Below are 144,179 nucleotides of genomic sequence, written 5' to 3' on the forward strand. Positions count from 1 at the left end.
AAACAGCCAAGCTGTGAAAAAAGAGTGTGGCCCTGAGAAAGGCTATGGTGAAAAAAGATGTGAAATCCAAGGTGGCGACCAAGAAATGGCTGTGATGGTAGGTTATTGGTAAAAAATTTAATAACAACAATTCAGGTGAACTTGGTGCCGCTTGGTCTTGGCACAAAATTCACCTGAATTGTCGTTATTAAAATTTTTACCATTAACCTACCATCACAGCCATTTCTTGGCCGCCATCTTGGATTTTACATCTTTTTTCACCATAGCATTTCTCAGGGCCGCACTCTTTTTTCACAGCTTGGCTGTTTTGGATTAGATAATACTAATAATTACATAATAATAATATATGCACATACGTACCAGGTTTTCCAGTGGTTGCTACCATACTTGTAGAGGGACCACTTGCACCATCATTAAAGGCAGTAGCAATACTTGTGTAGTTGGTGTTGCCACATAACCCAGTTGCAGTGTATGTAGTTTCATCAATAGTAACATTACTGATCACTCTTCCTCCAGTGGACACAGTTACTATATACTGAACTGGACCACACACTGGATTACTGTATGGTTCAGACCATTGAGCCACAAATGAAGTTGATGTGATCATATCAGGTGGAATAGTTAAGTCAGGTATTGAGCCAGGTGGACCTGATGAATGGTGCACATGATAATTATATTGTAAATCATATGGAAAGAAATGCATACAAATTAAAGTTACTGTTATTATTGATATGTCCTGTGAAAATGCTGCTATGGATAATGTGCTTTGCTTTAATAAGCAAGTGGCCATATTTACCTTAACACTTCATTATTTTATGCCCATAATTTGCCAGAAGTATTGAATTCTGTTTAGCCCCTCACTGCCATATTTGTAGAGGCTCCATTCTACTTCTAAACTGCTATAACTTACAAACCATTCAAGATAATCATATAAAACTACACATCAAATTACTTGCTATTGAACAACGAATTCGAATATTCAGCTCTTAATTACATAATGGCAACCACAAAGCCATTATATAACTTTAAAATACAAAAATTGGTCTACATGAAACCACACGTCAAATTGTACAACCTATCAGTCTAGTACTGTTTATAATAACATAATAAGCATCGCTAACCTATTGAAAGTTGAAGCGATTATCTCCAAGTCTGGTTTTTCAGGAATTTGAGCAAGTGCACATGTACATATACACACGAGGTCACTGGCTCGAGATGTAAAAAATTACCACTCCAACGTATACAATCCCTCTTCTTAATGTTTCTCTTCATTAGTAGTGCCATTATAACTACGAAGGATCGTCTACAATCCTTGTTATCAACATCCCGAAAGTAGGTGATTACATCATCTAACCACGTGATAGTGCACAGGAGACCAGTTATCCCTGTTCCCATTCACTTAAGGGTGTGGCCACTACAGGATAAGTGCAGGAGCTACTAAAACGCTTGACTGAAGTTACAGAGTGTTTATAATGTGATGCTACGCATGTTTATAATCGAAACTGCCATACGGCGATTGTGGTGCTGAGAAGGTTATAATTAAAGTTTATTAGCACAAGTCTAATTTGTTCATATTCAGTAGGAACAGTGAAGATGTGGGCATGGCAAGTTGCTACAAAATTTAAAAAGTTAATTCAACAAAATTTTCTAATGTCTGCCTGCCTGCCTGCCTGCCTGCCTGCCTGCCTGCCTGCCTGCCTGCCTGCCTGCCTGCCTGCCTGCCTGCCTGCCTGCCTGCCTGCCTGCCTGCCTGCCTGCCTGCCTGCCTGCCTGCCTGCAGTCAAGCGTAGCAGATAACTGGCTAACAGCTACAGCCCTGATTCTTTCACAGAAACATTTCTAATTCAATGAAGAAAAAACCATTGGTATATTGATAAACATACAATGCTTGTGCTATTCTCTTACCTTTTATCCTCTGTACCATGGCCATCAAGCAAGGTTCTACCACTGATAGTGTTAACAGATTACAGTAGGGCTTCCATCTATGGATGTATACTGTACCAAACTATTTGAACACACGTGGCTCAGTAGTTTTCAAAGTTGGTAGTTGAGTGAGAGCAACTCACATAGCCACATGTAAGTTAATATAGTTTAGTAACAGCGTTAAAACCGAGTCAGGTCTCACTTTACAGATTATCCAGGCCAGGCCTGGATAGGATCACATGCTAAATTAATTGGTGTAATGATATGGACATGTATTAACACATCATAACATAGTCTTGCTTCTTTTGTGAGCCACGCCCACTTATGCAAACTACTGTCTGTAGGTATATGGTAGCCATGCCCATTTATTAGTCTGTAGGTATGCATAAATCCATGTCCATTATTGTCTGCAGGCTTATGTAGAGCCACTCCCACTAATCAATTTTTATTGTATGAGTCATACTCCAGCATAATAGTGCTGTGATTAACTCTATATGATATTGTGACTGGTTTAGTGAAAAGCAGACTATTTACTGGTCATGAACTTGCAAAACAGTTCACGAACAAGTATAAGAAAAAATTAGGAATTTTAAATTAGAGTAGGGACAGTGTATAGTACTGCAACATAAAGTACTGAAACAAGCTGGATTGGAGTAGTATGTAATGTCCAAATACTGTAAAATAATAAGAAGTGAATGTACCTACTGTGCTATATACACTCAAACTATATAGTGGAGATATTCACTTCTTATTGTTTTACAGTATTTGGACATTAAGTACTACTACGATCCAGCTTTTTTCAGTACTTTTTATTGCGTACTATACACTGTCCCTACCCCAACTTAAAATTTCTAATTTTTCTTATATGTACTTGTAAATTATTAATTTCGTGGTAATAGCTCTATTAGAATATTAATGTAGTTCCAACTCTGTAACCTGTTGCACTTGCAAATTATGATGCAACAGTAATTTATTTTCCATATACATAGCTAGAACTGTACAAATCAATTGGTTTGCTTTCTTGGGTTTTTGATATATATCATTATAACTCCAAAAGTACTCACCAGAAATCTCAACAACCTATTGGTTTTTTCCTGTAGTCAACAAAGAAGTCATAAAATGAAGTTTGGAATGGCACAAACCAGTTGGGGATTGCTTAGCAGGTGTACACATCAGTGAACCCCAAGCAGCCATGGCATTAGTGATGCTGCATATATTACACCCTCACCTAATAAGTGAACGAACTACAAAGCACTTACTCCATATGTTTTATACACTGGTATCTGATGATCGAAAGTGTTTTTATAAGTGTGGGTTTATAACCCTCAAAATGCTACATGTATTTATGCTTCAACACGCAATGTTAGAACTTATGATTTTGGGTTTGAGTTGTTTTTTTTTTACACTACATAAAGGCTACTTAATTCACTACCAAGACAGTAACTATATTATAACTTAGGAATATAAATTACTGACCTATTTTTGAATGTAGTGATGTTGTTTCAATGGCTAACATGTGATGCATAAAATTACGTATTCACATGTCACACAAATGATTAGTGATCATTCAACATATAAAATAGTTTGCAAACAATTAACTCAAAATAATTTTCCAACTACACAACATAGTATGGCTAAGAAATTAATGCTGAATCCCACAATTTAATGCTGCATGTTGCTCAATATAATGAGTCAAAGTGTATCACATCTATGAACTGGTTGGGCATAAAAGTTATGAGCAAACCATATTCCCCTGATATTGCCAGGCAATATGTAAGTTAAACCCTGAGCAGTACCTTAATTTGAATGTCCACACTAACAGTGGTACATATATAATATATATGTGATCACTGAGTGATAACTGGACTTGTTTGCATCTTTCACAAAATTAATTTCACGACTTCATTGTCATTTATAGGGAAAATACAATGGCAGCTAAAGCTTCAGCTTTATCTTGTTAGTACTGTGGTAGTTAGAATGGTAGACAGCAAGAAGAACAAATCAATTGATTTGTACAGTGCCTATTTGGAAAATAAATTACAGGCGCTTATTTAATTGATCTTAATGTTGCTTGTCAGTTTAACCCAGTCAGCAGGTCTTACCCTGTTGTGAGCGGGTTGCCACTGTCAACAGATGGTGGTTGTTTTGGTAGGTGTGCAGGGTTCCATGGATTCTCCTATTAATCCTCAAATAGACCCCTTTTCAACAATTTTACATGATATATACAGCATGTTTTACTACAAAGGCTTGGAGGTAGGAATGCTCAAGGATTCTAACATTCTCTGAAGCCACAAGAATTTCCGCATGCCAAAGAAAGGCAATTGCCTTTTCCTCCAAGCCATAGGGACCGTATAACCTCTGGGATATTTCCTGCACACCCACTGCAAAGAATGTGCTCAAATCAAAACGATTTACAGGTTGGTGTAAAGGTTTGCCGCATCGCATTGAACTATGTTGAACTGCTTGTATCAAACTGAACCATGTTGAACCGCTCTGGAGTGGACCTGCTAGGGATGGTTCGATCTAGTTCTACATACCCAATATAAACAGTTGTGACCTTGCAATTCAACTTAGTTCTAATAAACAGAATAAGATGTGACGAAAATACAGCTAAAATGCATATGGTGACTGTAATGATGAAATGAGGCGAGCATGAGTTCTCCTGTGCATGTTGCTCACTCCTTAACCCAAGTAGTATAATTATAAGCACTGGTAACAGGGAGTCAACAGGGGGTCAGGTTATGCTCCCCTGGTAAAGCTAGACTATCTGAGATTGACTGTGAGAGCGATTTAAGTTGTTAAATTCTATCAAAGTATTTTATTAAAATTTTGCTTGACTGCATGTTGTATTAGGGTGAGTGTTCTATATTAGGGTGACTACTCCACTAGAGTATATTGATCTTGCTTGATCAGTTTCTGAAAAGTAAACCTCAGTAGCTATCCACTTGGAGCTGCACTGGATGGACTCTTACTATGTACGCTATAAATAGCATACAAACCCTGTTAATGGATGCTTTCAATACATCTAATGGTCCAACATAACTCCCAGTTCAGTGACTTCAGATGCAAATACCTAGTGAGGCAGCTGCCTCACCGCCTACACTGTAGCTACACCTCAGCAGGGACTCAATTAATATGTAACTGATATCGGATCAACTATAGGTACGGTAGTAATTAGAAGGTGGATTCATTGTCTGTACTAGCTAGCTCTATAAATGCTTCAAAGAATCTACTCAAAGTGTGGCATAAGGAGGCTTGTACTATGCATTATGCTGACTGCAAGATGAATGAAACTATAGGTTGCCAATGGAGAATAAGTGTACTTGAAGCACTGTGCCATTATGATTAAAAATGAAGACTGGTGTTGGGTTATATAGTCTGTGTGAGGAATAGTAAACATCAGTGCTGCTCAGCATTATAGCATCTCTCGAGTAGGAGACACTAAACCATTAATGTAGAGTACTGCACAGTTGCCTGGAGTGTGAGTGTATGCCCGTCCCATTTATCCCTCAGAATCTGCAGTCACAGATGAGGTAGTGGTGCTGGCTGGTGGCCGTAAACAAAAGAACAAATGCAGGTTACCATGGGAGATGTGGTCAGCTGTGCTATTATTGTACACCTGCTAAGTGTCTACAGGCTACACCAATCTCGAAATTAGTAAACAAGAACCACAGGCTGCATCACAAGTACGTGGCAGCTTTATAGTGTCTATTCACAGCAGTGACAACTCTGGAATGGTCAAACTCAAATCGTACCTGACTTCTTCCACAAAGCTCAAACAGTTGGATTTTTCTTTTTAAAATTACTATGACGTTATATTTGACCCCATGTAGTGGTAGACACCATTTCTTTGTTTGTTTTGTTTTGCCTGCCAAAACACACCACAATCTGGCACCTCTGTTTGGATCAGATGATTGAGAGTCCAGGCACTGTTGTTCCAACAAAAGTAGACCCAATCCATTCCAATCAGCTAAGGTTTGCCACCAACACAGATCAGTTTAAACTTGATCATTCAGAAGTATATTTAGTGTTGGCTGCTGTTGCATACATGTGGAACATAAATGAATTGGCACAACCATCAACCTCCACGGCTTGCTTTTCCCACACAATCTGTCCTACATCCTAACCCTAAGTACAATTCGATGCCCCTGGAATGCCTTAATATTTGCAGATTAGAAAAATTGTATACAAGCTGTGCTGCCCATTAGAGCTGCTTTAGACAGTCCAAGGTAAGAAATTCAATAGAATATTGAAGTTTGAGGGCATGACAAGCATATACCTAAGAATATTTGAAATGTGGTAATATATATAATATTATTTTAAACTAAATTATGTCAGCAAAGTACCATAGCCAAGTAAAACTATCCCTTTAATGGGTCGAGGTGGTGTGTGGGCAAGAAGCAGCAATCTTGTGGAAGCAACAGTCATAAACAATTTATACATAGTGTGTTTCCAAGACTTTTTTTTTGAGTTTGTTTATATACAAGTTGCAAGATAGATGGTAAAACACTGGGATCATTTGAGTGATCAAACTCACTGGGTGTTGTTTGGAATGGCTAAGCTTGCTGGCCTCATCCCAGGTGCAACATGCTCGGTTTTGTATTTGTCAATTCTCCCTCTTATATCCTTTTAATTAGCTTGGCTGGCACTGGCTATAGTCTCTGTTGTATCTTCGGTATGAACAATATCTATGGGGTTGGGGTCCTTGAAATAGCCGACAGGTTAGAAAATAGGTAATTAGGTACCACACATAAGCTTTTCCTAACCAAATATCATCACGTGAATGGGCAGCATGTGCCATGCCATTTAAAACATTTATTTCCTTAATTCACTTAAGTATTGTGAATCGCAAAACATATTGTCTGTAGTCACCTTAGTAACACACAAATATATTTAAGTTATTATGAATAATATTATATAGATGTACAAGAATGACTATCTCCACTGTATATGAAATTACCAACATGTGCAATTATATCTACACACATGCATGCATATATGTACCCATATATTATACACACACAAATATATAAATAGGTGTTCTATCCCTTTAGAGGAGGGGGTGTGGGGGCAATACCTTTTCTGCACAGATGAAAACTCTTGTCACCAGTCAACACTGATTGCCGCTTAAACTCAATTGTCACTGTTGCAAGTTACCCTCTGCCAATTATTGTAGTTTGTATGCTAATAAGGAGGCACTACGGAGGTGCACACATTCACCCAGTGGTCCGTGCTGGGGCACTGCGGACCCTGAGACCAAGGAGTGTTCATTATATGTGACCGGATTTGCGAAAAGGTACCTTTTTCACACACAAAATTTGACCCATTTTTTGATCTTTGAAGCTTCATAACCTTTTAGTCATTCCATAAAATTGTCTGAAATGTTCCATGAGTGCAGCTAAATTATCTGGCTACATTTTGAAACTAAGAGCAAGTTGATCAGTATAAGCAGTCAAAAGGTACATTGTTTTGTTTGCTCAAATGTAAAATGTGTGGAAAAGGTACCTTTTTGCAAATCCGGTCACATATTAAGGTCCAAAACGGCATCTATGGAGGAGTGGAGGTGGTCGCATATTGTCTGTACTATAACCTCAGACACACTTACGTATTTGTTGTAAATGTAATACATGACTACAAATGAAAATACTAACATCTAACATACACTATATATTACACACACACACACACCCATATTAGTATGTATCAGTGTTCTATTCTTTTAGGGGGGGAGGGAGGGGTGAGGGGGCAGTTCCTTAATCTGCCCAGGTGAATGCTCTTGTTACCGATCAACATTGATTGCTTGTTGCAAATTACCCTTTGCCCAATTATTTGCTAAGGAGACATGTGTTAAACACATTCACCCGGTGGTCCACGCCGGGGCAATGCGGACCCTGAGACCAAGGAGTTCCCTAATAGTAAGGTCCCAACAGCATCTACAGAAGGGGAGTCGCCTACGAACAACAAAGACAAATATATTGTAGCTAATTAAAACTTGCTTGGCATCATTGATACATAGGTTTAGTTGTTAAAAACGGAGCAATCTTGTAACCTCCCGGACGATTGTGGGGACGTTATTCCGCATTAGGGGAGCTGTTTAATAGCCTCCATTGGTTCCTGTGTTAGCAGTAACTTCCATTAAGTTCCCTGGCTTTTCTATTATCTCCTGCTGTAACACCTTACTGCATCTCTTCTGGACATCTTTTAGGCGGAATATCGACGAATGTACTGGTGGTAACGTCCGGTCTAGTTCCTTGACTTTTCTGTGACGCCCCTCTTGTGTCACTTTGGTGGCACATTAACGAAACGATGAATGTCTCATTGAGTTGGCAGTGTTGAACTTCCGGTATAGTTCCAAGACTGTTTCATTTTCTGCTGTAAAGCCTTTCTTGCAGCATCCTTTTTAGGCAGTATGTTAACGAAACGACAAGATTCGCTATGCCATGTAGCACCATGTGTTCTAACACCTCTCCACGCACCTTTTTCTTGTAATGCATGTGCAATGTTATTCTCCAATTATTGCCAACCCTTCTCACATGTGTGCCTGCCCAACCTTTCCCCTAGTCATGGTGGTGCTTCGGGTTAGTCACTATCATAATACACTCATACATGCTTGACTGCAACATTAACCTAGTTTAACTAGTTAAACTCCATACTAGTTAAACTCCATATAATTCACAAGTATAGCAGGCTACGGATTTGAAACTTCTGCCATTTTGCTTTTCATCATTCATATATACTGTATATATATGAACTGGGGTATTCATTAAGGTACAGTTTTTGGCCTATAACCAACCATGCCATTAAGCAAGAAGGCTGCTCAACTTTAAAAACATTGATGACAAACTTAGTTTTTACTACGACATAAACAAAAACACATAACTCATGTTTGCTTCATTGTACAGAAATGAAAAAAGATACTCTTAGTCCACATAAACTTAATTATTAGTTTCTCATCCCCGCCAACATGGCCATTTTTCTTACATCATCAAGGATTTTTACACCACTGGTGGCTGAGTGCAGCTATCCAGCACTTCTAAAGTTGGTACCTTGCTCAAACAGTCTAAGAAAATTGTATTCTGAATCATTTTGCTAGCTAATTCAGCTACTACAGTACCGATACAAACAGTGCATGAGTACATGCCTCATGCAGTAGCAATGGTATAGAATACAACTGCCAATTGAGACACAGTGTTGGAGGTAACGTAACACGTTATGTAATAATTATTACTTTTGTGGTAACTAAGTAATATAACGAAATACGCTATAAAACTGGTAATATACGTATGTAACGCAAGTTACTTTATTTCAAATGTAATGTGTTACCTAAGTAATGAAGTTACTGTAACGAGTCTAATATTATGTAATATTATTACTAAAAGTTACGAAGTTATTAATCTCATTAATAATCCACTGAATAACACCTAGACACAATAAAGTAGTGAAGCCTACTGAATGAAGCTTATTCACCAGCTTCTTACTTCCAATAGCGCAATCATGTCATGTGATAAGGTGGTACTTTCACATGTGACAGCTTAGACTGTGGACACAAAGTAATATAATATGCAATATTATTACAGTTACTTTACTTTATGGGCAATATGTAACTGTAACTAAATATTTCAGTTGCAAGCACTACGTAACAAGTACTTTTAAAAAGTAATTGCCCCAACACTGCTGAGACATGAAACAAGAGATGATGTGTTAGTGTGTTGAAGAATCCAGAAAGACATTTCATAACTGAGGAGGTGAAAAGGTTCAATCTCAGATGGTATAGTGCTTCTGAAAACTGTAACTACAAAGTATTTGATTGTTCTATTAGAGTATTTGCATGACAGTTCTATTAGAATAATATATTATTATATTGACTTTTTAGGAACATCATGAATGGGGCTAGCTCCACTCAATTACCTGACTAAGGATTTCCTTTTGTGCCTTATAACTTTTCCTTTCTTCTTCTAAAGTGCATATTGTTTAAATAATAATTATGCAAGCCAGATGGGTTCCTTTCAAAACTCTCAAACATCCCAGGATAATGAGCCTTCTATACATTCAACAGAAAAGTTTTACACATATCTATACATGGATGGGAATACACACACATAAAACGACAAAATGTTTGCACACACATACGTATGTACATACATACATACATACATACATACATACATACATACATACATACATACATACATACATACATACATACATACATACATACATACATACATACGTACGTACGTACGTACATACATTAGTATTCACGAGTATTTTATTTTAAAAGACACAATAACACAGGTTCAACACAATACATCATACAATGCATTACCTGCTACAGTGAGAGATGCAGTAGCACTAGTCAAAACAAATTCAACTGGATTACAACGATATAAGGAACCATTATCTGATATTGTTACATCAGCTATTGTTAGACTCTCTATTAAGATATCTCCACCAGCACTAATAGTTGTGTTGAGGGAATGACGATCCCTACCTATCACAGAAACAAAGTCACCATCCATGTTCAGAATCTGCCATCCTAGTGTTGTATTCTCTCTATTTTTATAATTTACTTCACAGATAAATGTAGCATTTTCTCCAATACACACAGTGACACGGTTAGGTTGTACTATTATTTCTGTGTATACAGAGAAACATGATTATAGTGTAGCTATAATACATATGTACAATACATACATGCAGTGTATAATAATGGTATGTTCACATTGAAGCATGTCATCCTTTCAAAAAGTTGAAAATCCTTTAGAGAATTTTCAACCAATTGAATAACAACTGACACTTTAGACAAGTGTTTGCAACTCTAACAGCTAAAGTAAGCTAATTTGCTAGTTTTACATATTGTTCTCCATGTATAATTGTGCAACAGGCTGAAGGCAGGTTAAAATTATATACTTATTTGTTTTTAACTAGCTGCGATTTCTATGACCAACCAATACTATTATATGAATACATAGGAGGCTCGTGTGGAGGAATGGGTGGGCCAGGGTGGAATGGCTGAATTGTCTTGTATCATTATTGTGTAGCTAACCATTTTTCCTGAGATGCTCACGTGATCTGGGAGACAATTCAGCCACTACAAATCTTCATTACAAACTCATGTGGTAAACAACAACAGCTGTCCATATTTTGACACCCTGAACCCATGTCACATTAACCATACCAGGTCAGGCATGATCAATGGAGACGAATTTAGGTGACTTAAAGGGAGGGAGGGTGGGAAAAGCAGCTTCCTAGCTCACTACGGCTTGTCTGTTGAACATCGCTAAGTAACCGGTTGGCGAGTGTCTCAATCTAATTCAAAATTCCCGCCCACACTATGTTGGTGCACATGACTGCACTGTTGTTCATATTTCCAGATCAACAGTGCTAGTTATATCAATGTGAAAATAACATTCTAGTTAACGCTGTTTAACCTGCGGTTAAACTTGTATTAACTAGTTGCAGTTTCTATGACCAACCAATACTATTATATGAATACATATGAGGCTTGTGTGGAGGAATGGGTGTGCCAGGGTGGAATGGCTGAATTGTCTTGTATCATTATTGTGTAGCTAACCATTTTCCTGGTTTAGGGGACACGTGAGCATCTCACGTGATCCGGGAGACAATTCAGCCACTACAAATCTTCATTACAAACTCATGTGGTAAACAACCCTTCTAAGCTGGCATTAATGCTGTCAGTATTTTATTACCCACACGAGTAGACACAATGTGGAACCTGGCAACACCCATACAAGCAAGCCATTGCATTTAAAGTCACATACCCATAGATGTGATGGTATATACACAGCCAACAAACAAGTCTGTCATAGTAGAACAAAAGCTATGGTGGATGCTCAATCTACCAATTAAGTAAGTGCCTTCACATACTGTCATAACTTACAGTATGCTTGATGAAACTTATTTGATGGTACTGCCTGGCCTGCTTAAACTTTACTATGACAGCTTATAATCACATGACTCTGATTACAATGAATTTTTTGCCCCAATATGATAAAATCATAAAGAAGCCATGTTATGGAGCCAGAGACATACATGTTTGCTACTGTAATTGCCATTTTATTTTAATCTGAGGTGTGGAAATGATATAACAAAACATCAGGCAAGTGGGGAAGAATTCCTGCATGGACATCTGCTTGAAGCACACTACAGCTGGATCAGTTGCAGCATGGGATAAGGTTGAGTCTTCCTTTGACATTGTACACGCGTGGTAACTCAAAACCACTGAAAGCCGGCTTGGGCTCAAGATAGTGGGAAACTATTTGGCGTATTTCATCTCAGATTGAACCTGGGGACTGTGGATAGAACCAGGGATCCAAGGAGGTGTAAATGTTATGATATGAACTAGAAAATAATGTATGACGATGTTGTAAGTAAGTGTCACATTTGTCATAGTAATGTAGATAAATACTTCGTCACTTCATACTAGTGGATAATTTACAGAGACAATAACTACTAAACCAACAAGGTTATGATTATTACACTTGCTAACAATGACTAAATGAACAACTAATGTGAGGTACAAGACCACTTACAACACACTATTCTTCACTATAAAAGTAGGGGGGAAAATTGGTAAAGGTTTAAAAATGTTATACTTGTGTCCATGCACAATTAAAAATCCAAATAATAGCATTGTACTATTACGTATGTACGTCCGATATCCAAAATTTATCACATCACATTATTATTACAGGTATTATAGCATTAATAGTGAACAAGAGACTTGGGCTGTCAGCATTCCGCTCCAGTACCATTATGTGCCAGGAGCTAGGACAATAATTGTGAAGGTATTTATTAAGAAAATTTCATTTCTCTTCAGCGAACACTGGCTTGGAAGAGTTAAAATCACTTGTGGCAAATTTGATCCAGACATGCTACAGAATCTTTTAGTGGAGCTTAAGTTAAAGAATGGTTTAATAAAATTATGATAGTGACAAGCTGTAATTGCTTTCATTATATGATATATAACAATGAACATAGGGTCTTTAAGTGCATGACAATATCATGATCACATGTGCAAATTCTACAGTATAATCCATACTAAAACTTCCAAAGTTTTATCACGTAAATAGAATCTAATCCAAAACAGCCAAGCTGTAAAAAAAGTGTGCGGCCCTCAGAAAGGCTATGGTGAAAAAAGATGTGAAATCCAAGGTGGCGGCCAAGAAATGGCTGTGATGGTAGGTTAGTGGTAAAAATTTTAATAATGACAATTCAGGTGAATTTTTGTGCCGCTTCACAAAAATTCACCTGAATTGTCGTTATTAAAATTTTTACCACTAACCTACCATCACAGCCATTTCTTGGCCGCCACCTTGGATTTCACATCTTTTTTCACCATAGCCTTTCTGAGGGCCGCACACTTTTTTTACAGCTTGGCTGTTTTGGATTAGATTTCATTTCTTTTTGTATTTGTATACCCCAAAGCCGGCCTATGGCCAGCTTTGGGACTTTTTTAACCTATGTTTTTTTCTTTACTACAGGAAGAAGAAAAGATGAAGTAGATGTACTTTAAATATTTTATCAGTAAATGTACAAATTATATATACTGTATAATACATATGTGACCGGATTTGCGAAAAGGAGTCTTCCACACACATCCAATTTGCCAACTTTGACAATTGATAACTTCAGATTGGAAAGAGCTATTGCCTTGATATTTGGGCAGTGGTGAGCACCACTATAGCTGAATACATGGTGAAATGTTCAGGTTAATATGTTACTTGAACACTGAGTTATGGTCTCCAACATTTACGGAATTGGATGTGTGTGGAAGACCCCTTTTCGCAAATCCGGTCACATATATTGATTACAGAAATCTCCATGGTGGTTTCTTTGTAACTGAACACTCTACAAGGTGACTTCTTCTAATTGCTCTCTCTACAGGGTGAATTGTTTGTAGCTGAACGATCTACAAGGTAACTTCTTCTAGCTGATCTCTCTACAGGGTGATGTGTTTGTAGCTGAATTTTGTATAGGTGATTTGTTTGCAGCTGAGCTCTTTACAGAATGGTTTCTTTGTAGCTGAACTCTCTAAAAGGTAACTTCTTCTAACTGATCTTTCTACAGGGCAATTTGTTTCTGGCAGAATTTTCTACAGGGTGATTTCTTTGCAGCTGAACTCTCTACATGGTGGTGTCTTTGTAGCTGAACTCTCTACAAGGTAATTTCTTCTAGCTGATCTCTCTACAGGGAGATTTGTTTGTAGCTGAACTATCTACAAGGTAACTTCTTATAGCTGATCTCTACAGGGTGATTTGTTCGTAGTTGAATTCTGTACAGGTGATTTGTTTGCAGCTGAGCTCTTTACAAAATGGTTTCTTTGTAGCTGAACTTTCTCCAAGGTAACTTCTTCTAACTGATCTTTCTACAGGGTGATTTGTTTGTAGCTGAACTATCTACAAGGTAATTTCTTCTAGCTGATCTCTCTACAGGGCGATTTGTTTGTAGCTGAATTCTGTACAAGTGATTTGTTTGCAGCTGAGCTCTTTACAGAATAGTTTCTTTGTAGCTGAACTCTCTACAGGGTGATTTGTTTGTAGCTGAAATCCCTACAAGGTAACTTCTTCTAGCTGATCTCTCTACAGGGTGATTTGTTTGTAGCTGAACTCTCTACAGGTGATTTGTTTGTAGCTGAACTCTACAAGGCGATACTTCTAGGTGATCTCTCTACAGGATTCCTTGTTTCTAACTGAACTCTCAACAGGGTGATCTGTTCATAGCTGAACTTTCTACTGGGTGATTTGTTTGCAGCTGAACTCTCTAAATGGTGGTTTCTTTGTAGCTGAACTCTCTACAATGTGACTTCTTCTAGCTGAACTCTCTACAAGGTGACTTGTTTCTAGCTGATCTCTCTACAGGGTGACTTGTTTCTAGCTGAACTCTCTACAGGTGATTTGTTTGTAGCTGAACTCTCTACATGGTGGTTTCGTTGTAGCTGAACTCTCTACAAGGTAACTTCTTCTAGCTGATCTTTTTCACTGCATATTTGTTTGTAGCTGAGTTCTCTACAGGGTGATTTGTTTGCAGCTGAACTCTCTACATGGGAGTTTCATTGTAGCTGAACTCTCTACAATGTGACTTCTTCTAGCTGAACTCTCTACAGGGTGACTTGTTTCTAGCTGAACTCTCTACAGGTGATTTGTTTGCAGCTGAACTCTCTACATGGTGGTTTCTTTGTAGCTGAACTCTCTACAAGGTAACTTCTTCTAGCCGATCTTTCTACAAGGTGATTGAGTTTTTTGCAGCTGAACTCTTTACATGGTGGTTGCTTTGTAGCTGAACTCTCTAAAAGGTGACTTCTTCTAGCTGAACTCTCTACAGGATGATTTGTTTGCAGCTGGATTCTCTACGTGGTAGTTTCTTTGTAGCTGAACTCTCTACAATGTGACTTCTTCTAGCTGAACTCTCTACAGGGTGACTTGTTTTTAGCTGATCTCTCTACAGGGTGACTTGTTTCTAGCTGAACTCTCTACAGGTGATTTGTTTGCAGCTGAACTCTCTACATGGTGGTTTCTTTGTAGCTGAACTCTCTACAAGGTAACTTCTTCTAGCTGATCTTTCTACAGGGTGATTTGTTTGTAGCTGAATTCTCTACAGGGTGATTTATTTGCAGCTTAACTCTCTACAAGGTGACTTCTTCTAGCTGAACTCTCTACAGAGTGATTGATTTTTTTTGCAGCTGAACTCTCTACATGGTGGTTTCTTTGTAACTTAACTCTCTACAGGGTGATTTGTTTGTAGCTGAACTCTCTACAGGGTGATCTGTTCATAGCTGAACTCCCTATAAGGTAACTTCTTCTAGCTAATCTTTCTACAGGGCGATTTGTTTGTAGCTGAGTTCTCTACAGGGTGATTTGTTTGCAGCTGAACTCTACATGGTAGCTTCTTTGTAGCTCTACAATGTTACTTCTTCTAGCTGAACTCTCTACAAGGTGACTTGTTTCTAGCTGATCTCTCTACAGGGTGACTTGTTTCTAGCTGAACTCTCTACAGGTGATTTGTTTGCAGCTGAACTCTCTACATGATTGTTTCTTTGTAGCTGAACTCTCTACAAGGTAATTTCTTCTAGCTGATCTCTCTACAGGCCGATTTGTTTGTAGCTGAACTCTCTACATGATGGTTTCTTTGTAGCTGAACTCTCTACAAGGTGATTTCTTCTATAGCTGATCTTTCTACAGGGTGATTTGTTTGTAGTTAAACTCTCTACACGATAGATTCTTTGTAGCTGAACTCTCTACAAGGTGATTTCTTCTATAGCTGATCTTTCTACAGGGTGATTTGTTTGTACCTGAACTATCTACATGATGGTTTCTTTGTAGCTGAACTCTCTACAAGGTAACTTCTTCTAGCTGATCTCTCTACAGGACAATTTGTTTATACCTGAACTCTCACATGATTGTTTCTTTGAAGCTGAACTCTCTACGAGGTGATTTCTTCTAGCTGATCTTTCTACAGGGTGATTTGTTTGTAGCAGAACTCTCTACAAGGAAACTTCTTCTAGCTGATCTCTCTACAGGGAGATTTGTTTGTAGCTGAACTCTCTATACATGATTTGTTTGCGGCTGAATTCTCTACATGATGGTTTCTTTGTAGCTGAACTCTCTACAAGGTAACTTCTTCTAGCTGATCTCTTTACAGGGTGAATTGTTTGTAGCAGAACGATCTACAAGGTAACTTCTTCTTACTTATCTCTCTACAGGGTGATTTGTTTGTAGCTGAACTTTCTACAAGGAAACCTCTTTTAACTGAGCTCTGTACAGGGTGAATTGTTTGTAGCTGAACTATCTACAAGGTAACTTCTTCTAGCTGATCTCTCTACAGGATGATTTGTTTGTAGCTGAACTATCTACAAGGTAACTTCTTCTAGCTGATCTCTCTACAGGGTGATTTGTTTGTAGCTGAATTCTGTATAGGTGATTTGTTTGCAGCTGAGCTCTTTACAGAATGGTTTCTTTGTAGCTGAACTCTCTACAAGGTAACTTCTTCTAGCTGATGTATCTACAGGGTCACTAGTTTGTAGCTGAATTCTCTACATGGTGGTTTCTTTGTAACTGAAGTATCTACAAGGTGACATCTTCCAGCTGATCTTTCAACAGGGTGATTTGTTTGTATCTGAACTCTCTACAAGAAATCTTCTTCTAACTGATGTTTTAACAGGGTGAATTGTTTGTAGCTGAACTCTCTACAGGGTGATTTGTTTGTAGCTGATCTCTATACAGGTTACTTATTTCTAACTGATCTCTTGAATTCTGTTCAGGATGACTGCTCTATTAGGATGACTGCTCTATTAGAGTATCTCGATCTCGCACTTGCTACACCAAGTTGGATTTCGTGTTATAACTCCGTGGCTTTAAGTCTGATTCTTCTACACCATTGAAGAGCCTTTCTAAGATGATAACTCCATCTGTACAGCGATTTTGAAAGCATTACCCCGAGCGGTTTACCTGGTAGGCGTGGCAAGCATAATAATAATAATAATAATAAAATAAAAATATTAAAAATTAGCTAATCTCGATTGCGTAATTGTTACACACTGTTGATTTTTTCGCTGTATCTTCCTGGTTTTTAGCTCGATTTCTTTCAAACCACAAAAGGTTTGAGGTTCAATAGTTAACCTATTCACCCACCGATTTTCAGCTTCTTCCCATACGCGGTTTACCCTGTAGGCGTGACAACATATTGGTGTTATTTTTCGTGCATAATCGCTCATAACTCTTTGTCTGTTTATGGTATTCCAGCCAAAGTTGGTACCAAGATGCGCCTTTATACCCCCCTTCTGTGTGCCAAATTTCAAGGCAATCGGATAACGCGTTCGAGTTTTATAGCAGTTTTTGTAAGTGTGCGACAAGAAAAAGAAAAATAAGAAGAAGAAGAAGAAAAAAAAAACGAAGAAACTTAGCCAATTTTTGAAGTCGCATATCTCGGGAACGCGCGAAGCGATTTCGCTCAAATTTGGAATGTAGAGTGCTGCAGTTGGGGGGCATATTCACAGCAAAAATCGTCTTGTTTCATCAAGGAAGCACAGAGCTACGGAGGTGCGAAAATTGCGTTTTCTTTCTTCCTGTCAATATACTCACGGGTGTTACGCGCCGGCTTCTTGGGCCGCACGACACACTACCGTGTGTCTTGATCTAATCAAAAACAGCCAAGCTGTAAAAAAAGGTGCGGCCCCCAAAAAGGCCATGGTGAAAAAAGATGTGAAATCCAAGGTGGCGGCCAAGAAATGGCTGTGATGGTAGGTTAATGGTTACATTTTAATAACAACAATTCAGGTGAATTTGGTGCCAAGACCAAGCGGCACAAAATTCACCTGAATTGTCGTTATTAAAATGTAACCATTAACCTACCATCACAGCCATTTCTTGGCCGCCACCTTGGATTTCACATCTTTTTTCACCATGGCCTTTTTGGGGGCCGCACCTTTTTTTACAGCTTGGCTGTTTTTGATTAGATATCAATTCTTTTTGTATTTTTATACTGCAAAGCCGGCCTATGGCTGGCTTTGGGGCTTTTTTAACCCATGTGTTTTTTTCTTTAACACAGGAAGAAGAAAAGAACTTAAAGAAGAATTTTAGTACTTCAATTATTTTTGATTTTATTAGTAATTATACAAATTATATACATATATTTATTACATGCCCATTATTCCCCACAGGATTTTTTTTGCAGCTGATCTCTCTACTGGGTGACTTGAAATGTAGCTGAACTATATACAGGATGGTTTCTTTGTAGCTGAACTCTCTACAAGGTAACCTCTTCTAGCTGATCTCTCTACAGGGTATTTTGTTTCTAGCTGAACTCTCTACAGGTGATTTGTTTGTAGCTAAACTCTCTACATGGTGGTTTCTTTGTAGCCGAACTCTCTACATGATGGTTTCTTTGTAGCTAAACTCTCTATAAAGTGACTTCGGCTAGCTGAACTCTCTACAGGGTGATTTTTTTTGTAGCTGAACTCTCTGCAGGGTGATTTGTTTGCAGCTGAACTCTCTACATGATGGTTTCTTTGTAACTGAACACTCTACAACGTGACTTCTTCTAGTTGATCTTTCTACAGGGTGAATTGTTGTAGCTGAACTATCTACAAGGTAACTTCTTCTAGCTGATCTCTATACAGGGTGATTTGTTTGTAGTTGAATTCTGTACAAGTGGTTTCTTTGTAGCTGAACTCTGTACATGATGGTTTCTTTGTAGCTAAACTCTTTACAAGGTGACTTCTTCTAGCTGAACTCTCTTATGGGGTAATTTCTTTGTAGCTGAACTCTCTATATGATGGTTTCTTTGTAACCGAACTCTCTACAAGGTAACTTCTTCTAGCTGATCTTTCTACTGGGTGATTTGTTTGCAGCTGAACTCTCTACATGGTGGTTTCTTTGTTGCTGAACCCTCTACAAGGTGAATTCTTCTACCTGATCTCTCTACAGGGTGATTTGTTGGTAACTGAACTCTGTACAAGTGCGTTTTTGTGGGTGATCTCACTGCAGGTTGATTTGTTTGTAGCTGAACTCACTAAAGGGTGATTTTGCTTGTAGCTGAACTCCTTGCATTGTATCTAGTTTCTAGCTGATCTCTCTACAGGGTGATTTGTTTGTAGCTGATCTCTCTACAAGTTGATTTGTGTGTAGCTGATTTCTCTGCAGATTGATTAATTTGCAGCCGATCTCTCTACAAGGTAATTTGTTTGTAGCTGAACTGTCTATAAAGTGATTTATTTGTAGCTGATCTCTCTGCAGGTTGATTTGTTTTAGCTGAACTCTCTACAGGGTGATTTACTTGTGTAGCTGAACTCCTTACATTGTGTCTAGTTTCTAGCTGATCTCTCTACAGGGTGATTTGTTTGTAGCTGATCTCTCTACAAGTTGATTTGTGTGTAGCTGATCTTTCAACTGGTTGATTTGTTTGTAGCCGATCTCTCTACAGGGTAATTTGTTTGTAGCTGAACTCTGTACAAGGTGCTTTTTTGTAGGTGATCTCACTGCAGGTTGATTTGTTTGTAGCTGAACTTACTAAAGGGTGATTTGCTTGTAGCTGAACTCCTTACATTGTGTCCAGTTTCTAGCTGATCTCTCTACAGAGTGATTTGTTTGTAGCTGAACTCTCTATAAGGTGATTTGTTTGCAGCTGAACTCTCTACATGGTGGTTTCTTTGTTGCTGAACTCTCTACAGGGTGTTTTGCTTGTAGCTGAACTCTCTGCAGGGTGATTTGTTTCTAGCTTATCTCTCTACAGGTTGATTTGTGTGTAACTGATCTCTCTACAAGCTGATTTGTTTGTAGTTGAATTCTCTGCAAAGTGTTTTGTTTGTAGCTGACCTCTCTTCAGGGTGATTGTTTATAGTTGATCTCTCTACAGGGTGATTTTTTTGTAGCTGACCTCTCTTCAGGGTGATTTGTTTCTAGCTGATCTCTCTACAGGGTGATTTTTTTGTAGCTGACCTTTCTTCAGGGTAATTTGTTTCTAGCTGATTGCTCTGCAGGTTGGTTTGCGTGTAGATGAACTCTCTACAGGGTAACTTGCTTGTAGCTGAACTCCTTACATTGTGTGTAGTTTCTAGCTGATCTCTCTACAGGGTGATTTGTTTGTAGCGGATCTCTATACAAGTTGATTGTGTGTAGCTGATCTCTCTGCAGGGTGATTTGTTTGTAGCCGATCTCTGTACAAGGTAATTTGTTTGTAGCTGAACTATCTATAAGGTGATTTGTATGTAGCTAATCTCTCTGCAGATTGATTTGTTTTAGCTGAACTCTGATTTGTTTTTAGCTTATCTCTGTACAGGTTGATTTGTGTGTAACTGATCTCTCTACAAGCTGATTTGTTTATAGCTGATCACTCTGCAGGTTGATTTGTTTCTAGATGATCTCTCTACATGTTTATTTGTTTGTTGCTGATCGATCTAAAGGTTGATTTGTTTGTAGCTGAACTCTCTGCAAAATGTTTTGTTTGTAGTTGATCTCTCTACAAGGTGATTTTTTGTAGCTGACCTCTCTTCAGGGTGATTTGTTTCTAGCTGATATCTCTACAGGGTGATTTTTTGTAGCTGACCTCTCTTCAGGGTGATTTGTTTCTAGCTAATCGCTCTACAGGTTGGTTTGTTTGTAGCTGAACTCTCTACACGGTGATTTGCTTGTAGCTGAACTCCTTACATTGTGTCTAGTTTCTAGCTGATCTCTCTACAGGGTGATTTGTTTGTAGCTGATCTCTCTACAAGTTGAATTGTGTGTAGCTGATCTCTCTGCAGGTTGATTTGTTTGTAGCCGATCTCTCTACAAGGTAATTTATTTGTAGCTGAACTGTCTAAAAGGTGATTTGTTTGTAGCTGATCTCTCTGCAGGTTGATTTGTTTTAGCTGAACTCTCTACAGGGTGATTTATTTGTAGCTGAACTCCTTACATTGTGTGTAGTTTCTGGTTGATCTCTCTACAGGGTGATTTGTTTGTAATTGATCTCTCTACAAGTTGATTTGTGTGTAGCTGATCTCTCTGCAGGTTGATTTGTTTGTAGCCGATCTCTCTATAGGGTAATTAATTTTGCTTGTAGCTGAACTCTCTATAAGGTAATTTGTTTGTAGTTGATCTCTCTGCAGGTTGATTTGTTTTAGCTGAACTCTCTACAGGCTGATTTGTTTGTAGCCGATCTCTCTACAGGGTAATTTGTTTGTAGCTGAACTCTCTACAAGTTGATTTGTGTGTAGCTGATCTCTCTGCAGGTTGATTTGTTTGTAGCCGATCTCTCTACAGGGCAATTTGTTTGTAGCTGATCTCTCTACAGGGTGATTTATTTGTAGCTGACCTCTCTTCAGGGTGATTTGTTTCTAGCTGATCTCTCTACAGGGTGATTTTTTGTAGCTGACCTCTCTTCAGGGTGATTTGTTTCTAGCTGATTGCTCTGCAGGTTGATTTGCTTGTAGATGAACTCTCTACAGGGTAATTTGTTTGTAGCTGAACTCTCTACAAGTTGATTTGTGTGTAGCTGATCTCTCTGCAGGTTGATTTGTTTGCAGCCGATCTCTCTACAGGGCAATTTGTTTGTAGCTGATCTCTCTACAGGGTGATTTATTTGTAGCTGACCTCTCTTCAGGGTGATTTGTTTCTAGCTGATCTCTCTACAGGGTGATTTTTTGTAGCTGACCTCTCTTCAGGGTGATTTGTTTCTAGCTGATTGCTCTGCAGGTTGATTTGTATGTAGCCGATCTCTCTACAGGTAATCTGTTTGTAGCTGAACTCTCTATAAGGTGATTTGTTTGTAGCTGATCTCTCTGCAGGTTGATTTGTTTTAGCTGAACTCTCTACAGGGTGATTGCTTGTAGCTGAACTCCTTACATTGTGTCTAGTTTCTAGCTGATGTCTCTACAGGGTGATTTGTTTCTAGCTGATCTCTCTACAGGTAGATTTGTGTTGATTTGTTCATTGCTGATCGCTCTAAAGGTAATTGATTTGTTGCAGTTGAACACCCTGCAAAGTGTTTTGTTTGTAGCTGATCACTCTAAAGGGTAATTTGTTTGTAGCTGAACTCTCTCCACAGTGACTTGTGTGTAGCTGAATTCTGTGTAACTGAATTCTCTAGAGAGTGACTTAATTGTAGCTGAATTCTCTACACAGTGCATGACTTGTTTATAGCTGAACTTTCTTCAGTGTGACTTGTAATGTTCTGAATCTCTATAGTGGTATATTTGCTTAACTCTCCTCATGGTGACTGTCTTCTTGCTGAACTGTCTATAAGATTAACTGTTTGCAGCTGAACTCCCTACAGAATAACTTGTGATGTAATAAAATTCTATAATGGAGTAAATAAATTAGCCGAATGCTCTATTAGGGTGACTGTTCTATTAGAGTATCTCGATCTCGCATTTGCTACACGGAGTTGGCTTTCGAATCATAACTCAGTGGTTTGTAATCCGATTCTTCTGTACTACTGCAAGGACTTTCTATGAAGATTATTCCAGCTATACACCGATATTCAGCTCATTGCTCTAAGCGGTTTGCCTAGTAGGCGTGAAAACTAATACTTTTTTATTCATAAAAATCACTCGCGTATTTGTGACACAGGTTGGGTTTTGTGTCATATCTCCGTGGTCTTTATCTCGATTCCTTTCAAACCACCAAAAGGCACTCCTACGATGGTTACTCCATCTACATAGCAATTTTCAACTCATTCCATGAAGCGGTTTACCCTGTAGGCGTGACAACAAATCGATCTTGTTTTACGCGAATAATCGGTCATATCTCCTGAACCATTCATCGGATTTGTACCAAATTTGATGCTAGGATTCGCCTTTGGACTCCCTTTTTGTGTGCCAAATTTCAAGGCGATCGGAGTACGCGTTTGCGTGTTATAGCAATTTTTGCAAGTGTGCGAAAAGACGAAGAAGAAAAAAAAACGAAGGAAAAAAAACGAAACTTTGGCAGCTCGTATTTCGGAAATGGCTGGAGCGATTTCCTTCAAATTTGGAATGTAGACTCCCTTGGCTGGCGGGCAACTGTGTAGTAAATTTGGTTCCAATCAGATAAGTGATCACCGAGATACAAAGGTGTGAAAATGACGTTTTCGTTCTTCCTGTCAATATACTCACGGTGTGGCGCGCCGGCTTCTTGGGCCGCACGACACACTACCGTGTGTCTTGATCATAGTGAAATTGCCTGTTGCCATCAATCAGTATGTGATCACAATCCAATACCATTGTCTCTGTAAATCATTGTATACATACCAAGAAGGTGTGAGATAAGTGAATTGATCGCTGGGAAGCACATACGTATAAGCACAAAACAACTATCTACACAATACATTAGGGAGAGCGGACAGCCTTAATGATGATCACACCCCTAAAAGGGTGGAAATAAGGCCCCTTTCTCCTTCTAAGAATTGCATGATAGAGAACACAGTTGTAGGATAACAACCATACATAAGGTGTATAATGTAAATAAAAATATATTGCTAATATGATGAAGAGTATCCTTATACTTAATGGCTTGTCACTTTCGAAGATAATGAGCTCTCATATACATGAGTACTACTATTTGTGATATGAGATAAGCACAAGGTGGAGCCAACAAAATTTCTGTGTAGAGAACAACATTTGCGGAAAAATGATATGATGGATTGTTGCAACTGAGTGACAGTCATCGACTGGGCTAGAAACTTTTGCTTTCCTTTTCAGTAAACATGCCAGTAGATCTGTTTCACACAGCATCTTATATAGTTGGCAAGCATATGCATGCCAGCCTGTTGAGCAACACATTGCAAGCATGCCAAAAATGCATAATAGCAAGCACACATGATCCACTTAAACAACACCTAATAGCAAGCATGCCAGTCGAGTAATGCATAATGGTAAACAAGCTGAGTAACACATACTGGTAAACATTCCAGTCACCCTCTTGAGTAAAGCATGCTGGCCAGTGTGCCATTTCCTCATGCAGATTCCCTCTTGTGTAACACATAAAGACAAGTGTATCAGTCTCTTGAAAGCAACACATAATGGTAACGTGCCAGCCTCTCTTGTGAAACATATAATGACAAGCGTGCCAGTCCCTCTTGTGTAACACATAATGGCAAGCGTGCCAGTCCCTCTTGTGGAACACATAATGGAAAATGTCTTTTATAAGTATGTAACACATAATGGTAAGCGTGCCAGTCCTTGTGTAACACTTAACGGCAAATGTGCCAGTCTCTTAAATAAGTAACACAAAATGGCAAGCGTGCCAGTCCTTCTTGTGTAACACATAATGGCAAGCAAGCCGGTCCCTCTTGAGTAACACATAATTGCAAGTGTACTGGCCTCTTATAAGTAACACATAATGACAAGTGTACCAGTCCCTCTTGTGCAACATATAATGGCAATGCATCAGTCTCTTATACAAGTAATACATAATGGTCAGCATGCTTGTGTAACATGTAATGGCAAGTGTACCGGCCTCTTATAAGCAACACATAATGGCAAACGTGTCAGTCCTTCTTGTGTAACACATAATGGCAAGTGTACCAGCCCCTCTTGAGCAACACATATGTTCCAGTCCTACTTGAGTCATAACAGAAAATTTCATAGTTCCAGGTGTGCCTGTCTCTCTTGAATAACAAATGGTCAGTCCCACTTGAGTAATACATAACGGACAGTGTACCAGTTAATGAGCTGTCATAGTTGAAGATGATTAGCTATCATATATACAAACACTACAATGAGTAGGAGCACGTCATGATATAACATGGGTTGTGTTGTATATACAGTGGACTCTCAATTACCCAAATTTTCAGTTATCCAGACTGTGTAGGTGACTGTTCTATTAGAGTATTTTGTCTAGTCAGTGGAGACATTTCTATTACTTCTAGTACTATGATTGAGTGGAGGTTTGAGTTTCAAAGGTTGGGCCTAACACTGCAGAACACACAGTTAGGAGATGGCAAAACTGTGCCACACTTTTGGACAACACACAATGGCAAGCATGTCAGTCCATCATATGTAACATCCAGTAACCAATGCATAATGGCATGTGTGCCTGATCCTTTTGAGTAACATATATGGTAACAAACATGCCAATCCCGTTTCTGTAACACAAATTAATGGCAAGCATGTCGGTCCCTCAAGCGTGCCAAGTCCCATTTGAGTAACACCTAACACTTAAGTAATAGATAGTACACAATATACCAGTAATTCTGAGAACAGCTTGTGCGCTGACCCTCTTAAGAAACACAACACCTCGTTAGAAAGAAGAGAACAGCCATAAAATAGTCGCACCTCCAATGGACAGTGGTACACAGAGTTCTTTTCTCATTCCTTCTTCCTCTTCAATCAAGTGGAGTTTCAGAAACAGTAATATGAGTAAGCTGCAGTTGGTAGCATGATAAGTTGATCTATCCCTGATTGATCTTGCATAGCAACTGAAGTCTAGATTGCTGGAAAAAACATTTATATGAGTATTAAGCTGTAGCTATGAATATCCCACTGTAGTTGTAATTGAACGTTACTTTCCACCACAGAGTGCTCTTGTTTGAATCTTCTCCCACATTAAATGGCAAATATCTGTTGGTTTCCTACTGTAATATCAGGAAAGTATAGTTTCCATGTTTGTGAGTTATTCCAAAAGGTTGTCAAAGTCAATGCAAAGTAGCTAGCCCCTCGACCTCAAGGCGCCACCCAAATTTCTGCATTGGATCCACCGGTAGACAAGCATGCACCCATGCCAATCTCTAACAAATATAACCACATTAATTACAGTACCTGCTTAGGCATCCGTGGGCTTGTGAGTTAGATACGTGAGTAACAAAAGCAAGTTCGGTCCGTGTTTGTGCTGTCCCAGTGCTTTTTCTAGTGTAAACGCCTCCACCTAAGTCCAGGAGTCGTTCTACTGGCAAAGAAAAGTAGGAAGGTCCTAAAACATTCAGAATTCTTGACTGAAAGCAGCTTCCTAGCTCACTACGGCTTGTCTGTTGAACGTTGCTAAGTAACCAGTTGGCGGGCACCTCAATCTTATTCAAAATTCCCGCTCACACTATGTTGGTGCACATGACTGCACTGTTGGTCATAATTCCAGATCAACAGTGCTAGTTATGTCAATGTAAAAATAACTTTCTAGTTAACACTGTTTAATCTGCGGTTATATTAAACCAGGCAAGCACTGGCCAAAGGCCGGCTGTGAATGCACGCCTGGTTTACTGAAATTGTTGTCGTAAAAAATGTGTGTTTTCTTATTTACCTATCTATGTTTGTCCGTATGCACCCACGTGAGCAAAATCATCCCCAACGTACACAAACAAAAATGAAGAGCAGCTTTGAGGCTTTGTCGAGAGAATTTGTGGGAAAAAACACAACAGCGAAACTATAAACAGTTTAGAAGATACTTCTGAGCATAATGTGCTGTTAAAAGTGGTTGTTTAACAAGTGAGCTAGCTGCATGGCGTCTGGTTTTTAGAAGTAGCACAACAACATCAACTTTTTTTTTTGTATTTAGTGAAGGATTGTATATTTGTAATGTAATATACACAGTTGTAAACCTATTTATAGTCTGTATAATATAATCTAATCAAAAACAGCCAAGCTGTAAAAAAAGGTGCGGCCCCCAAAAAGGCCATGGTGAAAAAAGATGTGAAATCCAAGGTGGCGGCCAAGAAATGGCTGTGATGGTAGGTTAATGGTTACATTTTAATAACAACAATTCAGGTGAATTTGGTGCCAAGGCCAAGCGGCACAAAATTCACCTGAATTGTCGTTATTAAAATGTAACCATTAACCTACCATCACAGCCATTTCTTGGCCGCCACCTTGGATTTCACATCTTTTTTCACCATGGCCTTTTTGGGGGCCGCACCTTTTTTTACAGCTTGGCTGTTTTTGATTAGATATCACTTCTTTTTGTATTTGTATACTGCAAAGCCGGCCTATGGCTGGCTTTGGGGCTTTTTTAACCCATGTGTTTTTTTCTTTACTACAGGAAGAAGAACTTAAAGAAGAATTTTAGTACTTCAATAATTTTTTGATTTTATTAGTAATTATACAAATTATATACATATATTTATTACATGCCCATTATTCCCCACAGGATATTTTTTGCAGCTGATCTCTCTACTGGGTGACTTGAAATGTAGCTGAACTATATACAGGATGGTTTCTTTGTAGCTGAACTCTCTACAAGGTAACCTCTTCTAACTGGTCTCTCTACAGGGTATTTTGTTTCTAGCTGAACTCTCTACAGGTGGTTTGTTTGCAGCTAAACTCTCTACATGGTGGTGTCTTTGTAGCCGAACTCTCTACATGATGGTTTCTTTGTAGCTGAACTCTCTATAAGGTGACTTCGTCTAGCTGAACTCTCTACAGGGTGATTTGTTTGTAGCTGAACTCTCTGCAGGGTGATTTGTTTGCAGCTGAACTCTCTACATGATGGTTTCTTTGTAGCTGAACTCTCTACAAGGTGACTTCGTCCAGCTGATCTCTCTACGGTGTGATTTGTTTCTAGCTGAACTCTCTACAGGTGATTTGTTTGCAGCTAAACTCTCTACATGATGGTTTCTTCGTAGCTGAACTCTCTACAAGGTAACCTCTTCTAACTGGTCTCTCTACAGGGTATTTTGTTTCTAGCTGAACTCTCTACAGGTGGTTTGTTTGCAGCTAAACTCTCTACATGGTGGTGTCTTTGTAGCCGAACTCTCTACATGATGGTTTCTTTGTAGCTGAACTCTCTACAAGGTGACTTCGTCCAGCTGATCTCTCTACGGTGTGATTTGTTTCTAGCTGAACTCTCTACAGGTGATTTGTTTGCAGCTAAACTCTCTACATGGTGGTTTCTTGTAGCTGAACTGCCTACATGATGGTTTCTTTGTAGCTGAACTCTCTACATGGTAATTTCTTCTCTACAGGGTGATTTGTTGTAGTTGAATTCTCTACAAGGTGGTTTGTATGAGGCTGAACTCTCTACATGGCGGTTTCTTTGTAGCTGAACTCTCTACAGAGTGATTTGTTTGCAGCTGAACTCTCTACATGATGGTTTCTTTGTAAATGAACACTCTACAAGGTGACTTCTTCTAGCTGATCTTTTTACAGGATGAATTGTTGTAGCTGAACGATCTACAAGGTAACTTCTTCTAGCTGATCTCTATACAGGGTAATTTGTTTGTAGTTGAATTCTGTACAGGTGGTTTCTTTGTAGCTGAACTCTGTACATGATGTTTTCTTTGTAGCTGAACTCTTTACAAGGTGACTTCTTCTAGCTGAACTCTCTACGGGGTAATTTCTTTGTAGCTGAACTCTCTATACGATGGTTTCTTTGTAACTGAACTCTCTACAAGGTAACTTCTTCTAGCTGATCTTTCTACTGGGTGATTTGTTTGCAGCTGAACTCTCTACATGGTGGTTTCTTTGTTGCTGAACTCTCTACAAGGTGAATTCTTCTACCTGATCTCTCTACAGGGTGATTTGTTTGTAACTGAACTCTGTACAAGTGCGTTTTTGTGGGTGATCTCACTGCAGGTTCATTTGTTTGCAGCTGAACTCACTAAAAGGTGATTTTGCTTGTAGCTGAACTCCTTGCATTGTATCTAGTTTCTAGCTGATCGCTCTACAGGGTGATTTGTTTGTAGCTGATCTCTCTACAAGTTGATTTGTGTGTAGCTGATCTATCTGCAGGTTGATTAATTTGCAGCCGATCTCTCTACAAGGTAATTTGTTTGTAGCTGAACTGTCTGTAAAGTGATTTATTTGTAGCTGATCTCTCTGCAGGTTGATTTGTTTTAGCTGAACTCTCTACAGGGTGATTTACTTGTGTAGCTGAACTCCTTACATTGTGTCTAGTTTCTAGCTGATCTCTCTACAGGGTGATTTGTTTGTAGCTAATCTCTCTACAAGTTGATTTGTGTGTAGCTGATCTTTCTACTGGTTGATTTGTTTGTAGCCGATCTCTCTACAGGGTAATTTGTTTGTAGCTGAACTCTGTACAAGGTGCATTTTTGTAGGTGATCTCACTGCAGGTTGATTTGTTTGTAGCTGAACTCACTAAAGGGTGATTTGCTTGTAGCATAACTCCTTACATTGTGTCTAGTTTCTAGCTGATCTCTCTACAGGGTGATTTGTTTGTAGCTGAACTCTCTATAAGGTGATTTGTTTGCAGCTGAACTCTCTACATGGTGGTTTCTTTGTTGCTGAACTCTCTACAGGGTGTTTTGCTTGTAGCTACTCTCTACAGGGTGATTTGTTTCTAGCTTATCTCTCTACAGGTTGATTTGTGTGTAACTGATCTCTCTACAAGCTGATTTGTTTGTAGCTGAATTCTCTGCAAAGTGTTTTGTTTGTAGCTGACCTCTCTTCAGGGTGATTTGTATCTAGCTGATCTCTCTACAAGGTGATTTTTTTGTAGCTGACCTCTCTTCAGGGTGATTTGTTTCTAGCTGATATCTCTACAGGGTGATTTTTTGTAGCTGACCTCTCTTCAGGGTGATTTGTTTCTAGCTGATTGCTCTACAGGTTGGTTTGTTTGTAGCTGAACTCTCTACACGGTGATTTGCTTGTAGCTGAACTCCTTACATTGTGTCTAGTTTCTAGCTGATCTCTCTACAGGGTGATTTGTTTGTAGCTGATCTCTCTACAAGTTGAATTGTGTGTAGCTGATCTCTCTGCAGGTTGATTTGTTTGTAGCCGATCTCTCTACAAGGTAATTTATTTGTAGCTGAACTGTCTAAAAGGTGATTTGTTTGTAGCTGATCTCTCTGCAGGTTGATTTGTTTTAGCTGAACTCTCTACAGGGTGATTTATTTGTAGCTGAACTCCTTACATTGTGTGTAGTTTCTAGCTGATCTCTCTACAGGGTGATTTGTTTGTAGTTGATCTCTCTACAAGTTGATTTGTGTGTAGCTGATCTCTCTGCAGGTTGATTTGTTTGTAGCCGATCTCTCTATAGGGTAATTTGTTTGTAGCTGAACTCTCTTTAAGGTGATTTGTTTGTAGTTGATCTCTCTGCAGGTTGATTTGTTTTAGCTGAACTCTCTACAGGCTGATTTGTTTGTAGCCGATCTCTCTACAGGGTAATTTGTTTGTAGCTGAACTCTCTACATGGTGGTTTCTTTGTTGCTGAACTCTCTACAGGGTGTTTGCTTGTAGCTGATCTCTCTACAGGGCAATTTGTTTGTAGCTGATCTCTCTACAGGGTGATTTTTGTGTAGCTGACCTCTCTTCAGGGTGATTTGTTTCTAACTGATCTCTCTACAGGGTGATTTTTTGTAGCTGACCTATCTTCAGGGTGATTTGTTTCTAGCTGATTGCTCTACAGGTTGATTTGTTTGTAGATGAACTCTCTACAGGGTAATTTACTTGTAGCTGAACTCCTTACTTTGTGTCTAGTTTGTAGCTGATCTCTCTACAGGGTGATTTGTTTGTAGCTGAACTCCTTACATTGTGTGTAGTTTCTAGCTGATCTCTCTACAGGGTGATTTGTTTGTAGCTCATCTCTCTACAAGTTGATTTGTGTGTAGCTGATCTCTCTGCAGGTTGATTTGTTTGAAGCCGATCTCTCTACAGGTAATCTGTTTGTAGCTGAACTCTCTATAAGGTGATTTGTTTGTAGCTGATCTCTCTGTAGGTTGATTTGTTTTAGCTGAACTCTCTACAGGGTGATTGCTTGTAGCTGAACTCCTTACATTGTGTCTAGTTTCTAGCTGATGTCTCTACAGGGTGATTTTTTGTAGCTGAACTCTCTTCAGGGTGATTTGTTTCTAGCTGATCTCTCTACAGGTAGATTTGTGTTGATTTGTTCATTGCTGATTGCTCTAAAGGTTGATTTGTTGCAGCTGAACACCCTGCAAAGTGTTTTGTTTGTAGCTGATCACTCTAAAGGGTAATTTGTTTGTAGCTGAACTCTCTCCACAGTGACTTGTGTGTAGCTGAATTCTGTGTAACTGAATTCTCTAGAGAGTGACTTAATTGTAGCTGAATTCTCTACACAGTGCATGACTTGTTTATAGCTGAACTTTCTTCAGGGTGACTTGTAATAATGTTCTGAATTTCTATAGTGATATATTTGCTTAACTCTCCACATGGTGACTGTCTTCTTGCTGAACTGTCTATAAGATTAACTGTTTGCAGCTGAACTCCCTACAGAATAACTTGTGATGTAATAAAATTCTATAATAAATTAGCCGAATGCTCTATTAGGGTGACTGTTCTATTAGAGTATCTCGATCTCGCATTTGCTACACGGAGTTGGCTTTCGAATCATAACTCAGTGATTTGCAATCCGATTCTTCTGTACTACTGCAAGGACTTTCTATGAAGATTATTCCAGCTATACACCGATTTTCAGCTCATTGCTCTAAGCGGTTTGCCTAGTAGGCGTGAAAACTAATACTTTTTTATTCATAAAAATCACTCGCGTAATTGTGACACAGGTTGGGTTTTGTGTCATATCTCCGTGGTCTTTATCTCGATTCCTTTCAAACCACCAAAAGGCACTCCTACGATGGTTACTCCATCTACATAGCAATTTTCAACTCATTCCATGAAGCGGTTTACCCTGTAGGCGTGACAACAAATCGATCTTGTTTTACGCGAATAATCGGTCATAACTCCTGAATCATTCATCGGATTTGTACCAAATTTGATGCTAGGATTCGCCTTTGTTCTCCCTTTCTGTGTGCCAAATTTCAAGGCGATCGGAGTACGCGTTTGCGTGTTATAGCAATTTTTGCAAGTGTGCGAAAAGACGAAGAAGAAGAAGAAACGAAGAAAAAAAAACGAAACTTTGGCAGCTCGTATCTCGGAAATGGCTGGAGCGATTTCCTTCAAATTTGGAATGTAGACTCCCTTGGCTGGCGGGCAACTGTGTAGCAAATTTGGTTCCAATCAGATAAGTGATCACCGAGATACAAAGGTGTGAAAATGACGTTTTCGTTCTTCCTGTCAATATACTCACGGTGTGGCGCGCCGGCTTCTTGGGCCGCACCTTTTTTTACAGCTTTGCTGTTTTTGATTAGATATCACTTCTTTTTGTATTTGTATACTGCAAAGCCGGCCAATGGCTGGCTTTGGGGGTTTTTTCTTTACCACAGGAAGAAGAAAAGAAATTAAAGAAGATTTTTAATACTTCAATTATTTTTGATTTTATTAGTAATTAATTATATACATATATTTATTACATGCTCATTATTCCCCACAGGATATTATTTTGCAGCTGATTTCTCTACTGGGTGACTTGAAATGTAGCTGAACTATCTATAAGGTGACCTCTTCTAGCTGATCTCTCTACAGGGTGATTTGTTTCTAGCTGAACTCTCTACAGGTGATTTGTTTGCAGCTAAACTCTCTACATGGTGGTTTCTTTGTAGCTGAACTCTCTACACGATGGTTTCTTTGTAGCTGAACTCTCTACAAGGTGACTTCTTCTAGCTGAACTCTCTACAGAGTGATTTGTTTGCAGCTTAACTCTCAGAGTCTACATGACGGTTTCTTTGTAGCTGAACTCTCTACAAGGTGACTTCTTCTAGCTGTACTCTCTACAGGGTGGTATTTTTGTAGCTGAAACTCTCTACAGGGTGATTTCTTTGTAGCTGAACTCTCTATATGATGGTGTCTTTGTAGCTGAACTCTCTACAAGGTGACTTCTTCTAGCTGATCCCTCTACAGGGGGATTCGTTTGTAGCTGAACTCTCAACAAGTGATTTATTTGCAGCTGACCTCTTTATGTGGTGGTTTCTTTGTAGCTGAACTCACTACAAGATGACCTCTTCTAGCTGATCTCTCTCCAGGGTGATGTGTTTCTAGCTGAACTCTCTACTGGTGATTTGTTGCAGTTAAACTCTCTACATAGTGGTTTCTTTGTAGCTGAATTCTTTACAAGGTGACTTCTTCTAGTTGAACTCTCTACAAGGTGATTTCTTTGAGGCTGAACTCTCTATATGATGGTTTCTTTGTAGCTGAACTCTCTACAAGGTGACCTCTTCTAGCTGATCTTTCTACAGGGTGATTTGTTTCTATAGCTGAACTATCTACAAGGTAACTTCTTCTAGCTGATCTCTCTACAGGTTATTTGTTTGCAGCTAAACTCTCTACATGGTGGTTTCGTTGTAGCTGAACTCTCTACACGATGGTTTCTTTGTAGCTGAACTCTCTACAAGGTGACTTCTTCTAGCTGATCTCTCCACAGGGTGATTTGTTTCTAGCTGAACTCTCTATAGGTGATTTGTTTGCAGCTAATCTCTCTACATGGTGGTTTCTTTGTAGCTGAACTCTCTACAAGGTGATTTGTTTGCAGCTGAACTCTCTACATGATGGTTTCTTTGTAGCTGGATTCTCTACAAGGTAATTTATTTTAGCTGATGTCTCTACAAGGTGATCTTTTTGTAGCTGAACACTCTACAGGATGATTTGTTTGCAGCTGAACTCTCTACATGATGGTTTCTTTGTAACTGAACTCTCTACAAGGTGACCTCTTCTAGCTGATCTCTCTACAGGGTAATCTTTTTGTAGCTGAACTCTCTACAGGGTGATTTGTTTGCAGCTGAACTCTCTACATGATGGTTTCTTTGTAGCTGAACTCTCTACAAGGTGACCTCTTCTAGCTGATCTCTCTACAGGGTGATTTGTTTCTAGCTATGTGAACTCTCTACAGGCGATATGTTTGCAGCTGAACTGTCTACATGGCGGTTTCTTTGTACCTGAACTCTCTACAAGGTGACTTGTTTCTAGCTGATCCCTCTACAAGGTAACTTCTTCTCTACAGGGTGATTTGTTGTAGTTGAATTCTCTACAGGGTGATTTGTTTGCAGCTGAACTCTCTACAGGGTGATTTGTTTGTAGCTGAACTCTCTACAGGATGGTTTCTTGTTACTGAACTTTCTACAAGGCAACTTTTTCTAGCTGATCTCTCTACAAGGTGACTTCCTCTAGCTGATCTCTCTATAGGGTGACTTGTATCTAGCTGAACTATCTACAGGATGATCTGTTCATAGTTGAACTCTCTACAGGTTAATTTGTTTGTAGCTGAAACCTCTTGTTTCAAACTGAACTCACTGTAGCATAACCTCTTTGTAGCTGAAATCTCTACAGAGTGATTTTTTTTATAGCTGAACTGTATATAGGGTGATTTGTTTGTACCTGAACTTTCTACAGGGTGATTTGTTTATAGCTGAATGCTCTGCAGGGTGATTTGTTTGTAGTTGATCTCTCTACAGGGTTTCTTTGCAGCTGAACTCTCTCTTGTTTCTAGCTGATCTCTCTACAGAGTAACGTGTTTGTATAGCTGAACTCTTTACAGAGTAGTATTTTGGTTGCTGAACTCTCTACACGGTGACTTGTTTGTAGCAAAATTCTTTACAGAGTGACTTGGTGGTAGCTGAATTCTCTACAGAGTGACTTATTTGTAGCTGAATTCTCTACAGAGTGACTTACTTGTAGCTGAACACTGTATAAACTATAAAGTGACTTGTCCGTAGCTGAACTCTCTTCAGGGTTACTTGTTTGCAGGTGATCTCTATAGGGTAACTTGTTTGTATAGATGAACTCTTTACAGGATAGTTTCTTTGTAGCTGAACTCTCTCCACAGTGACTTGTTTGTAGCTGAATTCTCTAGAGAGTATAGCTGAACTCTCTACAGGGTGCATGACTTGTTTATAGCTGAACTCTCTGCAGTGTGACTTGCAATGTTATGAATCACTACAGCGATATATTTGTAGCTGAACTCTCTATAGGGTGACTTGCTTCTTGCTGAACTGTCTATAAGATTAACTGTTTGCAGCTGAACTCCCTACAGAATATGGTAATAGAATTCTATAATGGAGTAAATAAATTAGCTGAATGCTCTATTAGGGTGACTGTTCTATTAGAGTATCTCGATCTCGCATTTGCTACACGGAGTTGGCTCGAGTTGGCTTTCGAATCATAACTCAGTGGTTTGTACTCCAATTCTTCTATACTACTGCAAGGACTTTCAATGAAGATTATTCCAGCTATACACCGATTTTCAACTCATTGCTCTAAGCGGTTTGCCTAGTAGGCGTGAAAACTAATACTTTTTTATTCCTAAAAATCGATCGCGTAATTGTGACACAGGTTGGGTTTTGTGTCATATCTCCGTGGTCTTTATCTCGATTCCTTTCAAACCACCAAAAGGCACTCCTACGATGGTTACTCCATCTACACAGCAATTTTCAACTCATTCCATGAAGCGGTTTACCCTGTAGGCGTGACAACAAATCGATCTGGTTTTACGCGAATAATCGGTCATAACTCCTGAATAATTCACTGGATTTGCACCAACTTTGATGCTAGGATTCGCCTTTGGAATCCACTTCTGTGTGCCAAATTTCAAGGCGATCGGAGTACGCGTTTGCGTTTTATAGCAATTTTTGCAAGTGTGCGGAAAGACGAAGAAGAAAAAAAAAACCAAGAAAAAACACAAAGTTTTGGCCACTCGTATCTCGGAAATGGCTTGAGTGATTTCCTTCAAATTTGGAATGTAGACTCCCCTAGTTGGCGGACAACTCTGCAGCAAATTTGGTTCCAATCGGATGAGGTATCACCGAGATACAAATGTGTGAAAATGACGTTTACTTTCTTCCTGTCAATATACTCATGGTGTGGCGTGCCGGCTTCTTGGGCCGCACGACACACTATCGTGTGTCTTGATATATCTGGCACCATCAGCCACACTGATGCATCAGCCACACTGGTTTATAGCTTGTAGGGGCTAATGTAGTTCATTTGCATTTTTAGCAATATCTATTGTTTTGATCTCTCCTGGCTTGTAAAACTCTATTTTCATTACCCTTTTTTATAACCATTAAAACGTGTTTTAAGCAATTACATACTAATAACTATTTGCTTCCAACCATGTTGGTTGTCAAGTGGGTGTGGTCATGTGTCATCTTTGGCTTGAATTAAACATGGTTGCCTATGATGGGTGCCGCTACCGTAAAGTCAAGTTATTAAGTGCATGTGATAAAAATTTTTGGATAAAAGTTTTGTAAAATAATACTTAGTCTATCTGTTAGGTGCATACGCCTAATAATTATGGTGTGTTTAACACTGAATCACTATACTTTAATAGAGTAGTTTGTAGTCACAACACCAGCCTATAAGGATATTTAACTTCATTAATTTATAGGTGAAAAATAAATTGGGTGAAATCCTTCATGATGAACAAGAATTTCACAATCCAGAAGCCACTGATTTGCTGTATACATAGCGAAGGGAGACCTCAGGGGAGATGTAAGCACTTGAGGAGATATTAATTTTCTCGTATTTCTAGCTTTTCTTTCTGTGCATAGCTTTGTCATGTGTAAACCTCACATTGGGCCATGTGCACTTGTCAGCCATAGTTCATCACAAGAAATGTGTACGAACTTAAAAATATGCATTTATTACGACTCTACAGTATACAGAATGAACCGTCTGTTCATTCCGGTATGAACTATAATAATAATAATATATATTTTTTGTCTTATGCATTATAATTATTCCCATTAAGTGCGCAGCCCTAGGCCTTGTAGTTTTCTCAAATGTTTATTCATTAATTATTTATATACAATGCAATCTCAACCGCATTTCTTATTATTCTTATCCTAGGTTGTATAATTTTTATCACTATTATTACTGTTTATAGAACTTTGTGTGGGTGAGATCAAAGGGAAAAGTGTGCTTTAAATTTCATAAAGCATACTTTAGGCCACAAACAGTGTTTTACTGCCCACAAAGACTGCTTTATTGGTTCAATGTACCACTCTGCGTGGGCAGTTCAAAGGCACCGCCAGTGCCATAATTTGTATATTGCACTGCTGCAGACCGCAACGAGTGCAATATAACTTATAACACACTGGTTGTGGTTTTGTAGACCACAACGAGTGCATTATAAGTTATAATGCACCGACCGCAGTGCAATATACAGATATTGCACTGGCTGCGGTTTTGTGCAGCATAGCACAAGTGCCGGTGGCGAAGACTACTACGACACCTCACCTAATAGGTGGAAAGAAACTTCATAGATTACTCGAATTCTTTTATAGCCTGACATGTAAAGGTCGATTGTGGGCCATAACATCACCAATACGTATAATGTTTACAAGCATCCAATGGCGATCGAAAAAGCCAACGCGGGTGGCCACAACTCTAGTCTACACATATATAAACGTACTTATACACCTTACTTGTCTGGTGCGATCTTAGACCAGATTAAACTGTAGTCCACTTCGACAATGACTCAATAAAACAAATATATTCTAAATAATACTAACCTTTATGTTCGATTGTGGTAACCAGTTTTGTCATGCCACCAGATTAGAGTGTGAATAGTAAGAATTAGACTAGTATCATTTAGTAGTTAGGTTTTGTTTACTTAAACCATCTATTTAGCTGCTTTTTTTTGCTCGAGAGAATCATTATGGTGATTAGTCTGGTGCTTAGTCTATATGGCACGCCGGCATGCTGAGCACTACATGATGAGAGTTGAACAGCAAATGCATGTTAGTGATATAACCCATAGCGTACTAGCTTTCAATATCTCAGGTGACTGCAGTTCTGCAGGGGGAATGTCATCGCAACGTCTGGCTTGGTTACCCACAATCGATGTTAGAAACCTGGCCTTTATGTTACAGCTGTCTTGTGAGACTCTGCCCACCTATTAGGTGAGTGGTACATAACAGTTATACAACGTGCACTTGTGCTCTGCCTGTATAAACGCACTTGCCTTCGGGCCTGACGGCCCTCAGGTTCGTGCGTTTATATCAGGCAGAGCACTCGTGGCTGTTGTATAACTATATAATAAAGCACTCTTTGCTGTGCAATAAAGCACTCTTTGTGGGCAATAAAGCACAGTTGCCCACATGCCCTAGTGTTGGCTAATAGTCCACGGCGCTCTCGCTAGTATGACTAATCACCCAAGCTGGTGAAGCCTGATAGCCTTTGCTGCGCTGAGTGGTCAATCACCCCAGCCAACACGAGTGCTACTACTGGATTGCTTTTATAGACATACCTAAATGCTTCGATGATGGGTGGGAGAAGGTAATGTTGCTGTTATGTTTTTCACTGTAGACAGACAAATCCTGGAGATATCACGGAAATATTCCACCATATGACTCACAATAGAATTGATTGCGGGTTGCGAGCAAAACCTGCCAAAAGACACGATGAACATCTACCATGCCAAAATATGGTAAAATACGAGTAAGTTACCTTTTAAACTAGTTTGTGTGAATTTAGAATGCTAATAATTCATGCAACATGTGTTATTTGCTAGTCCTTGTGTATGGTGAAGTTACATGAGTAGAAAGTTTTATAAATCATTTAAAGCATTGCTTTGCCTGTGCTATATGAAAAATAAAGTAATTGGCCATACGCCTCATACTTTATTTTTCATATATGTGACTGGATTTTGGAAAAACGATCCAAATCGCACGTTAGAAGTTCCGAGATAAACGGTTTTAAAGAATTGAAGCCAGCATAACTCTCCAAGGATAACAAGCACGCGTATGAAATTTACACAAAAGATGCATCAATCTGTTACCTTTCGAGCCACTTCCAGTACTTGTAGCTGCTTGTACAGTTTCCCGCCAAATAAGATAGAAAATCTGAGCAGTTGGACGAGCAAAGTAGTATCACGAGTGCTCACAAAGGGGTGGAGGCTGGGGGATGGCGGGGAGGGCAAGAGATAGACCTCAAAATGGAGGCAGACCACGATTGGAGTCCAGACACGAGATTACAGGGCTGTGCTGGCTCCTTAGTGGCTGATATGTAGCAAAATCAACAGTGAACACGTCTGGCCAACATTATAAGGCTGTCCACCAGTAAACCACTGACTCTTGCCAAGCCAGGTACTTCACAAGGCTTGAAACCGCCATTTGAGCACTCCACACCACCCAGAAAAGACGTGTGTAAAAACCAGCCTCGTGTAGTTTGAGTAGTGCTGAGGGTCAAAACTTGTAGTACGATAGCGTAGCTATCCACTGGTGGTGTTAGTTTGATTTTGCCTGATGTGTGATTTGGATCGGTTCTGTGAAATCTGGTCACATATGCATATATGCATTGTTACAACAGTGGCAGAATCCATTATTGCTTTTTCAGGTGCACTGCATTCTAGTCTAAGGTTGAGTACAGTCATCACAATTTCAAGCATACCATATGTAAATTTAATCCCATCCAAAAACAGCTTATAGCTGTAAAAAAAGTGTGCGTCCAAGTAAAGCAGAGTTAACTGCAACAAAAAGTAATCTAATCCAAAACAGCCAAGCTGTAAAAAAAGAGTGCGGCCCTCAAAAAGGCTATGGTGAAAAAAGATGTGAAATCCAAGGTGGCAGCCAAGAAATGGCTGTGATGGTAGGTTAATGGTAAAAATTTTAATAACGACAATTCAGGTGAATTTTTGTGCCGCTTGGTCTTGGCACAAATTTCACCTGAATTGTTGTTATTAATTAACCTACCATCACAGCCATTTCTTGGCCGCCACCTTGGATTTCACATCTTTTTTCACCATAGCCATTTTGAGGGCCGCACTCTTTTTTACAGCTTGGCTGTTTTGGATTAGATTTCACTTCTTTTTGTATTTGTATACCTTATGGCCGGCTTTGGGACTTTTTAAACCTATCTTTTTTTCTTTACCACAGGAAGAAGAAAAGATGAAGCAGATGTACTTTAAATATTTCTGATTGTATCAGTAAATGTACACATTATATATATAATACATATATTTATTACAGAACTCTCCATGGTGGTTTCTTTGTAACTGAACACTATACAAGGTGACTTCTTCTAGCTGCTCGCTCTACAGGGTGAATTGTTTGTAGCTGAACGATCTACAAGGTAAATTCTTCTAGCTGATCTCTCTGCAGGATGATTTGTTTGTAGCTGAACTTTCTACAGGTGGTTTCTTTGTAGCTGAACTCTCTAAAATTTAATTTCTTCTAGCTGATCTCTCTACTGGGTGATTTGTTTGTAGCTGAATTCTGTACAGGTGATTTGTTTGCAGCTGAGCTCTTTACAGAATAGTTTCTTTGTAGCTGAACTCTCTACAAGGTAACTTCTTCTAGCTGAACTCTCTACATGGTGGTTTGTTTGTAGCCGAACTCTCTACAAAGTAACTTCTTCTAGCTGATCTCTCTACAGGGTGATTTGTTTGTAGCTGAACTATCTACAAGGTAACATCTTCTAGCTGATCTCTCTACAAGGTGATTTGTTTGTAGCTGAACTATCTACAAGATAACTTCTTCTAGCTGATCTCTCTACAGGGTGATTTGATTGTAGCTGAACTATCTACAAGATAACTTCTTCTAGCTGATCTCTCTACAGGGTGATTTGTTTGCAGCTGAATTCTGTACAGGTGATTTGTTTGCAGCTGAACTCTTTACAGAATAGTTTCTTTGTAGCTGAACTCTCTACAAGGTAACTTCTTCTAACTGATCTTTCTACAGGGCAATTTGTTTGTGGCTGAATTTTCTACAGGGTGATTTCTTTGCAGCTGAACTCTCTACATGATGGTTTCTTTGTAGCTGAACTCTACAAGGTAATTTCTTCTAGCTGATCTCTCTACAGGGTGATTTGTTTGTAGCTGAACTATCTAAAAGGTAACATCTTCTAGCTGATCTCTCTACAGGGTGATTTGTTTGCAGCTGAGCTCTTTACAGAATAGTTTCTTTGTAGCTGAACTCTCTACAAGGTAACTTCTTCTAACAGATCTTTCTACAGGGCAATTTGTTTGTGGCTGAATTTTCTACAGGGTGATTTCTTTGCAGCTGAACTCTCTACATGATGGTTTCTTTGTAGCTGAACTCTACAAGGTAATTTCTTCTACCTGATCTCTCTACAAGGTGATTTGTTTGTAGTTGAATTCTCTACATGGTGATTTCATTGTAACTGAACTCTCTACAAGGTAACTTCTTCTAGTTGATCTTTCTACAGGGTGATTGTTTGTAGCTGAGTTCTTTACAGAATGGTTTCTTTGTAGCTGAACCCTCTACAAGGTAACTTCTTCTAGCTGATGTCTCTACAAGGTCACTAGTTTATAGCTGAACTCTCTACATGGTGGTTTCTTTGTAACTGAACTCTCTACAAGGTGACTTCTTCTAGCTGATCTTTCTACAGGGTGATTTGTTTGTAGCTGAACTCTCTACAAGGAAACTTCTTCTAGCTGAATTCTCTACAGGGAGATTTGTTTGTAGCTGAACTCTCTACAGGTGATTTGTTTGCAGCTGAACTCTCTATATGATTGTTTCTTTGTAGCTGAACTCTCTACAAGGTAACTTCTTCTAGCTGATCTCTCTACAGGGTGATTTGTTTGTAGCTGAACTATCTACAAGATAACTTCTTCTAGCTGATCTCTCTACAGGGTGATTTATTTGTAGCTGAATTCTGTATATAGGTGATTTGTTTGCAGCTGAGCTCTTTACAGAATAGTTTCTTTGTAGCTGAACTCTCTACAAGGTAGCTTCTTCTAGCTGATGTCTCTACAGGGTCACTAATTTGTAGCTGAATTCCCTACCTGGTGGTTTCTTTGTAAGTGAACTCTCTACAAGGTAACTCCTTCTAGCTGATCTTTCTACAGGGTGATTTGTTTGTAGCTGAACTCTCTACAGAATGGTTTCTTTGTAGCTGAATTCTCTAAAAGGTAACTTCTTCTAGCTGAACTCTCTACATGGTGGTTGGTGGTTCTTTGTAACTGAATTCTCTACAAGGTGACTTTTTCTAGCTGATCTTTCTACAGGGTGATTTGTTTGTAGCTGAACTCTCTGAAAGGAAACTACTTCTAGCTGATCCCTCTACAGGGAGATTTGTTTGTAGCTGAACTCTCTACAGGTGGTTTGTTTGCAGCTGAACTTTCTACATGATGGTTTCTTTGTAGCTGAACTTTCTACAAGGTAACTTCTTCTAGTTGATCTCTCTACAGGGCGATTTGTTTGTAGCTGAACTCTCTACATGATGGTTTCTTTGTAGCTGAACTACTCTCTACAAGATAACAGCATAAGGTGTTTATATGGCGGTAGTGTGTGATGGCTTCCCTTCGTAATGGAAATCATCCATATTTTTCATAGTGGCTACTTTAATAGCAAAGGTGCTTTTCAAATAGTTCTTGGTTCAGAACGTTGTGTAATGGGTTGAACATAGATGACAATGAAGCATGATGGATATCTCACTTTTCAGGTGATAACCGACAGCAGGGGCTTGCCACACCAATTGTTTTTGATATGGTATGTGTGGGTTCACCATTCATAGTAATTTTATTTTACAAAAAAGGTAATAAACAGGTACACAAATTGGAATTTTCAACTAGAGTAGCACATCAATAAAAAGTACTGAAACAAGCTGGAGTAGTGTATGTTTTTTTTAATCACAGTAAAACAATAAAAACTGTATTACCATAATGGAAATGCACAGTAGGGATACAACACATCTTATTGTTTTACTGTGATTTAATACCATGCACTACTCCAGCTTGTTTCAGTATTTTTATTGATGTGCTATGGTCCCTACTCTAGTTGAAATTCCAAATTTTTGTGTACTTGTATAAAATGTGACCCAGTCTGGGAAAACTGGTCTTATCGCCCATGTCAGCAGATTCGATTTTTCACCCAGAACACATGAATAAACTAACTAATTTCACAATCAAAATCAGCTAGACTTGAGTGGTCTGGTTTTGCTGGCTGCTTTTCCCAAGCCCAGTGGCGATCCATATGTGTGGTGTGGGGGCTTAATTGAGCTCTGGTCAGCCTGGGAATGGCTATATGTGGCTGTACAGCTCCATGGTGTTGAATAAATACATCTGCTGTGAATTTCCTTTTATTTTGGCCAGTTTTGAGACCTGAATGGCTCATAACTTGGTCTAATTCATCCCAAAATGTTCCTCTTCAGTTTTTAAACAGCATCTTTTCCACCTTCCAGACCCCCTGCCTCCCACCCTTTTGGAGCTCGTCTGATACAGCCAACCTCGGTTAAAAAAACTATCTAAAACTTAGCTGTTGGCTACTTTTTCAGTGGATGATCTGGAAGACAATCAATTGTTATAAATGTGTGAAAATTTGGTACACGTAGCTACTACCATTGGCAAGCCACAACACTCTGAATATTTAAAACCGGCATTTCTCAATACTTTCAGATGGGTGATAAGATCGGATTTCCCAGACTGGTTCACAAATAATCACAAAAAAGCATACTGTTAACAATAATGTACATAGGGCAACAAATGATTACCTATACAATGCTATTATTGATATTCCCTAATCAGAAACACACACTAAAGTACACTGGTTTTTGAGGTCACAATTTTGTGGTGAATGGGTAATTTTTGTGGGTAGTGTCTATTTACACAAAATAACCACTACATTCAAGGGAGGCAAATCCATTACATCATATGCCATAACAATTGTTTTCAAGTATGTACTATACGAATGTACCGGAATCTCATATTGCAATCTTATCTATGCAAATAAATTTTATATAATGGTTGCTAACACGGCATAGAGGTAAATACCCATGACATTTTCAATAGGTTGTGAGGCGTAATGTACACATATGAATGTGATGGAAGCATAGAATCACACAGTACATCTAATTTGTAGTTTAAAAACATGTGTAATTTTCAGAAACACAGTTATGTCCTTACATATAAACCCTGTAATTATTATTCCATGAAAGCTGTCCATAAACCACTAAAACACTGTTCTTTGATGCTTAATAAAACAAAGATGATTAAACTTCTTTTGCTTTGGGGAATGCATTCACCATTAGCTCTTTTTTCATTGCAAAATAAGAGCTCATAAAATTTCAGGAAATTCTTCAATTATTGCATCTATTGCATTCTACTGTAAAATTACAATAGGCTTGTGCTAAACATGAGATTGTTGCAGATCCAGTCACAATTTTTGAATAGTCACAAAGTCAAATATTTGTACTGCAACAGACTAAAAATCAAGTACGTACATAGATAGATACAGTTGCACAAAGCAATATAATAAATTTTTCACATTGCAGACAAAAATGCAGTAGCCATCAGTGTGGCAGCACTCTATGTTGGTACAGACTGTCTACAGCTAGTAGTATACAACAGTATTAAACCTCAGTGGAAACATTTTGGCTGAAGAAAGAAACTGGAGATACAATACAATACACTGTCACTTTGGAAAAGAATTTTAAATATGTAACAGATTAAGCAAAGTTCTTTCATACTAACACATATTTTCTCAAAATTTATATCTTTGTTAGTATAGTATTACGTATGTTGAAGGAGAGAACTGCCAAAGTTTTAGTGATACATGATGAATAGCTATGGCGTTATAGTACTAGACAATTGTAATGGCAAATAAAACTGATTCAAATTAATACTGCAGCTGTACTGTAAATCTACTGGAAAATTGTAGGTGTATAATGTACAACTCATAACTACAACAGTGGACCTTTGCTCAATGTGTGTGCATTTGTCATGATCTAGAAAATCGATCATAGTATTTTACCCTATATAGATCCATCCACGTGTACAACATGAAGGTCCTTTAAATAATGAACCAATAACAGTAAACAAAAGTGACCAATAATCAAAAATTATGCACCACAATACAGTACACAATCAATCAATCATGTTGTACTGTTGGTGAATGACAAGAGGTTTGTTTATGACTTAGTTTGTATATGCTATGGTCTGTTATTCTTGGCACTGAACTTTATCCATGTTGTTTGTTATTTTGAAGTACACTCTAAACCTTACACACGACACTCAACCTAAGAAGAGACAAGCTGTGGTATTAGTCAATAGTGCTACTTAAAATATGTTTAAAACATTAAAATACTTAAGTGTTAGTTTTATTTGAAAACGAAAACCATGTATAAGTTTCCTAGAACTTTTACAATTAGTACATTAGTTCTGGTAGATTATTTTGTATTATTTAGTTTTGAAATGTGTTGGAATGCCAAGTTGAATGTATCAAACCAAAATGATAATTGATGTGTATACATCATTGAGTGGATGATAACGACGTTAACTGTTGAAAACGTTGTACACCACAGTCTTTGGCCATGCTACTAAAGAACTTGGAAGCTAGTACTTTGTGGAATCAGGGCCGGAGGAGGGAAAATTGAGTTGGTCAGGCCATTGTATATGTTGAAGTTGCTATATACTATATACATGGTTCTTCCAATGAGAGGTGTTGCTGCACATTCTGTGAAATGCAAAGCACAAGCATTCTAGGGGGGTCTGGGGGCATGCCCCCACAGGAAAATTTTGAAAATTAGACACTCAGATATACAATTTTAGTGATATTCCACTGCTAGTTAGCAATATACCGTAGATCGGGAAATATTCGACAGTAAGAATATTTTGTGGTTGCCTAAATCAACTAAAATAAAATACGTGAAATATTTTCACTCTTGAATATTTTCTATTTGCAAAATATTTTTTGGAGGCTGAGCCGCCAAAACCGAGGTCAAAGCACTTGAGGAATGAGTACACTGTTAGAGAAGAAAAACTAATAGCCTACCGTCTGGGTTCCAATATCTAGTCTCGCGTGGCATGCGTGGCCAGTCACAGCTGGGCATCCATCACAATTGCCCATTCAGTGTACAACAGGTACCTGCATATCAACTTTTATCGTATCTTGCATGTTCATTTCTGGCACACCAGCGAAATTATTTGCTGTACAGAAAAATTCGCTAGTAAAATATTTTCGTGGCTTAGGCTGTCCACGAAAATATAACACATTGAATTTATTTTTAAACTAAATTATCTCGAACGAAAATTTCCCGATTTATGGTAAATCTCAAGCCTATATCTGTTGTTCTTCAGACTTTCTATACTATATATGTATACTAGGTAGACTTGACATACAGGGGACACATTGTCAACATGAAACGTTCTATACGGCTCATGCAGTGTACAGTTAGTTACAGCAATTAGAAGTTCAAGGTGGTCTGGGGGTGCAACCCCCGGGAGCTGCAGAATTTTTGCAATTTAAAGGTTTGAAAATGCCTTAAAATTGATGCTAAATTTTAAAGTAAAACTAGCTTGCAACTTGCAACTTTCCCCCAACTTTCACAGGGAACCCATGCAGCATGGCCATCGCCTTATAATTATAGCTATAGAATATCCTATAATTAATGTATTTACGAGTAGGCAACTAGCTGTATACAGTGAATAGCTACACAGTTACAAAAATGCAGTATACTATATTGGTTTGTATGCAATGAAGTGAACGTATCATTACATAAATATAATGGTGGACATGCAATCATGAGATCAATCACTATTCGAAAATGGCGCGATGTGGAGTGAGACTGAGAGTTTGCTCAGTATCTAGACAGGACAAGTGGGTAGCTAGAGGAGTGATTTCTACTCAAGATCTCATCCAGATGGCTGCCATGTAGTACAGGTTCCTGCCGCGGAATGAGGTGCCTAGTTTGTCACTGCCACTCCTTCGCCTAGTAAAAGAAGCCAAGCCAAGAAATTGCTAGTGATTATTTTATGAAGATTTAATTGTGATATAAGTGTGCTGGTTTAGAATCAAAGAAAGCACCTGCCGTACACGTGATAAATTGTCAGTACACGTGATACGTAGAACCCACAATCACTATCTGTACAAAACGATATGAATGCTATGATGTAATGTAATTGGAAGTACTGTACGTGTAGTTTTGTGCTTTAGTTTATGAATGGCTCAGGGCACGAAGTGCCTGCATGCTATTTGTGATTACATGAGGAAAGTGAAGTTGAAATATCAACATGTAATGAGCATAATTACAAGGTATAACAGCCATTCTCAGCTATGTGTATGCTTGCTTGAAATTACAACTATACTATCTAATGACCTATGAAGTTAAGAACCTCAGTAGTCAGCTCTAGCTGATCTGAAAGGTACACATAAGATTAGCACAAATAATGTAGGGCGGGGACATGTTGATATTTCAACTTCACCTTCCTCATGTAATCACAAATAGCATGCAGGCACTTCGTGCCCTGAGCCATTCGTAAATTACATTTCGGAAGGCTCTGTTTCCATATCAACATGTAAGTTTGTAGAAGCTGCAGACGTCAGTACTGATATTCCAAATGATTCTCTTGAATCCTTATTTCTGTGATAGAACGTCTGAAAGGTCCCTTCTGAAGACCAGTCTGCAGCCTTTAAGATATCTCCTATTGTCACACCGGACCATGCTGCTGTTGAACATGAAGCTCCTCTGACCAAACGAGCTTTAAACACCGATGTGTCAATACCAGCTTCAAGCAAGCATGTACGAAGCTATCTAGCAATAGTGCTACTGGTCACAGGAGCATGCTATCCAATCCATGAAAGAAACAGTTTAGACTGAGTAATGTTTTCATCTAAATTCCTGAATGCAGCTGTCTGAGATTCATATATAGGCCTTTAGGGCCTGCACAGGGCATAGGCCTGGGTCTTGTGTAAACTCTGGGAAAAAGAAATCCTCCATTGGACGTGAAGCTCGACTCTGCTTGGAAAGGTGTAGGGGTTTAAAAATTACTCCACTTGCCACGTAGGTGCGGGAACTGATATCCAGGTTAGCCAGATCAGCTGAGCGAGATGACCTGGTTAAAGCTAGCAGCATAGCTGTTTTGATGGAAATTTGGCGTAGGGTAAGAGAGCTATTTTGCCCTAAACCCTTAATGTACTATAGCACAACTCCTACATCCCAGAAGGTGTTATATCGTGGGAGTGGCAGTCTAGCATTATATGCCCCTTTTAGTACTCTTAAAACCAGTGGGTGCTCACCCACTGGGTGACCTTCTATCTTGCTGTGGATAGAGGATATTGCTGACCGATATGAGTTACGTGAGCGATATTGATAGCCCTGAGAGTGCAATTCTGCCAGAAAATTTACCACATCACTAACAGGTCCTTCAAAGGGATTTCTATCCCTTGACTGACACCAAGAAATCCATTTGGAACACAAGGAGTTATAACTTTTGTTAGTCTTTGATCTCCAGGAAGAGAGTAAGAGCTCTGAAGCCTTTGTAGAAAGTTCCTGTGATGAGAAGGTACTCCGGAGATGGGCCATGCGATCAATTGTGGGATTCCCTGAGCCATTATGAACTGTTTCCCTGCTGGCAGGGTTACTAAATCTGGAGTGTTGGGAAGTAGGCGTGGGTAGTCCTCGAGCATTCCCAAGGCAACTGGGAACCAAGATTGAATTGTCCACCATGGAGGTATTAGCACCACTCTTGCTTCCTGTTGGGTTATTTGTCCCAGGCACCTGTTGATGAGGCACCAAGGTGGGTTGGCATATCCCCTGTGTAGAGCCCAATTCTGTGTGAAGGCATCCGGGGCCTCTGCCTCCGGATCCGGACGCCAACTGTAGAAGCGGGAGTAGTGCTGTGAGACGTGATGCAAACAGATCCACTTCTAGTGGTCCCATCTGTTGCTGGAACACCTGAAACACTGATGAATTGAGCTTCCAGTCACTCCGGTCGCGATTTGTCCTGGACTCCCAGTCTGCTGTTGTGTTGTCCAGGCCTGGGAGATGTTCTGCTATTAGTGTAATCCCCCAACTTAGACACCACTCCCAAATCTCCACTGTTAGTTTGCAAAGAAGGTCGGAGTGTAGTCCACCCTTGTGATTCAGGTATGTCACTGCTGTTACATTGTCGGACTTGCACAGGACTGTGCACTGACTCTGATCCCTGGCAAACGTTTTCAGTGCCCATCAGTTCCAAATAGTTGATATGATGGGCTGCTTCCTCTACAGACCATAGCCACCCTGTCTGTTCGTGACCGTTCGTGGCCCCCCATCCCATGTTGGATGCATCTGATTCTATCACTAACACTGGAGTTGCTTGGAGAATCGGTGCCCCATTCCTCTGTGAGGCCTGCTCTGACCACCAGGTCAGATCCTTTCTTGCTGCAGGGGATAACTCTACCTGGTTCCTGAACTTCTCCACTGCTAAGTGGGGAGTGTCTGGTGGCAGGGCTGAGTTCATTAGACTCTGTAGAGTCCTGTAGTGCAGTGGGGCTGCTTGGATTGCTCTGGTTGTAGCTGATGTTTTCCCTACAAACCTTGCTAGTTCTCTCACAGACACTGTGGTTTGGCGTAGTAGGTGGAGAGCATCCTGGTGGATCTTTCGGAGCTTCTCTGATGGTGTCTGAATTCTGAGTGTCAGGGAGCATATTTGGAACCCCAAAAACTCTATCTGCTGAGTTGGGGCTAGAAGTGATTTCTTCCTGTTTATTAGGAGCCCTAGTGCCTCGAAAAGTTGGCATACTTGGGAAACAAGGATCTCTAGTAGATCTAAGCTCTGGTGGAGTAAAAGAATGTCGTCCAGATAAATGATGATTCTTACTCCTATCTGTCAGAGTAGTCCAATCGCTGGCTTTAGCAGCTGGTAAAAACTCTGGGTGCTGCTGATAGGCCGAATGGGAGACACTTGAACTGGTAGGTCTTGCCCTCCCATTGGAATTGAAGAAATTGGTGGTGGTCTGGGTGAATTGGGACCTGCAGATAAGCATCCTTGAGGTCCAATTTCGCCATCCAGTCTCCCTGTAGTATCAGAGATGGAAGAAGATGGAGCCCCTCCATCTTGAAATGTTCTGCTTTGACAAATCGATTCAGCTCTTTGAGGTTCACCACTAGATGGTACCCCCACCTTTTTTTCTCTACAAGAAATATCTGAGAAATAAAGCTGTTGGGACCTGCTTGAGTTTCCTCTATAGCCCCTTTGGACAGGAGCTCTGTCACTTCCTCCACTATCAGAGAGCACCTTGTTTCTGAGGTGTGTATCTCTGAGGGGGCTTGATACTGCTGAGGGGCTGTGGTGAGCTCGATATAGTAGCCCTTCACTACTTGGAGAACCCAAGGGTCTAGGGTAAGCTGCTGCCAGTTTTCCAGAAACTTGGGCAGTCTCCCTGCCAGTGCTGGGCATGTTATGCCCATGTTCATACTGGCAATCAACACCTCTAGGTGTTGAGGTGACCCTGGCTGACTGGGCTGAACCCCATGCAAAGGTGTTGATAACTGCATAGGTTGAACAGATTTTATTAAATTTAAGTGATGTGGTGCAGGGTATTGAGTCTCTAGTCTTTTCTTGCCTTGGGAGGTACCAGGCTTTGCTGAACTGGCCCCTATTCCATGTCCCTTCCGGCTTCGTGAGTGATCCTGGCCGCTTCGGAATCGGCCATCCCCGTGACCCCAGGAACCTTTCAGGGGGTGGCTCTTTGTTCTCCAAACAAAAAAGGTGGAGCCTCCACAAAGTCCTCATCCTTAACTAGAGGTTTGAGCTGGGGGTTCAATTGTTGCAGTATAGCCTGTCTGCGATGCACCGCATGGTGCTACGAGGCATTTCCCAGGAAATACAAGGCTTCCTGCATTGCCGTGGTGGCATCTTGAAGACTTGCTCTATCTTCCTGGATATCTTCAAGGGCCACAATCAGTGGGGATGCTGCATCTAGCCAGTACTCTTGTAGTTGCTTTGCTCGTAGATCATTCCTTACGGTGTCTTTAGGTAGGCTAGCTGCAACGACGGGGTCCAAGGTAGGGCACTTCGTCCAGCGGCAATCGGGCATCCCTAGTTTCTCTACTCGCTGAGCTCGGTTCTTACGGTCCATCCTCTTACTGAAGGCAGTCTGTAGGAAAGCTTCGCCGGCATCAGATAGTTGAAAGGAGTTGGCATCAATCTCGGCATCAAACTCTTCGTCGGTGTCTGGCTCTTCCTCTTCGGTCTCTCGACCTCGTTTTCTCTGAGCACCGCCCGAGCGGTTGCCGGAGTTGCCGGTATTCAACGCGTTGCCTAACGCGGCTGGCGGCTGGTTGCCAAACGGTGGCGGATTGGTGGCCACGCTTGTGGCTCCGCTCTTCAATTCTCGCAGTTCCTTCCGAAAAAGAAGCATCGTTTCTTGGAGTTCGGCAATAGTCTTCACTGTGGAATTGTCGTTGTCACTCATCTCGTCCTTGTAACACAATCGTAGTATTTGCTGTTACAGCCAAGTAAAAAGCCGAGCAAGTGTGAACACGTGGACCTTTTAAAGGAGCTGTGTGTAGTGATGTCATCGTTATCATGTGAACTTCAAAATGGCTGTTATACCTTGTAATTATGCTCATTACATGTTGATATGGAAATAGATCCTTCCGAAATGTAATTAGGCTGAGAAACTATAGGTAACTACTCGTGCTATGCATTTTCAATAACATCTGAAATACACGTATAGATATGATCGTCCAGACATTGCATGAAAGTAATATAGGTCAGCTAGTCGGTCCAGCTCAGGCCTGACCAACCGGACCGTCTCCTCCGGCCTTGGGAATTAATTTGCCTATCACTGGGTACCAATACATAGTCTTTGTATATCTTGCTCTAATTGAGAATCTCGTAGGTTTGTGTACAACAAGGTTGATAATTGATTGCTTAAGCTATTTTCCTGCATAGCTAATGGTGGGAACAAACACTTGCTAGCTGAAGGAGAGCATTACCTAGAAAAAGAGCATTATTTGGAGTAACATACCATGCATAGCAAGTAACACGCGGTCAGTCCATCACCTACTTGAGAGTGGTGGAGTGAAAACAATTCCTGACACCAAATTATTCCTTGTACTTAAGTGTCTGTTGTCTCAAATTAAAGAGCATTTTTCACATTGGCCTTGAGCAGAATTGGAGATTTATCCCAAAAGGCAGTCAAGACCATGTACACATACCAATCCACCCCCACAATCATCAGCTTGTAGGAGGAGAAAGTACTCAGGCCAACAGATCTAGAGACTGATAATTAACCAGTAACAAGTGAGTGACCAACATTGAAGTGCACATACCCAGCAGTCCATTAATTATACCTTCTAAACTAGAATCTTCCTAGCAGAATTTTCTGTCCAACAGTCCAGTCTGGTCCATAAAATAGGCATACCTCTTATAAATGTGTAAGTTGCAAGTATTTAGTAGAGTGGCATAACGCATAAATGTGATGATTTTGTGTAGTTTGTGAGAAAAACATCTAACTTGGGACATAGTTTGTGCTTCCAGTGATATTCATTTTTGGATATAGTGCCATTGTACATCTGACCTATGGCCATTTTAACATTGAAAATTCATCTTTTTTTGTCTTTATCTCCCTTAGGCATTGTTTTACATCATTAAAACATGGTTTCGTATTAAAGATCTTGTTGAAAGAAGCAACTTGGCTTTTGATCAGTAATTTCATTCCAAAGGTATGATCATTTGTATTAGCCATATAAAATTTTATAAAGTTTCCTTCCCATTGATAATTTACACCCCAAAGGCAGATAAATTCAAAAAAATGACCATAACTTTGGGTGGAATGAGCTGTTGACTCTTAGGTTGACATCTTAAATTTGGAACCATATTTTTGCATGTAAAATAATACCTCAGGGTGATAAAAACAAAAAAAGTTAAATTTTCAATACAAAAATGGCTGTAAAGGTCACCATTGGTCAAATCTGCTATAGCACTATATCAAAAATGTCATTAGGAGTACAATTGATATGGAAAGTTTCATGCTTTTCTCACAAGTGATTTAGCTTTTGTGCTATGCCGCGTACAACCTACAGAGTAAAAAAGGAACCAAAACTGTACCATATCCTAATGCTAATGCTAACTGTGAATTTTATGTTGAAACCGGGTCACTATGTTGACCGGGATCAATTTAACGTGGGGCGTGCGCCAACAGCTACGTTTTGAGTGCCGAGTAGCGCGTTAAGCACGAGAGTATCCATACTTAACGATGGTAGTCAGTGGGCATGATTCCACGTAAGTTTGCAAAAAGCAAGATACGTTTCCTGCAAGTAGGTGTGACTTTGCGCATACCTAACACACCATAATTTTAGAAAGTATGACACATTCCCGATATAGAGTGGGCGTGGCTCACGAAAGAAACTATCCTTCACCTATCTCGGGCGTGGTTACACATAAGCTAGCAGGCAGCTATAAGCATGGTTTCTGCATACTTGTAGACTTTAATATCACCGATAAATGGGCGTGGCTGCACGTATGGTTGCATGTAGTCGTGCGATAAGTGGGCGTGGCTCACGAAAGAAACTGAGTTGCATCAGGACTTGGCTATGACGCGTTTACACACTTCCGTACCGTCCAACTAAACAATTTGCTTCGCACGTGATCCAATCCGAGTCAAACCGGGATAATTTTTAAAGCGGGTCTGACCCGGATGATCCGGACAAAATGTGACCTGGCTGACCCGACCCGGTTTCAACGCTGATGTCTATGTCAACCAAATTATAGTGGATATTCTTAGAGAAACAAAAGCAATCATAATATGTGACCGTGTCTGCGAAAAGGGGACTTATAGCCTTTCCAAATTGTCAAGTTTGACTAATCATAATGCCTCATGTTTTCAACCTGTCACCTTCATATTACATCTAGCTATAGTGGTATGTTAGGAGTATAAGGGGACCTATACCTCTAGGTGGGCAGGGGGCTTAAGTAATTTATATGCGTGACCTCTAGTTTGTGTATTGTAGGAGAAAGTAAAAAAAGTTGGAGTGATCCAGATTGAAGTAATCGTTCAACATCTTGAAAAGAAATATTAAGTCACCACGTCTGTGCCTGTACAAAAGAGATGGTAAATTCATTGATGTCAGTCGATCTTTGTAAGACTTGTCTCTTAAAGATGGTACTAGTTTTGTAGCACGCCGTTGCACACCCTCAAGTTTACATTGTATATATGAGGCCATCAATTTATAGCAGTTCTATCAGTCTACCTGCAAGTCTGTGTTGTTACTACCACTGCTTTTCCCTGAAATTCTAGCTATGGAAATTACTACTCAGTGATGTGATTGTTTTTGTAAACTTAACTGTATCACACTACACTGTAGTTAGCATTTTTCATGCACTGCACTTGGCATGCATCATAATGAAAAAAATTAGGGTGACTGACTGAGATTGAGGTGAATTAGTGCTATGGGCACTTCATGTAGCACTGAAAAGATGGCGCTGAGCCTCTATAATGACACCTACTAGGAGTTTTGTATGCTGGACAGAGGAATTGTACATTGTGCCTTCTAACCCTAGCTCCACTCAAACTCACCCTAAAATTTTTCCTAGCTGATAATCTAGTGGGCTGCAGGAAAATAGCCCTGGAAAATAATTCCAGCTGCTAGGAATAATAGCAACTTCTCAGTTTACTATATTATAATTATCAGCTAACCATTATAATTGCACCAATTAGAAAATCATTAAACTGTATGTTACTGGAATAAACTTTTTACAAAAACAGCATTTCAAATAAATAAATAAAAGAAAAAGAAAGTCTTTACCTTGCTCAAACTGTGGGCAGAGAAGCAAACTCTGCCCAATCCTTTGTCGATGGAATTGATGCTATTACTGATGCAGCATTGCCACATTTAAAATCAAAGAATCAAAAATTGAGTGGCCCTACTACTGGGAATGTCAGTTCCATCTGAAATTTATACTGTTTGCATGATGGTGTGAGTCAACGTTGAAACCGGGTCACTACTGCTGACCCGGATGACCCACTGATCCGGATAGCATTCCGGGTCAGACCCGGATGTGACCCGGATTGATTAAAGTCGAGACGTGTTTCGGCTAGTCTCGGGTGAGCGAACGAGTCTACATTTTGAACGTTCGATTCGTGTTGAGTAAATATTGCAACTTCAGCCTAGCTGTAGGTTGAAGACCAAAAAAAAAAAAAAAAAGGTCTTCACCTACTGACAATAGAGCAGTTTCAAAACCATGGTAACCAAAAATTACGCAATGGACACACCCAAATCGCCAAGTTTTTGTACCAGACTGTTTCATGTTGCAAGTTGAATTCCTCGCTAAATTCATGCCAAGACTTATTAATACGTAAGTAAAAGAGATGCCAGTGATAGAATAAAGCATGTACAGCTGAAAAACAGCTTTTGCTGATGCTGTCTCCCTGTTTAAATAACATTAAAAAAAAAAAAGATCCGTACTGCCTCCCAACAGGGTAGTTTCGTAGGAAGGAGAAATGCGTAAAGATGGATTTGGCCAAATTTCGACCTATTCACCGCCCAAAGGTAGTTAAAACTAGGGGAAACCTGCAGTATAGGTCTTTATCCAGCACCACAGCATCGTACAGCCACATCGAGCTATCCCCGAGTTAGCCAGAATCGCTCATGTGCTGGGATTCCCACTTCGTGTGAAAAATCAGACAGCAAAATAAGACCACTAAAGTTTAACTGATGGTTGATTTCGACAATAAAACTTAACTCTAGCAAAATTCACCACTAAGAGTCTTCTTTTGCTGGCGTTTTATCACAGTTTGGTAGTACGCCATTACCGGTCTCGTGCCTTTCAGGAGCTCTGGCTAATCCTGGGATAGCTGGATGTGGCTGTACGCTGCTGTGGTGCTGGGTAAAGACCTATACTGTAAGTTTCCCCTAGTTTTAACCACCTTTGGGCGGTGAATAGGTCGTAATTTGGCCAAATCCATTTTTACGCATTTCTCTTTCCTTCGAAACTGCCCTGTTGGGAGGCAGTACGTATCTTTTAATGCCTAATAACTCACCTGCACATTTTATTCTATCACTGGCATCTATTTTACTCACGAATTAATAAGTCTTGGCATGGATTTAGCGAGGAATTCAACTTGCAACATCAAGCAATCTGGTACAAAAACATGGCGATTTGGGTGTGGTCCATTGCGTAATTTTTGGTTACCATGGTTTTGAAACTGCTCTATAGCTACCCCTCACCATAAATACCCTCAGTTTTGTGCTACATACTGCACTTACTAACAAATAGGCGTGGCTGAGCATATGTTGGAAATGCGATAAGTGGGCGTGGCTCACGAAAGAGCTACGCGATAGCGTTTGTAAGTTCCACGTCGTCAAACGAACAATTTCGTTTCTCACGTGATCCAATCCGGGTCAGACCCGGATAAATTGTAAACCGGGTCAGAACCGGATGACCCGGAGAAAATGTGACCCGGATGACCCGACCCGGTTTCAACGCTGGTGTGAGTACATTTAAAACAACATGATTACATCATCACATAACAATCCTTGTTTTCAAACGGAACTGAAATCTCCAGTATCTCCAGACTGCTCCATTTCCTGGGAACCTATCTGCCTCATGCACTAATGCATGTATACGTGATCCCCAAGCACTCAGGGTCTCAACATATAGAGGGGATAAGAAAAAAGCAGTGGAGTAGCCAGACCCTGGCAACCCAGGGCATTGCCCAGGCATCAAGCCACTTTGCCCTACCGTCAACTACCCAGAGTAATTAAGGAGGTGAGCTGAATCACTAATGAACAATCACTTTGAAATGTGGGAACCTGTTCAAGCCATGTGTATGGATACTGGGGTTTAGACTAATAGTTCAGACAGTATGGAGTACTTGTTTATAGTCACCATTTATTTCTTTTTCCTGTTTGTAGACTGAATATCTCTAGTTTAAAGTCATCACGTCATGCAGGTCTGCTATAAGCACTCCGTGCTTTCATTCAAATTCCCTGCTAGTTTGGTATTAAGACACTGTTGTATGTATGTGATAGCTAGCTAGTGATCGCAATTAGTAAAAGTTTTTATCTTGCATACAGTTAAGTGTAGGTAGAGTATATATGTAGGTAGTGTGCACAACACATTTTAAAATGTTTTTTGATGTCCATATGAAGATTGGCATGTGTATGTATGTTGCACAGAGTTGAATGGCTTGCCCACCCAGTGCCTAGCATGGCAAAAAGTTTGGCTACATCACTGGTAAAAAATAGAGTTAAAGAAGAATAGTTACTTCCTTATCTCAGCTCTGGAACTTTACCTGTTCAGACACCCTTGCCCCATCTAATTTGTCTACTTCTGCAAGTTGTGGTGCCAGCCTGATGGCCGGAAACTCTGAAGAGTGAGGAAGTATTCTTCTTTAACTCAGTCCATCTTTTTTACTTCTCCCCTCTGTGCATATGTTTGACTGAGACCTGCATGGGGATCATGCGCACGTTCATTAGTGAGGCGGAGCTGAGCAGTCTGGAGATAGCCTGCTATAGTAGGGCCATCCAATTTTTGATTCAGAAGGTTGTTATTGATGTTCAACGTGGCAATTACAAATTGTCGGCCCCGTTTTAACACTACGCGCATTACGCGGTATAGTAGCCATTTATAATGACTCCACCCAATAAAAGAAGGCTTTACTGTACTTCAGCTATAACACCACGAATAGATTTATTATCTTGTAGCTACGTAGCTACATACGTACCTTGCGATCTGAGTCCTAGTATGTTAGAAATCACAATGACTAAATATGTCAAACTGCTAGTCAGAACCATCATTGCCAAATATCTTTCAATATGGAAAGAATCCGGTTCGAATTTTCCGTGCAACAACGAAAGCGGATTTAAGTGTTTGTTTACTTACTACTCCGTATCTCTATGGTAACCGTAATAATATTAGGCAGTGGTTATCGGGATTGTGCATCCGTGGTCATTTGAAAGTTTAGGGAAATCAAAAATAGCCAATGAAATTTGTTTGAGGCATGAGACCAACTGGATCTTGGCGAGAGTCTTGGTGTGGCAGAATGTCCGCGGAAAATACTGGCGGTAATCTTGGTGGTAATAGTACACCTACGGTCACAACAGTTGTGAATGTGGTGGGAGCAAGGAACACCACAGTGACGTCCAGTGAGCATGGCAAAACTGTGACAGTGCCGGTGTCCAATAATGCACCTGTTGTTCCCCCAAGAAACCTGCCACCTACTCAGAATTATTTGCCAATGTTGTTACAGCTACTCAGTCAAGCGTCAAGAAATACTCCTCCAGTCACAGCTGTTACTAGTTGCAGTCCTCTTGTGCCAGTGAATACACCAGTAAAACCCACGTTGAGTTTTAATGTTAGAATATTCAACCCACTAAAGAAAAAGGACTTTTAGACTTATGTTCTTAGAGGAGTGACTAAAGAAGCCATTTTAACACCAACTTTGATGCGAACGGAGTTGAGAAAGCAGTTTGGAGCAAGTTTAATTTCAGCTGACCTGGATTGTTCAATAGGGTACCTAAAAGGTGATAGCAAACTGACCATATGTTCCTCAGCTGACATCGTTGAGGTATGGAAATGTGGTATGAACGGAGAGTGTCACCTTGTGGTGTTATGCACCAAAGCAAAATGAACATAGCAGTGACAGTGATGATCTTTTGCCACAGAAAAAGAAGCATAAGAAATTAAGTGCACTTGAAGAAAAGAACAAGAGAGTGGAATCTATAATCTCACAGTTACAGGAAAGGCATGGAACTAGATTTACTAACATTCAGTAGAGACTCTGGGGGGGAAATGGTTGATGTTGGTACCAGTGTTGGGCAAGTTACTTTGCAAAAGTAACTAGTTACATGTTACTTGCAACTGAACTATTTAGTTACAGTTACATATTACTCATAAAATAAAGTAACTATAATAATATTACATATTATATTACTTTATGTCCACAGCCTTAAGCTGTCACGTGTGAAACTACCGCTTTATCATGTGACATGATTGCGTTGTTGGACAATGTACACATCTTGGTCATAAGTAAGAAGCTGGTGAATAAGCTTCATTCAGTAGGCTTCATTACTTTGTTGTGGTTAGGTGTTACTCAGAGGATAACTAACGATATTAGTAACTTCGTTACTCGTAGTAATAATATTACATAATATTAGACTCATTACAGTAACTATATTACTTAGGTAATGCGTTACATTTGTAAGTAAAGTAACTTGAGTTATATTACCTGTTTTTATAGCGTATTTCGTTATATTACTTAGTTGCCACAAAAGTAATAATATTACGTAACGCGTTACTCCCAACACTGGTTGGTACTCACAAGTAAGTATGCATGTGGTAGCTAGTATAAAGTGGTGTGTTATGTATAGTTGTACATTATTACAGGTCTTTGGATGATCCACCCGGCATTCCAGCATTCTGTGGTTGCCAGAAGTCGTCAAACAGTAATAGTACTGTACATGCCCTGACAAATGCCATGTCAGAAATGGCAAAGAATATCACTTCAATTAGTGCTGCTCCTAACAAGCCTGATTCATGTACATCATCAACATCAATCTCACCAGGGAAAGTAGCTAACTTGAGGGCCAGTTACCTACAACAGTTACGAGATCTGTATCAGCTATTTGATTGTGGTGCTATCACACAATCCAAATTTATTGAACAGAAGATACCTATATTGGACCAACTTACAAAGCTGAAACCTTAACTTTATGTTCAAGACTTCACCCGTAATTCGTGATTTTAATATGAGTATGTGTATGTATGCACATGTCACTGTAGCTTTTGTATCTTCTAATCAGTAAAGTTGAAATACATGTCAATGAAAAATTGAAGTTATGAGTTGTGCATGATATTCTTAGACGTATCCAGAAAACTTTATAATATTGTCTACAGTTATCCACTGTAACAGACTGAAATGCCATTAGTAATATGCTTGCTATTGACAGCGATGTATCCAGCAATCAATAAGTTATTTGCTTGCAGAAACTGTTGTAACTTCTCCAAAAACACACTCTATTGGGTTTAAGTCTGGTGAATAAGGTGGTAAGAACCTGACCAAGGCTCCAACACCACAAATGGCATTCACGGCAGCATCGGTATGGTGAATGGAAGCGTTGTCCAAAACGACTATGGAATTATGATTAATTCCATCAAATGGCATCAAAAGAGGCAGCAGCTGGGTATACAAAAAGTCCAAAAAGGTATCTCCATTGACAGTGTTTTATGTAATGTACACATCCTGCACACCATCCATTGATAGTATGCCTATAGCAGAGTAACGTACTCCCCTGAGCTGCAGCTGGTGGTCCTGAGGAGCAAGACCTCGAATGCCATACCCATATTGACGCAGTGCATTCCTCCTATCACAGCCTGTTTCGTCTATCCATAAAATCATTACTGGATCAAATGCAGACATTTCAGCAATGAACTGTGCCCTCGGTAACTCTGATCTTTGTAAAGCTGTGTGTGTAATCTTCTGTCGACTAAGCCCAATTTTATTCACTGCACGACATATGGTAGATACATCAACGTGACATCCTGCCTTAATTCTGCTTGTAGTTCTCTCAGAAATATTTCTGGATTAGACAATATGAGGTCAATTAAAAGGTATTTATCACTTTCGCTCAGTTTAGAACAGCAGCCATTTCGTCGTACTGTTTTTTCCACCTGACCCGTAGCGTTAAACTTCTCAGCATACCTCAACACAATTCTTTCGCTAACAAAAAGTGTCTTGGCCACATCTTCAGCTGGCTTTCTTAAACAAACATGATGCCAGACAATGCGCCACCGCAAACCATTTGAATAAGACCAGGGCATTGCTACTTCAATGTGATTGGTTATTAATCACGTGTGACCATAGCCCCAAAACGCTTAAATGACCACGGATGCGCAATCCACGATACTGAACCGAAACTCGGTGCAATAACGCGTGCGCTATTGAATCGACAGTCACGTGACACTTACAAAATAGACTTTTACATGTAATGAGAAAGATCAAATAGTTCCAAACAGCAAATTAAATAGTAGGAATGGTCGACTATATGAATCTAGTCTGCTTTAACGATCACGTGAGCTATGTACTTTACAACTCAGTGAATTTAATTGTGGGATAAAACATGATTTGAGGCTCCTTCACTCGTGCAGTTGATACTCTTCAGGAAATGCGTCTACCAGTAACGAATTACAAAGTTGGCAACTAGTGTCAGTGTGAAAGTTGGTACTTTGCTAGTCAAGAAGTCTAAACATGTAGCTAGCTACTCAGGGACTCCAGGACTTTATGCTACAATATGTAGGCAATGCCAAGGGTTGTGGAAAAAGCTAAATTCAAGAACAGCATAAATGCACAGTTGTAAAGTATTTCTGAGTTGTTTAATTAAGATCTAATCAAAAACAGCCAAGCTGTAAAAAAAGTGCGGCCCCCAAAAAGGCCATGGTGAAAAAAGATGTGAAATCCAAGGTGGCGGCCAAGAAATGGCTGTGATGGTAGGTTAATGGTTACATTTTAATAACAACAATTCAGGTGAATTTGGTGCCAAGGCCAAGCGGCACAAAATTCACCTGAATTGTCGTTATTAAAATGTAACCATTAACCTACCATCACAGCCATTTCTTGGCCGCCACCTTGGATTTCACATCTTTTTTCACCATGGCCTTTTTTGGGGGCCGCACCTTTTTTACAGCTTGGCTGTTTTTGATTAGATATCACTTCTTTTTGTATTTGTATACTGCAAAGCCGGCCTATGGCTGGCTTTGGGGCTTTTTTAACCCATGTGTTTTTTTTAACACAGGAAGAAGAAAAGAACTTAAAGAAGAATTTTAGTACTTCAATTATTTTTCATTTTATTAGTAATTATACAAATTATATACATATATTTATTACATGCCCACTATTCCCCACAGGATATTTTTTTGCAGCTGATCTCTCTACTGGGTGACTTGAAATGTAGCTGAACTATATACAGGATGGTTTCTTTGTAGCTGAACTCTCTACAAGGTGACTTCTTCTAGCTGATCTCTCTACAGGGTATTTTGTTTCTAGCTGAACTCTCTACAGGTGATTTGTTTGCAGCTAAACTCTCTACATGGTAGTGTCTTTGTAGCCGAACTCTCTACATGATGGTTTCTTTGTAGCTGAACTCTCTATAAGGTGACTTTGTCTAGCTGAACTCTCTACAGGGTGATTTTTTTGTAGCTGAACTCTCTACATGATGGTTTCTTTGTAGCTGAACTCTCTACAAGGTGACTTCGTCCAGCTGATCTCTCTACGGTGTGATTTGTTTCTAGCTGAACTCTCTACAGGTGATTTGTTTGCAGCTAAACTCTCTACATGGTGGTTTCTTTGTAGCTGAACTCCCTACATGATGGTTTCTTTGTAGCTGAACTCTCTACAAGGTAACTTCTTCTATACAGGGTGATTTGTTGTAGTTGAATTATCTACAAGGTGGTTTGTATGAGGCTGAACTCTCTACATGGTGGTTTCTTTGTAGCTGAACTCTACAGAGTGATTTGTTTGCAGCTGAACTCTCTAGATGATGGTTTCTTTGTAACTGAACACTCTACAAGGTGACTTCTTCTAGCTGATCTTTCTACAGGTTGAATTGTTGTAGCTGAACTATCTACAAGGCAACTTCTTCTAGCTGATCTCTATACAGGGTAATTTGTTTGTAGTTGAATTCTGTACAGGTGGTTTCTTTGTAGCTGAACTCTGTACATGATGGTTTCTTTGTAGCTGAACTCTTTACAAGGTGACTTCTTCTAGCTGAACTCTCTACGGGGTAATTTCTTTGTAGCTGAACTCTCTATACGATGGTTTCTTTGTAACTGAACTCTCTACAAGGTAACTTCTTCTAGCTGATCTTTCTACTGGGTGATTTATTTGCAGCTGAACTCTCTACATGGTGGTTTCTTTGTTGCTGAACTCTCTACAAGGTGAATTCTTCTACCTGATCTCTCTATAGGGTGGTTTGTTTGTAACTGAACTCTGTACAAGTGCGTTTTTGTGGGTGATCTCACTGTAGGTTGATTTGTTTGTAGCTGAACTCACTAAAGGGTGATTTTGCTTTTAGCTGAACTCCTTGCATTGTATCTAGTTTCTAGCTGATCTCTCTACAGGGTGATTTGTTTGTAGCTGATCTCTCTACAAGTTGATTTGTGTGTAGCTGATCTCTCTGCAGGTTGATTAATTTGCAGCCGATCTCTCTACAAGGTAATTTGTTTGTAGCTGAACTGTCTGTAAAGTGATTTATTTGTAGCTGATCTCTCTGCAGGTTGATTTGTTTTAGCTGAACTCTCTACAGGGTGATTTACTTGTAGCTGAACTCCTTACATTGTGTCTAGTTTCTAGCTGATCTCTCTACAGGGTGATTTGTTTGTAGCTGAACTCTCTATAAGGTGATTTGTTTGCAGCTGAACTCTCTACATGGTGGTTTCTTTGTTGCTGAACTCTCTACAGGGTGTTTTGCTTGTAGCTACTCTCTACAGGGTGATTTGTTTCTAGCTTATCTCTCTACAGGTTGATTTGTGTGTAACTGATCTCTCTACAAGCTGATTTGTTTGTAGCTGAATTCTCTGCAAAGCGTTTTGTTTGTAGCTGACCTCTCTTCAGGGTGATTTGTTTCTAGCTGATCTCTCTACAGGGTGATTTTTTTGTAGCTGACCTCTCTTCAGGGTGATTTGTTTCTAGCTGATATCTCTACAGGGTGATTTTTTGTAGCTGACCTCTCTTCAGGGTGATTTGTTTCTAGCTGATCGCTCTACAGGTTGGTTTGTTTGTAGCTGAACTATCTACACGGTGATTTGCTTGTAGCTGAACTCCTTACATTGTGTCTAGTTTCTAGCTGATCTCTCTGCAGGGTGATTTGTTTGTAGCTGATCTCTCTACAAGTTGAATTGTGTGTAGCTGATCTCTCTGCAGGTTGATTTGTTTGTAGCCGATCTCTCTACTAGGTAATTTATTTGTAGCTGAACTGTCTAAAAGGTGATTTGTTTGTAGCTGATCTCTCTGCAGTTTGATTTGTTTTAGCTGAACTCTCTACAGGGTGATTTATTTGTAGCTGAACTCCTTACATTGTGTGTAGTTTCTAGCTGATCTCTCTACAGGGTGATTTGTTTGTAGTTGATCTCTCTACAATTTGATTTGTGTGTAGCTGATCTCTCTGCAGGTTAATTTGTTTGTAGCGGATCTCTCTATAGGGTAATTTGTTTGTAGCTGAATTCTCTATAAGGTGATTTGTTTGTAGTTGATCTCTCTGCAGGTTGATTTGTTTTAGCAGAACTCTCTACAGGCTGATTTGTTTGTAGCCGATCTCTCTACAGGGTAATTTGTTTGTAGCTGAACTCTCTACATGGTGGTTTCTTTGTTGCTGAACTCTCTACAGGGTGTTTTGCTTGTAGCTGATCTCTCTACAGGGCAATTTGTTTGTAGCTGATCTTTCTACAGGGTGATTTTTTTGTAGCTGACCTCTCTTCAGGGTGATTTGTTTCTAGCTGATCTCTCTACAGGGTGATTTTTTGTAGCTGACCTCTCTTCAGGGTGATTTGTTTCTAGCTGATTGCTCTACAGGTTGATTTGTTTGTAGATGAACTCTCTACATTGTAATTTACTTGTAGCTGAACTCCTTACTTTGTGTCTAGTTTGTAGCTGATCTCTCTACAGGGTGATTTGTTTGTAGCTGAACTCCTTACATTGTGTGTAGTTTCTAGCTGATCTCTCTACAGGGTGATTTGTTTGTAGCTGATCTCTCTACAAGTTGATTTGTGTGTAGCTGATCTCTCTGCAGGTTGATTTGTTTGTAGCCGATCTCTCTACAGGTAATCTGTTTGTAGCTGAACTCTCTATAAGGTGATTTGTTTGTAGCTGATCTCTCTGTAGGTTGATTTGTTTTAGCTGAACTCTCTACAGGGTGATTGCTTGTAGCTGAACTCCTTACATTGTGTCTAGTTTCTAGCTGATGTCTCTACAGGGTGATTTTTTGTAGCTGAACTCTCTTCAGGGTGATTTGTTTCTAGCTGATCTCTCTACAGGTAGATTTGTGTTGATTTGTTCATTGCTGATCGCTCTAAAGGTTGATTTGTTGCAGCTGAACACCCTGCAAAGTGTTTTGTTTGTAGCTGATCACTCTAAAGGGTAATTTGTTTGTAGCTGAATGAACTCTCTCCACAGTGACTTGTGTGTAGCTGAATTCTGTGTAACTGAATTCTCTAGAGAGTGACTTAATTGTAGCTGAATTCTCTACACAGTGCATGACTTGTTTATTGCTGAACTTTCTTCAGTGTGACTTGTAATGTTCTGAATCTCTATAGTGATATATTTGCTTAACTCTCCACATGGTGACTGTCTTCTTGCTGAACTGTCTATAAGATTAACTGTTTGCAGCTGAACTCCCTACAGAATAACTTGTGATGTAATCAAATTCTATAATGGAGTAAATAAATTAGCCGAATGCTCTATTAGGGTGACTGTTCTATTAGAGTATCTCGATCTCGCATTTGCTACACGGAGTTGGCTTTCGAATCATAACTCAGTGGTTTGTAATCCGATTCTTCTGTACTACTGCAAGGACTTTCTATGATAATTATTCCAGCTATACACCGATTTTCAGCTCATTGCTCTAAGCGGTTTGCCTAGTAGGCGTGAAAACTAATACTTTTTTATTCATAAAAATCGATCGCGTAATTGTGACACAGGTTGGGTTTTGTGTCATATCTCCGTGGTCTTTATCTCGATTCCTTTCAAACTACCAAAAGGCACTCCTACGATGGTTACTCCATCTACATAGCAATTTTCAACTCATTCCATGAAGCGGTGTACCCTGTAGGCGTGACAACAAATTGATCTTGTTTTACGCGAATAATTGGTCATAACTCCTGAACCATTCATCGGATTTGTACCAAATTTGATGCTAGGATTCGCCTTTGGACTCCCTTTCTGTGTGCCAAATTTCAAAGCGATCGGAGTACGCGTTTGCTTGTTATAGCAATTTTTGCAAGTGTACGAAAAGACGAAGAAGAAGAAAAAAAAACAAAACTTTGGCAGCTCGTATCTCGGAAATGGCTGAAGCGATTTCCTTCAAATTTGGAATGTAGACTCCCTTGGCTGGCAGGCAACTGTGTAGCAAATTTGGTTCCAATCAGATAAGTGATCACCGAGATACAAAAGTGTGAAAATGACGTTTTCGTTCTTCCTGTCAATATACTCACGGTGTGGCGCGCGGCTTCTTGGGCCGCACGACACACTATCGTGTGCCTTGATCCTGTCACTATCACAACAAAATATAAGTGTACTGAGACATGTACAGTGAGATCACTTAGTGGACTATATTGCCAGCTTTATAAATGGGTGAAAGTTGTACTGTACAGGAATATGGCATGCGTGGTTGTTGGGTTGGTGTACACATGGTATCACAGCATGTTTGTATGTTCAGTTGAGGTACTTGACACTGCATTTCTTATATACCAAAATGTATTGTTACCCATTCCGTGAAAACCTGCCTAGTTAGCATACACTATTTTACAAAATACATTGGGCCAGTACAGTGATAAAAATTAATACATGTTTTAGCAGTAGACAGCAAAGCAGTAAACAGACTGATATAACTAATACACATGAACTCATTGTATTTGCCTGTTCAGGGAAATTTCTGGTACTACCATCATACACATGTGAGTTATGTGTGTTTATTTTATGTTACGATAAAAATTAACTTAATTGCTGCCATTTCTAAACTCAACAACCTTCTTGCTTGTAAGCTTGGGTGGATTTAGGTTAACAACCGATTTGCCAGTGTATGGTGAACAAAATAACTAATTTGCAACTCCATTGGTATTGACTGTTGCACTCATTAATTATTGGTTAAACAAGTGCTTGGTATAGTCACTGCATATAAATGTACAGCTTTTGCTGTTCCTGTTCTCTACCCCCAAGAGTATTTGACATGTAAGGCTGAAACTTTAGCAGCTATTTGATTTTCCCTATAGACAATAAACTAAAAGAAATCCAAGATACATAAATCTAAACTAGTTACTTTAATTGCACCAAATTTTGGTTTAGTGTTTACTGCCTTTAATTTGTGACAATACATATGTAGTATATGACCAGCTGATCTGTGCAAAACCAAAAAGGATATTGGACCGACAGTCACGTGGTACTTACTGCACCAAATTGACTACTGATATGGACTGGTGTACAAACTGCAGTCAGTTTGCCAACAATTCTGTCTTGAGTAAAAGTGCTTATATGCAGGTAATGGAGGTTTAAAATGGCATACCGATAGTATAGTTATACAGCATTATCAAGTGGCAATCTATAAAATATCAAAACTGCATTTTGAATTTTACTGCAGGATACAACATGATTGAACCTTGAAGCTCCTCCTCTTGCATGGTAACACTCCTCAGGAAATTTTTGCAAAGTTCATAGTGGTATGAAGTTGTGAGTTCACCCATACTGGGCTCTAACATCTTAGGTTCTCTAATGAATGCTCTGTATTTGAGCAATTATACAGGCCAGGCTCTTCATCAACTCAGCTATACTAACACTGTACATCACTGTGAAAAAGGTGGGATATAATATGGTATTTCCAGTGGCTTATTGAATACAAATAAGCCTTAAATAAATCCTCATCTTATATTTTAGTATAATGCATACTATACTATTGCATCTATGGTTTTAGTTTATTTACCACAATACTTGAAATAGCTTATATCTGATATAATGCCCACACTATACCATCACATATATGGTTTCAGTATGTTTAGCACATTAACTAAAGCCTTACGTGGGATTGTTAGTATATTACAGGTAATACCAAACTTTTTTGTATTCAATAAGCCACTGGAAATACCATCTTATATCCCTCTTTTTTCACAGTGCATGTGTGTGCATCATATATATTACCATGCATTGCTAAAAATCCTCTGTTTTAAAACAAGTAGATCTCATCATTTCTCTAACCACAGCTACTGCTGCTTTGGTGTACTAGTCAGTGCTAGTGAAATTGCATGCTGGCATTAATTTTGTTAATGTTATTGTGGTGCAAACCTTTAAGCAATGAAAAACTTGGTCGACTGTCTAATCATATTGAAGTATCATTGCTAACTTAGCTATGTACAAATGGGGACAGAGACATTCATTAGTTGGTTGTAGGTTACACACACTTAGTTCACTATAACCCTAATTATCTATCTAGCTAATGCATGTATGTGCGAGTAAACTCCACCCAGGTGCACTTCATTTATTTCAGCAGCCATTGTCCACTTTCACTCACTATCGGAGATACATACTCATGAAAAGTGATTACTGAATGATGCCTTATTTGTGCATGGTCAGAATGGCTTGTACTGGGAGTCAATTTGGCAAATTATGGTATCATACCTAAGGTCATTCTGATGTTTTACTTATATAGGATGATTCCCATGCTTTTATCTACAAAACAGTCATCTTCAAAAATTAAAGCAGTTGGCTCTTTGAAATTTTTTCAAACTTCATTGTTGTTTTATTTCATGCCTACATAAATATTAGATCGTTCTATTTGCCACTTAGTCAAAATTCACCACAGTATTTAGATAAATATCCTTCCAAAATGTTTAATCTGATATTTATGAATGCAACATTTGCAGTTGACACATCTTTTTCTTATAAGTGCTACACTGTCATCTTATCTGACATTTAAAGATATGGAAAAGTGTAGGATATTTTATTTTTATGTCAGTCGGTATCTTCGTTTAGCACCACTGTGTTACATTGCAATATTTGTGGCATTCAAAGTACTAGTCCATTTTTCTCAAGGTTCCATGTGGCATTCACCTGACTTAAACTGTCTGTCAGTCAACTTGGTGGTATAATATTGTATTTGTGACCCGGTCTGCGAAAAGGGCTCTTATAGCCTTTCCAATTATCCATGTTTGGCTAATCATAACTCCTAATCTACTAAAGCTATCACCATGTAATTACACCCACAGCTACTGCCAGGTTAGGGTTGTTGAGTGACCAAATTGTAGGCTTGTACCATATTCACCAGTCACGTTATGGGTTATCATATATATGCAATTGGAAAGGCTATAAGAGCCCTTTTCGCAGACCAGGTCACATTTATTAACAATTTCTTTCTCCTGAAGATATGTCTTGTTCCTGTTTGGCATTTGGCCACTGAAATGCAACTGTTCATTTTATCCCCAATATTCATATTCAGTGGCGTAGCTACCATTGAGGCAACCGAGGCAGCTGCCTTGGTAAAAATGCTAAACAGCAGGCTGAGCAGGCCTGAGTTTTGGCACTCCGGATTTTCTACTCAAACGTTACCAGACAGCATCGCTGTACCCAGTAGCTGAAAAGTGGTCCAGCACCATCAAGGTACCATAGGCTCCATCATCGTGATATACTCTAATAGAGCATTCAATACAGATTATAGCCACTGTTCTCTTGATCATTTACATTTATGTCAATTGTCTTTACATTACTTTTCAAAAGTTCCAATGAGTCAACTGCATGGCGTTACATTGAGCTAATTGATCATGCATTAGCCGTTACGATCAAAAAAATAGCTCGCTCCACATTCCATTTCACAGTAAAATTTTCCTTGAGGGGGAGCATTCCCTCAGACTCCCTAGCTTGACATGCTTAGCACAGGCAGTTGAACATCACATGAAAGAGATAATTATCTCTGACTTAAACATCACATAAAAAGTAGTATGCATGACTATGACCTTCATTGCAGTCCATGAATGGCTTGACTGCTCAACATATCTCCGGAGTAAGTTGTGTTGCATGTAATTAAACTAGTCTTATAATTGAAGCATGGCATACTGTAGCATTAACTATGCTGGAGCATTACTTATGACATGTAGAAAACATTCAGAGTCTTCTGAAACAGTTTCATCTATCCAACCAGATGGCCAACCTGCAAATGCTGTACCACCCATACTTGAAAAGTATTTGTGAATCAGTTGAGTCAGAAGCAAACCCTCAATTTGGTCAACATATAAACTTTGCCTCGGTAAAAGTTTTTTCCTGGCTACGTCACTGCATATTGACTTTATTTTATATGCACTGATCGCAGTACTGGTGATTATTGCTATATATATAGCTGGATGCATTGCTGTTACCAGAGTTGTGGCTTTCAACAATGACTACTGGGCTTCTATATATATCAGACCAAACTATGGAGAACAGATGCAAGGGTTATATAATCTTCCGTTCTTTAGAGGTGTTACATATTTGGTTGGTGTAATTTTGGGCTATGTTCTTTACAAGAAGTACAACATTGCTGATCTGCCAATTAGAAGATCAGTTGTTGTGTTTGTTGATGTGGCTAACTACACTATACCTGTGTAAGAATACATTGTTTGGAACTATTGAGGATATGAATGGTACCAGACATTTCACACAATGGGAGAATGCAACTTTTCTGATGTTTTCAAGATTGGCTTGGAGTATTGGCATCTCCATTATTATTTTTTTCTGTAATACTGGCTATGGAGGATTAGTGAACAGTGTTCTCTCTTGGCCTGGATGGGATCCACTAGTCAGGTTATCTTATGGAGTATACTTGCTAAATGCAATTGTCATTTATTACATTATTGGTTCACTCCATTCCAGTTTGGTATTCACAGACACTGTGCTAAATATGATCTATACGTTCACTATGGTAGTATCAGTGATATTTTCAGCACTGTTATCTGTTCAGTGTTGAAATCCCCCTATCAAAAATTGTATCACTCTGCTTCAAGCTAGCTGGAGAGGAGCTTCGTCAAAGATGACCATCTGTATTTTACTCATAAATGTATTTGGTTGTGTAGCATGCATGCATTTATGGTTAAATGGTTGTTATAAAAATTTTGTTTTCATTAATTGCTTTTTTATTAGTCGTAAAATTATACAACAACTTTAGTGTACCAGTATAAGGATAGGTGCAATGCACTTTGCAGTCTTAAAATGAAGCATATAAACATTATGCAGTAATGCCTTATAGAATGTATAAAGCTAGCTTCAAAGTAGGAATGTGACGATTACATAGTTACTATATAGGGTGTAAGTGTGTGTGTGCAGTGGGAATCAGGCATTATGCAGCATATACAAAGTTTTAACTGAGAGGAAAATTTGTACAATATTAATATAGAGAGAGAGATCACAATACAGCTGTACCTGTACTCTAATAGAACAGTCGCTCTAATTATGCTGCTCTGATGACTGATGAAATGATGAAGAAATATATAATAGCTTGTCAAACAAGTTTATACTTGAAACATTAATGTATGTAACACAAAATGTTATTGAAGATGGTAGTGTCGTTTTGAAAATAATGGACATTTTTTTCCATGAGCATAATAGGTGCATCTTGGAGCACTGCTTAGAAGCATAATGCTCAATTTTAGTAGTATAATAGCCTATTCATAGCAATGATTATATCAAGACACACGGTAGTGTGTCGTGCGGCCCAAGAAGCCGGCGCGTAACACCCGTGAGTATATTGACAGGAAGAAAGAAAACGCAATTTTCGCACCTCCGTAGCTCTGTGCGTCCTTGATGAAACAAGACGATTTTTGCTGTGGACATGCCCTCCAACTTCAGCACTCCACATTCCAAATTTGAGCGAAATCGCTACCCGCGTTCCCGAGATATGCGACTTCAAAAATTGGCTTAGTTTCTTCGTTATTTTTTTCTTCCTCTTGTCGCACACTTATAAAAACTGCTATAAAACGCGAACGCCATATCCGATTGCCTTGAAATTTGGCACACAGAAAGGGGGTATAAAGGTGCATCTCGGTACCACCTGTGGCTGGAATACGATAAACAGGCAAAGTGTTATGAGCGATTATTCACGAAAAATAACACCAATATGTTGTCACGCCTACAGGGTAAACCGCGTATGGGAAGAAGCTGAAAATCGGTGGTGAATAGGTTAACTATTAAATCTCAAACCTTTTGTGGTTTGAAAGAAATCGAGCTAAAAACCAGGAAGATACAACGAAAAAACCAACAGTGTGTAACAACTATGCAATCGAGATTAGCTAATAAAAAACGACTGCTTGCCACGCTTACCAGATAAACCGCTTGAGGTAATGCTTTGAAAATCGTTGTACAGATGGAGTAATCATCTTAGAAAGGCTCTTCAATGGTGTAGAAGAAACAGACTTAAAGCCACGGAGTTATAACACGAAATCAAACTTGGTGCAACAAGTGCGAGATCGAGATACTCTAATAGAGCATTCATCCTAATAGAGCAGTCACCCTGAAGAGATTTCAAGGGATCAGCTAGAAACAAGAAACCTGTATAGAGATCAGCTACACACAAGTCACCCTGTAGAGAGATCAGCTAGAAGAAGTTACCTTGTATGGAGTTCATGCAACTATGGAAAGAGATAGTTCAGCTAGAAGAAATCACCTTGTAGAGTTCAACTACAAAGAACCACCATGTAGAGAGTTCAGCTACAAACAAATCGCCCTGTAGAGAGATCAATAGAAGAAGTTACCTTGCAGAGAGTTCAGCTACAAAGAAACCATCATGTAGAGAGTTCAGCTACAAACGAATCTCCTTGTAGAGAGATCAGCTAGAAGAAGTTACCTTGTAGAGAGTTCAGCTACAAAGAAACCATCATGTAGAGAGTTCAGCTGCAAACAAATCACCTGTAGAGAATTCAGCTACAAACAAATCTCCCTGAAGAGGGATCAGCTAGAAGAAGGTACCTTGTAGAGAGTTCAGCTTCAAACAAATCACCCTGTAGAAAGATCAGCTAGAAGAAGTCGCCTTGTAGAGAATTCAGTTGCAAAGAAACCATCTTGTAGAGAGTTCAGCTACAAACTAGTAGTTGTATGGTTCTCTCTATATATATTGTGTGTTGTACTTACTATTTATTATTCTGCTATTTATTGTGTTAACTAACTGACTATTGGTAATAACTGCGAGTAACACAGCAACTAGCTTCACACTACATGGTGTCAGAAGTGGGATGGTAAGCAACATATCGCTAAAGTCCCCAGCAGCATTCAACTTCCGAAAACCAGATGAATGGCCACAGTGGTTGAGAAGATTTGAACAGTTCCGACTTGCATCTGGTTTGTCAGAAGAAAAGAGTGAAGCTAAGCAAATCAGCACTCTACTCTACTGTTTGGGTGAAGAAGCAGAGAGCGTATTAGCCTCTACCCACATCACAGAAGAGAGACAAAAGTATGAAACTGTTGTAGCTAAATTTAATGGTTACTTCAAGATTCGCAAAAATGTCATATTTGAGAGAGCTAGATTTAACCGCAGGAACCAATTACCAGAAGAATCCGCAGAAGAGTACATCACCATACTCTACAGCTTGGTAGAAAACTGTGAATATGGAGATTTGACTTCCCAAATGATCAGAGATCGCCTAGTTGTGGGGATCCGAAACACTGCACTCTTTGAGCATCTGCAGATGGATGCTACCTTGACCCTAGACAAAGCTATGCAGATGGTACGCCAAAGAGAAGCTGTACAACAGCAGCAAGTATTCCTAAATCAAACCACCAAACCACAATCATCAGTTGACCATGTGAAAGGCAGGAAATTTAAATCCCTTCCTACTAAAGGTGCTACATTGAACAGAGACAAACAAACTCAAAAACACAAATGTATCCGCTGTGGAAACAAACCTCATCCTCGCAGTACTTGCCCAGCTAGAGACTCAGTTTGCCACAAGTGCAAGAAGAAGGGCCACTACAGTAGCCAATGTCTGTCAAAACATGTTCGTGAAATGACTTCAGACAGTCAAGAGCCAGATGAAGACCTAAATGTGATCTATCTTGATGCCATAGAGTCTAGGAAAGGCTCCACCTGGAATGTTACAATTGATATCAATGGTCAACCTGTGATGTTTAAATTAGACACTGGAGCAGAAGTCACAGCTGTTACCCAAGAGACAATGACCAGACTTGGAAATGTTGTGCTTAAACCAGCCACCAAGTCTCTGTGTGGGCCAGATAGGAAGCCACTAAAAGTCCTGGGTAAGTTGACTGTAACTTTGTCCTCCACACACCACAAATGTGATCAGGAAGTTTATGTCTTACAGCGGCTAAAACACAACTTGTTGGGCTTACCTGCTATTCAACAACTTCATTTACTAGCTCAGGTTAATCAAATTAACCAAACTCAAACTGACATTGTCCAAAAATTTCCAAACCTTTTCACAGGGCTAGGATCTTTTACAAAACAGTCTGAAATCACACTCAAGCCTGATGCTAAGCCATTTGCCCTTCACACTCCCAGAAAAGTTCCTCTCCCACTTCATCGAAAAGTGAAAGATGAACTAGACCGTATGCAGTCAATTGGGGTGATATCAAAAGTTGACACACCCACACAATGGTGTGCAGGCATGGTAGTTGTGCCGAAAAAAGACAAAACTGTGAGAATTTGTGTAGACTTAAATCCTCTAAACACAAGTGTTCTAAGAGAGATTCACCCTCTTCCAAAAGTGGATGACACACTTGCCCAACTTTCTGGAGCTAACTTTTCACTAAATTGGATGCCAACAGTGGGTTCTGGCAAATTCCCCTAGCAGAGAAATCTCGCCACCTCACTACATTTGTGACCCCATTTGGCCATTTTTTGCTTTAACAAAATTCCCTTTGGCATATCAAGTGCCCCTGAACACTTTCAGAAATGCATGAATGAGGTAATTGATGGCCTTCCTGGAGTGTTATGCTTGATGGACGATGTTCTTGTGTATGGCAGTAACCGACATGAGCATGACACCCATCTTGATGCCGTTCTCACCAGAATCCAAAATGCTGGCATAACCTTCAACAAAGACAAATGTGAATTTGCTAAGAATTCTATAACATTCCTTGGTCATGTCATCAATTCAGATGGAGTATCCCCTGATCCAAAGAAAACCTCAGCTATCAGCAGTATGAAACAGCCAGCAAATGTGTGTGAGCTACGACGTTTTCTTGGCATGGTGAATCAACTTGGTAAATTTTCACCAAACATTGCAGAGCTTTCACAACCTCTAAGAGAACTGCTTAGTACCAAAACTGTTTGGGCTTGGGGTCCTAGTCAAACAGACGCCTTTAAAAAGTTAAAACATGAGCTTACCTCCACCCCAGTCCTGGCCTGGTATGATCCTACTGCTGAAACAAAACTCACAGCAGATGCATCAGCCTATGGCCTAGGTGCCGTTCTCATGCAGAAAACTAACCAACAGTGGAAACCTGTGGCTTATGCTTCAAGATCTATGACTGAAACAGAAACTAGATATGCCCAAATAGAGAAAGAAGCTTTGGCCACAACATGGGCTTGTGAAAGATTTTCTGATTACATCTTAGGAATGAAAATTCATATTGAAACTGACCACAAACCACTTGTTCCTCTCCTTGATTCAAAGTTTCTAGACAGTTTGCCACCAAGAATTCTCCGTTTCCATCTCCGCTTAATGCAATTTGATTATACAATTTCACATGTGCCAGGCAAGTTACTTTACACTGCCGACACTCTCTCTCGCTCACCACAACAATTTTCAGAATCTGATCAACAACTTGCAGAGCTTACTGAAAGTCAAATGACCAGTACCACTTTTCAATTCCCAACTACGAAAGACAGTTTAGACAAGTATCGAAGAGCTCAAAGAGAAGACCCAATTTGCTCAAAACTCATCACATTCTGCCAAAAAACTTGGCCAGAAAAACATGTTATTACTGGAGAGCTTAGCAAGTACTGGAATGTTAGAAATGAACTGACTGTTTGTGATTCTTTACTCCTTTACAGAGCTCGTATTGTTGTACCTGCAAAGCTTCAACATGACACCCTATGTAAAATCCATTGTGGTCACCAAAGTATCGAGAGATGCCGTCTTCGAGTAACAACCTCGGTGTGGTGGCCGGGAGTATCTTCACAAATGGAACAATTCGTCAAACAATGCCCCATTTGTGTGAAAGTTACACCTCCTGCCAGAGAACCAATGCTCAGCTCAGAACTGCCTAAATATCCTTGGCAGAAAGTGGCTACAGACCTCTTTGAACTGAATAAACAATCATATTTGTTAGTGGTAGATTAATACTCACGTTATCCAGAAGTCATCAAACTAAATTCCACCACTTCTGCAAGCATTGTAAGTGCCATGAAGACAATTTTCTCCCGACATGGAATACCTCAGACAGTTATAAGTGATAATGGACCTCAATATGACTCTTCAGAGATGAAACAATTCTCCTCAACTTATGGATTCAAACATGTTACATCCAGTCCTTATTACCCGCAAGGGAATGGTCTTGCTGAACGCATGGTTAAGACTGTGAAAAGTCTTCTAAGGCAGACTTCCGATATGGCTTTGACCCTCCTTAGTTACCGAGCTACACCACTTCCATGGTGCCTCTTGAGTCCTGCTGAACTCCTGATGGGGCGACGGTTGAGAACAGATGTACCACAAGTTGCAAACCAACTAGTTCCTAACTGGCCACATCTACAAGGCTTTGCAGAGAAGGACAGGCAGTATAAGGAACAGCAGAAAGAGCAATATGATCATAGAGCAAGATCTGCAGCACAGCTTCCAACAGACACAGATGTATGGGTAAACTCCCAAGGTAAACAAGTGCCAGGTACTATCACTTCAAACTCTACCACACCAAGATCATACATTGTCGACACACCATCCGGCAAAGTTAGAAGGAACCGATCTCATATTACAGAACGACTTACTGACGAAACAACTACAATTAATACACACCAAACAAGTGATCCTGACAGACGAATCACTAGATCTCAAACTGGCACACAGATTAGACCACCTGAAAGACTTAACTATTCTTAAGACTTAAGAAAGGGAGATGTGGTGTGATCCAATACTGAACAACATGCACACACATACTTTGTATGTAACTTTCTAAGTGTAATGTATTAGCTAGCTATAATTGACTTATACTGTAATGATGTATGACATCATGTGTAGTTGTATGGTTGCCTCTGTATATATTGTGTGTTGTACTTACTATTTATTATCTAATCAAAAACAGCCAAGCTGTAAAAAAAGGTGCGGCCCTCATAAAGGCCATGGTGAAAAAAGATGTGAAATCCAAGGTGGCGGCCAAGAAATGGCTGTGATGGTAGGTTAATGGTTACATTTTAATAACAACAATTCAGGTGAATTTGGTGCCAAGACCAAGCGGCACAAAATTCACCTGAATTGCCGTTATTAAAATGTAACCATTAACCTACCATCACAGCCATTTCTTGGCCGCCACCTTGGATTTCACATCTTTTTTCACCATGGCCTTTATGAGGCCGCACCTTTTTTTACAGCTTGGCTGTTTTTGATTAGATATCACTTCTTTTTGTATTTGTATACTGCGAAGCCGGCCTATGGCTGGCTTTGGGGCTTTTTTAACCCATGTGTTTTTTTCTTTACCACAGGAAGAAGAAAAGAACTTAAAGAAGAATTTTAGTACTTCAATTATTTTTGATTTTATTAGTAATTATACAAATTATATACATATATTTATTACATGCTCATTATTCCCCACAGGATTTTTTTGCAGCTGATCTCTCTACTGGGTGACTTGAAATGTAGTTGAACTATATACAGGATGGTTTCTTTGTAGCTGAACTCTCTGTAACAGGTGATTTGTTTGCAGCTAAACTCTCTACATGGTGGTGTCTTTATAGCCGAACTCTCTACATGATGGTTTCTTTGTAGCTGAACTCTCTATAAGGTGACTTCGTCTAGCTGAACTCTCTACAGGGTGATTTTTTTGTAGCTGAACTCTCTGCAGGGTGATTTGTTTGCAGCTGAACTCTCTACATGATGGTTTCTTTGTAGCTGAACTCTCTACAAGTTGATTTGTGTGTAGCTGATCTTTCTACTGGTTGATTTGTTTGTAGCTGATCTCTCTACAGGGTAATTTGTTTGTAGCTGAACTCTGTACAAGGTGCTTTTTTGTAGCTAATCTCTCTGCAGGTTGATTTGTTTGTAGGCAATCTCTCTACAAGGTAATTTATTTGGAGCTGAACTGTCTAAAAGGTGATTTGTTTGTAGCTGATCTCTCTGCAGGTTGATTTGTTTGTAGCTGAACTCTCTATAAGGTGATTTATTTGTAGCTGAACTCCTTACATTGTGTGTAGTTTCTAGCTGATCTCTCTACAGGGTGATTTGTTTGTAATTGATCTCTCTACAAGTTGATTTGTGTGTAGCTGATCTCTCTGCAGGTTGATTTGTTTGTAGCCGATCTCTCTATAGGGTAATTTGTTTGTAGCTGAACTCTCTATAAGGTGATTTGTTTGTAGTTGATCTCTCTGCAGGTTGATTTGTTTTAGCTGAACTCTCTACAAGTTGATTTGTGTGTAGCTGATCTCTCTGCAGGTTGATTTGTTTGTAGCTGAACTCTCTATAAGGTGATTTATTTGTAGCTGAACTCCTTACATTGTGTGTAGTTTCTAGCTGATCTCTCTACAGGGTGATTTGTTTGTAATTGATCTCTCTACAAGTTGATTTGTGTGTAGCTGATCTCTCTACAGGCTGATTTGTTTGTAGCCGATCTCTCTACAGGGTAATTTGTTTGTAGCTGAACTCTCTACAAGTTGATTTGTGTGTAGCTGATCTCTCTGCAGGGCAATTTGTTTGTAGCTGAGCTCTCTACAGGGTGATTTTTTTGTAGCTGACCTCTCTTCAGGGTGATTTGTTTCTAGCTGATCTCTCTACAGGGTGATTTTTTGTAGCTGACCTCTCTTCAGGGTGATTTGTTTCTAGCTGATTGCTCTACAGGTTGATTTGTTTGTAGATGAACTCTCTACAGGGTAATTTGCTTGTAGCTGAACTCCTTACTTTGTGTCTAGTTTGTAGCTGATCTCTCTACAGGGTGATTTGTTTGTAGCTGAACTCCTTACATTGTGTGTAGTTTCTAGCTGATCTCTCTACAGGGTGATTTGTTTGTAGCTGATCTCTCTACAAGTTGATTTGTGTGTATATAGCTGATCTCTCTGCAGGTTGATTTGTTTGTAGCCGATCTCTCTACAGGTAATCTGTTTGTAGCTGAACTCTCTATAAGGTGATTTGTTTGTAGCTGATCTCTCTGCAGGTTGATTTGTTTTAGCTGAACTCTCTACAGGGTGATTGCTTGTAGCTGAACTCCTTACATTGTGTCTAGTTTCTAGCTGATGTCTCTACAGGGTGATTTTTTGTAGCTGAACTCTCTTCAGGGTGATTTGTTTCTAGCTGATCTCTCTACAGGTAGATTTGTGTTGATTTGTTCATTGCTGATCGCTCTAAAGGTTGATTTGTTGCAGTTGAACACCCTGCAAAGTGTTTTGTTTGTAGCTGATCACTCTAAAGGGTAATTTGTTTGTAGCTGAACTCTCTCCACAGTGACTTGTGTGTAGCAGAATTCTGTGTAACTGAATTCTCTAGAGAGTGACTTAATTGTAGCTGAATTCTCTACACAGTGCATGACTTGTTTATAGCTGAACTTTCTTCAGTGTGACTTGTAATGTTCTGAATCTCTATAGTGGTATATTTGCTTAACTCTCCACATGGTGACTGTCTTCTTGCTGAACTGTCTATAAGATTAACTGTTTGCAGCTGAACTCCCTACAGAATAACTTGTGATGTAATCAAATTCTATAATGGAGTAAATAAATTAGCCGAATGCTCTATTAGGGTGACTGTTCTATTAGAGTATCTCGATCTCGCATTTGCTACACGGAGTTGGCTTTCGAATCATAACTCAGTGGTTTGTAATCCGATTCTTCTGTACTACTGCAAGGACTTTCTATGAAGATTATTCCAGCTATACACCGATTTTCAGCTCATTGCTCTAAGCGGTTTGCCTAGTAGGCGTGAAAACTAATACTTTTTTATTCATAAAAATCGATCGCGTAATTGTGACACAGGTTGGGTTTTGTGTCATATCTCCGTGGTCTTTATCTCGATTCCTTTCAAACCACCAAAAGGCACTCCTACGATGGTTACTCCATCTACATAGCAATTTTCAACTCATTCCATGAAGCGGTTTACCCTGTAGGCGTGACAACAAATCGATCTTGTTTTACGCGAATAATCGATCATAACTCCTGAAACATTCATCGGATTTGTACCAAATTTGATGCTAGGATTCGCCTTTGGACTCCCTTTCTGTGTGCCAAATTTCAAGGCGATCGGAGTACGTGTTTGCTTGTTATAGCAATTTTTGCAAGTGTGCGAAAAGACGAAGAAGAAAAAAAAAACGAAGAAAAAAAAACGAAACTTTGGCAGCTCGTATCTCGGAAATGGCTGGAGCGATTTCCTTCAAATTTGGAATGTAGACTCCCTTGGCTGGCGGGCAACTGTGTAGCAAATTTGGTTCCAATCAGATAAGTGATCATCGAGATACAAAGGTGTGAAAATGACGTTTTCGTTCTTCCTGTCAATATACTCACGGTGTGGCGCGCGGCTTCTTGGGCCGCACGACACACTACCGTGTGTCTTGATTCTGCTATTTATTGTGTTAACTAACTGGCTATTGGTAATAACTGCGAGTAACACAGCAACTAGCTTCACACTACAGCATGCAGGTGAGGAGATAATCTCTTTTGTTTCATCAATTTTTATTGAATGGTCCCAATTAGGGGAAAATCCCTAATTTTCCTTCCACTTGTTTGTCTACCTAATCATTAAAATGCTAACTGAAAGGATTTCTACTTCATTTGTAAATTACAAGTGAATATTTTGGTATGAGGTATATAGAGCTTCTTGAAATTAATGAACCATGCATGATTTGACCTACACACACTATACGTACAATAACTTTATTGTATGACTTAAAATCAATATATGGGTTGTATACAATCACTGGACTAGACTAGTGGACTGGACCACTGGACTCAGGTTTTAACCAACTATTTGGGCAACTGGTTGTAACTATTGCTATAAATCATTAGCCCACTCGTCACCCTTCCCACATGCACGCACGCATACGCACGCACACACACAGAAAGCAGTGTGGCCATGCCAGACTTGTTGCTGCAGCTATACATCAGGATGGAATAGAAAGAGAGTTAACTGTTACCACTTAATTTGTGTTCTCGCTTTGCTGAGTCAAATGACCTTTAGGGTGCATGTACTACATAAACATGTACTGTAAAAATTTATATCCCATAATAAGAAGAGTGGTAGTCATACAATGGAGATTATGCCAAGAGAGAGAAGTTTCACTGTAAAATAGTATATGGATCTTATATATATATATAGTCAGCAATGTAACTAATAACTGCTTCTGTTCAGGATGTAAGATTGATTAGCAAACAATACCTGCTTAACTAAATTGTTGTGCTAATTGCACACAATACTAATATGAACAGGTAGTGCCAAGTAGACAGGTCCACCTGTATTCAATGTAGCAATAGCTACAACATGGTCGTCTTTCTTCCACTGAAAACTTTTTCCATTCATCTTCCACTTCTTGGTCGAATTCTTTCACTGATGCCACATGCATTACTTGTAATTATGATGAAAGTTAAGAACTTTATTAGTGATATCAAAACCTTGTAACAAAGTCAACAAATTGCATAAATCAGTCCTATAAATTGCATAGTAAGAGTGGCACAAAGGTTGCGCATCCTGTAGACAGGATAGGCGGTAGGTTCAGTATAGTTTCATAGTGTTGACTTAGTAAAGACGGTGCTCTTCTGGTGAATGTCTTCGTGATCAGAGCAGAAAGACATTTGGTTAAGCTCCAATGTAAGTTCATTCCATAGAAAACATATGGAGAAGAGTATTGTTGTTTGCCATCTGGAGAAGTCGTCAATGGCTTTATTTTGCTCATTGCAAGATACAACTTAAATGTCTATGATAGTTTATTGACGATGCAGGGGTGGATCCAGGACCTGGCAAGGGGAGGGGCACAAACAGGCAAGTTGTAGGTGGTTAGGGAGAGCCAGATCCTGTTGTTAGTTGCTGCATATTTGAAGCAGCAAATAATACACTTCTTAGTAGTATCTCACTGTTGATTTTTACCATTTTGGCCTCAGATAGTTGTGAAGTCTTTAAAGCTGTTTAAAAGGCTCTGAATGTCTTAAACAACAGCAACATGATAGTTATTTTCAGAGGCGCTAAGTACGCACGAAGGTGCTGGGTGACAATTTCACAGCTGGTTTGACTTTAATTTGCTTTAGTTTCAGGTGAACTAGTAATAAATGCTAGTAAATTGTGCATATTTTTGTGAGTTTTAATATGTTTTATAAGCTGATCTTGGCCTGGCATAAAGTTTGTATTGTAATCAGAAGTATGGCTCCTCCACAAGGTTAGGGGAGAAGCATTTGCCCAAATGCTCCTGGATCAGCCATTGCGATGCTACGCACTTCATAATACAAAGTGACGTAATTCCGCATACATCATTTGTTTTGTGCCATGGCTACCAATGGTGCACAACAGAGGTATCTGGAGAACCGCCTACTTGTTTATTTAATGATTGCAAAAGCAAATGTGGCAAACCCATATATCAAACTGCAGCATTTTTCATGCTTTACAAGGTGGTGTAGCTAATAATAATCTACTTTAAATTTGTAATTAATGTGACTACACTACTTAAATAGCTTGTGTAGTATATAGCTTGTATTATTCATGGTTGTCTAGTGGTTGTGTTTTGTATTGTCGTGTGTGTGTGCTCTGGTAGGGATTAACAACTTTTTCCAACTACTGTGAAAAAATCAGTTAAAAAATCAAATTGACCGAATGTGTGCTAAAAAAGAAAAAAAAACTATGTCCAGTAGTCCAGTTCACCAGTCCAGTTCATAAGTCTAGTGCACTGATTGTATACAACCTTCAGTATGTATTAATAGTTCATAATGCTCCACCTAAGGGATGTAATGCTTGTTCAAAAAAATCATGAAAGAGGGTGTAGCTGAGTTGATGCAATAGATGCATATTTATCATTAGTGAAACCCAGCTGCAGAGTGAAGCAATGCACAATTCAGACCACAACCCATGTTTCTAGCATAGAGCAAAACCATGGCCACTGATTGAAGGAGGAAACTTAACAAGGCTCAAGGCAATACTGCACAAAATATTCTTTTGGCTTGACAAAAGGCATTTCTCAAGCATAGGTGACGATAACTTGGTAAAAGAATTGGCTACTTAGCTCTAGTTTTTCATCCTCATGTAGCAATGTCTGAATGCAACAGTGCATGAGTGCTGGAGTGAGTGAATGGGTGAGCATGTGAGTTAGTCAGACAGTTGGTGAGTGAGTGAGTGAGCAAGCAAGTGAGTGAGTGAGAGAGGAAGCAAGTGATGGAGGAAGCAAGTGATGAAGGGAGGGGTGAGTGAAGTGAGTGAGTGAGTAAGTAGGATAAATGGAGTTAGCAAGGGCGGATCACAATGAGCAAACTAGGAAGCTTCTAGAAGTTGCAGTATAGATGCAATTGCATCTTATACACATGCATGGGCAATGAAAAGATGGAAAGAGAAGGGAGAATGATTAATCTTTCCTTAGAATTACTAAGAGGGGTTCAAATTATACTTTTGGTGTGAGTGAGACTTAACCTAAAAGTTGCTAAAAATCGAAATACTCTAATAGAATAGTCAACTACTCTAATAGAACATCCATCATAATGTTTTTTTCAAGAAGTTGCCAGTGTGTTTTCTTGACCTGTGCACTGCTATCTTACCATTGCTCCAAACGTCCTGCCATAATTATACTAATCACTTTCTGAGAGCAACTGTCAAATGGTTTAATATTATAGTGGGTATTTTCAGTTGTTGCTACAAACTTGATGCTTGGGTTGACATGTTTAAGTAAAACAGTTAATTTGTATACAGTTAACAAGGCTGTAGCATCTGAGAACTGTTTGTTTTGCTTTATTAGTACCAAAGTTCCATGGTGCATTTATCTGAATCTATATAGCATCAATTGAAGCTAATAAAATTATTTTAATGTCATACAGGGTTTGTACTCCTAAACCCCTTGAAGCTCAACTTTATAAGCTTAAATGATACCACATCATTTATGCTGTCACATTGTAAGGGGGTTAGTTGTGGCCAAAAACTAGTTTTGTAAGTAAGTGACTTTGGACTCTGGTTGTAAAATATTAATATGGTGATGGGGCCATATAGTTGTAAAAGTCATAGTAACAGAACAATCTGTGGCTATATATACTACAAAGTTGAAGTTGTTTTTGTGTGCATTTTAAATCTCTACAGTGACCTTAAGATCCAATCATGTGTATTGTCTTTGACAATCCACTATTATGTATTTCCTTATAATCATATAGCATTTAAAAGTGTAGTTCTGTTTTTCTAAATTACTTACAATTGAACTCATCCATCTTGTACCCACAATCTTTCAGTACAAGTACAATAGAGTATTTGGTTAAAAATAGCTTCTAGATTCAATCTTGTGATAGCTATATTCCAAAAATTTCCAGAGGAAGCATCACCCCAGACCCCCCTAGCTGGAAATTTCTATGTATGTGTACTCTACACACCACACGGTGAGTGTACACTTGCCCTCTTAAGCCCTCTCTTCATTGTTACTGTTTGGATGTTATAGTTTGAACCATGAGACTCTAAAGCACACTAGCTATACCTTAAGCCAAGCAATACACTAAATTTAGCAATCTTGTAGATTGTCAAATTTACCATATAAATTTTATTAATCCGTGAATTGATGTAATCAATTAGCAAAAAACCAAAACTCTAAAATTGCTAGTTAATGTTCCGCTAAATTAAGATATTTCAAACACAAAATTCAGTAATGGCAAGTATTATTTATTCATGTATTGCTGATATTCATATCCTTCCCCTTCCTGTTCTTTATACAAGGAATATATTTTTAGTTACTGGCTGTGCCCTTTTTATGACAGCTAGCATTACAACTGTTCAGAAAATAATGGTGTCATTTCATCATTATTACACTAGGCGACTCACAATGCTTTACAAGCATTGTGAATCACTTAAACAAAATGGCATCATTTTTCTGTCAAAAATATTACCAAATTTTGATACTGAATAGACTAAATTTACAAAACAAATCTGTGGGGACATGCCCCCAGACCCAGCTAGATAGAGTATGCTGAATGTGCTTTGCACACTATAGCTAGTTGTATTAACCAGTTGTCGCTTTTCCTAGCCAACCAACTATTATGTTAGCACCCCACCTTTCTGAAATCCTGTGGAAGCTATGTGTCAAAGAAAATTATTAGAAAATACCCAAATTTATCGGATAGTAAATGTTATTTGGATAATACGGATATCTATTTGAGCCCTTACCGACAATCAGTTACTGAAAAGCAACACGGTCACGGTCATTCTACTTTGTTTTCAGCGATGATAAAATCTTTGAGAGGCAGCTACAATATAGATTACTGTGCTTACAATTAGCCCCCATGCCACTTTAAATGCCCATAGCTTAGTACCCCCTGAGGAATCCGACATCCACTCCTGATTGTAGCTGCATACTACACCTGCACTCTACATAATTATATATATATAATTATTTCTAACTTACAATAAATAAACTGTTATTGCTGTTCATGTCTCTGCAGTGATAATGCTGACGATTTTGCTACATCTGCTGTTTGTGATTACTGCTGTTGGAAGCTGCTCTGCCAGTTTATCAGATGACCCTCAACAAATGTTTCCATCCCACATCAGTGTGAGTAGTATTTGTCAAGCAGTCATTCAGAGGCTGTCAACATTACAATCAACACATCCCCAGTTAATGGCTCAGTATTGGGACTCCTGGGGTAAACCAAGTGATGGTATAGTATATGGTCACACTACCTTTCTTGGTTACTATGATGGGTGTATGGATTTGAAGAACACACCAGTGGGTGAAACAAACTATTGTATATATACAATGCAATTGAATATCATAAAGATGAAGTGTGCTATTCTTCAGAATGTCCTGTACCAATAAATACTAGTGTGACCAGTAACATTCAGGTTGGAGTGTGTTATCCTTCAACATGTTCTCCAAATGAATTTGCATTAATGTTGTCAAGGATGAATATTATCAGTGTTACTAGCATGACTGTAAATCCATTTAATAATACTACGCAAACTGTTACTGTAGAATTAACCAGTACTGGTGATTCCCCTACATTCTGTCCTCAAACTGATGTGGAGTTTGATGCAGGAGCAATAGTACTGATTGTAATTATTGGAATCCTGATAGGACTTGTAATACTGGGAACATGTTTAGATTTTATTTGGGCATTTTGTGATGGAGAAAGTTGTTGTAAAGCTTGCAATGGTATCATACCTAAAGTCTTTTTGATGTTTTCTTTATATAGGACGATTCCCGAGCTTTTATCTACAAAACAATCATCTTCAAAAATTAATGCAGTCTGCTCTTTAAAATTAATTTCAAACTTTTTTGTTGTTTTATTTCATGTCTATACATAGTTATTAGATTATTCTATTTGCCACTTAGTCAAAATTCACCACAGTATTTGGATAAATATCCTTCCAAAATGTTTAATCAGATAATTATGAATTCAACATTTGCAGTAGACACATTTTTTCTTATAAGTGTTACACTGTCATCTTATCTGACATTTAAGGATATGGAAAAGTGCAATAAGTTTAGGGTATTGTATTTTTATGTCAGTTGGTATCTTCGTTTGGCACCGCTGTGTTACTTTGCAACATTTGTGGCATTCAAACTACTAATCCATTTTTCACAATGTCCCATGTGGCATTCGCCTGACTTCACTGTCTGTCAGTCAACTTGGTGGTATAATATTTTCTTTATTAACAATTTCCTTTCTCCTGAGGATATACGTCTTGTTCCTGTTTGGCATTTGGCCACTGAAATGCAACTGTTCATTTTATCTCCAATATTCATATTGACTTTATTTTATGCACCGATTGCAGGACTGGTGATTATTGCTATATGTATAGCTGGATGCATAGTTGTTACCGGAGTTGTGGCTTTCAACAATGATTACTGGGCTTTTATATTTATCAGACCAAACTATGGAGAACAGATGCAAGGATTATATAATCTTCTGTTCTTTAGAGGTGTTCCATATTTGGTTGGTGTACTTTTGGGCTATGTTCTTTACAAGAAGTACAGCATTGCTGATCTGCCAATTAGAAGATCCTTTAAACAGCTGTTGTGTTTGGTGATGTGGCTAACGACACTATATCTGTGTAAGAATACGTTGTTTGGAACTATTGAGGATATGAATGGTACTAGACATTTCACACAATGGGAGAATGCAATTTTTCTGATGTTTTCAGGATTGGCTTGGAGTATTAGCATCTCCATTATTATCTTTTTCTGTAACACTGGCTATGGAGGATTAGTGAACAGTGTTCTCTCTTGGCCTGGATGGGATCCACTAGTCAGGTTATCTTATGGAGTATACTTGTTACATACACTTGTCATTTATTACATTATTGGTTCACTCCATTCCAGTTTGGTGTTCACAGAAACTGTGCTAAATATGTTCTATATGTTTGCTATGGTAGTGTCAGTGATATTTTCAGCACTGTTATCTGTTGTTGTTGAAATTCCCCTATCAAAAATTGTATCACTCTGTTTCAAGCTAGCTGGAGAGGAGCCTCGTCAAAGATGACCATCTGTATTTTACTCATAAATCTATTTAGTTGTGTTATTTGTTATAGCATGCATGTATTTATGATTAAATGGTTGTTACTAAACTTTTATTTTCATTAATATTATTGCTTTTATTAGTTGTTCTACAAATTATACAACAAATTTAGTGCACCAGTATTTTGCATGCAGTCTTAAAATGAAGCATATAAACATTATGCAGTAATGTCTTATAGAACGTATAAAGCTAGCTTCAAAACAGGAATGTGACGATTATATAGTTACTATTTGGCAATGTGTGTGTGTGTGTGTGTGTGTGTGTGTGTGTGTGTGTGTGTGTGTGTGTGTGTGTGTGTGTGTGTGTGTGTGTGTGTGTGTGTGTGTGTGTGTGTGTGTGTGAGTGACTACCCATAGACTTTGAGAGGAAATAATTCCCTTATCCAAATTCCACAGTTGAAATCAATTACTCATTGATCAAAAATTAATATTCAATACAAGCCTAGCTGATATTTGACCAAGAAGTTACTTTATGATATGGAGCGGTTATGAACTAGGTATGTCCTAAAAGCAAAACAATACTGTGAGATATCAAGAGACACGATAGTGTGTCGTGCGGCCCAAGAAGCCGGCGCGCCACACCATGAGTATATTGACAGGAAGAACGAAAACGTCATTTTCACACCTTTGTATCTCGGTGATCACTTATCTGATTGGAACCACATTTGCTACACAGTTGCCCGCCAGCCAAGGGAGTCTACATTCCAAATTTGAAGGAAATCGCTCTAGCCATTTCCGAGATACGAGCTGCCAAAATTTCGTTTTTATTTTCTTCGTTTTTTTCTTCTTCTTCTTCGTCTTTTCGCACACTTGCAAAAATTGCTATAACAAGCAAACGCGTACTCCGATCGCCTTGAAATTTGGCACACAGAAAGGGAGTCCAAAGGCGAATCCTAGCAACAAATTTGGTACACATCCGATGAATGGTTCAGGAGTTATTACCGATTATTCGCGTAAAATAAGATCGATTTGTTGTCACGCCTACAGTGTAAACCGCTTCATGGAATGAGTTGAAAATTGCTATGTAGATGGAGTAACCATCGTAGGAGTGCCTTTTGGTGGTTTGAAAGGAATCGAGATAAAGACCACGGAGATATGACACAAAACCCAACCTGTGTCACAATTACGCGATCGATTTTTATGAATAAAAAAGTATTACTTTTCACGCCTACTAGGCAAACCGCTTAGAGCAATGAGCTGAAAATCGGTGTATAGCTGGAATAATCTTCATAGAAAGTCCTTGCAGCAGTACAGAAGAATCCGATTACAAACCACTGAGTTATGATTCTAAAGCCAACTCCGTGTAGCAAATGCGAGATCGAGATACTCTAATAGAACAGTCACCCTAATAGAGCATTCGGCTAATTTATTTACTCCATTATAGAATTTTATTACATCACAAGTTATTCTGTAGGGAGTTCAGCTGCAAACAGTTAATCTTATAGACAGTTCAGCAAGAAGACAGTCACCATGTGGAGAGTTAAGCAAATATATCACTATAGAGATTCAGAACATTACAAGTCACCCTGAAGAAAGTTCAGCTATAAACAAGTCATGCACTGTGTAGAGGATTCAGCTACAATTAAGTCACTCTCTAGAGAATTCAGTTACACAGAATTCAGCTACACACAAGTCACTGTGGAGAGAGTTCAGCTACAAACAAATTACCCTTTAGAGTCATCAGCTACAAACAAAACACTTTGCAGGGTGTTCAGCTGCAACAAATCAACCTTTAGAGCAATCAGCAATGAACAAATCCACACAAATCTACCTGTAGAGAGATCAGCTAGAAACAAATCACCCTGAAGAGAGTTCAGCTACAAAAAATCACCCTGTAGAGACATCAGCTAGAAACTAGACACAATGTAAGGAGTTCAGCTACAAGCAATCACCCTGTAGAGAGTTCAGCTAAAACAAATCAACCTACAGAGAGATCAGCTACAAACAAATCACCTTATAGAGAGTTCAGCTACAAACAGATTACCTGTAGAGAGATCGGCTTCAAACAAATCAACCTGCAGAGAGATCAGCTACACACAAATCAACTTGTAGAGAGATCAGCTACAAACAAATCACCCTGTAGAGAGATCAGCTAGAAACTACACACAATGTAATGAGTTCAGCTACAAACAAATCACCCTGTAGAGAGATCAGCTACAAACTAGACACAAAGTAAGGAGTTCAGCTACAAGTAAATTACCCTGTAGAGAGTTCATCTACAAACAAATCAACCTGTAGAGCAATCAGCTAGAAACAAATCACCCTGAAGAGAGGTCAGCTACAAAAAATCACCCTGTAGAGAGATCAGTTAGAAACAAATCACCCTGAAGAGAGGTCAGCTACAAAAATATCACCCTGTAGAGAGATCAGCTACAAACAAATTGCCCTGTAGAGAGATCAGCTACAAGCAAAACACCCTGTAGAGAGTTCAGCAACAAAGAAACCACCATGTAGAGAGTTCAGCTACAAACAAATTACCCTGTAGAGAGATCGGCTACAAACAAATCAGCCTGTAGAGAGTTCAGCTAAAACAAATCAACCTGCAGAGAGATCAACTACAAACAAATCACCTTATAGAGAGTTCAGCTACAAACAAATTACCCTATAGAGAGATCGGCTACAAACAAATCAACCTGCAGAGAGATCAGCTACACGCAAATCAACTTGTAGAGAGATCAACTACAAACAAATCACTCTGTAGAGAGATCAGCTAGAAACTACACACAATGTAAGGAGTTCAGCTACAAATAAATCACCCTGTAGAGAGTTCACTAAAACAAATCAACCTGCAGAGAGATCAGCTACAAACAAATCACCTTTTAGACAGTTCAGCTACAAATAAATTACCTTGTAGAGAGATCGGCTACAAACAAATCAACCTGCAGAGAGATCAGCTACACACAATTCAACTTGTAGAGAGATCAGCTACAAACAAATCACCCTGTAGAGAGATCAGCTAGAAACTAGACACAATGTAAGGAGTTCAGCTACAAGCAAATCACCGTGTAGAGAGTTCAGCTACAAACAAACCAACCTGTAGAGCGATCAGCTAGAAACAAATCACCCTGAAGAGAAGTCAGCTACAAAAAATCACCCTGTAGAGATATCAGCTAGAAACAAAACACCCTGAAGAGAGGTCAACTACAAACAAAACACTTTGCAGAGAATTCAGCTACAAACAAATTAGCTTGTAGAGAGATCAGTTACACACAAATCAACCTGTAGAGAGATAAGCTAGAAACAAATCACCCTGTAGAGAGTTCAGCAACAAAGAAACCACCATGTAGAGAGTTCAGCTGCAAACAAATCACCTTATAGAGAGTTCAGCTACAAACAAATGACCCTGTAGAGAGATCAGCTAGAAACTAGACACAATGTAAGGAGTTCAGCTACAAGCAAATCACCCTTTAGTGAGTTCAGCTACAAACAAATCAACTTGCAGTGAGATCACCTACAAAAAAGCACCTTGTACAGAGTTCAGCTACAAACAAATTACCCTGTGGAGAGATCGGCTACAAACAAATCAACCAGTAGAAAGATCAGCTACACACAAATCAACTTGTAGAGAGATCAGCTACAAACAAATTACCCTGTAGAGAGATCAGCTAGAAACTACACACAATGTAAGGAGTTCAGCTACAAGTAAATCACCCTGTAGAAAGTTCAGCTAAAACAAATCAACCTGCAGAGAGATCAGCTACAAATAAATCACTTTACAGACAGTTCAGCTACAAACAAATTACCTTGTAGAGAGATCGGCTGCAAATTAATCAACCTGCAGAGAGATCAGCTACACACAAATCAACTTGTAGAGAGATCAGCTACAAACAAATCACCCTGTAGAGAGATCAGCTAGAAACTAGATACAATGCAAGGAGTTCAGCTACAAGCAAAATCACCCTTTAGTGAGTTCAGCTACAAAAAAATCAACCTGCAGTGAGATCACCCACAAAAACGCACTTGTACAGAGTTCAGTTACAAACAAATCACCCTGTAGAGAGATCAGGTAGAAGAATTCACCTTGTAGAGAGTTCAGCAACAAAGAAACCTCCATGTAGAGAGTTCAGCTGCAAACAAATCACCCAGTAGAAAGATCAGCTAGAAGAAGTTACCTTGTAGAGAGTTCAGTTACAAAGAAACCATCGTATAGAGAGTTCAGCTACAAAGAAATTACCCTGTAGAGAGTTCAGCTAGAAGAAGTCACCTTGTAAAGAGTTCAGCTACAAAGAAACCATCATGTACAGAGTTCAGCTACAAAGAAACCACCTGTACAGAATTCAACTACAAACAAATTACCCTGTATAGAGATCAGCTAGAAGAAGTTACCTTGTAGATAGTTCAGCTACAACAATTCACCCTGTAGAAAGATCAGCTAGAAGAAGTCACCTTGTAGAGTGTTCAGTTACAAAGAAACCATCATGTAGAGAGTTCAGCTGCAAACAAATCACTCTGTAGAGAGTTCAGTTACAAAGAAACCGCCATGTAGAGAGTTCAGCCTCATAGAAACCACCTTGTAGAGAATTCAACTACAACAAATCACCCTGTAGAGAATAAGTTACCTTGTAGAGAATTCAGCTACAAAGAAACCATCATGTAGGGAGTTCAGCTACAAGAAACCACCATGTAGAGAGTTTAGCTGCAAACAAATCACCTGTAGAGAGTTCAGCTAGAAACAAATCACACCGTAGAGAGATCAGCTGGACGAAGTCACCTTGTAGAGAGTTCAGCTACAAAGAAACCATCATGTAGAGAGTTCAGCTGCAAACAAATCACCCTGCAGAGAGTTCAGCTACAAAAAAATCACCCTGTAGAGAGTTCAGCTAGACGAAGTCACCTTATAGAGAGTTCAGCTACAAAGAAACCATCATGTACAGAGTTCGGCTTCAAAGACACCACCATGTAGAGAGTTTAGTTACAAACAAATCACCTGTAGAGAGTTCAGCTAGAAACAAAATACCCTGTAGAGAGACCAGCTAGAAGAGGTTACCTTCTGGAGAGTTCAGCTACAAAAAAACCATCCTGTATATAGTTCAGCTACATTTCAAGTTACCCAGTAGAGAGATCAGCTGCAAAAAAATATCCTGTGGGGAATAATGGGCATGTAATAAATATATGTATATAATTTGTATAATTACTAATAAAATCAAAAATAATTGAAGTACTAAAATTCTTCTTTAAGTTCTTTTCTTCTTCCTGTGGTAAAGAAAAAAACACATGGGTTAAAAAAGCCCCAAAGCCAGCCATAGGCCGGCTTTGCAGTATACAAATACAAAAAGAAGTGATATCTAATCAAAAACAGCCAAGCTGTAAAAAAAGGTGCGGCCCCCAAAAAGGCCATGGTGAAAAAAGATGTGAAATCCAAGGTGGCGGCCAAGAAATGGCTGTGATGGTAGGTTAATGGTTACATTTTAATAACGACAATTCAGGTGAATTTTGTGCCGCTTGGCCTTGGCACCAAATTCACCTGAATTGTTGTTATTAAAATGTAACCATTAACCTACCATCACAGCCATTTCTTGGCCGCCACCTTGGATTTCACATCTTTTTTCACCATGGCCTTTTTGGGGGCCGCACCTTTTTTTACAGCTTGGCTGTTTTTGATTAGATATATATATATATTGACCAATACAGTTTTTTGTTATTGTTGTCGTTGTTTTGTTTTTTTAAAGTGGATGAAAATAGCTGGGTCGCTCCACAATTTCCTTGAAGCGGGACATATCAGGGGACCGAAAGTACCTTCAAATCAGTGTTTTAGCTTAGCTCAAGTTAGATGAGACGTGTTTGAACAGGCCTCACAATGGTAGCTCAGAGAGATTCCTCCTAGCAACCAGCGACTTGAGCTCAATTTGACTGGCCTTTGATCATGATTGACGGTGAACTGTTTTCTATTACATATCTCCCCACTCTGGGAGGCCCTGAATAGTAATGCTATATCTACAGATGGCCATTAACTGTTCAAAATAAATTTTTAGATATTGTCACCCTGGAGCAAGCTTGCCCTTTATGGAAGAGATTAATTTTTGGCCTCCCTGAGAAACAACTGTCGCTCTTGCTACGTGCTGGTTGCCAACTCCTATGAACCTGTCCAGGTGGAATATAATTACTAATCCAAAGTGTGCTCTTTGTCAAAATAACAAGCCTACCACAAATCATATCTTGATCGGATGTTTTGTTGCTCTCATTCAGGGTAGGTATAGTTGAAGGCATGAGTCAGTCTTGCAGGTTTTTGTTCACGGACTTTAAAAGCATTTACCTAAATTTTTTAAACTTTATGCTGACCTTCCAGGTTATTTTGCCAGTGTCAGCTCTCCTAACACTATCCTCACCAAACTTTCTAGCTCCCTTAGCAGACTTGACTTGGTCTCGGTTTCTAAGGATTCCATCTACCTGTTTGAGTTGACTGTTCCCACTAATACCCAGCAACACTTATTGGCTGCAAGAGTTCGGAAGGAAGATAGATATGGCTCTTTACTGTATGATCTTCAACGCACTGGATTAGTTGTTGATCTCATTTCTATCGAGATAGGATGTCTGGGTCACTTTATGCCAGAAACTCTTGCTCAAGTGGCTACTGCTTGTTGTGTGTTGAAGAAAACTGTCTGGTCACTGTTTGAGCAGGCTGCTCATATTGCCATATCATCTCCTGCTCTTACAGAATTTTCAATTCTAGAGCTTCCCCGGAGTGGGATCTATTGGACTTCTTGACCTGAACTTTGTTACTGTGTAGTTATAATTTTGTACTGTGTAAGTTAAGTAATGTAAGTCTTGCCAGGGCTCCTGCACTGATCACTCTGGCTATCAGTGTACAGTGCTAGTAACCGTGAGTCTGGGCCCCTGTTTGTATACCAGTCTTAATAATCAATAAGACATTTATCATCATCATTCACTCCAATTCAATTGATTGAAATAGGTTTTGCTGCTGTTGTTATTAGGACTTTACAGTGACCAGCACTGAATGTCTGACAGCAACATGTGCTGCAGCCTTAGGATTACCAAACCTAATTTCAAGGACTTAGACTTAGTGACTTATAGCTGAAAAGGTGTGACAGAAAAGGGGCCAAAGTAAGGGAAGAAATCCCTCCAACCCCAGGATTCGAACTGCAGGTCACCCAATGTCTAGTCGGGGCCACACTCAGTCTCCTCCAGGAGGGATGGATTTTCATCCTTAAACCTAAAGCATTTATTGTTAGCACTTTACAGTGACCAGCACTGAAGGTCTGACAGCAACATGTGCTGCAGCCTTAGGATTACCTAACCTAATTTCAAGGACTTAGACTTAGTGACTCGAGTTGCGGTGCAAAGCTGCTCAACACACCCTCCACAGACATCTCGAGGGTCTGCTCGGCTTGTCCTACCAGACCCGGGAAAACCAGTTACCGTGATTGTTCTAATAGTTTCTGACTCTACTTATGCTGTTGGAGGCGGCAGACGATATTAACAGAGGTCTACCGAGTAAGACTCGAGACGTGGTGGGCACCATTTTGGATCTCAAAGTTCTATGTCGCAGACAAGCCGTAAAACTAAGAGAAAGCTCCAGGGTATATCCCCACCTAAAAGTAAGGCCAAGGGAGGTAAAACCAGCGAAGCGGATTGTCTTATTTGCGAAGAACCGATTCTGGAAGCTGATGATCACTGTATAGGAGATGAAGTAGTGTTTTGCGAAGGTCATTGCCAGGGCTGGTTGCACAGAAAATGCGCAGGGGTCACCCGCCCCGCTTTCGACAGGCTCGGTGACTCTGATGCCGTCTATCTATGTTCATATTGTATGTTAGTAAGTCAGAGCAATGAAATATCCAAGCTTTCAAATATCATAACTGAACTAAACTCTGCCATCACTTCTCTGACTGGAACCATCAAGTCACTACAGTCTTCTGTCACAAATCAACCATCAATGACTACTGATACCAACAATATATCACAATCAGAACCCACCACTAGTAAGGTCAACAAAGTAGAAGATCAGGTTCAGGGAGACCGTAAGTTCAATGTCGTTATTTATGGTATAAATGAATGTGGTAAAGGTACCCCTAGACATGAACGTCTAAAACATGATGTTGACAAGGTGACACAAATTGTAACAGAAGGAGAAAACAGCATCAGTCCACTATCATTACGTGATCTTTTTAGACTTGGAAAATACCGTGATTCAACAACCAAACCACGACCAGTACTAGTTAAACTGACCCGTACTATAGATGTTTCTCTTTTATTGTCTAAAGCTAGATCGCTCCCAAAGAATATCCGTATAAAACCTGACATGACACAAGATGAACGATTGGTGGAGTCTCTTTTACTCAAAGAAAGATGGTCCCTAATTCAAACTCATGGAATTGAATGCAAAGCAATCAGAATCCGATACAATAAAATCTTTGTTCACAACAAACTTCACGGCCAAGTCTTTAATTCTTCCTATGTTCCTGCTCAGACTAAGTCTAGCAATACTGAAATGGAAGACACTAACACCTGACTATCCCATGGAGTAGGTAACAGTCCTGTAAATAATATGAATGATTCTCTTAATATTACTACTAATGGTGATATCAACACAAACACTACTAATCGCTGTAACGTTGACAATTTGATTAGAATTACCCCACTTATTGACTCTAGCTCTCCCAAAACTCAATTAAAATTTACCGATAGTAAACTTCATGTACTTCTCTGGAATGCACGTAGCCTAAAAAAACAAATCAATGCTTTTCAGTCATTTGTTTATTCTAATAGTTTTGACATAATTGCAATAACAGAAACATGGCTCACTGATCACATTTACACCAATGAAATATTCCCATCTAGATACACTGTTGTAAGAAGAGATCATGATGGCAGAGGAGGTGGTGTGTTGCTTGCTCTTAAAAACTCGTTTAACTTGACTCAGCTCCCCTCTCCAAATGAACTTGGAATAATATCTGCAGAAGTTGACTCTAGTTTTATTGTTTGTCTCTTGTATCGTCCGCCAAACTCCTCGGACCAACACAATTCTTTAATGATATCCTATCTTACTTCATTGGACAGCACCAAGAATTTAATACTACTTGGAGATTTCAACTTACCTGATATTGACTGGGATATCTACAGTGGTTCTTCCTCTTTGGCTGATGACCTAGCAGAATTTGCATTCAATCATAATTTAGTACAACACATCAATGGCTCCACACATTCTGCTGGGAATACTTTAGACATAGTCTTATCCAATATTAACAGTCTCTATCATGCTTATACATACTCAGTTTTACCATCCGGTCTTTCATCAGATCACTACATAATAACTCTCCTTATTGTTCATTCCTCCAACAGGCCTACAAGGGTTTACAAACAAAAATTTGATTATAACAATGTTTCCTGGGATGACATGAATGAGTTCTTCACCCAATACGACTTTGTCTTAGCACTAAACTCCAGCAACACCGAATTTATTTGGCTATTCCTTAAGACAGCAATTAACAGTGCGTTAAATCTCTTTGTACCAAAATTACCTGTTAAAGAATCCAATCAACCCAGATGGTTTAACTCAGCTATTCGTCATAAAATTAAGTGTCTCCGTACCTCCAAAAGACAACTTACAAGACACCCTACTACCAGGAAAAGACTCAAAGTAACTAATTTACAAAACGAGCTACAACAGATGATAATAGAAGCCAAGGCCAATTATGAGACCAATCTTGCACTTAGTTATGCTCACACAAACAGTAACAAAATCTTTCAGTATATTTCTAGCATCAAGGGTCGAGAAAACTTTCCAGCCAACATGACTTACAATGATGACTGTGTATCCTCAGACTCAGATAAAGCTCAATTGTTCAACAACTACTTTTATTCTATATTTTCCACATCTGATGATGTACCAACAAATGAAACAGATTATCAGCCCAGATCTCCCATTGTACAAGACATTAATTTCTCTAATTCTGATGTCCTTGAACTGCTCACAACCCTGGATGTCAGTAAAGCATGTGGTATTGACAGCTTCAGTCCAAAAATTTTTAAATATTGTGCCCTACCATTACTTCAAGTGATTTGCCATCTTTTTCGTACAAGTTTATCATTCAGCACCATACCCCAGGACTGGCGCACCCACTGTGTGATTCCCATATATAAATCTGGAGATAAGACTTCTGTTTCCAACTACAGACCCATTTCACTGTTATGTATTCTCTCCAAGGTAATGGAAAGATTAGTGTACAACAATATTATTGATCATGTACAGAAACTCTCCACTAAATGCCAATTTGGTTTTCTTCCCAAAAGATCTACATTACAACAATTGTTGGTATTTGCTAAAAACGTTTTAGAGCCTAAATGTGAAGTTGATGTCGTGTATATGGATTTTCGAAAAGCATTCGATACAGTTTCTCACGATCGTCTTTTACAAAAACTATGGGCTGTTGGAATAACTGGAACAGTTTGGAAGTGGTTCCAAGCGTATCTGAAGCAACGATACCAATGCGTCAAAGTTGGGGACTCATTTTCAGATTTATGTAATGTTTTATCAGGAGTTCCTCAGGGAAGTGTCCTTGGACCCTTACTGTTTGTCATTTTCATCAATAATTTACCCGAACATATTCAATTCGCAATTCCCTTTATCTTTGCAGATGACACCAAGTGTCTATGTAAGATTAGATCTTCTGATGACACTGAGAAATTACAAACAGATATCAACAATGCCTTTATCTGGAGTATTACATCAGAACTATTTTTTAATTATTCCAAATTCGTTCATCTTCGCTTCTGGGCCAAAGACTCGTTAGACCATTCAATTTATAGCATTAATGGACAGCCAATCCCTCATTTATCACACCACAAAGATCTTGGGGTAATATTCACATGTGACTTCAACTGGACAGCCCACTATTCATCTATTTCTGCAAAAGCTTATAAAATTTTAGGTCTTATCAGGAGAACTTTTAAAACCAATTGTATGGAAGCCAAGAAAAACTTGTACATCTCATTAGTAAGATCCCAACTAATCTACTGCTCACAAATGTGGAGACCGCAATTAATAAAAGACATAACATTACTAGAACGCATACAACGAAGAGCAACTAAGTATATTTTAAATGACTACACCTCTACCTATAAATCCAGACTGGAACAACTAAACCTCCTACCACTAATGTACATCTATGAAATAAATGACCTTATGTTCTTAATAAAATCATTGAAATCGCCATCAGACAACTTTGAAATTAGAGACCATATTACCTTTACCAGTAACTCTACTAGATCAGGGACACATCACAAGCTAACCCATCCTAGAACAACATCAGCGGTACAGCGTCACTTTTACTTCAATAGAATCTCACGACTTTACAACTACCTCCCAGTTATTAACATTTCATTACCAACTAACATTATCAAACGCCAATTAATCCAACACTTATGGACTCATTTTTACAATAATTTCAATTCTGATCGAGCCTGCACTTTTCACCTTCTTTGTCCATGTCATCGCTGCTCCAGTGTGCCTATATCTGTAAACTTCAATGAACTGTAACTATAATTCTGTAATTAATGGTAACTAAAATTGTTTATTTATAATTTTTCACCTTGGATGTCAGCACCTGTTGCTGGCATACCTTCAGCATGCAATTTTGATTTTACTTGCATGCATGCTGTAAAGCTAAATAAATAAAATAAATAAAAAATAAATCTCAATTTCACCGCGCGCCCCTCGCACTGCCATCACACATCACGGAATCGATAGAATACATCCTCCTCGGTTCTTCTTCGTGGTATTCGTGCGTGGAGCTACATTCTCAACCAGGTTAATATCTGTTTTGTAATGTACGTATGTAGCTACAGGTACTTAAGGCGTATTTTCCACACTTTCGAGGCCTGGGTAGGTAGCTAACGACGTGAAATTTCGTAGGTCCGGGCACCGCAAAACTTTGAAATTTCATAGACCATTTTGGCTCGTTACCTACCCCTCGCCCTCTTTAATAAAACGTTCGGTCGCAGTACGACACCTCGTACTACACTCAGAACCACGTCACTTAATTGCAACTCTCTGAGGCCGGTAAGCATATTTCGTGGTGCATCTGCAGTACAACGTTTGTTGCAATACGGTTAAATTGCATTGCAACAACAGTGGTAACTGCAAATGTACCGTAAACTGTTACTTAGCTTTATGAGCCTATCAATGTAATGCCTGACTACCACAGGTACGGGGGGAAGGCGGGGTTGGTGGGGCCGGGAACGGACCGTTAACAAGTTTTCCCGAGGTGATGAGGATTTGTCACGGTCCAAGAAGCACACCAATGTAGCATTTCATGGTCGTTGACTTACTGCATGTCTGTCATTAGTCTCGCCCCTATCCGGGTCTGGGGGCGAGACTAATCTGTAGTCACTAAAACCTGCTTGAGGTAACTTGCAACTGGTGAATAGCTACTCTGTCACGTATACGCGATGGGCAGTTATGCAAATTCCAACTAACCCCGGGTTTTGCTACTGGGAGATTTGTTGGGGTATGTGGGGGTTGTATCTCCATGCAGTACCTCCTCAGTGGGTGGGGAATTGTAATTTTCAGTGATGCAAATCCCCACCTTCCCCCATCTCAACCTGTACTTGTGGTAGTGAGGCTTTACAATGATAGGTGCAATAATACAGCAATAGCCGCTATACTAGAAAGTTTGTGCTGGTTAGAGAGTGATAGGTACATTAACCACATGTTGTATTTTGGATTGACACATGATCTGCATGAGGCCCATAACTCCACAGTGGTACTAACCACTGTAATGAAATAGCAACCTTGGTTAGTACTACCATGTTTGGCGAGTGAGTGGATTTTGCCGAACTAAAATCTGCAAATTGTTTGTCCAATACAAATCTTTATTAGCTCTATGAAATTTGCCAAAATTTCTTCCCGCCAAACTTTCTGGCTATACGGTATGATAATGGTAGACAAATTATGGTACGTACAGATTTACAGGATCAAACAGCATTGAACCTTCCACATTATTATGGTCACATTTTGGACAGATCAGTTTTGTCTCATCCTCTTTATAGCCCAACTCAGATTGGATCACATGCTCAGTCACACTTGGCAGAACCTATATATAGATACATACTTGGCACTTGTAATCTCTCAACCAATAAGAGTTTTTTTTGCTATCTATAGACCATGCTTTCTTATTGTCCACATACATAATAACTTTACTTTGTATACCAATGAAACTATCATTCACTTTGGTGCTTGAACAAACTCAAAAGAAATCTGGTGACAAATTAAATGGCCTGATAGTTTTGCAATATCTCTCTGAATCGAATAGATGTGCTTAAATAATGTCCTTGAGGTGTTGTGATTTTATTCTGGCTATCATTTTTAAAAGAAATCAGTTAGACTATGTATCTCATCAATACTGCAATGAAGTTAAAAATAATAGACCTTGGTCAATAATTGGTAACCTTATATACTAGCAACTTTATAAACTGCTCATCATGTGATAACCATAAGTGGTTTCTCTAATTATGTGTAGCTTCCTTTTGTGGTATCATCCTTTGTCATTTGATATTTCTATCAGCCTGTTTACACTAGCCATCTAATTCAAACTATCTCACATCATAGCAGTTTCCAAGATAGCTAGTGTAAACGTGTACCTTATCAAATCATGTGCAAATCGTGAGATAGTTTGAATTAGATGGCTAAAATAGAATTAGAATTCAAAATAGAATTAGAATTCAAAATAGAATTAGAATTCAAAATAGAATTCACATGGACACTCAAATCATGTGCAAATCGTGAGATAGTTTGAATTAGTTTGAATTAGATGGCTAAAATAGAATTAGAATTCAAAATAGAATTCACATGGACACTCAAAAGTGAGTTCAACTTGTGGTGAGTAATCCACTTTCAACCCAGTTTCTGTTCACAAGCAATCATCAGATGATGGTATTCATTGTAATTGTCTTCTATGCACTTTATATTTTCACCAAAAACAGCAACTCGCTTTGCAGACCTGACTGCATGTGAGTTCAACCCAGGTTGTGAATTCTACTGTATTATAGGGTTGAACTCGCTTATGATATTTTGTAACTTTGAGGTTCTTAGGAATGCGTTAACCTGTGAAGTTTAAAGTGACCATATGAAAAGGGTGTAAGCTAGATAGATTAGACAGGTAAATAGTTCTCATAAAGTATTATAATACTGTATTGTAGTAATTATCAAGGAAAGAATAGCCAGCCTCCTTCATGACAACTTGACAGTATTACTTATACTCATACAACTGTCCCTTCAGAGTGATCCAACATACTTTCAACAAATTGTGACCTGCTGAGCAAAAACCGGCCGTTTTGCACATTCCTTGAATTCTATTTTAGTGCATCTCTGTAATCTATTGTAACTAAAGAGCGGATAGCCAAAGTCTCAGCCTTTTGTTATGAATGGTCTTGGGGTTGTTGCGCTATAGACAGTTGAAACAGTGATAAACAACAACAAGAAGGGAAATAAATTACAGGTACTTAGATAATTGATCATAACTCACAAGTAAAACAAGCTACAAAGATGGGACTTGGCTCAATCTGTGCACCATGAACTGGGAAATCTATCAAGGTACAGTGCTTTCCCTGTACTCCTCTGTGTTGACAAAGAAGAAGGCCATTCCAACTAACGTTTTTACTGCATCGTAAACAAACGCCCATAACTCGCATATCCTTTGCTGTGAAAATACGAAACAAAGATTTTCTTACTCTCCATACATGGGTGAATCCAGTGATGTATAGTTTTTATTAATTTGAGCCCAATTTCAGTGCATATAAATGCGATTAAAGCGTGTGTAAATTTTTCGTGTAGCACTCGTATTTTTATCCAGTGTATTTCAATACAGTTTTATGGCAAACTATACTTTTGCGAAAGCATCCGGTTTTCTCTCAGCAGGTCACAATTGTTTAAGGAGATCCTCTGCTGGCTGGCAATCCGATGCATTCAGACAACTGTACTGTAACTCAACAATGGATATATGTATGGTAGGAATTTTGCAACCTAGTAGGGACTATCACAATAAAAGGTGATGGAGCAAGGGAGATTATCACCTGACATCCTGATTTAATTCCTAAACTTTAATATCAGCATGCACGTGAGGAGATAATCACTTTTGTTTCATCAATTTTTATTGTAATGGTCCCTATTAGGGCCTAATTTTCCTTCCACTTGTTTGTTTATCTAATCATTAAAATGCTATCTGAAAGGATTTCTATTCCATTTAGGGGTGAAACCAATATTAAATTTTAGGTATTCGAATATTCTTCAAATTAACGAACGAATTAACAAATTATTCTTTAAGAATTTTCTGTATAATTAGGTGCTTGAAAGGGACAAAATCACTTTGATTACTACTAAAACTTTAAATGTTAAAAAGAAAAGTCCTTTACATGTATTATTAAGATGAAAAATTATATTTTAAAATGACAGTTTTCAGTTGTCAAAATGTTTTCAAGGTTAAATGTGTACATTATCCGATAACGAATATTTAACGAATAACGAATATTTCTTAACGAATACGAATATTTCTTAACAAACGAATAACGAATATTTGTACTATTCGTTTCAGCCTTAATTTCATTTGTAAATTACAAGTGAATATTTTGGTATGAGGTATCTTAAAATTTAACCGATCATGCATGATTTGACCTATGCACACTATACGTACAGTATCTTCATTATATGACTTAAATCAGTATGGGTTGTATACAATCACTGGACTAGACTAGTGGACTGGACCACTGGACTTTACCCCTTTTCCGAATAATATTTGGGCAACTGGTTGTAACTATTGCTATAGGTCATTAGGCTACTCCTCTCCCTTCCCACAAGTCCCACACGTGCACACACACACACACACACACACACACACACACACACACACACACACACACACACAACACACACACACACACACACACACAAGAAAGCAGTGTGACCATGCCAGACTTGTCGCTGCAGCTATACAACAGGATGGAATAGCAAAACAGTTTACTGTTACCACTTAATTTGTGTTCTCAATTTTTCTAAGTCGAATGACCTTTAGGGTGCATGTTCTGCATAACATACTTTATTATTACTAACACTTTACAGTGACCAGCACTGAAGGTCTGACAACAACATGTGCTGCAGCCTTAGGATTATCTAACCTAATTTCAAGGACTTAGACTTATTGACTTGACATAGTGACTGACTTAATGACTGAAAAGGTGTAACAGAAAAGGGGCCAAAGAAAGGAAAAAAATCCCTCCAACCCCAGGATTCGAACTATATAAACATGTCCTGTAAAATTTATTTCTGACAATAAGAAGAGTGGTAGTCATACAATGGAGATAATGCCAAGAGAGAGAAGTTTCACTGTAAAATAGTATATGGATCTTATATATAGTCAGCAATGTAACTAATAACTGCTTCTGTTCAGGATATAAGATTGATTAGCAAACGATACCTGCTCAACTAAATTGTTGTGCTAATTGTACACAATACTAATATGAACAGGCAGCGCCAAGTAGACAGGTCTGCCTGTATTCAATGTAGCAATAGCTGCAACCAGTTGGCTGTACAACATGACCATCTTTCCTCCACCAAAACTTTTCCCATTCATCTTCCACTTCTTGGTGGAATTCTTTCACTAATGCCACACGCGTTACTTGTAATTATGATGAATTTTAAGAACTTTAGTTAAATAGCTTGTGTAGTATATAGCTTGTATTATTCATGGTTGTCTAGTGGTTGTGTTTTGTATTGTTAATTGTGTGCGTGTGCTCTTGTAGGGAATAACAAAATTTGCTGACTACTCTAAAACAAGAAAAAAAACCTGAGTCCAGTAGTCCAGTTCATAAGTCCAGTCCAGTGATTGTATACAACCTTCGGTATGTATTAATAGTCCATAATGCTCCACCTGAGGGATGTAATGCTTGTTCAAATAATCATGAAAGAGGGTGTAGCCGGGTTAATGCAATAGATGCATATTTATCATTAGTGAAGCCCAGCTGCAGAGTGAAGCAATGTACAATTCAGACCACAACCCATGTTTCTAACATAGAGTAAAACCATGGCCACTGATTGAAAAAGGAAACTTAACAAGGCTCAAGGTAATGCTGCACAAAATATTCTTTTGGCTTGCCAAAAGGCACTTCTCAAGCATAGGTGATGATATCTTGGTAAAAGGATTGGCTGCTTAGCTCTAGTTTTTAATCCTCATGTAGCAAGCAATGTCTGAATGCAACAGTGCATGAGTGCTGGAGTGAGTGAATGGGTGAGCATGTGAGTTAGTCGGACAGTTGGTGAGTGAGTGAGTGTCAGTGAGTGAGTGAGGGAGGAAGCAAGTGATGGGTGAGTGAAGTGAGTGAGTAAGTGGTATAAAAGGAGTTAGTAACATCATCACTTGCTATAAAACCATTTTATATTTTATTGTGATTGCTTGTTTTACTAGTACTTTAGAATATAAACATTAAGTTTTTAGTAATGTTAAATGTGGAAGCTATGTATCAAAGAAAATTATTAGAAAAATACCCAAATTTATCAGAATAGTAAATGTTATTTGGATAATACGGATATCTATTTCAGCCCTTACCAACAATCAATTACTGAAAAGCAACGCAGTCATTCTACTTTGTTTTCAGTGATGACAAAATTGAAAACTCTTTGAGAAGCAGCTACAATATAGATTACTGTGCTTACAATTAGCCCTTATGCCACTTTAGATGCCCATAGTTTCACACACCCTTGAGAAATCTGACAGGTTGTAGCTGTATACTGCATCTACATTCTACACAATTAAATGTATTTCTAACTTACAGTAATTGAACTGTTATTGCTGTTCATGTCTCTGCAGTGATAATGCTGACGATTTTGCTACATCTGCTGTTTGTGATTACTGTTGTTGGAAGCTGCTATGCCAGTTTATCAGATGGCCCTCAATTAATGTTTCCATCCCACATCAGTGTGAGTAGTAATTGTCAAGCAGTCATTCAGAGGCTGTCAGCACTACAATCAACACATCCCCAGTTAATGGCTCAGTATTGGGACTCCTGGGGTAAACCAAGTGATGGTATAGTATATGGTCACACTACCTTTCTTGGTTACTATGATGAGTGTATGGATTTGAAGAACACACCAGTGGGTGAAACAAACTATTGTATATATACAATGCAAATGAATATCACTACATTTTATAACCCATCAGAGTATCAAGATGAAGTGTGCTATTCTTCAGACTGTCCTGTACCAATAAATACTAGTGTGACCAGTAACATTCAGGTTGGAGTGTGTTATCCTTCAACATGTTCTCCAAATGAATTTGCATTAGTTTTGTCAAGGATGAATATTATCAGTGTTACTAGCATGACTGTTAATCCATTTAGTAATACTACACAAACTGTTAGTATACAGTTAACCAGTACTGGTGATTCCCCTACATTCTGTCCTCAAACTGATGTGGAGTATGATACAGGAGCAATAGTACTGATCATAATAATTGGAATCCTGATAGGACTTGTAATACTGGGAACATGTTTAGATTTTATTTGGGCATTTTGTGATGGAGAAAGTTGCTGTAAAGCTTGTGATGGTATCATACCTAAAGTCATTCTGATGTTTTCTTTATATAGGACGATTCCCGAGCTTTTATCTACAAAACAGTCATCTTCAAACATTAAAGCGGTTGGCTCTTTGAAATTAATTTCAAACTTTATTGTTGTGTTATTTCATGTCTACATAAATATTAGATCGTTCTATTTGCCACTTAGTCAAAATTCACCACAGTATTTGGATAAATATCCTTCCAAAATGTTTAATCAGATAATTATGAATTCAACATTTGCAGTAGATACATTTTTTCTTATAAGTGCTACACTGTCATCTTATCTGACGTTTAAGGATATAGAAAAGTGCAATAAATTTAGGATATTTTATTTTTATGTCAGTCGGTATCTTCGTTTGGCACCGCTGTGTTACTTTGCAACATTTGTGGCATTCAAACTACTAGTCCATTTTTCACAAGGTCCCATGTGGCATTCACCTGACTTCACTGTCTGTCAGTCAACTTGGTGGTATAATATTTTCTTTATTAACAATTTCCTTTCTCCTGAGGACATATGTCTTGTTCCTGTTTGGCATTTGGCCACTGAAATGCAACTGTTCATTTTATCTCCAATATTCATATTGACTTTATTTTATACACCAATTGTAGGACTGGTGATTATTGCTATATGTATAGCTGGATGCATAGTTGTTACCGGAGTTGTGGCTTTCAACAATGACTACTGGGCTTCGATATATATTAGACCAAACTATGGAGAACAGATGCAAGGGTTATATAATCTTCCGTTCTTTAGAGGTGTTACATATTTGGTTGGTGTAATTTTAGGCTATGTTCTTTACAAGAAGTACAGCATTGCTGATCTGCCAATTAGAAGATCGTTTAAACAGTTGTTGTGTTTGGTGATGTGGTTAACTGCACTATACCTGTGTAAGAATACGTTGTTTGGAACTATTGAGGATATGAATGGTACTAGACGTTTCACACAATGGGAGAATACAACTTTTCTGATGTTTTCAGGATTGGCTTGGAGTATTAGCATCTCCATTATTATCTTTTTCTGTAACACTGGCTATGGAGGAGTAGTAAACAGTGTTCTCTCTTGGCCTGGATGGGATCCACTAGTCAGGTTATCTTATGGAGTATACTTGCTAAATGCAATTGTCATTCATTACATTATTGGTTCACTCCATTCCAGTTTGGTATTCACAGACACTGTGCTAAATATGATCTATACATTCACTATGATAGTGTCAGTGATATTTGCAGCACTGTTATCTGTTGTTGTTGAAATCCCCCTATCAAAAATTGTATCACTCTGCTTCAAGCTAGCTGGAGAGGAGCCTCGTCAAAGATGACCATCTGTATTTTACTCATAAATGTATTTAGTTGTGTAGCATGCATGCATTTATGGTTAAATGGTTGTTATAAAAATTTTGTTTTCATTAATTCCTTTTTATTAGTCGTTAAATTACACAACAACTTTAGTGTACTAGTACAAGGATATGTGCATTGCACTTTGCAGTCTGAAAATGAAACATATAAACATTATGCAGTAATGTCTTATCTATATATATATATAAAGCTGTCTGTCTGTCTGTCTGACGGTCACGCTGCTTACTCACCAGACTTGGCGCGAATCGACATAGTCTGTGCTGATAATGAAGCGCTCATCATCCGCCTACTCTAAGATTGTTATCACGAGTTCACGCGTGCTTCCGTTCGGTCTCTACAGCGCGTAGAAGGCCAAGGTGTAGAGAAAACTTGAGCAACATTCCTTTGAAAACCACAGCACATACTGTTCAAGTGGTAGAACGCCCGCTGACTAGCGTGTAAGAGGTCGTGGGTTCAAATCCACGTGTTGACAGTTTTTTTTCTTTCTACTCATGATCAGTACCTTTTTGTGAACACCTTTTTAAAACACGACTTTTAGCTCATCATATCTTGGCATGCAAAGCACATATCGAGGCGGGACTTTAGCGAAATTAAACGCCCATCATCTGGCAACTCGAGTGTTGTTGTAGCAAATCAATACGTGCTTTTGTTCGCTCTTTATAGGGCGATGAAGGCACTGGTGTAGGGAAGGATCACTGAAAAGTTGAGCTACATTCCTGTCAAAACCACTGATAAACAACTGTGGCGATTTGTGCACCTCCCTTAACCCCAAGTTATTATAACCAGCGCAGCCAGGGTTCAATCCCCGCCTAGGTCATAACTTTTTTTTTCACTTTTGGGACCTTTTTGATGCACCTTTTTGCTCTATCTGTTCCATGCAAGTCTTCATCTACAAACTCTTATGCTCAGTTTTTCAGCACTGGCACTGAATTACCTCACATAATAGGGACTCTTATAGCACTTTTGGGACAGGGCAGACAAATTGTCAACATATTTGTCCATCTGTGTGTTGGTCCAGTGTGTTGTATTAGAGTAGGTAAAAGCTTCTTTCACCAGTATCTAGAATATCTACATCTTTGTTTTAAGCACATAGGTGTGCACTGAAATGAAAAAATGTTTGTTCAGACTTACCTCAATACTGCTGTAGTAATAGGCAGCTTGCATGATTGAACAAATACTACTGTGCATCTGAAAAATGATAATACTGGAACCATGCAGATCCATAGTTTACACCAAGGAACTGCATCTGACCTGGCACAACTGTTTCACTATCCTGCTTACATGCTTTCACTCTAAAGATTCATACATTACCTTATTGGTCAATTACACTGCAGGTGTTTCAAAACTGGGTTTTTGTATGGCAAGAGGTATATGTGTCACTGCAACATCAGAACTGAAAGTGCATAGGACAAGTTCTGAACTTTTGCTTGCCATGCAGTAACTATAACTGCAAATTGTGTTGACTTTAAATTATGCTCAAGTTCATTTCTCTTTGTGGCAGTCGGTAAGGTAAACATCAAAATGTAGGAACTGAAACTGTACCGTGTGTACACAACCTGTATGTAATGTAGGGTATACTGTATACAATTGCCTTAGCTCGCATGCAGTTTAACTAATTAGCTAGCCTTGCATGCATGCTTCACTATAAATTATTATGTACTGCATAAGGATCATGTACTTTAAAGCACTATCGACATACATGCTACACAGCAAATATAGGACACTAATATTTATGCTTGGTTCCCAATATATTAATTATTGTTGCATTAGTTCTCATGTAAAGCAGCAAAGGTTTCGTTTGTTCTATACAGCACGTTGAAGTCACTGGTAGGGAAGATGCACTGAATAATTAAACTACATTCCTGTCAAAACCACAAACAATAAACTTTAGTGTTTTGCATCATTAATGACATAAGAAAACCTCATGCTCTTTAAAAATGTGACATCACCATGTACCCTACATAGCTACATTAGCAGTGCTGGTGTTTAATGCTTAGTCCCTCTTCGTGGCATTAAAATGTTTAATGTGGAGATGGTCCTGCACATAGGGCAAGTACCAATGCTAGTAGAATGTATAAAGCTAGCTTCAAAACAGGAATGTGACGATTATATAGTTACTGTATAGGGTGTAAGTGTGTGTGTGCAGTGGGAATCAGGCATTATGCAACATATACAAAGTTTTAACTGATAGGAAAATTTGTACAATATTAATAAAGAGAGAGAGAGATCACAATACCTGGACTCTAATAGAACAGTCGCTCTATTTATGCTGCTCTGATTATGATGAAGAAACATATAATAACTTGTCAAACAAGTTTATATTTGAAACATTACTGTATGTAACACAAATATTATTGAAGATGGTAGTGTCATTTTGAGAATAATGGACATTTTCTTCCATGAGCATAATAGGTACATCTTGGAGCACTGCTTAGAAGCATAATGCTCAATTTTAGTAGTATAATAGCCTATTCATATAGCAATGATTATATATACTGTTTGTATAATATACTTGTAACAATTTCAGAACTGCACAACTGCTGTAAAAGCATGGATTTTTATTGCATACATGTACAAATACATAATGATAAATTGGTCTGATCTCTAATTAACATATAATGAGGTTTACTACAATACAGTGTAGCCTCCACTGCATGTTATCACTCAACATGGCTACCTAGAGAGGGGGACAATTAGGTCTTGGGCTCAAGGCACTTATCTTTGAGATTCTGCACTGAACATATGAAGAAATGTATTCAAATACATTTGAATACATTTCATTGCATCAATCAATGATAATTGTAATGACATAATGTAAATAGCTCACGAGATGTACCCTATAAAATGTTACGTCTGTGTCTACATGGTCTTCACAATTATTCAGAATTCTTAGCTTGATCAGCTTGTCCTTGTAACAAAGTAAACTTTTGGCTTGCCTTTGTGACAAGTGTGTGTGTGCGTGTGTGTGTGCGTGTGTGCGTGTGTGCGTGTGTGTGTGTGTGTGTGTGTGTGTGTGTGTGTGTGTGTGTGTGTGTGTGTGTGTGTGTGTGTGTGTGTGTGTGTGTGTGTGTGTGTGTGTGTGTGTGTGTGTGTGTGTAACTACACAAATATTTTGAGATGAAAGAATGCCCTTAGCCAAATTCCGCAGTTGAAATCAATTAATCATTGATCAAAAATCAATGTTCAACACAAGCCTATAACAGATAACCTGCTAATATTCAACCAAGAATTTACCTTATGATGATTGAGAAAGTAGACTAACACTGATCTAGAGTCTAGTTAGCTTTTGAGTATAATGTTGATTGACAGCTCTAAAAATCTCAGTCGTATGAAAGGTAATAGCTGTGCAATAGTATTGCTATAAGAGCTACTAAAGACGTAATTGATATTGTGTGAAGAAAACCACAACAAACACACAGAGCAAAAAATTAATTCTAATAATTGGAATTCTCTAGCTATACTTTGCTAAATCCAATTCTTGATCAGTTAGGCAACAGAGGAAAGTCGAGAGGCAAGTAGCGCGCTGGACCGAGTTTCATCAGTAAGTCAGTTTTGTAAGGTAAGTACTCGGGTAAGTAAGGGGGTTTCCGGACAGCTGGGTCAGTATTCCGGACACTTTGTTTTTAACCCGCTACTGCAAGAAGGATGGAATAGAAACCAATCAGGCTATGGTTTAAGTACTATCTAAGTTCCCTACTTGTATACTATAAAATACTAAAGTTTTGTTTCGATAGCTTTAAGGATCGTCGAGATACATCACGATAGCGGATTTGCTTTCGCGTGTAGCTGAATGTTCTGTGCAAAAACTTTCGTTACGCATGTTAACAGGAGATTGAGGACACCGTTCGTAATTCTAATGGTGTCCTCAATCTCCTGTATAGGAAGTTAACAGGAAATTGACAATCTCCTGTTAACAATCTCCTGTATCTCCTGTATAACACCGTTTGTATAGGTATGTAGTTGTCGTGTGTCATGTTTTTGCTGTATGTTTTATTTTGTACTTGTAAGGCCCTTATTCGGTGATTAGGCCATACCTATTGGATTTTATGTTGCACGGGCCCGACCGACTGTCTTTATTCATGACCTGAAATGATAATGATAATCACGTGATATAGGATCACGTGTGCCGAGATGGTCAATCTCGTATGTGCTAGTGAAAATCAGCTATTGGGATAACCAGGCTCCTCTCAGGGATTAAACCCTTCAAAAGGTTGAGCTTTAATGGTGAAGATATTCCAAACGAAATAGTTCTTATATTCAAGAGGTTTGATTCATTGTACAGCAATACATTATGGTGCTGCAGAACACCCTATATGTTTCATTAACGCTTTTTGTAGTTGTTGCTCTTTTTGTATGGTTCATAATACTTTAATTTTCTATTATGTACTAATTATTATTATCATTATCAAATCGACCTACCTACCCAAATTTTCTGAGGTTTTGCCCGCGCAACATAAGATCCAGTAGGTATGGCCTTATTAGTTTCTCATCCAGCCTTTCTAATTATTATGATGCGGGCGGGAGGGTATTACCATTATGCCATTATTTTATAATATTAACACACTGATGTACAGACCTTGTCCAAATTGTCTTTCTTTCTTACTACAAACATCTTCACCAGCTGATTCTACTTTTCGTGATCGCCAACTGTTTTTCGACAGTCAACTGAAAGCCTGCTTTGATGAAGTCGATAGAGCATGATTGCAACTGGCACTGCAGCAAAACAACAGTTCTCCTGGCGATATATAGCGCACTGTAGCGTTCATCAACAAAAATTATAACAGTTTGGTATCATGTGTTCTTCTGAGCATGCAGAGTAAATAATGGCTTACCATGCGGTAGCTTAAGAAGGATGCGGGCAGTGGATGAGAAACTAATAATCACCAAATAGGGGCCTAACTGTATGTATGTATGTATGTCTTTGTAAGGGGAGCACGTTTGCAGGCTTTGCCTTTTGTGTCACCCTTGTCTTTTGACAAAAATCGATAATCTAATCCAAGCGACCATAGGCAGCACAAATGATCAGTCACACTATACAGTTAACGGATATATGATGCAGAGATGGGCATACCTACTTTCCGGGACGGGATGGGACGGAACAATTCCGGAAAATGCTACATTACTACTTTACAGGACGGGACGTAAAAAATAACGCTCTATTGGACTATCCTTTGAACTGACAGACTGAGCGACCTTCATGTACCAATAGTTGGGCCACCACTACGCCACATCTACCGGGAATGTAGCCTCGGTAGCTCCTTTGCTAAAATATAACTCAGCGCGGGGCGCGTGGAGTAACATGAATAACGAAGCACGTGTTGACACCTGCAGGTGCAAATTAAGCGCATGGCCACTGCTACAGCAAATCAAGCAATGAACTTAATGTGATATTATGGAGCCTACCGTTCCTGTTCCTTACTGTAGAAGCCGTTGTACGCCCTATACTACCGATGAAGCGGCCAGGATTCTTCAAGGAATTAGTGGAAGTGACTGGGGTCTGTTGCACACCACCATGCAGTCAAACCAAAAGGCGGAGATGTGTTCATATACGTTGCTCAAAGCGAGAGACACATAAGTAAGTAGCTTGCTAGCCGTGTTGGTGGCTGATTAACCCAGCATCCCGCTAGACAAGGTGCATTATGCACATATCATTAAAAATTATTTCATTGTCCTAGCTAAGCAAGCAGTTATCAACTTATGTTGATTTAGCAATAGTTCATAACATAAAATCAGGTAAAGTTGATTGCTAGTTTCCTGTTTTGCGTTTTTTTTAAACAGATGCAGGTGGGAGATACATTTTCTTAACGCATGCAGGCGGGCTGGAGGTATTGATTCATTATGGAATAAAAAATCAACACTGCTAGAATAGAGTGCAGATTGTTACACAACAAGACGATGAGTATATCTACATAGAACTTTATTTAGGTACCATTTATAAATGACATGCAAGAACAATAGCTAAATTAGGAGTCAAATGTCCAATAGATTATCTGCATGTGTGGTGACCTCCCTTATTTCTTTAATTTTTATTTCTAAAATCCCAAATTTTTGTTTGTTAAATAACATTGCAGTGCCTATAATAGTGAGCCTACACATAAAGAAAGAACAGTGCCAGACTTCATATTTTTGTCTGAATGCATGCCTCTATTATCAAATACTGACTCAAAAGTGACTGGCCGTTCACACTCTCCAGCTATCAATCTCCTTTTGTGACAGTGTTACAAATGACATGGACAATCTTCATTTATAAAAACATAAAGGATCTATCTCCATGGGCACTACCACCAATCAACCAACCAACCATCAAATTGTGCTGGCATGATTGGTGCAGGCCTACTGCTGCTCCATTTTACATAGTGGATATGATGAATACAATACTCCTCATATTGCTGTATGCCACAATAAACTATTATGTATGCAAGTCCTTGGCCTTTCAACCTTGTAAATTGGTAACCAAATACCGATACAGAGTGATAGAGGAGCTAATTGTATTTTTAGCTATACGATAGCTTTTAAATCATCATCCCAATCCAAATATTTTATCACCAGCAATCAAGATTGTGGAATCCTTTACCAAGTCCTGTGTAATAGATGTGAGATGTCCAGAGTAGCTATAGAAATTTTGTGAGGGACACCTTAATTCTTTAGCTATATACTTATGTGCACTATCAGTCAAACTGAGCTGGTGAAGCTCAGTATAGCTATAAATGAATAACACCAGAACAAATTTACACACAACACATATATACATACTTATGTGTCTCTCACGTATGAATGGCGGTGTACCTTAAAGGTTACTCCCAACTCCTTCAGTTGAAGAATTGTTGCTGCTGTACTGTACGCGTATGTCGTGTACCTTGTGCCAGCAATAAGGCATAGGGATTTTATTTATTTATTATTTGTTATTTGCTTTACAGCATACATACAACAAGATACATACAGTATAAACATTAGTAGTCCTTAAAATCTAGTATATGCTGAAGGTCCACTGGCATCCAGTGCCAGTGGCCAGGAGTAAGTAGTTATTAAGATTAGTTATAGTTGCTTATATCATATTATATAAACTCATTTAAAGCAAGGGTTACAGATGATCAAAGTTGGGAGGTTTTGGGAACTTATTACAATTACAACAGGGACAAACAAAAGAAAAAAGTGCATGCATTGTCAGGGTCAAAATTTAGTTCAAAATGATTCCATAGAAAGTTTGTAAGTTTGTACTTGATAGCAGGTAGGCTAAGATTGTAATTTATTATTGATAAAACATTCCATATACGAGGGAGTCTGTTGAAATAGAAGTTGCTCCTGGAAACATTGGTATTTCTTATGTGTTGCAGTTTATAGCTAGATCCTCATCTTGTGTTTCCTGAAATGAATTTAATAGTCAGTGATATTAAATGCATTTGTAGGGGCTTTAAGGTTTTTTAAACTTTATGTCACAGATGTCCAAAACACATTAAAGGCAAAATTTTGAGCTCAAGTAATTGAGATTTATAGTAGATGGTATAGTCATTCAATATGTACTTTGTTGTGCGACACTGAAGCTGTTCTAGTTGTCTGATATCTTTTAATAAATATGGTTTCCATAGTGTTGAACAAAACATTAATTGGGATCTGACTAGTGATATATAGATGTTTCTTGGTTTATGTTAGTTGAAAAAGAACGTCGTAATAATCCTAACATCCAATACGCCTTTGATATTGTGTGTTGGTGGTGGGGTCTCCAGTCTAAATCTGATGAGATAATGATACCCAGATCTCTATGAGTAGTCACTTTGGATATAACATTGTTGCCTATACAGTAGGATGTTTGCAGGTGAGGTTTAAAGGACACGGATGGCAGGTTCCATAAAGTTATTCTATCAGGTTTAACTGATGACCTTTCATCTGTATTAAATCACAATCATTCGTTTCAGCTGTGTGCCATGTGCTCTCTTAGCTAGCACCTGCAGGTGTGAGCAGGTGCACAGTACATGCTTATTTATTTCACGCGGACTTGCGCTGAGTTATATTTTAGCGAAGGAGCTACCGAGGCTACATTCCCGGTAGATGTGGCGTAGTGGTGGCCCAACTATTGGTACATGAAGGTCGGTCAATCTGTCAGTTCAAAGGATAGTCCAATAGAGCGTTATTTCTTACGTCCCGTCCCGTAAAGTAGTAATGTAGCATTTTCTGGAATTGTTCCATCCCGTTCCGGAAAGTAGGTATGCCTTGCAGAGATAGTACAACTGGAGTCCAAGCCCATTACCTGCGACGTGCCGTCGGACTGGCATGCGCAATCGTCAACACAACCAGCAGCCTGGAGAAGCCCCAAGCAAGGATCCGCGGGGCCACACTACTTAACTACTAAGGCCTCTATTTGGTGATTATTAGTTTCTCATCCACAGCCCGCATCCTTCTTAGGCCACCCACATGGTGAGCCATGTATTATTTACTCTGTGCATGCTCAGAACACGTGATATCATAATTTGCAATGAAACTAGATGGCGTTTTTAAAATTAACGCTACAATGCACTATGCATTGCCATTTTCCTTGGCAAATTATGCACCTATCAATATTATGCCCCACCACCCCCCTCCCGGGAAAGGGTGGGGATTTGACTTTTAAAAATCAAATTACCCACCCATGGGGCATGACGAGTTGTCAAATCCCCACGTAGTGAGTGTACTTTGGGAAACTAAGTTATTCTTGCAGGAGGTGCATAACTTATAAAACCAAGCAAGTTCTAAAATTTTTGAATAGTCAAATGCCTACTAGTGGGGCGATTTTTAAGGTCAAATCAGATCAAATCCCCCACTATTCCCCCATGTACGCCTGGGAGGAGGGTAGTGGGGCTTAATATTGATAGGTGCATTACTGCAGTGGATTCTGTTCTTCACCGGTCAACTGAAATCCCGCTATGATTAAGTTGATAGAGCATGATTGCAGCTAAAAATCAATGTAAATTTGTGTGAGGAAAGAAAGACAATTTGGACAAGGTACGTACATTAGTGTATAAATCGAGGGGTCCGACACCACCCAAAAGTCGTGTGTAAGATTCTGCATCCCACCATTTTTTTCGCAAATATTCCAGATTCCAACCAAAGATTCCAGATTTCAAATTTGGAAATTTACACTATCAACACATAGATTAACACATTTTATGCATTCAGCTGGCTTCCAAGCTAATCAGATCATAGGCGAGGCCTGTACAAACGTGTCGAGACATGTGCACGTGCTCACGAGGCTAAGCTGATTTGCAACACAGCACACGAGATAATACACAGTGTAATTTGCTAGAAATATACAGAAATAATCGGACTTATAGAACATTTGTCGAGATTCTAGATTCCAAATTCTTGCCCAATTTCCAGATTCCTTTGTGGGATTCCAAGTGATTTGTGTCGGATTCCAGTTGGGGTCAGACCCCCCGGTATAAATAGTATAATGGCCTAATGGTAATGCTCCCATCTGCATCATAATAACTAGAAAGACTAGATGAGAAACTAACAATCACCAAATAGGGGCCTAAAACATAACTTAAATAGATGTTCAAGACAAGTTAAGGAATCTGCCTATCTAACAATGGTAAGACCACAGCTTGAACATGCATCTGATGTTTGGGATCCATATCATGTTGGAGATATAATGGAACTAGAGAAAGTGCAATGAAGAGCAGCACATTGAGTGTTAAATGATTTTGGCAGATTTAGTTCATTTACTTCAATGTTAGATCAATTGTCATGGCCAACCCTTCAAACTCGTAAACTATCCAGATTACAAACATTGCACAAAATACTCTACCAACACTTATCACTTGTAATTCTTCCGTACTACCTACATACAACACAATCAACAAGACAGTACCATCCATTACAGTACACCTTGCCCTACTCATCGACTACATCATACCAGAATAGCTACTTTTCAAGAATGATAAATGATTGGAACATGCTACCGATAGATATTATTGAAATTTTAGACATTGACATTTTTAGAAATAGACTGCAATCACTGTTGTAATTGTATGTCTTTTTTGGTTCACCTGAGCACACCAGCAGGGCTGACTGCTTAGTAATAATAATAATAATATAACTATGCTGTTGCAGTGTTATAAGGCAAGGACTGATACAGATTTCCAGGCAGCAGATCAAATGTCACATCTTCGAAATCACTGTAAGACACTCGCAAGGCTGGCAGCAGTTCTGCTTAAAAATCACTGTCACCAACAAAGTAACCAGACAAACAGAATGCTGCCATGCAGTCTTTGCAGGGCCAAGACACTCAATAGAGTGCAGCATTTCCCATAACAATGGTAGGTACGCCTTTTTTAGTGGTGTCCAGAAACCCCATGAAGCCACATAAATTTTTGGCATTTTCTTAAACTGCAAATTTACACTGCTCTTTCTCCCAGCTCCCTATACTTTACCACCCACAATTTATACCACCGAAATCCTAGTTCATTAGCTACAATTCAGCACTAAGCATTTTAGAATCCCTTTTTGTCTCGAGGAGAAATGAACAACTTTCTAATACGTGTGCAAACTTTGTCTGAAAACACCCGCCCCTACCTTATCATGTTATATGAATCTAATCAAAAACAGCCAAGCTGTAAAAAAAGGTGCGGCCCCCAAAAAGGCCATGGTGAAAAAAGATGTGAAATCCAAGGTGGCGGCCAAGAAATGGCTGTGATGGTAGGTTAATGGTTACATTTTAATAACAACAATTCAGGTGAATTTGGTGCCAAGACCAAGCGGCACAAAATTCACCTGAATTGTCGTTATTAAAATGTAACCATTAACCTACCATCACAGCCATTTCTTGGCCGCCACCTTGGATTTCACATCTTTTTTCACCATGGCCTTTTTGGGGCCGCACCTTTTTTTACAGCTTGGCTGTTTTTGATTAGATATCACTTCTTTTTGTATTTGTATACTGCAAAGCCGGCCTATGGCTGGCTTTGGGACTTTTTTAACCCATGTGCTTTTTTCTTCACTACAGGAAGAAGAAAAGAACTTAAAGAAGAATTTTAGTGCTTCAATTATTTTTGATTTTATTAGTAATTATACAAATTATATACATATATTTATTACATGCCCATTATGCCCCACAGGATATTTTTTTGCAGCTGATCTCTCTACTGGGTGACTTGAAATGTAGCTGAACTATATACAGGATGGTTTCTTTGTAGCTGAACTCTCTACAAGGTAACCTCTTCTAGCTGGTCTCTCTACAGGGTATTTTGTTTCTAGCTGAACTCTCTACAGGTGATTTGTTTGCAGCTAAACTCTCTACATGGTGGTGTCTTTGTAGCCAAACTCTCTACATGATGGTTTCTTTGTTGCTGAACTCTCTATAAGGTGACTTTGTCTAGCTGAACTCTCTACAGGGTGATTTTTTTGTAGCTGAACTCTGTGCAGGGTGATTTGTTTGCAGCTGAACTCTCTACATGATGGTTTCTTTGTAGCTGAACTCTCTACAAGGTGACTTCGTCCAGCTGATCTCTCTACGGGGTGATTTGTTTCTAGCTGAACTCTCCACAGGTGATTTGTTTGCAGCTAAACTCTCTACATGGTGGTTTCTTTGTAGCTGAACTCCCTACATGATGGTTTCTTTGTAGCTGAACTCTCTACAAGGTAACTTCTTCTCTACAGGGTGATTTGTTGTAGTTGAATTCTCTACAAGGTGGTTTGTATGAGGCTGAACTCTCTACATGGCGGTTTCTTTGTAGCTGAACTCTCTACAGAGTGATTTGTTTGCAGCTGAACTCTCTACATGATGGTTTCTTTGTAACTGAACACTCTACAAGGTGACTTCTTCTAGCTGATCTTTCTACAGGGTGAATTGTTGTAGCTGAACTATCTACAAGGTAACTTCTTCTAGCTGATCTCTATACAGGGTGATTTGTTTGTAGTTGAATTCTGTACAGGTGGTTTCTTTGTAGCTGAACTCTGTACATGATGGTTTCTTTGTAGCTGAACTCTTTACAAGGTGACTTCTTCTAGCTGAACTCTCTACAGGGTAATTTCTTTGTAGCTGAACTCTCTATATGATGGTTTCTTTATAACTGAACTCTCTACAAGGTAACTTCTTCTAGCTGATCTTTCTACTGGGTGATTTGTTTCCAGCTGAACTCTCTACATGGTGGTTTCTTTGTTGCTTAACTCTCTACAAGGTGAATTCTTCTACCTGATCTCTCTACAGGGTAATTTGTTTGTAACTGAACTCTGTACAAGTGTGTTTTTGTGGGTGATCTCACTGCAGGTTGATTTGTTTGTAGCTGAACTCACTAAAGGGTGATTTTGCTTGTAGTTGAACTCCTTGCATTGTATCTAGTTTCTAGCTGATCTCTCTACAGGGTGATTTGTTTGTAGCTGATCTCTCTACAAGTTGATTTGTGTGTAGCTGATCTCTCTGCAGGTTGATTAATTTGCAGCCGATCTCTCTACAAGGTAATTTGTTTGTAGCTGAACTGTCTATAAAGTGATTTATTTGTAGCTGATCTCTCTGCAGGTTGATTTGTTTTAGCTGAACTCTCTACAGGGTGATTTACTTGTAGCTGAACTCCTTACATTGTGTGTAGTTTCTAGCTGATCTCTCTACAGGGTGATTTGTTTCTGGCTGATCTCTCTACAAGTTGATTTGTGTGTAGCTAATCTCTCTGCAGGTTGATTAATTTGCAGCCGATCTCTCTACAAGGTAATTTGTTTGTAGGTGAACTGTCTATAAAGTGATTTATTTGTAGCTGATCTCTCTGCAGGTTGATTTGTTTTAGCTGAACTCTCTACAGGGTGATTTACTTGTAGCTGAACTCCTTACATTGTGTGTAGTTTCTAGCTGATCTCTCTACAGGGTGATTTGTTTGTAGCTGATCTCTCTACAAGTTGATTTGTGTGTAGCTGATCTTTCTACAGGTTGATTTGTTTGTAGCCGATCTCTCTACAGGGTAATTTGTTTGTAGCTGAACTCTGTACAAGGTGCTTTTTTGTAGGTGATCTCACTGCAGGTTGATTTGTTTGTAGCTGAACTCACTATAGAGTGATTTGCTTGTAGCTGAACTCCTTACATTGTGTCTAGTTTCTAGCTGATCTCTGATTTGTTTGTAGCTGAACTCTCTATAAGGTGATTTGTTTGCAGCTGAACTCTCTACATGGTGGTTTCTTTGTTGCTGAACTCTCTGCAGGGTGTTTTGCTTGTAGCTGATCTCTCTACAGGGTGATTTGTTTGTAGCTGATCTCTCTACAAGTTGATTTGTGTGTAGCTGATCTTTCTACAGGTTGATTTGTTTGTAGCCGATCTCTCTACAGGGTAATTTGTTTGTAGCTGAACTCTGTACAAGGTGCTTTTTTGTAGGTGATCTCACTGCAGGTTGATTTGTTTGTAGCTGAACTCACTAAAGAGTGATTTGCTTGTAGCTGAACTCCTTACATTGTGTCTAGTTTCTAGCTGATCTCTCTACAGGGTGATTTGTTTGTAGCTGAACTCTCTATAAGGTGATTTGTTTGCAGCTGAACTCTCTACATGGTGGTTTCTTTGTTGCTGAACTCTCTGCAGGGTGTTTTGCTTTTAGCTGAACTCTCTACAGGGTGATTTGTTTCTAGCTTATCTCTCTACAGGTTGATTTGTGTGTAACTGATCTCTCTACAAGCTGATTTGTTTGTAGCTGAATTCTCTGCAAAGTGTTTTGTTTGTAGCTGACCTCTCTTCAGGGTGATTTGTTTCTAGCTGATCTCTCCACTGGGTGATTTTTTTGTAGCTGACCTCTCTTCAGGGTGATTTGTTTCTAGCTGATCTCTCTACAGGATGATTTTTTGTAGCTGACCTCTCTTCAGGGTGATTTGTTTCTAGCTGATTGCTCTGCAGGTTGATTTGCTTGTAGATGAACTCTCTACAGTGTAACTTGCTTGTAGCTGAACTCCTTACTTTGTGTCTAGTTTGTAGCTGATCTCTCTACAGGGTGATTTGTTTGTAGCTGAACTCCTTACTTTGTGTCTAGTTTGTAGCTGATCTCTCTACAGGGTGATTTGTTTGTAGCTGATCTCTCTACAAGTTGATATGTGTGTAGCTGTTCTCTCTGCAGGGTGATTTGTTTGTAGCCGATCTCTCTACAAGGTAATTTGTTTGTAGCTGAACTATCTATAAGGTGATTTGTACATAGCTGATCTCTCTGCAGATTGATTTGTTTTAGCTGAACTCTCTACAGGGTGATTTGTTTCTAGCTTATCTCTCTACAGGTTGATTTGTTTGTTGCTGATCGCTCTAAAGGTTGATTTGTTTGTAGCTGAACTCTCTGCAAAGTGTTTTGTTTGTAGTTGATTTCTCTACAAGGTGATTTTTTGTAGCTGACCTCTCTTCAGGGTGATTTGTTTCTAGCTGATATCTCTACAGGGTGATTTTTGTAGCTGACCTCTCTTCAGGGTAATTTGTTTCTAGCTGATCGCTGTACAGGTTGGTTTGTTTGTAGCTGAACTCTCTACAGGGTGATTTGCTTGTAGCTGAACTCCTTACATTGTGTCTAGTTTCTAGCTGATGTCTCTACAGGGTGATTTTTTGTAGCTGAACTCTCTACAGGGTAATTTGTTTCTAGCTTATCTCTCTACAGGTAGATTTGTGTTGATTTGTTCATTGCTGATCGCTCTAAAGGTTGATTTGTTGCAGCTGAACACCCTGCAAAGTGTTTTGTTTGTAGCTGATCACTCTAAAAGGGTAATTTGTTTGTAGCTGAACTCTCTCCACAGTGACTTGTGTGTAGCTGAATTCTGTGTAGCTGAATTCTCTAGAGAGTGACTTAATTGTAGCTGAATTCTCTACACAGTGCATGACTTGTTTATAGCTGAACTTTCTTCAGTGTGACTTGTAATGTTCTGAATCTCTATAGTGATATATTTGCTTAACTCTCCACATGGTGATTGTCTTCTTGCTGAACTGTCTATAAGATTAACTGTTTGCAGCTGAACTCCCTACAGAATAACTTGTGATGTAATAAAATTCTATAATGGAATAAATAAACTAGCCGAATGCTCTATTAGGGTGACTGTTCTATTAGAGTATCTCGATCTCGCATTTGCTACACGGAGTTGGCTTTAGAATCATAACTCAGTGGTTTGTAATCCGATTCTTCTGTACTACTGCAAGGACTTTCTATGAAGATTATTCCAGCTATGCACCGAATTTCAGCTCATTGCTCTAAGCGGTTTGCCTAGTAGGCGTGAAAAGTAATACTTTTTTATTCATAAAAATCGATCGCGTAATTGTGACACAGGTTGGGTTTTGTGTCATATCTCCGTGGTCTTTATCTCGATTCCTTTCAAACCACCAAAAGGCACTCCTACGATGGTTACTCCATCTACATAGCAATTTTCAACTCATTCCATGAAGCGGTTTACCCTGTAGGCGTGACAACAAATCGATCTTGTTTTACGCGAATAATCGGTCATAACTCCTGAACCATTCATCGGATTTGTACCAAATTTGATGCTAGGATTCGCCTTTGGACTCCCTTTCTGTGTGCCAAATTTCAAGGCGATCGGAGTACGCGTTTGCTTGTTATAGCAATTTTTGCAAGTGTGCGAAAAGACGAAGAAGAAAAAAAAACACGAAACTTTGGCAGCTCGTATCTCGGAAATGGCTGGAGCGATTTCCTTCAAATTTGGAATGTAGACTCCCTTGGCTGGCGGGCAACTGTGTAGCAAATTTGGTTCCAATTAGATAAGTGATCACCGAGATACAAAGGTGTGAAAATGACGTTTTTGTTCTTCCTGTCAATATACTCACGGGTGTGGCGCGCTGGCTTCTTGGGCCGCACGACACACTACCGTGTGTCTTGATTCACATGTGACTAGTATCATTCAGCCTTGGCAGCTAGCTGATACTTTAAATCAGCTTAGCTTGCTACCCCACCGGCATGTACAGCAGGCTAGCAGGCTACGGTGTGTAATATATTGTCTATGATCTTTAGTGTCATAAGCTATCTAATCCAAAACAGCCAAGCTGTAAAAAAAGAGTGCGGTTCTCAAAAGGCTATGGTGAAAAGATGTGAAATCCAAGGTGGCGGCCAAAAAATGGCTGTGATGGTAGGTTAAAACTAAAAATTTTAATAACGACAATTCAGGTGAATTTGGTACCGCTGGGTCTTGGCACAAAATTCATCTGAATTGTTGTTATTAAAATTTTTACCATTAACCTACCATCACAGCCATTTCATGGCCACCACTTTGGATTTCACATCTTTTTTCACCTCTCTACAAGGTGATCTTTCTAGCTAATCTCTCTACCGGATGAATAATTTCTAGCTGATCTCTGGATGACTTGTTTCTAGCTGATCTCTCTACAGGGTGACTTGTTTCTAGCTGAACTCTCTATAGGGTTATCTGTTTGTAATTGAACTTTCTACAGGGTGATTTATGTGTGGCTGAGCTCTCTACAAGATGATTTGTTTGTAGCTGATCTCTCTATAGGGTAACTTGTTTGTAGATGAACTCTCTACAGGATGGTTTCTATGTAGATGATCTGTCTACAGGGTGACTTGTTTCTAGCTGATCTCTCTACAGGGTGATTTATTTGTAGCTGAACTCTTTACATGATGGTTTCTTTGTTGCTGAACTCTCTACAAGCTGACCTCTTCTAGCTGATCTCTCTACAGGGTGATTTGTTCGTAGCTGAACTCTCTACAGGTGATTTGTTTGCAGCTGAACTGTCTACATGTCGGTTTCTTTGTAGCTGTACTCTCTACAAGGTAACTTCTTCTAGCTGATCTCTCTACAGGGTGACTTGTTTGTTGCTGATCTCTCTACAGGATCATTTGTTTCTAGCTGAACTCTCTACAGGGTGATCTATTCGTAGCTGAACTTTCTACTGGGTGATTTTGTTTGCAGCTGATCTCTCTAAGTGATGGTTTCTTTGTAGCTGAACTCTTTACATGGTAACTTCTTCTAGTTGATCTCTCTACAGGACGATTTGTTTGTAGCTGAATTTTCTTCAGGGTGATTTGTTTGCAGCTGAACTCTCTACATGGTGGTTTCTTTGCAGCTGAACTCTCTACAAGGTGACTTCTTCTAGCTGAACTCTCTTCGGTGTGACTTGTAATAATTATACAGTGATATCTTTGTAGCTGAACTCTCTACAGGGTGACTCGCTTGTAGCTGAACTGTCTACAATATTAACTGGTTGTTGCTGAACTCCGTACAGCATAATTTACAATGTAATAGAAATCTGTAATGGAGTAAGTCATGAGCTAGCTGAATGCTCTATTAGGGTGACTGTTCTATTACAGTATCACGATCTAGCATTTGCTACACGGAGTTGGCTTTAGAATCATAACTCAGTGGTTTGTAATCCTATTTTTCTGTACTATTGCAAAAACTTTCTACGATGAATATTCCAGCTACATACCCATTTTCAGCTCACTGCTCTAAGCAGTTTGCCTGGTAGGCGTGAAAATTATTGGTATTTCTATTCACGAATCTTGATTGCGCAATTGTTACACACCTTCGGTTTCGTGTCATATCTCCATGATCTTAATTTCGATTGCTTTCAAACCACCAAAAGGCACTCCTACAATGGTTGATCTATCCACAAAGGGATTTTCAACTCATTCCATGAAGCGGTATACCCTATAGGCATGACAACAAATTGATCTTGTTTTGTGCGAATAATTGGTCATAAATCCTTAACCATTCATTGGATTTGCACCGAATGTGATACTGGGATTTACCTTTGGACTGCCTTTCTGTGTGCCAAATTTCAAGGCGATTGGAGTATGCGTTTGTGTTTTATAGCAATTTTTGCAAGTGTGCAAAAACACGAAGAAAAAAACGAAGAAAAAACCCTGAAACCTTGGCTGCTTGTAACGTGGAAATGGCTTGAGCGATTTCCTTCAAATTTGGAATGTGGACTCCCCTAGCTGGCGGGCAACTCTGCAGCAAATTTGGTTCCAATTGGATAAGGTATCACCAAGATACAATGGTTTAAAAATTATGTTTTCTTTCTTCCTGTCAATATACCCACAGTGTGGCACGCCGGCTTCTTCGGCCGCACAACACACTATCGTGTGTCTTGATAAGTGCGTAGAGCAGCACCTTTTACTTAAGCATTAGCTACAATATAGCTACAGTCATTGTAACGGTGACAGGTCTCAGTATCACCAACGTGATGATACACAATGATGTGTTTTAATGACTAGCTACATGCCACCAAAATCAAGACGCACGGTAGTGTGTCGTACGGCCAAGAAAGACGGCGACCACACCGTCAGTATATTTACAGGAAGAAAGAAAACAGCTTTATCAAGAGTGCATACCTCCATGGCTCCTTCTCCAAAGCACACTATTTTTGCATTATAGTTGTCCCCCAAGTAGGGTACGCCACACAGAAAATTTGATTAAATTCGCAACAACCATTTGCGAGATATGGGCGTTCAAAATTTTGTTTTAATTTCTTCGTTTTTTTCTTATGTCGTACGGGGGCTTCAATTTCTTTTCGCACACTTTGCAAAAATTGCTATAAAACGCAAACATGTAACTCAATTGCCACGATCTTTGGCACAAATGAAGAGCATGTAACGGTGGATTCACGTACTAAGTTTGTTGTGAATCTGAGTAATATTCAAAGAGTTATGAGCATTTATTCACATAAAAAAAGATCAAACTTCTGTCACGGCTACAAGGTAAACCAAGTATAGAAATAACTTGAAAATTGGTGTATAGGTAGGTTGGTCATCGTAGCAGTACCTTTTGATAGTTTGAATAGCAATAGAGTTACAGCGACAAAGCTATAAAGCAAAAACTAAGCATGTGTAAAATCGCAGGATCGAAATACTCTAATAGAACAGTCACCGCGGGGTAAAAAAGGTGTGCAAAAAATGTCGAAAAAAAACTTACCAGAGTTCAAACCAGGGACCTCCATACTTAACACCTGCATCCTTAACCAATGAACCACTGCTACCTTGGCTGATCACCTCACTTAATTTCTGCTTTATAAATGAAATTTCTCTGCTCATAATCAAACGTTTGTAATTTCATAGATCTACCAATAGAAGTATACTAGAACATTCTATGTATGTTCTATTAGAAGTCCTCAGAAAAAATGTGCACTCTATTAGAGTATTACAATAATAGAAGTACTAGATTGTTCTAGAACATTCTATGTATGTTCTATTAGAAGTCCTCAAAAAATGTGCACTCTATTAGAGTATTACAATAATATTATCAAAGATCGAATTAAACCATGCAATAAAATACATTTATAAGTCTGTCTTAAATAATCATCATTGTATCTGCATAGAAAAGAAGAAATGTGAGTGAAAACAAACCTCAAAGTCAGTCATAGGCTGGTTTTGGAGCTCTATAAAGTACAAAAAGGAGTGAAATCCACACAAAAACAGCCAAGCTGTGAAAAAATGGTGCGCCTTAAAAAGCCTGGGTGAAAAAAGTTGTGAAATCAAAGGTGGCGGCCAAGAAATGGCTGCAATGATGTTAATGCTAAAAAATTTTAATAATGGCTGTGTGCATTGTTAAAATTTATTAGCATTAACATCATTGCAGCCATTTCTTGACCGCCACCTTTGATTTCACAACTTTTTTCACCCAGGCTTTTTAAGGCCGTACCATTTTTTCACAGCTTGGCTGTTTTTGTGTGGATATGTAATTACAATACCACAGTCATTGGGCATCAACAGTTTGTTATGTGCTAGAGCATTCCCCATACTAGCTAGCTGCCTGTTGTATGACAAGTGCTCACACCAGCTGGGTGGGGGAAAACATGAATGTAAGTCACAGAATGAATTGATGTCACTGAGGATGTCACCAGCACTGCTCCTAATCTGCAAGTGTCTCTGCCGCTCACCATTGAGATATAAAAAAAAGATATTTCTCCACCTGCAATTTAAACAGTACTAATTTAGTATTAGTACTGCATTGCAGCTATATATAGCATAAAAAATGATTCATTATTATTTCTTGGGTTGAAAGTAGCTATTCTGCCAGTGAGTCAGAGTACCCATAAACATAGCTTTGTCTACCGTATAGTGGGAAATTTTCGAGGAATGAATCTTTCGTGAAACTGCGCAAAATATGATTTTCACATTGTTAAATTCACGAAAGTGTAGAAATCGGGTAGCTATGTGCACAAACTGAAACATTTCACGATTATATTTTCACGAAGCTATTGTCACTCGCAAAATTCATGAAAGTTTTGTCCCTCGAAAATTTCTGGCTATACAGTATTTACTTCAGTGCATGTATGTTCACCAGATGCAACACTGAGTGCTTTATTTTACCTGCTATAGTACTGTAGGCCCATGACAGGTTGGCTGCAACAGAGGTTGGAACACACCTCTAGGAAAATTAGCACCTTTTTCATATGGCCACCCAAAAGTGGGGGTTGAATAACCCACATTCAACCCAGGTTCAACCCTGTTTCTGTTCACAAACAATCATCACATGATGGTATTCATTGAGTGATAATTGTCTTCTATGCATTTTATGTATTCATTAAAAACCGCAACTGGCTTTTGAAGCCATAAACTGAGTTCAACCCGAATTCAACCCTACTGCTTTGTAGGGGGTTATGACTTTTTAATAGGCAATTTGAGGTTAGGAAGTCATAGTTTTACAAAGGTGCATTCCTATAAGGCTGCATTCTTTATGTTGAGATGGATACTTATACTTAATTAATTTTACGTGAACTATGCTTAATTATTTACTTGTAGTATAATCATTGTACGTACACTCTTTTCAGAGTCCTGCAATTATTATAATAATAGTTGGCCATGCAGGTGATTTTGTCCCATGACCAGCATCCACTTTGAAGCCTATAGATAGGTAGTGTCCATCCCCCAACCAGCTGGTATGAGCACTCGTCATACAAAAAGCAGCTAGCTAGCTAATATAGGGAATGCTCTAGGACATAACAAACTGTTGATGCCTAATGACTGTGATATTGTAATTACATATTTTGGTGGCACGTAGTCATGAAAAACCAAAATGGTTATTAACAGGATTAGCTACAGTTTAAAATTCTTGGGGATAACTTCGTTATCAAGAATTTCTGGGGTGAGCCTGCTATCAGGGGTACACACAGGGGCGGTTCCAGGGGGGTTTCTGAGGTTTCTGGAAACCGGTCACATTCAGATCGAGATACTCTAATAGAGCATTCACTCACCCTAATAAAGCAGTCACAGTATTCAGAGCAGCAGTACAGCAAGCTATGTAGATATGAATAAGGATTTTTGTACTTTATAAGTGATATTAATACATAGTTAGTGGAGGGCAGTTATTCTCAGCAGGCAATTATTTTTTTTTGGTCTTCACCTATGCTCTTGATCAGAATCCAGTCACCAAAAATCCTGGAGCCGCCTATGACAAGTGTCTAACATCACCCAAAATGCTTCCTTTCTTACTTAGTATACTTTGTATAGTTTTCCCAGAAGAAGACTTGACAATGGGTAATAGTTACTGTACAGCTAGTTCTATCTGAGTCAGAGACATCATCATTGATAAAATAATATAGTTTACTTTCTGAATCATGACCATTAAAATCTTCATCATTGACAGTTAATTCAGTTACTGAGTAAGGAACATTGGAACCATTATCAACAATATAATTTAATGTTTCACTAAAATCACTAAACTGGGTTTCATTATCACTATTGTAAAAATAAGTACATAAATTATATCTGAGTTGATATAGCTGGAATCATCAGCAATTAAATCATATTCATTGCTATATACAGTGTGTCAGGAACTATTTGAAGCCAGAGTAAGAGCATTTGAGCCTGACTCTTTACTTAGAATATCTATAACAATGATGTTACCATTTCAGATCATTAAGTTTCTTTCACCTTTAGCTCTTCTGGATTTCATTTCTTGGACTAGTGCCTTGTGTTTGACATGCTCAGCTTACATCATATCATGGCATGGGACTTTCTTATAACGATCATGAAATCTAAGGCAGGGAGCTTGAGAGAGAATAGCATGTTTATCACTTTCTGAGTTCAATCTAATAAGCAATGGCCTGTGCTTTCCTTCAAGCCTCCTACCAAGGTGAAGGACTTTATCTTTTTCTACATTGACGTCAAAAACTGATGAGCAAAGAGAAATTATGATTCTTTATCAGCTGAAAAATCAGCTCCTTCACGATAGTTTTACATTATTAAGTTGTTTTTGCAACTATCACGATTAGATATCTTGTCAATGACACTCCATGCAGCTGAAGTAGATTGGGCAGTAGGTACAGAACTCTGAGTAATAGAGGAATCTGTAGATTTTAACTCTTTTTGTAGGTTTTCATTCATAGAACATACTTTCTTACTCAAATCTGATATTTCTTTTCTAATTTCACTGTGCTCTGATGTTAGTGACTCAGTTTCATTGGCTTTGGAATTGTCATGTAGGAAAAGGAATGGAATTGAACATATTAAGTTGCTTTGAACGGGTTCCACATTAATTTTGTTGAACATACAATAATACATAACATTATCAATGGTAAATGTCAGTTGAGTAAGCAGCTTATGATTGTTCTTTATTTAAACCTTCACACGATGCATGCAGCCACAAGTAACACAGCCTCACTTCTCTTTGTGCATTTCTTATTGCAGCGAAGTCAAACATCAATGTACTCACTTAAATCAGCAGGAGTCATCTGGACTCTTTTGTTTAGAGGGGTTGTTATCTAGCGATGCCATCACTGGCTTCAAAGTCTATTCTCCAAATGCTGCAGCACACACAGTGAGTGGTTGCGAATATACGTACAAATACCACCTACCACAAGCTGTATCACTGCTTTCCCTCCAGCCAGGTCCTTACCAAGAACAGAATCACCAATCAAGCTTGTTGCGACAACACACAGAACAGGTATAGAAGTAGCTTTGTTTAGTTTGAGGATTGTTATTAAACTGAAATTGTGCAAGGAGTAATAGGTGCAGCAGCAGCAAAGGGTAAGAAAAGGAGCTCCCTGACTTTATTTCAGGAGGACTTTAGCTTTAACACCTGTAAAGATCAGATACTCTAATAGAGCAGTCATATTAGACTAATAAACAATCAGTTACAGCTGAAATGATTTGTACTTTTATTAATATTTTCATCCTGCCAAGTCACTACTACATGGCAAACAATCCATGTTACTTTAATTTGGTATGGCCTTAAGAAGAGAAAAAAATTAAAATTTGCCTGCCCATATCTCCATGAATGGGTGGAGATAATTTTTAGCCAAATTTACATGATGTACAGCCATAATGCAAAAATTGTGTGTTTTGGAGAAGGAACCATTATAGTGCTATTCAGGCATCAAAATTACTTTTTTTCTGTCTTCCTGTCAATGTACATATGGTGCGATATGCTGGCTTTCTTGGCCACATGACACACTACTGTGTGTTAAGCTACTGTATGTATAGCTTTCATTTATAAGTTATAAGTTAGGTACTTATCTAATTTGATTGAGGGTATTTTAGGTATTGAGTGTTTCAAACCCTGGCAACTCTTTTCATGCACTTTTTACCCAGTGGTGACTGTTCTAATAAAGTATCTTGGTCTCGTGATTTAGCTCTTGTTCGGTTTTTGCTTTGTAACTCTTCTCCAGTTTTCATCAAAAGGCGCTACTATGATGATTACTAATTTTCTTATTTAGAATTATTTTCTACTTGATACTGATATTACAGTGGTGTAGCTACCATTGAGGCAACCAAGGCAGCTGCCTCGGTAAAAATGCTCAAGGCCTGAGTTATGGCACCACAGATTTTCTACTCAAACGTTGCTAGACAGCATTGATTACTGTACTACACATTATAGCATCTATGGCTGTAGTACTAAGCAGGGCTGGAGCCCATGGTGACACAGTGCTGGACCACTTGTAAAAAGATCGAGATACCCTAATAGAGCAGTCACCATAATATACTCTAATAGAGCATCCAGTACAGATTATAGCCACTGTTAACTGTTTTGATTACACTTGTTAATTGTCTTTACATTAACTACTTTTCAAAAGTTCCAATGAGTCAACTGCATGGCATTGCATTGAACCTATTGATCATGCATTAGCAGTTACAATAAAAAATAGCCTCCACATTCCATTTCAAAGTTCAAAATTTTCCTTGAGGGAGCATGCTCCCAGTCTCCCTAGCTTGACATGCTTAGCACATGCAGTTGAGCATCACATGAAAGAGATAATCTCTGACTTAAATATCACAACAGATAAATAAACTATATAGTGTGCATGACCATGATCTCCGTTGCAGTCCATGGGATGGCTTCACTACTCAAAATATCTCCAGAATAAGTCAGTATTTTGTGTTGAGTATACAATTAAACTAGTCTAATAATTGAAGCAGGGTCTGTACATTAACTAAACTGGAGCATTACTTATAACATGTAGTAAAACACTCAGTCTTCTGAAACAGTTTCTTCCATCTAACCAAGCAGACCTTCAGTGCTGGTCACTGTAAAGTGTTAATAACAAGTAGTCAACTTGCAAATGCTGTACCATCCATACTTGAAAGTGTTTGTGAACCAGTTGAGTCAGAAGCAGACCCTCTCAATTAGCTAGGTCGGTGTATAAACTTTGCCTCGGTAAAAATTTTTTCCTGGCTACGCCTGTCCACTGTATTATAATATTATAATGTTGTTGTGACATACTTGAGACATAACCAGGTGTATAGTGTGCTCAACATTGAGCACTCCATAATTTTGGGGATCGTGTATGCATCGTATGACAGTCATGTAATAATTGTGTAGCATAGAGTACTGTATCTTGTTTGCATATTGTACTGACAATATTAATATGCTGTAAGTATATACTGTGTTTGTCTACAGTGATGATGCTGACAACACGGACACATCTACTGATCCTATTTTTCATATTAATGAATTACATTTCAGTCGATACTTTACAACAGAAGTTTCCATCTACTGTTGATGTGAGCAGGAAATGTCAAGCAACAATTCAGAGGCTGTCAACACTACAATCAACACATCCCCAGTTAATGGCTCAGTATTGGGACTCCTGGGGTAAACCAAGTGATGGTATAGTATATGGTCACACTACCTTTCTTGGTTACTATGATGAGTGTATGGATTTGAAGAACACACCAGTGGGTGAAACAAACTATTGTATATATACAATGCAAATGAATATCACTACATTTTATAACCCATCAGAGTATCAAGATGAAGTGTGCTATTCTTCAGAATGTCCTGTACCAATAAATACTAGTGTGTCCAGTAACATTCAGGTTGGAGTGTGTTATCCTTCAACATGTTCTCCAAATGAATTTGCATTAGTGTTGTCAAGGATGAATATTATCAGTGTTACTACCATGACTGTTAATCCATTTAGTAATACTACACAAACTATTACTATACAGTTAACCAGTACTGGTGATTCCCCTACATTCTGTCCTCAAACTGATGTGGAGTTTGATAAGGGAACAATAGCCACTTTCGTTGTTTGTGTACTCCTGGTGGGATTGGTATTATTAGGCACATGTGTAGACTTTTTATTGTGGTTGCAATCTCTAATAAAACAACCAGATGACAATTCAGAGAAAAGAAAAAGTGAAACTGTTAACAGCTTTTCAATTTTAAGAGATTTTATTTTAATCTTTTCATTGTGTAATACTGTTCCTGCTCTTTTCTCCACTAAGCAATCACCATCTTCTGTCAAAGCAGTGGGTTCATTAAAAATTATCTCCAATTTGCATATTGTCATACTTCATCTTTATTTTGATATTTTCAATTTATATCCACAAACTAGTAAAAATACACCGCTGTATTTAGATAAATATCCTTCTACAATGCTAAGCCAGCTAATCATGAATGCAACCTTTCATGTTGACACCTTCTTTGTTGTCAGTGCTACATTGTCATCCTATTTGACATTTAAGGACATGGAAAAGCACAAAAAGTTTCGAGCATTGTATTTCTATTTTAATCGATATTTCCGACTAGCACCATTGTTTTATCTCTTCACTTTTGTGGTGTTTAAACTATCTGTGCATTTAGCACAAGGTCCTTTGTGGTATGCACCTAATACTGGTTGTCAATTTACTTGGTGGTGTAATCTGTTGTTTGTTAATAACTTTCTTCATCTCACAAACATGTGTGTCATATCTACATGGCATGTATGTGCTGAAATGCAGCTTTTCATTTTCTCACCAATTTTTATATCGATGCTGTTCTACACAGGGCTCACTGGAATAGTTATTATTATTGTATGCATTATTGGTTTCTCTGTTGCCATTGGAGTAATAACCATTCAGAATGATTTCTGGGCTGCCATTTTTGCCAATCCTCATTATTTTGATCAAGTGGAAGGATTACATATGAATCCATTATATAGAGCTAACTCGTATTTAATTGGAATCATTTTAGGATATATTCTCTACAAAAAGTACAGCATTACCGATTTGCCAATCGGAAAGGTATTAAAACAACTTCTATGTCTGTTGTTGTGGATAATTGCAATTTGCTTGTGTAAGATTACCATGTTTGGCACTATTGATGAATTTAACGGCACTCATCATTTTACAAAATGGGAGAATGCAATTTTCCTGATGTTTTCAGGATTGGCTTGGAGTATTGGCATCTCCATTATTATCTTTTTCTGTAACACTGGCTATGGAGGAGTAGTGAACAGTGTTCTCTCTTGGCCTGGATGGGATCCACTAGTCAGGTTATCTTATGGAGTATACTTGTTCCATGAATTTATCATCTATTTGATAATGGGCACACTACAGTCAAGTTTGATATTCACTGATACTGTGTACATTATGTTGTGTGTGTTCACAATAGTAGCATCTTTCAGCCTATCTGTGTTGTTGACACTAACTGTGGAATTGCCTATATCAAAATTTGTATCACTCTGCTTCAAACTGGCTGGAATGGAACATCGTCTTAAATAACTGACAACTCGATTTTTATTTGTGTTGTAGTCATCAAACTGTCTTTAATAGTATGCTGTGATATGTAACTCAAATCAACTGTAACATTGAAAGTTATATCTAATCCAAAACAGCCAAGCTGTAAAAAAAGGGTGCGGCCCTCAAAAAGGCTATGGTGAAAAAAGATGTGAAATCCAAGGTGGCGGCCAAGAAATGGCTGTGATGGTAGATTAATGGTAAAAATTTTAACAACGACAATTCAGGTGAATTTTGGTGCCGCTTGGTCAATTGGCACAAAATTCATCTGAATTGTCGTTATTAAAAATTTTACCATTAACCTACCATCACAGCCATTTCTTGGCCGCCACCGTGGATTTCACATCTTTTTTCACCATAGCCTTTTTGAGGGCCGCACACTTTTTTTACAGCTTGGCTGTTTTGGATTAGATTTCATTTCTTTTTGTATTTGTATACATTATGGCCGGCTTTGGGACTTTTTTAACCTATGTTTTTTTCTTTACCACAGGAAGAAGAAAAGATGAAGTAGATGTACTTTAAATATTTTATCAGTAAATGTACAAATTATATATATAATACATATTATATTGATTAAAGAAATCTCCATGGTGGTTTCTTTGTAACTGAACACTCTACAAGGTGACTTCTTCTAGATGCTCTCTATACAGGGTGAATTGTTTGTAGCTGAACGATCTACAAGGTAACTTCTTCTAGTTGATCTCTCTACAGGGTGATTTGTTTGTAGCTGAGTTCTGTACAGGTGATTTGTTTGCAGCTGAGCTCTTTACAGAATGGTTTCTTTGTAGCTGAACTCTCTACAAGGTAACTTCTTCTAACTGATCTTTCTACAGGGCAATTTGTTTGTGGCAGAATTTTATACAAGGTGATTTCTTTGCAGCTGAACTCTCTACATGGTGGTTTCTTTGTAGCTGAACTCTCTACAAGGTAACTTCTTCTAGCTGATCTCTCTAAAGGGTGATTTGTTTGTAGCTGAATTCTGTACAGATTTGTTTGCAGCTGAGCTCTTTACATAATGGTTTCTTTGTAGCTGAACTCTCTACAAGGTAACTTCTTCTAACTGATCTTTCTACAGGGCAATTTGTTTGTGGCTGAATTTTCTATAGGGTGATTTCTTTGCAGCTGAACTCTCTACATGGTGGTTTCTTTGTAGCTGAACTCTCTACAAGGTAATTTCTTCTAGCTGATCTCTCTACAGGGAGATTTGTTTGTAGCTGAACTATCTACAAGGTAACTTCTTCTAGCTGATCTCTCTACAGGGTGATTTGTTCGTAGCTGAATTCTGTACAGGTGATTTGTTTGCAGCTGAGCTCTTTACAAAATCGTTTCTTTGTAGCTGAACTCTCTACAAGGTAACTTTTCTAGCTGATGTCTCTACAAGGTCACTAGTTTGTAGCTGAACTCTCTACATGGTGGTTTCTTTGTAACTGAACTTTCTACAAGGTGACTTCTTCTAGCTGATCTTTCTAGAGGGTGATTTGTTTGTAGCTGAACTCTCTACAAGGTAACTTCTTCTAGCTGATCTCTCAACAGGGAGATTTGTTTGTAGCTGAACTCTCTACAGGTGATTTGTTTGAAGCTGAACTCTCTAAATGATGGTTTCTTTGTAGCTGAACTATCTACAAGATAACTTCTTCTAGCTGATTTCTCTACTACAGGGTGATTTGTTTGCAGCTGAGCTCTTTACAGAATAGTTTCTTTGTAGCTGAACTCTCTACAAGGTAACTTCTTCTAGCTGATTTCTCTACAGGGTCACTAGTTTGTAGCTGAATTCTCTACATGGTGGTTTCTTTGTAACTGAACTCTCTACAAGGTAACTTCTTCTAGCTGATCGTTCTACGGGGTGATTTGCTTGTAGCTGAATTCTGTACTGGTGATTTGTTTGCAGCTGAGCTCTTTAAAGAATGGTTTCTTTGTAGCTGAACTCTCTACAAGGTAACTTCTTCTAGCTGATGTCTCTACAGGGTCACTAGTTTGTAGCTGAGCTCTCTACATGGTGGTTTCTTTGTAACTGAACTCTCTACAAGGTGACTTCTTCTAGCTGATCTTTCTACAGGGTGATTTGTTTGAAGCTGAACTCTCTACAAGGTAACTTCTTCTAGCTAATCTCTCTACAGGGAGATTTGTTTGTAGCTGAAGTCTCTACATGATGGTTTCTTTGTAGCTGAACTCTCTACAAGGTAATTTCTTCTATTGATCTCTCCACAGGGCGATTTGTTTGTAGCTGAACTCTCTACATGGTGGTTTCTTTGCAGCTGAACTCTACAAGGTGATTTCTTCTAGCTGAACTATCTCTTTCCATAGTTGCATGAACTCCCTACAAGGTAACTTCTTCTAGCTGATCTCTCTACAGGGTGACTTGTGTGTAGCTGATCTCCATACAGGTTTCTTGTTTCTAGCTGATCTCTTGAATTCTCTTCAGGGTGACTGCTCTATTAGGATGACTGCTCTATTAGAGTATCTCGATCTCGTACTTGCTGCACCAAGTTGGATTTCGTGTTATAACTCCGTGGCTTTAAGTCTGATTCTTCTACACCATTGATGATCCTTTCTAAGATGATTACTCCATCTGTACAACGATTTTCAAAGCATTCCCCCAAGTGGTTTATCTGGTAGGCGTGGCAAGCAGTCGTTTTTTTTATTAGCTAATCTCGATTGCGTAATTGTTACACACTGTTGGTTTTTTTTTGTTGTATCTTCCTGTTTATTAGCTCGATTTCTTTCAAACCACAAAAGGTTTGAGGTTCAATAGTTAACCTGTTCACCCACCGATTTTCAGCTTCTTCCCATACGCGGTTTACCCTGTAGGCGTGACAACATATTGGTGTTATTTTTCGTGAATAATCGCTCATAACTCTTTGCCTGCTTATCGTATTCCAGCCAAAGTTGGTACCGAGATGCGCCTTTATATCCCCCTTCTGTGTGCCAAATTTCAAGGCAATCGGATATGGCGTTCGCGTTTTATAGCAGTTTTTGTAAGTGTGCGACAAGAAAAAGAAAAATAAGAAGAAAATAAAAACGAAGAAACTGAGCCAATTTTTGAAGTCGCATATCTCGGGAACGCGCGACGCGATTTCGCTCAAATTTGGAATGTGGAGTGCTGCAGTGTGAGGGCATGTCCACAGCAAAAATCGTATTGTTTCATCAAGGAAGCACAGAGCTACGGAGGTGCGAAAATTGCGTTTTCTTTCTTCCTGTCAATATACTCACGGGTGTTACGCGCCGGCTTCTTGAGCCGCACGACACACTACCGTGTGTCTTGATCAATATGTGCGAGGTTATGAGACGTATTGTTGCTAAGGCTGTGCTGGTCATCCTGCGGGATGACATTCAGGAGGCAGCTGGTTCACACCAACTTTGTGCGGGGAAACTTTCTGGGGCGGAGGCTGCGGTTCATGCTGTCCGAAAGGTTTTTGAGGAAGGAAGCACTGAGGCTGAGTTGCTGGTGGACGCCTCCAATGCCTTTAACTCGCTGAACCGTTTGGTGGCTCTACACAACATCAGACAGCTGTGCCCGCCACTTTCCACTATTCTGATCAATATTTATAGGTCGCCAGCCTCTTTGCTTGTTTCTGGGGAGGTTATTTTATCAGAGGAGGGTACTACACAGGGAGACCCACTAGCTATGCCTATGTATGCCCTTGCTACAGTGCCTTTAATCAATCAACTTCATGGGACAGTGGACCAGGTCTGGTATGCTGATGATGCTTGTGCTTGTGGCAGTATACAGGACTTGCTCATCTGGTGGAACCAGCTCTGTATTAAGGGACCTGCTTTTGGCTATTTTGTGAATGCTCCTAAAACTTGGTTAGTTTCTAAGGAAAGGTTCCATTCAATTGCTACTACTCTGTTCTCAGATACTGATGTTCAAATTACTTCCGCGGGCCGTTCCTACCTTGGGGCTGCCATTGGTTCAAACGCTTATGTCCAGGAATTTGTGAGGGACAAGGTTGTTGGTTGGTCAGCAGAGATTACACGGCTTGCCAAGTTCGCACAAGTTCAGCTGCATTCTGTTTATTCCGCTCTCACTCATGGCTTGTCAAGCCATTGGCTCTACCTTTGTCGCACTACTCCAAACATATCAGAGGCTTTACAACCCCTTGAGGACAACATCCGGCTGGTACTTATCCCTACTTTGATGGGATGCTCTCCACCAAATGACACAATCCGTAAATTATTTGCCCTTCCACCTCGATATGGTGGTTTGGGTATCATAAACCCAACTCTTATTGCAGCTGAGGAGTATTCAACCTCGTGTCACATTACTGAGCCTCTTTCACAATTCATTCTGGACCGGGGTACCAATTCGGCTGTTGTTAAAACAGAACAGCTATCTCACAAGTCCGCAATCCGCAATTCCAAATCTTCCAACTATTCGGATAGATCTTCCAGTTTGCGTACCCATTTAGATCCCTCCTCTCAACGTGCTTTAGATCTAGCCTCAGCCAAAGGGGCCTCCAACTGGCTTGCCACCCGGCCCCTACAGGAACATGGCTTTGCACTGCATAAGTCTGCATTTCACGATGCCGTGGAACTACGTTATGGGTGGTCTCCTCAGCGGACTCCTGCTCACTGTGCATGTGGGACTTCCTTTTCAGTGGAGCATGCTTTATCCTGTCCAAAGGGTGGCTTACCTTCTATCCGACACAATGAGATCAGAGATCTAGCTGCTACCCTGTTGACTGAAGTATGCTCTCAGGTAGCTGTTGAACCAGAGCTCCAGCCGGTTTCACCGCAGGACTACCCTGCTTCTGCCAATATCCAAGATGGTGCCCGTCTTGACATCACCATGAATGGTTTTTGGGGTGGAAGAAGTGAAAGATGTTTTGTGGATGTGCGGGTGTTCAACCCTCTGGCTGCTTCTAATGCGTCCTCATCACTGGCCTCCTGTTATCGGAGGCACGAGAAACGCGCGTATGCTCAGAAAATTCGTGAGGAGGAGCATGCCTCTTTTACCACCCTGGTTATGTCTGCCTCTGGTGGTCTGGCTCATGAGGCTTCTGTTTATTATCAACGCTTGGCTCATCAACTTTCAAATAAGTGGGGTGATGATTACTCTGTTGTCATGGGGTGGTTAAGGTGCTGTCTATCCTTTTCTCTCTTGCGGTCCTCCATACAATGCATCCGCGGAGCCCGCTCATCCATCGGTCACTATGTTAAGACTCCCCCAATTGTGGAGCTGATTCGGGCAGAGTCTCAGTTTGCCGTGGACTAAGAAAGTCCCGGTTTGTCCAGCACAGGCCATTTATGTGCTGGGGGTGGTAGGCAAGGGCAGTCCATCAAGCCCGGGAATAAAAAAATAAAAAAAAAATAAAAAATAAATAAAAATAAAAATCAATATACTCACGGGTGTTACGCGCCAGCTTCTTGGGCCGCACGACACACTACCGTGTATCTTGATAACAGTATGTAAATCATTAATTCTGGAATGTGGTAACTATTACCTTTGTTTATATATTACACAGTAATGAAAGTTAACAAATTTTGTTAGCTGTTTAGAAATATCTTTGGTACCGATATCATACGTGTATAAAGGTGAAGGCAGATTTTAAAAGGTATGCACTGCTTGACATGCTGAGTGTAGGTAATGAAATCCAATTGTACTGCAACACATCGTGATGGCAGCTACAACATCAAGTTGTATGGAGTTAAAACAGTAGGCATCTGTAAGGAAATCAGTTTGCACACATTAAATATAGTGCTGTCATAAACTTGTCATGGTTCAAGCAAAAATTTACCCATGTGTGGCCACACTTTTATTGCATGCAAGCATTAATATAGTAATAATAAATACAGTACAGTGGAACCTCTCTTATCTGGGCGGTCTGGTACACACTACTGTCCGTATCTCAGAAATGTCCGTAACTAAGAATAGCATGCTATTATGCTAAAGTGACTAATTTATAAACAAGTATTGCTGTCATTGCTATCAGGTAGTGCTATGCAGTTTAGTGGGCATAGGGGAAGATACTACAGAGCATTCATGGTCACTCCCCTGGGCTGTAAAAATGCATTATCACCTAGCAACCAAGTGATAGTTATTATTAGTAGAATAAACAAGCCACCAAACTGGTAAACAGCAACCTTTAGGCTCCCTCCTTGTGCTTTCATGTAAACCAAACTTCATTATGGTCAATTGCAATAAACTACAAGCCACATGACCAATTTGGGCTGTCCAGACAATGGAGGTGCCTGGATAATAGAGGTCCGGATAAGGGAGGTTCCACTGTACAGTGTAACCTCTTGATTATGGACACTTTAATTTGGGACCAAGAAGTTTTTGTCCATTTTTGTACTGTGGAAAGTCTCTTGAGACTAAAGTTTTGTCTTTGTGGAGGTTTTTTCTATGATTCATAAGAGTGGTTTCACTGTAGTATGTGATATAACTATGTATCAAGTCCATTATGTATTATGTAGTACCTCAGTCTCAACATTAGCTGTATCACACGCACACACATGTCCAGTTGATGTTGTTTCCTTAAGCAAGAAACTTTACTCACACAATGAATCACACTGCACCCAGCTGTTAAATGGGGACATGGTGTCAACTGAAGCAGCCCACCGGTTGTAACATCAATGGGTACCTGTCCATGTCTTGACATTGGGTGAATATCCAGGTGTGACTTCAGGTGGCCACACCAGCACACCTCCATCTGTGGGGTATGGTATAGCCTCCTGTAGTTTGCTATAATTATTATAGTCCTTCCCCAGGAGAACTTTCTTGTGCTGTCTCATAGCACCTGAGTAGCACTGGGACTGTGCAAGTATGGTAGTCAAAGGCTTTGCTTTGTGCCGATAGGAGACAAGTCAAGGGATGCTGGGTGACAAAATTACAAGTAATATATTTAGGTCAGATCTATGAATGGACTCCCAAGGAGAGTAGATGGGCCACTGACAATAGCATTGACCTGATAAGTCCATCCTAGATGTAATGTATGGACTGTGTGCATGGTATTAACCTTGACCCTGCCACGAGAAGGTTGGTAGCATACACACACAACACATACCCGCACTACACACACACACACACACACACACACTCATCATAATCGTTTTCTGACTTTAGACAATATACTGGATTATACCAGGGTACTGGATCTGATAAAAGTGAAGTGAGCACAATTTCAACTCTAAGTTAACTATGGTGTCACTGACACTAGGTCAAGTCACTTTTTTCAATGGAAAATTCAAGCAACCTGTTTTGGTAAAGTAAGTTGATAAGTACACTATATACTCACAATAACAAGTTTAATCCCTCAAATCTAGATTCACAAACAAAATAGCAAATGACCAAGAAGAAGCTCTTGTTATATAAAAACATGCCCCCTAGATGACTGATACAACAGTTTGACACAAGCCAAACAATCTTGAGTAGGTCTACATCAAATATACCAGCATAATAAAAAGCATAATAGGCTGGAGCATAATGCTAGCATTTTAGGTGAATATTTAAAACTATAGAGCTTAATTACATGAAAATAGATCGATACTCCTAATAGAGCAGTCAGTGGAAATTGCAAACTGCTCAAATGTATTGTTAGCTCCTTAGATCAGTATTGACACTCTCTAATAGAACAGTCACTTTGTAGTGAAATACTCTAATAGAAGATTCACTGATTAAAAGTTTCCAAAATAATTGTTAAACAAGTTGCTAACCTAGGAGCATAATTCAAGCATAATAGGAACACTGAAGAGCATAATAGGTGAAATTTTGGGAATTTCCTGAAAGCACTTTGGGTAAACTTTTGGGCATATTTGACTCAGGCCTAATCTTGAGTGTTGTTGGATAAGTGACCTATTGCACCTGTGTGATCAGGTGTAATATATCTATCCATCAGCTGCAATATTCATGCACTATGATAGTGAGTCAATTTGTTGATTAGTGTTAATTACGTTACTTTGATCACACAAGATGTCAAGATCTAATGTTCGGATAGCAGTTGATGTCAAACTACCAATGCAACTGTTGATCAGGAAACTCAACCTATATAATTATCTGGTTGAAATATTTATTGCACTTTTAATTTGTCTGGTGTGTTAAATGATAACAACAAGATGGCCTTTATGATTTTAAAGTCACAAATTCTATGTTATATATCCACCCACAATATTGAAAAAAGATGGCATACAAATTATATAACAGCCAGCTATGTAGGAGCCTGTTTATTGTAAACACCTCCTCAACAGTGATTTTGAAGGATTTCAAGGTATGAACTGCCTAACCTAGTGTAAATAGGGAGTAGTGTCTAATCACTGGACTGGAATACTGGAGTGGACTACTAGATTGACAATTTTTTGCACATTTTAGGGATGGTACATTTGGGTGACTTGTGACAACATTTCAGCACTAAGTGGTGAGTATGATACTTTAATCCTATAAAGTAGCTGTAATAAGCCAAATGGGTTCAATTAAATACATTCTATTTACTGCTTGACAGTATCTACTCTACTGACTAACATGTAGGTATACCCAAAAACGTTTCTCTCACTATTAGGCAAATGTGATTATTGTGATATAACTTTCTATAACATATATATGTGACTGGGCCTGCAAAAATATGGTACGTGGGCGCACAAAATTTGTCTACTTTTTCAAACTTTCATGACTCATAACTTTCTACATTGTTTGGCTATGTAATTTTCCTCAATCATTAAACATTTAGTTGGTTGTGTAATACAAGTACAGAATGGAAATATTCCATCCTAGTACTGAGATATGATTTGCTATGTGATAGGGTGTAGTTTGTGCCCACATGCCCTATTTTTGTAGGCCCGGTCACAGATATGGTGCGTATGAACACACAAACTAGATCCCATCACATAACTCAGTGGTTATATTTCATTACTGGAATGAAATGTCAGCATTCTATAACTTGTATTACAATATATGACATAAATTTTGTATAACTGTTAGAAAATTGTATATTCATAGCATAACAGCATACGTTCGTACATTCATAGCATAACAGCATACGTACATGTTTAAAAAGTAATGTGCCCACATCCCCTATTTCTCTGTTACGTATCATGGTCTCCAGTGAATAGTCACAAATTTACATATGTTAATGTTGTATCTCAATAATCATGTGGGACTCATTATTATACGGAATGCAGCAGTTCCTTTACATTATTTTACAGAACTAATTTTTGATCATGTTATATAATGTAGGGTTGTGCTTAAGCTAGTTTGGCAGTTTCCAACCCTAGTCCTTTTTTGTTCGTTGGTTTAAGGGAAGACTGCATCAGTAGAAAACTAAGGTAAGTGTGCCACCCCAGGAGGTGAAACATCAAGCTTAAGTTAACAGGTGCTCTGTGTGCAGTACTTAGCCGCTGTAGTGGTGACATGGTTTTTGATAGAAAATTAGTAACAAGCTAAGATCGTGCAAAGTTAATCATACGTTTCTGGTCCTACCAATTCCCCAAAATTGACCAGGTGACCAGGCTTGTTGTTGTTGTTGTTGTTGTTGTTGTTGTTGTTTTGTTTTTTTTGCAACTTTTATGTGATACACAGGTAAAAACAAAAGTTATGGTGTAAAGTTTGTAAGAAAAGAGTGTTTACAAGACATAAAAGTTTCAGCAGATATAAATTATTGTATGGTGATTGTGCAATTCATTCAGCAAAAAAAAATTACCAGGAAGGGAATCAGAAATATATAATTAACATTTCGTGACCTAATATTGTGAAATTCTTTTTTATTTATTTATTAAGGATTTACAGCACAAGTGCTGAAGGTCTGTAGGACACCTGGTCCTACAGCCTGTTTAAAGTTGTTACAGAAACTGTTTGAAAAGGTGGAGAAAGGAGAAAAAATCCATGACTGGACCTAGGCAGCAGGTCCAGTCATGGATAGCTAGCTTTGTTTAATTTTATGAAGACAGCTAGCTTTGTTTTATTTTAGTTTTCTTCTAGCTATGAAGACAAAGCTAGCTTTGTTTAAATTTTAGCAATTTAAGTTTCACTAAATTTTTGGTTTTGTTTATGCCATCTATCATTATACAGAGCCATGATATTTCGATAAAGCATGGGATGTCATGAACTGCT

At 39.0% G+C, this 144,179-nt stretch overlaps 4 protein-coding genes across 5 annotated transcripts; 3 read left to right on the forward strand and 1 right to left on the reverse strand.

Moving 5' to 3' along the window:
- Nucleotides 1-291: 291 nt before the first annotated feature.
- LOC136241412 (contactin-1-like) lies at nt 292-57,614 on the reverse strand. The gene is made up of 4 exons (XM_066032643.1): nt 57,526-57,614; nt 10,250-10,558; nt 361-648; nt 292-302 (listed from the first exon to the last, which is right to left on the reverse strand). Exons 1-4 carry the CDS (start codon nt 57,596-57,598, stop codon nt 292-294), a joined length of 681 nt encoding a protein of 226 aa, XP_065888715.1. The 5' UTR covers nt 57,599-57,614.
- A 28,676-nt stretch (nt 57,615-86,290) lies between these two features.
- Nucleotides 86,291-87,307, forward strand: LOC136241737 (nose resistant to fluoxetine protein 6-like). The gene has a single exon (XM_066033069.1). It carries the CDS (start codon nt 86,291-86,293, stop codon nt 87,305-87,307), a length of 1,017 nt encoding a protein of 338 aa, XP_065889141.1.
- Nucleotides 87,308-99,040: 11,733 nt separating this feature from the next.
- On the forward strand, nt 99,041-107,414 carry LOC136260639 (nose resistant to fluoxetine protein 6-like). Its single transcript, XM_066054458.1, has 2 exons — nt 99,041-99,106; nt 105,156-107,414. The coding sequence occupies exon 2, from the start codon at nt 105,161-105,163 to the stop codon at nt 107,216-107,218; it is 2,058 nt and encodes a 685-aa protein (XP_065910530.1). The 5' UTR covers nt 99,041-99,106; nt 105,156-105,160; the 3' UTR covers nt 107,219-107,414.
- Nucleotides 107,415-110,725: 3,311 nt separating this feature from the next.
- LOC136249384 (nose resistant to fluoxetine protein 6-like) lies at nt 110,726-134,205 on the forward strand. 2 transcript variants are annotated; one of them, XM_066041372.1, is made up of 2 exons: nt 110,726-110,814; nt 132,036-134,205. In XM_066041372.1, the coding sequence occupies exon 2, from the start codon at nt 132,038-132,040 to the stop codon at nt 134,120-134,122; it is 2,085 nt and encodes a 694-aa protein (XP_065897444.1). In that variant the 5' UTR covers nt 110,726-110,814; nt 132,036-132,037; the 3' UTR covers nt 134,123-134,205. The 2 variants fall into 2 exon arrangements, with proteins under 2 accessions (XP_065897444.1, XP_065897439.1); XM_066041367.1 differs by having other exon boundaries at nt 110,733-110,796.
- Nucleotides 134,206-144,179: the final 9,974 nt, after the last annotated feature.

The sequence above is a fragment of the Dysidea avara genome, chromosome 1 (assembly GCF_963678975.1).
Source record: "Dysidea avara chromosome 1, odDysAvar1.4, whole genome shotgun sequence".
In the NCBI taxonomy this organism is placed as follows: domain Eukaryota; kingdom Metazoa; phylum Porifera; class Demospongiae; order Dictyoceratida; family Dysideidae; genus Dysidea; species Dysidea avara.

What these genes read in the sequence shown, in the direction of transcription:
- LOC136241737 (XM_066033069.1), top strand. Translation starts at nt 86,291, where the DNA reads ATGGAAAAGTGCAATAAGTTTAGGGTATTGTATTTTTATGTCAGTTGG.
- LOC136241412 (XM_066032643.1), bottom strand. Translation starts at nt 57,598, where the DNA reads ATGATGGTTCTGACTAGCAGTTTGACATATTTAGTCATTGTGATTTCT. An exon ending in ACTAGGACTCAGATCGCAAG is followed by an intron (nt 10,559 to 57,525) that starts GTACGTATGTAG and finishes CTGTATACACAG; the next exon opens with AAATAATAGTACAACCTAAC. An exon ending in TGCATCTCTCACTGTAGCAG is followed by an intron (nt 649 to 10,249) that starts GTAATGCATTGT and finishes ACCATTCATCAG; the next exon opens with GTCCACCTGGCTCAATACCT.
- LOC136260639 (XM_066054458.1), top strand. Translation starts at nt 105,161, where the DNA reads ATGCTGACGATTTTGCTACATCTGCTGTTTGTGATTACTGTTGTTGGA.